Source organism: Bubalus bubalis, chromosome 3 (assembly GCF_019923935.1).
Source record: "Bubalus bubalis isolate 160015118507 breed Murrah chromosome 3, NDDB_SH_1, whole genome shotgun sequence".
Lineage (NCBI taxonomy): Eukaryota > Metazoa > Chordata > Mammalia > Artiodactyla > Bovidae > Bubalus > Bubalus bubalis.
Genome location: NC_059159.1, coordinates 38,817,841 through 38,961,293, shown reverse-complemented (window position 1 = coordinate 38,961,293; position 143,453 = coordinate 38,817,841). Strand labels below are relative to the sequence as shown.

Below are 143,453 nucleotides of genomic sequence, written 5' to 3'. Positions count from 1 at the left end.
TTCTGTTTTTGTTTTCTGACCATTCTGGGCAGCATGTGAGATCTTAGTTCCCTGACCAGGGATCAATCCAGCACTCCCTGAAGTGAAAACTCAGTGTCTTAACCGCTGGTCTGCCAGGGAAGTCCCAAGACACATATTGTGGAAAGATTCTCAAGGTGAAAGAATCTCTCAGTAAAACACCATTTCCCATAAATGACCTGTAACTAATAGGGAGTAGTTACCTACATGACACAACCATATGCAGATATATAGGAAGTACTAGAGTAAGAGACAAGAGAAACACTCCCTGATCATATTCAAATCTTCCTCAGGTCAAGATAGAAAAGAAAACCCAGTGTGAATCCCACTGAAGTACTTCTGCCTTCTTACCTCTGTGGGAAAACACACTGGCACCTGCCACTTCCATCGTCTCTATACTCCCCAGATGTGTCAGAATACTTCCTACATTCCAGCTCTTCCTGCTGCTGCAGTTACCTATGGCCACTAAGCCATAAGTAACTTCTTTTTGGCTGCACTGGGTCTTCATGGCTGTGTCTGGGCTACTCTCTCGTTTGGGGTGTAGGCTTCTTGTTCGGTGGCCTCTCTTGTTGCAGAGCACAGGCTCTTGGTGCACAGGCCTCAGTAGTTGAGGCTCACGGGCTTAGTTGCCCTCCGGCATGACAGAGGAGCCTGGTGAGCTAAAGTCCACGGGGCCAAAAAAGAGTAAACACGACTTAATGACTAAACAACAACAAAGATGAACTAAACTATCAAAGGAGACAGTAAAGTCGAAAAGGAGATAGAAAGCTCACTTGAGGTTCAGGGCAGGTCAAGAAGACACTGGAGACATAAAATCAGAGGAGAGAAGGTTAAGAGACAGAATAATGCAAACCCTTGCTCAAGAAGAGATAAGTAAATATCTATATTCAACAATTAAAAGTCCAGTTTACTGGAGGTAAGCAGGGGAGAATTTTGAATTTTAAATAGTATTGACCTCGAGGACACAGTATTATATGATGTATGTTTTTTGTTACTTTTTCAAAAAACATGATAAGTTAATTGTTTAAAAAAGGGACACGGACACTGAAGAAAAGGCTCTCCTCCCCACCTTTATGTGGCAGACCTGGGTTCTAAGTGGCCTCCCTAGGAGCATAGCATGGCCCGGATGGCGGCCTCACACATCCAAACAGGCCAGGTTTAGGAAGGGACCACTGGCCCAGGAATTAGCTGCCATAGCCGCACGCAGTGGGCAAGGAGGCAGCACATCCCAAATTAATGCAGTTTACAAGCTATCACAGCTGTGCTGTTTGCTTTAGTCTCCTCCAGATTTTCAAATGGGAGGATGATAAAAGTAACTACATTGGGAATTGTCTGGTTCAGTAAATATTCGTATCCTACTGTGGGCCCAGGTTCTGCATTTTCAGTCTCTTCATTCATGGAGGGTCTGTCCAAGGTGGAGGATCAAGGGCAGAGGGGAGAGGGTGTGTCAACAAGTAAATGAGTAAATGCTCAGTAAATAATAGTGTTTATTTCGGCAGTAAATCAAACATTGTAAGCAGTAATGAAAAAAAAGGTGGAGGGAGGGCACAAAGATTAATTGGAAATTTAAAGATGAAGCTTCTTTGAGTAACCTGGAGAGAAACATGAGAAAGATCGAGCTAGGAGGTCACTGGCATCCCCTTTCCAAGTCCTACTACATACCTCCACTGTACCTCTTTTCTTATGGACAACATCCTACTAAGCCATTGTAAAAAAAAAAAAAAAAGACCATTGAAAACAGAAATCTGGGTTAATATCCCAAGATTGATATCAATATACATACTAAATAAAATTGTGTAGAAATCCCAACTTTATCATCATCTCAACTTTACAGTCATAGAGAGAAGGCATTTTTCTTTTTGCAAAAGACTCTTCTCAGAGCTCCTTTCATGTCTCTGTTCCTCAGGCTGTAGATGAAGGGGTTCAGCATGGGGGCCACCACAGTGTACATCATAGACATGACAGTCTCCTTAACAGTGGAATTATGAGCTGATGGGCATAAATAGAGACCAATAATTGTCCCATAGAAGAGAGACACCACAGTGAGGTGGGAGCCACAGGTGGAGAAGGCTTTGCAGATGCCCTTGGCAGAAGGGACCTTGAGGATGGAGGACACAATTTGTGCATAAGACATGATGATGAGTAGGAATGGGATGACGATAATGAGCCCTCCGATGAAAAATATCACCAGCTCATTCACTCGAGTGTCAGAGCAGGACAGCTTCAGCAGAGCAGACAAATCGCAGAAAAAGTGGGGGATCACATTGTCTTCACAAAAATGCAGCCTGGCCATGAGCAGGGTGTGCAACATGGAATGGAACGTGGTCAGCACCCAGGGCAGCACCACCAGGAAGAGACAGAGCCTGGGGCTCATGATGGTGGTGTAGTGCAGGGGGAAGCAGATGGCCATGTAGCGGTCATAGGCCATGGCCACAAGGAGGAAGTCCTCCAGGTCTGCAAAGAACAGGAAGAAGTACATTTGTGTCAGGCAGGCAGCATAGGGGATGGTCAGGTCTTGGCTTTGCATGTTCTGCAGCAATTTGGGCATTGTGACAGAGGAGAAGCAGAGGTCAGAGAAAGACAGGTTACTGAGAAACAAATACATGGGTGTGTGGAGGTGGGGGTCCAGGCAAATGAGGACGAGGATGAGAAGGTTCCCCAGGACGGTGGTAACGTACATGGCCAGGAACAGGGCGTAGAACAGGTTCTGATGCTCTGACTTGATGGGCAGTCCCAGCAGGAGGAACTCTGAGACAGTAGTTTGATTCCTTCCTGTCATGCTCTGTCTCCAGTATCTTTAGGAAGAAGTAATAGTGTCCTTGAAAACCTGAATTTCAGAATGCACTTATTTCTATGATAAACTGGCTCTTAGATGCTTTGTAAAACTATTTTATATTTTTCTCATCACAATAATTACAATCTTTACAGGACCCCAATTCTCTATAATCAGAATCTCTATCATTGGATATGACTTATTCATTTCTCTTTAACACAAAACAATATTCCAACTTTCCTAAAACATTTGTATCCCTTCGCTTCTGAGACACAAAATACATTGGGTTTTCCCATACTTGCCTGGTCAGACATCCTCAATACTCTACTGGCTTCTGTTTTGTCTCTATCTTGAACTGGATTGATGTTGCAGGGTTTTTTCCTAAACACTATTCTCTTATTATTTTATGTACCATAAGAAAAGGGCTTCCCAGGTGGTGCTAGTGGTAAGGAACCTGCCTGCCAATGCAGAGACAGTGGAGCCTGGAGGGTTACAGTCCTTGGGGTTGCAGATTTGGACAATATTGAAGTGACTTAGCACACATGCACCAAGAAAAACTCATCTACTTCAATGGCTTGATTACCATTTAAACTTCAGTTGTAGAAGTCTTTCTAACTCATAGAAGAAGATACCTAATCGCTTGAATATTATCTCTTCTTGGATGTATTACAGGATAATACAGGATGTATTATATCTCCTTGCCTGTAATACAGATTCCAAAAGAAACACAATATCCCTTTGTGCCTCTCGTGATTCCCTCCTCCTCAGGTCTTCCATATTCCAGAAAAAGACTTCCAGGTTATCCAGATTAAAAATTGAAAGTCTCCTTTCATTTCCTCCTTTCTGTTGTCAATACCCAACATCTATCAACAAGATCTAGAAAATCTTTCTCCTTCATTCACTCCTTATCCACACTCTCACCACCTTAGATCAGTTTGACATCACATCTTATTTATACTATTGGAACCACCTTAAAAAAATGTTATTGTGCTAGTTTCAGGCTTGCAGCAAAGTGAATCACTTACGTGAGTGTGTTTCCAACTCTTCACAACCCCATGGACTGCGGCCTGGCACACTCCTGTAACCATGGTATTTTCCAAGCAAGAATACTGGAGTGGGTTGCCATTTCCTACTCCTGGGGATCTTGCCAACTCAGGCATCAAACCCACATATCTTGCGTCCCCTGCACTGGCATGCAGAATCAGTTATATCTATACATACATCCACTCTTTTTTTTATTCTTTTCCCAGATAGGCCATTACAGAGTATTGAGTATAGTTCCTTGGGCTTTACAGTAGGTTCTTATTAGTTATCTATTTTATATATAGTAGGGTGTATATCACCTTAATCTTTGGAACAACCTTAATCTTAATCTTAATGTCAATCTTAATCTTTGGAACAACCTCTTAATTCATCTCCCTGCTTCCATACTTGAAATCCATCAGTATCCTTCATCACAGTAGGCATTTGAAGATGAAGAACGGCTAACCATTCTCCATAAAGTCTTTGTGATTTCCCATTGCTCTTAACATAAAGGCAAATTCCTTAAAGGAAAATTCCCTTCAAAAAGTGACTCATGACCTGACCCTTGCCTAACTCCGAAACTTCATCTGGCCCCACAACTGTACTCACATTTCACTCTCCAGCAAAGCTGGACTTAAACACAACACTCTTGCTCCCGCACTTTGCACTCACTGTTCCTCTTCCCTAGAGTTCTCTCCCTTCTGCTCCCTCTTTTCCCATGAGTTCCCGTATTTGTCCTTCACACACATTTCATGTCATTTGCCCTGCAAACCTTCCCAATCTCCCCCAGACCAGAGGAGAATGCACTGCTGTTTCCAAGCATCCTTCTTGTCCCCACAGCACTCCAGGACAATGGGACCATTTCGCTATAGCTGCCTATTCACCGGATTATAAACTCCACGTAGGAAAGGGTCATGTCATGTCACAGATGCCGCAGAGCCAGCACCCGGCCCGGTGCCTGGATACAGGTGGAGTTTCATAAATATCCATTGGTTCTGCTTCAGGTTGCGCTGTGCTTTCCTCCAAATTTAAAGCCAGCAAAACGCCTTTTTTTTTTTTAATTTTATTTTTTAACTTTACTATATTGTATTGGTTTTGCCATATATCAACATGAATCCGCCACAGGTAAAATCACTACTCTTACTAACTCCTCCCAGGACAGAAACTCACCACCTTCAACCATTTAGCACTAAATTTGACCCTGTATACAAAATGTATGGAGTAATGTTGTCCCCATGGTATTTATTCTTGTACCTCAGATACACTGTATGAATGCTCAGTCTCTTGTTTGTGTCCAACTCTTTGTGATCCCATGGACTGTAACTTGTCAGACTCTTCTGCCTGTGGGATTTCCCAGGCAAGAATACTGGAGTGGGTTGCCATTTCCTTCTCCAAGGGAATCTTCCCAACCCAGGGATCGAACCCGTATCTCCTGCATCCCCTGCACTGGCAGGCAGATTCTTTACCACTAAGCTACCTGAGAAGCCCTTTCAAACACACTACATTACACTGATACAGATGATATAGATAATAGAGACATATGCATGTATATGGATAGATATAGATAAAATTTTCTACTGGATCTGTTTCTCTGGAGAAACCTAACACTCCATAGTGCACCTCAAAGAGGAAAAAAAAAAAAAGCAGAGGAGAAGCATCATAACTTGTGGGAAGCTCTTTCATTAAAGACATAACTGAATCCAACAGCTGAGATTTCACCCCTTGATGCTGGCTGATCCAGCTACGTCAGCAGGTTTTCACCTGGATATTACATAGAGGCAAAACACTGGGAAGAGACACGTGGATTCTCAGAGTTTTGTTTCCCTGGCAAAAGAGCAGGACCCCATTTGTGTGAATGGGGATCACATCTGTATTAAGAGTGTGACTAGCAATCACAAACCACAGACAGGACTTGGGGATGTTGTCACCAATGGTGCCATGAGCCTCTCACCTTCTTCACCAGTTAAGACAGTAGTTTTCAGCCAGAACTGCACTTAAGGATCTAGGGTAACGCTTCTTGAATTTAATACCCCTGAAAAATCTCCTAGGAGTGCTTGTAAAACACTGATTTCAATACAGTAGGCTTGCTTCTGCATTCTAATCAGCACCCAGGTGATGCCCCTCCTCAGTCCATGGGCTTCACAATGAGTAGCAAGAAGCTACTGGATTCTTGATCTACTGGACCCTGAGATTAAATATAATCACAGTCTTTGAGAGGAAGCCCATATACAGTTCTTAAAGCTCCAAGGTAATTCTAAAATAAAACAAGGGTTCAGAAGTATGGCATTAATACTTACCTCAAGAGTTGTTAGTACACTGAAATTACACAACGTTCTGGGAATAAATGACATGGTAAGGAATGCATAAAAATATTGTCATTAGTAAAAATAGATTATAACATGTGAACCTTAATAAAAACTTCTCAAATGTAGTGAAGTTTTGGGAAGCAGAGAGGTGGAAAAGGAAAGCATTACCATACTTGAAAAACTCTCCTGGAGAATACCACACAACCTGAAAAATCAAGACTCTCAGGGCATAAAAACCCTAACTGACCAGCTTATTTACTCTCTGCCCAGCTTAACCAGTGTGAGAGGCCTGTGACCCGAGATCCTGCTCCCCTTTATTCACTAAGGCATGTGAGATAACAGCCTCTAAAGTCATCTCTGGCGTCTGGAAAATCCTATCCACCTCTCCCATTCTGTACATCCTTGGGCCAAACGGGCCCTGGCCACAGGAGTCTGGGTCCTGGAGGAGCTCATTAAAGACAAAGTAATTACTCAAGGCCTCTCTAGGACACCACCTCCCATGGTGGCTCATATGGTAAAAATCGGCTTGCAATGCAGGAGACCCAGGTTCGATCCCTGGGTCAGGAAGATCCCCTGGAGAAGGAATGGCAACACATCCAGTATTCTTGCCTGGAGAATCCCATGGACAGAGGAACCTGGTGGGCTACAGTCAGTGGGGTGACGAAGAATCAGGCACGACTGAGCGATTAACACTTTCACTTTCTCTAGGACAAATGCTCTCAGGGTCCTGGAGGAGTGACTGATTACAATCACTGATCACACCTGACTATACTCTGGGGGAAGGTGAGGATGGAGAGAAACTCATACACGAAAGCTTAATCACTGCCTGTTTAGGGAATGGACATGGGACACTTGTGTTTGGAGCCTACACTTTGGGAGGAAAAAGAGGATGGTTTGTGAAGTCATAAAACAAGCAGGAACCATACAGTAGTACCCTAAAAATTCTGAGGAGTGTAACAGGCTGTTTTCTGTGGGCAACAAGAAAGCTTCAGTGGTTTGAGTAAAGTGTCAAGAAAGACATTGGTTTCTTGGGTTTTCTGTTTTTGTTTTCTGACCATTCTGGGCAGCATGTGAGATCTTAGTTCCCTGACCAGGGATCAATCCAGCACTCCCTGAAGTGAAAACTCAGTGTCTTAACCACTGGGCTACCAGGGAAGTCTCAAGATACATATTTTGGAAAGATTCTCGAGGTGGAAGAATCTCTCAGTAAAACACCATTTCCCATAAATGACCTGTAGCCAACTAGGAGTAGTTACCTGCATGACACAACCATATGCAGATATATAGGAAGTACTAGAGTAAGAGATAAGAGAAGCACTCCCTGATCATATTCAAATCTTCCTCAGGTCAAGATAGAAAAGAAAACCCAGCGTGAATCCCACTGAAGTACTTCTGCCTTCTTACCTCTGTGGGAAAACATACTGGCACCTGCCACTTCCATCGTCTCTATACTCCCCAGATGTGTCAGAATACTTCCTACATTCCAGCTCTTCCTGCTGCTGCAGTTATCTATGGCCACAAAGCTGTTCTGGGTCTTCATGGCTGTGTCTGGGCTACTCTCTCGTTTGGGGTGTAGGCTTCTTGTTCGGTGGCCTCTCTTGTTGCAGAGCACAGGCTCTTGGTGCACAGGCCTCAGTAGTTGAGGCTCACGGGCTTAGTTGCCCTATGGCATGACAGAGGAGCCTGGTGAGCTAAAGTCCACGGGGCCAAAAAAGAGTAAACATGACTTAATGACTAAACAACAACAAAGATGAACTGAACTATCAAAGGAGACAGTAAAGTAGCAAAGGAGATAGAAAGTTCACCTGAGGTTCAGGGCAGGTCAAGAAGACACTGGAGACATAAAATCAGAGGAGAGAAGGTTAAGAGACAGAATAATGCAAACCCTTGCTCAAGAAGAGATAAGTAAATATCTATATTCAACAATTAAAAGTCCAGTTTACAGGAGGTAAGCAGGGGAGAATTTTGAATTTTAAATAGTATTGACCTCGAGGACACAGTATTATATAATGCATGTTTTTTGTTACTTTTTCAAAAAACATGATAAGTTAATTGTTTCTTTTGAATTTTATTTTATTTTTAAGCTTTACAATATTGTATTGGTTTTGCCAAATATCGAAATGAATCTGAAAAAGGAAACAGACACGAAGAAAAGGCTCTCCTTTCCACCCTTAGTGTGGAAGACCTGGGTTCTAAGTGGCCTTCCTAGGAGCATGGCCTGGTCCGGATGGCGGCCTCACACATCCAAACGGGCCAGGTTTAGGAGGAGACTGCTGGCCCAGGAATTAGCTGCCATAGCCGCACGCAGTGGACAAGGAGGCAGCACATCCCAAATTAATGCAGTTTACAAGCTATCACAGCTGTGCTGTTTGCTTTAGTCTGCTCCCTATTTTCAAATAGGAGGATGATAAAAGTAACTACATTGGGAATTGTCTGGTTCAGTAAATATTCGTATCCTACTGTGGGCCCAGGTTCTGCAGTTTCAATCTCTTCATTCATGGAAGGTCTGTCCAAGGTGGAGGATCAAGGGCAGAGGGGAGAGGGTGTGTCAACAAGTAAATGAGTAAACGCTCAGTAAATAATAGTGTTTACTTCAGCAGTAAATCAAACATTGTAAGCAGTAATGAAAAAAAAAAGTGGAGGGAGGGCACAAAGATTAATTGGAAATTTAAAGATGAAGCTTCTTTGAGTAACCTGGAGAGAAACATGAGAAAGATCCGGCTAGGAGGTCACTGACATCCCCTTTCCAAGTCCTACTACATACCTCCGCTGTATCTCTTTTCTTATGGACAATATCCTACTAAGTCATTGTAAAAAAAAAAAAAAAGACTATTGAAAACAGAAATCTGGGTTAATATCCCAATATTGATATCAATATACATACTAAATAAAATTGTGTAGAAATCCCAACTTATCATCATCTCAACTTTACAGTCATAGAGAGAAGGCATTTTTCTTTTTGCAAAAGACTCTTCTCAGAGCTCCTTTCATGTCTCTGTTCCTCAGGCTGTAGATGAAGGGGTTCAGCATGGGGGCCACCACAGTGTACATCATAGACATGACAGTCTCCTTAACAGTGGAATTATGAGCTGATGGGCATAAATAGAGACCAATAATTGTCCCATAGAAGAGAGACACCACAGTGAGGTGGGAGCCACAGGTGGAGAAGGCTTTGCAGATGCCCTTGGCAGAAGGGACCTTGAGGATGGAGGACACAATTTGTGCATAAGACATGATGATGAGTAGGAATGGGATGACGATAATGAGCCCTCCGATGAAAAATATCACCAGCTCATTCACTCGAGTGTCAGAGCAGGACAGCTTCAGCAGAGCAGACAAATCGCAGAAAAAGTGGGGGATCATATTGTCTTCACAAAAATGCAGCCTGGCCATGAGCAGGGTGTGCAACATGGCATGGAACGTGGTCAGTATCCAGGGCAGCACCACCAGGAAGAGACAGAGCCTGGGGCTCATGATGGTGGTGTAGTGCAGGGGGAAGCAGATGGCCACGTAGCGGTCATAGGCCATGGCCACAAGGAGGAAGTCCTCCAGGTCTGCAAAGAACAGGAAGAAGTACATTTGTATCAGGCAGCCAGCATAGGGGATGGACAGGTCTTGGCTCTGCATGTTCTGCAGCAATTTGGGCATTGTGACAGAGGAGAAGCAGAGGTCAGAGAAAGACAGGTTACTGAGAAACAAATACATGGGTGTGTGGAGATGGGGGTCCAGGCAAACGAGGACGAGGATGAGAAGGTTCCCCAGGACGGTGGTAACGTACATGGCCAGGAACAGGGCGTAGAACAGGTTCTGATGCTCTGACTTGATGGGCAGTCCCAGCAGGAGGAACTCTGAGACAGTAGTTTGATTCCTTCCTGTCATGTTCTGTCTCCAGTATCTTTAGGAAGAAGTAATAGTGTCCTTGAAAACCTGAATTTCAGAATGCACTTATTTCTGTGATAAACTGGCTCTTAGATGCCTTGCAAAATTCTCATCACAATAATTACAATCTTTACAGGACTCCAATTCTCTATAATCAGAATCTCTATCATTGGAAATTACTTATTTTCTTCATTTCTCTTTAACACAAAACAATATTCCAACTTTCCTAAAACATTTTTATCCCTTCGCTTCTGAGACACATAATACATTGGTTTTTCCCATACTTGCCTGGTCAGACATCCTCAATACTCTACTGGCTTCTGTTTTGTCTCTATCTTCAACTGGATTGATGTTCCAGGGTTTTTTCCTAAACACTGTTCTCTTTTAATTTTATATACCATAAGAAAAGGGCTTCCCAGGTGGTGCTAGTGGTAAAGAACCTGCCTGCCAATGCAGAGACAGTGGAGCCTGGAGGGTTACAGTCCATGGGCTTTCAAATTTGGACATGGTTGAAGCGACTTAGCACACATGCACCAAGAAAAACTCATCTACTTCAATGGCTTGATTACCATTTAAACTTCAGTTGTAGAAGTCTTTCTAACTCATAGAAGAAGATACTCAATTGCTTGAATATTCTCTCTCCTTGGATGTATTACAGGCATCTTCAGTTAAACAGATTCCAAAAGAAACACACGATATCCCTTTGTGCCTCTCCCAATTCCCTCCTCCTCAGGTCTTCCATATCCCAGAAAAAGACTTCCAGGTTATCCAGATTAAAACATGAAAGTCTTCTTTCATTTCCTCCTTTCTGTTATCAATACCCAACATCTGTCAACAAGATCTAGAAATTCTTTCTCCTTCATTCACTCCTCACCACCTTAGATCAGTTTGACATCACATCTTATACTATTGGAACCACCTTTAAAAAAATGTTATTGGAATATAGTTGATTTACAATGTTGTGCTAGTTTCAGGTGTGCAGCAAAGTGAATCACTTATGTGTGTGTGTGTGTTTCCAACTCTTCTCAACACCATGGACGATCTGCAGCCTGGCAGACTCTTCTGACCATGGAATTATCCAAGCAAGAATACTGGAGTGGGTTGCCATTTCCTACTCCTGGGGATCTTCCCGACTCAGGGATCAAGCCCACATATCTTGCGTGCCCTGCACTAGCAGGCAGAATCAGTTATATCTATACATACAGCCACTCTTTGTTTTTATTCTTTTCCCATATAGGTCATTACAGAGTATTGAGTATAGTTCCTTGGGCTTTACAGTAGGTTCTTATTAGTTATCTATTTTATATATAGTAGGGTATATATGTCAATCTTAATCTTTGGAACAACCTCTTAATTCATCTCCCTGCTTTCATACTTGAAATCCATCAGTATCCTTCATCACAGTAGGCATTCGAAGATGAAGAACGGGTAACCATTCTCCATAAAGTCTTTGTGGATTCTCATTGCTCTTAACATAAAGGCAAATTCCCTTCAAAAAGTGACTCATGACCTGACCCTTGCCTAACTCCGAAACTTCATCTGGCCCCACAACTGTACTCACATGTCACTCTCCAGCAAAGCTGGACTTAAACACAACACTCTGCTCCAGCACTTTGTACTCATTGTTCCTCTTCCCTAGAGTTCTCTCCCTTCTGCTCCCTCTTTTCCCATGAGTTCCCGTATTTGTCCTTCACACACATTTCATGTCATTTGCCCTGCAAACCCTCCCTATCTCCCCCAGACCAGAGGAGAATGCTCTGCTATGTTTCCAAGCATCCTTCTTGTCCCCACGGCACTCCAGGACAATGGGATCATTTCTCTATAGCTGCCTTCTTCACCGGATTATAAACTCCACGTAGGAAAGGGTCACGTCTGCCTTCACAGCTGCCACAGAGCCAGCACCCGGCCCAGTGCCTGGATACAGGTGGTGTTTCATAAATATCCACTGGTCGTGCTTCAGGTTGCGATGTGCATTCCTCCAACTTTAAAGCCAGCAAAACTCCTTTTAAGTTAGAATCACTACGCTTCCTAACCCCTCCCAGGACAGAAACTCACTACCCTCAACCATTTAGCACTAAATTTGACCCTGTATACAAAATGTATGGAGCAATGTTGTCCCCATAGTATTTGTTCTCATATGTTCTCAAACACAGTGAGCCCTCAGTCCCTCAGTTATATCCAGTTCTTTGTGATCCCATGGACTGTAGCCCACAAGGCTCCTCTGTCCATGGGATTTCCCAGGCAAGAATACTGGAGTGGGTTGCCATTTCCTTCTCCAGGGGAATGTTCCCGACCCGTGGATTGAACCCGTATCTCCTGCATCTCTTGCACTGGCAGGCATTCTTTACCACTGAGCTACCTAAGAAGCCCTTTTAAACACACTACTATTACACTAATACAGATGATATAGGTAATAGAGATATATGCACATATATGGAGAGATATAGATAAAATTCTCTATTGGATCTGTTTCTCTGGAGAAGCCTAACACTCCTCCATGCACCTCAAGGTAGAAAAAATGGCACCCATTAGATGTGGGAAGCTCCTTCATTAAAGACATAACTGAATCCAACAGCTGGGTTCACCCCTTGATGCTGGCTGATCCAGCCATGTCAATAGGTTTTATACATGGATATTACATAAAGACATAACACTGGGAAGAAACACTTGGTTTCTCAGAATTTTGTTTCCCTGGCAAATGAGCAGGACCCCATTTGTGTGACTGGGGATTACATTTGTATTAAGAGTGTGACTAGCGATCACAAACCAGAGACAGGACTTGGGGATGTTGTCACCAACTGTGCCATGAGCCTCTCACCTTCTTCAGTCAGTAGTTCTCAGCCAGAACTGCACTTAAATAAATCTAGGGCAATGCTTCTAAAATTTAATATCCCTGAAAAATCCCCCGGGAGTGCTAGTAAAACACTGATTTTGATATAGTAGGCCTTCTTCTGCATTTTAATTAGCACCCAGGTAATGCCCATGCTGTAGTCCATGGGCTTCACAGTGAGTAGGAAGAATACATGATGCTTTTAAAAACAAAGATCACTGGACCCCCTCAGATAAATATAATCACAATCTTTGAGAGGAAGTTCATACAGAGTTTTTTAAAGCTCCAAGGCGATTCTAAAATAAAACAAGGGTTCAGAAGTGTGGCATTAATGCCTACTTAAAAGTTGTTAGTACACTGAAACTACACAATGCTGTAGGAATAAATGATACGGTAAGTAACACATAAGAATGCTATCATTAATTAAAAAAAATAGATTAAATGAGTGAACATTAGTAAAAAATTCTCCAATGTAGTGAAATTTTGGGAAGTAGAGAGGTGGAAAAGAAAGCATCACCATACTTGAAAAACTCTCCTACTGAACACCATTCAACCTGGGAAATCAAGACCCTCAGGTTGGAAGGACCCTAAATGACCAGCTCATTCACCTTCTGCCCAACTTACCCATTGTGTGAGGGTGACTCCAGGATCCTGACCTGAGATCCTACTCTAGTTTATTCACCAAAGCATGTGAGATATCAGCCTCTGTAGTCATCACCTGTGTCTGAAACCTCCCTTCTCACATCTCCCATTCTGTACATCCTTGGGCCTAAGGGGCCCTGGATCCCAGAGGAATCTGGATCCTGGAGGAACTCATTAAAGTCAAAGTAATTACCCAAGGCCTCTCTAGGACACCACCTCCCACGGTGGCTCAGATGGTAAAGAATCTGCCTGCAATGCAGGAGATGTAGGTTTAATCCCTGGAGAAGGGAATGGCAATGCACTCCAGTATTCTTGCCTGGAAAAATCCCATGGACAGAGGAACCTGGTGGGCTACCATCCATGGGGTCACAAAGAGTCAGACATGACTTAACAACTAACACTTTCACTTTCTCTAGGACAAATATTCTCAGGGTCATGGAGCAGCGACTGATTACAATCACTGATCACACCTGACTATTCTTTGGGGGAAGGTGAAGATGGAGAGAAGCTCATACATGAAAGCTTAATCACTGCCTATTTAGGGAATGGATATGGGACACTTGTGGTTGGAGCCTACACTTTGGGAGGTAAAAGAGGATGGTTCATGAAGTCATAAAACAAGCAGGAACCCTACTGTGAGTATCCTAAAATATCTGAGGAGATGGTTTTCTGTGGACAACAAGGAGCCATCGGTGGTTAGGGCAAAATGTCAAAAAAGACATATTTTGGAAAGATTCTCAAGGTGGCAGAATCTCTCAATACAACACCATTTTCCAAGAATCACCTGCAGCTAACAATAAGTAGATATCTCTGACACATCTATATGCAGATAAATAGAAAGTACTAGAATAAGAAGAAAGATAAACTCTCCCTGGCCATGTTCAATTCTTTCTCAAGCCAAGACATAAAAGAAAATCCAGTTTGAATCCTGTTGAGGTACTTCTGCCTTCTTGCCTCTGTGAGAAAACATGAATGGCACCTGCAACCACCATCATCTCTGCATGTGTGTACATGGTCAGTCGCTCAGTCATGTCTGACACTTTGTGACGCCATGGACCATAGTCCGCCAGCCTGCTCTGTCTAAGGAATCTTCCAGGCAAGAATACTGGAGTGAGTTGCCATTTCCTACTCTAGGGGATCTTCCTGACCCAGGGATTGAACCCACATCTCCTACATTGGCAGGTGGTTTCTTTATCATTGCACCACCTGTATAGCCCACCATCATCTCTAATGCTCCCCAAATGTGTCAGAATATCTCCTAGTTTCCAGCTCTTCCTTATGCACCAGTTAACTATGGCCACAAAGCCATAACACCTTCTTTCACTACCCATTCCATGTTCTCCTCGGCCACCATCTCAGCTGTATGGGGTTCTCACATAATGCAAATCTTCATTCCTAGTGAATCAGCATCTTCAATGGTCTTGCCTTATCGACTTGTTATAGTTTTATTGATATTTATTTTTAAATAGAAAATACTAAGAGGCACTCAGAGAATTCCCTAGAATTGCAAACATGGTCCTCTCTGACCCAGTTGTGTGGGGAAACCCAGTTTTCCCTTTCTAATCTATAGCACCAACACAGGCTCAGGTAATGTTCATCTTTGCATATGGGTTCACATAAGTGTCTTCCCTCGTGGGTCAGATGGTAAAGCATCTGCCTACAATGCGGGAGACCAGGTTTGATCCCCGGGTCAGGAAGAGCCCCTGGAAAAGGAAATAGCAACCCATTCCAGTACTCTTGCCTGGAAAATCCCATCGATGGAGGAGCCTGATAGACTGCAGTCCATGGGGTCGCAAAGAGTCAGACACGACTGAACAACTTCACTTTCTTTCTTTCACATAAGGACAACAAAATGTTCAGGTGATTTGCTCAACTTCCAATTTAATGAAACCACTGTTACATCCCTTGGTTGAAGCACTCCTCCCCTGAGACCTACATGAGACACTTCTTGTGCATCTTCAATTCTCTCAGCTTCATCTCCTGTTCCAGCCATGGCTTAGTAACCAGCTCTGCACTGGCTTCAGCAAGCTTTAGTAGTGAAACCTGATGGCACCTCACCTCCATTCTGTTCCACATGGTTCAAGCTTCCTGCTCTGGGATTTCTCTGGCTCCATGAAACACAGTGTCATGGGAAACCGTCTCAATATTCATACTAATATTTAAGCAAATGATCCATCAAGAGTGAATTGTTTTTGTTAACATGAGGTGTGGATTGAAGTTTATTTTTTTCACATGGAAATCCAAGTTCTCCAGCATCATTGGTTGACAAGACTATTTTCTACTGAATTGTCTTTGCACATTTGTCAGTGATCAATGGATGGTACATGATTGAATCTAGTTTTTGGATTCTATAAGGTATTCTATACTCTCTATATTGATCCATATTTCTCTAATGCCACCATTTTTAATCTTTTAGCTATAGTAAATTTACTTTTTTAGTTTCTTTGCCTTTACATGTGTATTTTGTAATCTTATTGTCCATTTGTACTACCAAAAAATCCTCTGGAATTTAAATGAAATGTGTTGAATCTCTAGATCAGTTTCAGAAGAACATCTTAACAATGTCAAGTCTTTCATTCCATGAACATGTTGTATCTATCAATTTCTTTAGTTCTCAATGAGTTCTTAATCAGAGTTTTGTGATTTCAAGATATAGACCTCGTATATATTGTGTATGATTTATATCCAAGCATTTACAGTTCTGGTGCTATTATATTAATAAGATGATACTTTAAAAATACAATAAGGAAGGACAGTCTCTTCAATAAATGGCACTGGGTAACTGGAAATGCAAAAGAATTTAACTCAAATGTGTCAATGCTTGAACTAAGACCTAAAACTAAAAAAACTCCTAGAAGAAACATAGGCAGTAAAGTTTTGACATAGGTCTTGGTGACTATTCTTTGAATATGACACCAAAGACATAAGGAACAAAAACAGAAATAAATGGGAACTACATCAAACTAAAAAACTTCTGCATAGAAAAAAAACAACAACAACAAAATGCAAAGGCAGCATGCCTAATGGGAGCAACTATTTGCAAATCATATACCTGATAAAGAGTTAATATCCAAAATATATTTTTATAAAACTCATATAACTCAAAGCAAAAAAAAAAACTCATTAAAAATGTTCAGAGGATAGGGACAGTTTTGCAAAGAAGACATACAGATGGCCAACAGGCACATGAAAAGATCTTCCACATTGCTAATTCTTAGTGATAAGCAAGTCAAACTGCAGTGAGATATCACCTCACACCTATCAGATTGGGCTGTCATCAAAAAGAACACAAATTAAAATGTTGGAGAAGATGTGGAGAACGGGAACCCTTTTACACTGTTGGTGGAATGTAAATTGGTGCAGCCACTGTGGAAAACAGTATGAAGGTTCATTAAAAAATAAAAATAGAACTGCCATACAATCTAGCAATTCCACTCCTGGATATATATCCAGAAAAAAAAAATACTAATTCAAAAAATACATGCACCCCAGGTTCATAGCAGCACTGTTTACAATAGCCATGATGTGGAAGAAACACAAATGTCCATCAACAGATAAATGGATAAAGAAGCTATGACGTGTATATGCAATGGAACATTATTCAGCATTAAAAAGAACAAAATTCTGCCATTTGCAACAACGTGGATGGACCTAAAGCATATTATGCCTATTGAAATAAGTCAGACAAAGACCAATACTCTGTAATGTCACTTACATGTGACTTTCAATACATAAACAAAACAGAAACAGACTCACAGATATAGACAAGAAACTAGTGGGATATTGATCTGCACTTTCATATAATGTTCATCTGGTGTAACTATCAGGGCCACTGCGACAATTCTCCAAAAAAAAAAAAAGAAGAAGAACTAGCACATGATCCAGCAATCCCAATTCTGGGTGTACACCCAAAGGAAATGACATAAGGAATATGAAGAGATACCCACTCTTCATCATTCACGTCAACAATATTCACAATAGCCAAGGTATGGAAACAATTCAAATGTCTATTAAACAATAAATGGATAGAGAGAATGTGGTATATGCATATAATGGAATATCACTCAGTCTTTAAAAAAAGAAATATTCGAATTGGCTGACTGTGTGGATGAACCTACAGGGCATGGCACTAAGTGAAATAACCCACGAACAGAAGGACAAACACTGACTGATTCCATGTTAGATGTGAGTTATCAACGTAGTTATATTCATAGAAGAGAGGACAGAATGGTGGTTGTTAGGAGCTGGAATGAGGAGAAAATGGAAAGCTGATTTTTTATGGGCATGAAATTTCTGTTATATAAAATGAGTAAGCAGTAAAATATAAGATAGTACCTGCAGTTAACAATATGGTGTTGTACATGCTAAAACACATGCAGAGGAGAGAAGTCATGCTCAAAAAAAGTGGTATTTATTTTATCAGTAAATTAAACATTGGAAGCAGTTTAAAAAAGGCAGGGGGGATCACACAATGATTAACTGAAGTTTAAAAATAATTCTTCTTAGGGTCACCTGAAGAGAAAAAAAGAGGAAGACTTGTAGGTCACGGACATCCCCTTTCCAAGCCCAACTACTAATCTCCATTTTATCTCTTTTACTTATTGGACAATATCTTATTATGAAATTGTAACAAAAAGATTATTGAAAAAAGTGTCAGGGTTAATATCCCAACATTAATATCAACACATCTACTGGATAAAATTATGTAGAAATTTACCACCATAAATTTTACCAAGTTTACCATCATAGAAAGAAATGAAATTTCTTTTTACAAAAGACTCTTCCCAGAGCTCCCTTCATGTCTCTGTTCCTCAGGCTGTAGATGAAGGGGTTCAGCATGGGGGTCACCACAGTGTACATCATAGACATGACAGTCTCCTTAACAGTGGAATTATTAGCTGATGGACATAAGTAGAGACCAATAATTGTCCCATAAAACAGGGACACCACAGTGAGGTGGGAGCCACAGGTGGAGAAGGCTTTGCAGATGCCCTTGGCAGAAGGGACCTTAAGGATAGAGAAAATAATTCGTGCATAAGACATGATGATGACTAGGAATGGCAGGACAATAATGAGTCCTCCAACGACAAATATCACCAGCTCATTAATTTGAGTGTCAGAGCACGACAGCTTCAGCAGAGCATACATGTCACAGAAAAAGTGGGCGATCACGTTGTCTTCACAAAAACACAGTCTGGCCATGAGCAAGGTGTATAACATGGCAGGGACCGTGGTCAGCACCCAGGACAGCACCACCAGGAAGGAACACAGCCTGGGGCTCATGATGGTGGTGTAGTGCAGGGGGAAGCAGATGGCCACGTAGCGGTCATAGGCCATGGCCACAAGGAGGAAGTCCTCCAGGTCTGCAAAGAACAGGAAGAAGTACATTTGTGTCAGGCAGCCAGCATAAGAGATGGACGAGTCTTGGCTCTGCATGTCCTGTAGCAATTTGGGCATTGTGACAGAGGAGAAGCAGAGGTCAGAGAAAGACAGGTTACTGAGAAACAAATACATGGGTGTGTGGAGGTGGGGGTCCAGGCAAATGAGGACAATGATGAGAAGGTTCCCCAGGATGGTGGTAACGTACATGGCCAGGAACAGGACAAAGAACAGGTTTTGATGTTCTGACTCAATGGGAAGTCCCAGTAGAAGGAACTCTGAGACAACATTTTGATTCCTTCCTGTCATGCTCTGTCTCCAGTACCTTTAGGAAGAAATAACAATGCCCATGAAAACTTGAATTTCAAAATGAACATATTTCTATGATATATGGGTCGCTAGATGCTGAAGAATTGATGCTTTTGAACTGTGGTGTTGGAGAAGACTCTTGAGAGTCCCTTGGACTGCAAGGAGATCCAACCAGTCCATTCTAAAGGAGATCAGTCCTGGGTGTTCTTTGGAAGGAATGATGCTAAAGCTGAAACTCCAGTACTTTGGCCACCTCATGCAAGGAGTTGACTCATTGGAAAAGACTCTGATGCTGGGAGGGATTGGGGGCAGGAGGAGAAGGGGACGACAGAGGATGAGATGGCTGGATGGCATCACTGACTCGATGGACGTGAGTTTGAGTGAACTCTGGGATATGGTAATGGACAGAGAGGCCTGGCGTGCTGCGATTCATGGAGTCGCAAAGAGTCAGACATGACTGAGCAACTGAACTGAACTGAACTGAACTGAGATGCTTTTGCAAAAATACTTTATATCATTCTCATCACAATAATTACAATCTTTACAGGACTCCAAATCTCTATAATAGAATCTCCATGATTGGGAATGATTTATTGTCTTCACATTGCTTTAAAATATAGCAACATTCCAGATTTTTTAAAGCACACTCTTATTTTCTAGGTCCTGACACACACAATGTATAGGTTTTTCTTCTTACCCTCCATTAACTGTAATTGGCTTCTGTTTTGTCAATGTCTTCAAGATGATTGATGCTCCAGGGCTTTTCCTTTTTACCTTTTCATTTGGAAAAGATAAACTACCTGTAATTCTATATATACCATGAAGGAAAACTCATCTATTCCAACGGCTTTGATGATTATTTGAGCTTTAGTTGCAAATGTCTCTTTGACCTATGAAAGAAGATACTGAGTTGCCTAACTGCTATCTTCCCTTGGACATTACACCCTAATTTTCAGCAAAGAAACTCGTGATATCTCCTTAAGTCACTCAGTCCAACTCTTTGCAGCCCCGTGGACTGCAATCTACTAGGCTCCTTCGTCTATGGGATTTTCTAGGTAAGAGAACTGGAGTGGGCTTCCATTTCCTTCTCCAGAGGATCTTCCCAACCCAGGGATCGAACCCAGTTCTCCTGCACCGCAGACAGATGCTTTACCATCTGAGCCACCAGGGAAGCCCTTGCCCATCCTCCAATGTCTCCTTGCCACTTCCTCAATTCCCTTCTCCTTTGGCTTCTCATATTTCAGTAAAAGGGAATCCAGGTACTCCACAACCTGAAAGTTTTCTTTCCTTCCCTCCTTTGGTCATTATCAGCTTCCTGTGGGTATGTCCTACAGATCCCACCACTTGATTCTCCTACCCTTACAGATACTCCCATTAGCCACTCTCAATACCCTTGATCAGGCTGACATCATGTCCTTTCTCTACCATTGGAACGGCCTCTTAACTCGTCTCCCTGCTTCCAAGATTGAACCCTTCTCCTTTGGTATCCTTTGATCACACTGTTTATAGCTTTCTTCCCTACAGAATGGTAGGCTACCCATAGGAAAGGCCGTGTCTGCCGTCACGGCTGCAGCAGTGCTTGCAGCTGGCAGGGTGCCTGGACGTGGTTGATGTATCATAACACTCATCGGTTGCGCTTCCAGCTGAAACATGCATTCTTCCAACTTGAAAGACCACAAACTCTTTCAAAATTAGGAGTTTGCTGTCTGCTCATACTAAATCCTCCCAGAACCAGAAGTACTAGACTCAACTCCTAGTGCTAGCACTTTGGCACTGAATTTGACACTGTATTACCGAATTTATGGATGTAATTTGTCCCCTTGGAAAATGTCTCCACAACAGATACACTATTTTTTTCCACCATTACAGAGGATATAAACAGAGATATTTATCTATATAGATAAAATAAATATAGATGTACTCTCCAACTGGTTCATTTTCTTTCAAGAATCCTGATTAATCCATCTCAGCATGCCAAAAGCTGGCAACAACAACAAAAAAAAAAGCCAAGGAGAAACATCATTAGATGTGGGAAGTTCCTTCATGAAAGACGTAACTGAATCCAACATCTGGAATTTCACTCCTTGATGCAGGTTGATCCAGCCACGTCAACAGGTTTTACATGTGGATATAGGTACCAGCATCACAGTGGGATGTTGTCACTGATGATGCCATGAGCCTCTCACTTTCTTCACTCTTTAAGTCAGTAGTTCTCAGACTGGACTTCATTTAAGGCAACATAGTTCAGTGATTCTAAAAATTGATAACCCATTAAAATCCCCTGGGAGTTCTGGTAAACCCTGATTTTGCTATAGTAACTCTGTGCCTGCATTTTTTGGTAAGTACTAGTAACTTTACTATGGCCTAATGCTTCTGCAATTTAATCAGCACCCAGCTAATGCCCATGCCGCAGGCCATGGACTACACAGTGAGTAGCAAGGATACCTGATACATTTTAAAAATAAAGATTACTGAAGCCCTCAGATAAATTTAACCACAATTTTTTACTGGAATATAATTGCTTCAGTCAATGGTGTTGTGAGGAGTCAGATACGACTTGGAGACTGAACCACAATATAATTGCTTCACAATATTGTGTCAGTTTCTGCTGTGAAACATCCTTACAAAATTTTCTAAAGCTCCAAAGTGATTCTAATATAAAGTAGGGGTTCAGAACTATGATATTAATGCCTAGAATGAGCTGTCAGTATGCTGAAATTAGTCAATATCGTGGGAATAAATAATACGGTGAGTAATACACAAGAATGTTGTCATTAATGAAAGCAGATTATAACTGGTGGAATATCAAGAAACATTTCTCAAACATAGTGAAATTTTAGGAGGGAGAGGGGTGGAAAATAGGAGCATTACCATACCTGAAAAACTCTCCTGCAGAGCATCACACAACCTGGGAAACCAAGACCCTCAAGTGGGAAGGTTTCTAAGGGATTCGCTCATTCACCCTCTGCCCAACTTACCCAGTGTGTGAGGCTGACTCAGGACCCTGACCTGCGATCCTGCTCCCCTTTATTCACTAAAGCATGTAAAATATCACCCTCTGTAGTCATCACCTGTGTCTGAAACTTCCCTTCTCCATCTCCCATTCTGCACATCCTCGGGCTTAAGGGGCTCTGGATCCCAGAGGAGTCTGGATCCTGGAGGGATTTATTAAAGACAAAACAATTACACAGGACCTTTTTAGGACCAAAGCTCTCAGGGTCCAGGAGCAGTGACTGATTACAATCACTGATCACACCTGACTATACTTGGAGGGAAATTGAGGATGCAGAGCTCATGCAGGAAAGCCTAACCACTGCCTGTTTAGGGAATGCACAGCAGACCTTTGTGGTTGGAGCCACAGGTGGAAAGTAAAAGAGGGTGGTTTGTAAAGCCAAACTAGGAATATCCTAAAAATCTGCGGAGTGTAACAGGATGTTTTCTGTGGGCAACAAGAAGCCTTCAGTGGTTTGAGTAAAGTGTCAAGAAAAATACACATTTTGTTTTGGTTTTGGGGCCATGTTGGGCAGCATGTGGGATCTTAGTCCCTTGACCAGCGATCAAACCCATGCCCTGTGATGTGGAAGCAGAGTCTTAACCACAGGAACACCCGGGAAGTCCCCAAGACACATATTTTGGAAAGATTCTCAGGGTGGCAAAGTCTCAGTAAAACACCATTTCCCATAAACCACCTGACGCTAACAAGGGGTAGATATCTATGACACAATGATATGCAGATATATAGAAAGTACTAGAATAAGAGACAAGAGAAACTCTCCTTGATCATATTCCATTCTTCCTCAAGCCAAGATAAAAAAGAAAATCCAGTTTGAATCGCACTGAAGTACTTCAGCCTTCTTACCTCTGTGGGAAAACATTACTGACACCTGCCACTTCCATTGTCTCTAATACTCCCCAAATGTGTCAGAATACCTCCTAGTCTCCAGCTCTTCCTGCTGCTGCAGTTATCTATGGCCACAAAGCCATAATTAGCTATTTTTTGGCTGTGCTCTGTCTTCGTTGCTCTGTGTCGCCTTTTCTATAGTTGCGGTGAACGGGGGCTACTCTGCAGTGGTGGTGTATTCTCTTCTCGTTGCGGTGGCCTCTCTTGTTGCAGAGCGCAGGCTCTTGGCACACAAGCTTAAGTAACCGTGGCACATGGTCATGACAGAGATGCATGGAGAGCTAAAGTCCATGGGGTCCCAGAAGAGTCAGACATAGAAACTAAACAACAACAGAGATGAACTAAACTATTGCAGCAAAGGAGATAGAAAGCACTTGAGGTTCAGGGCAGGTCAAGAAGGCATCGGAGACATGAAAATAAATCAGAGGAGACAAGGTTAATGACAGAATAATGGAACCCTTTTCTCATGAAGAGATAAGTAAATATCTATATTCAGCAATGAAAAGTCTAGTTTAGCAGAGGTAAGCAGGGGAGTGAGAATTTTGAATTTTAAAGTATTGACCTCGAGGACAGAGTATTATTTAAAGCATGGTTTTGGTTATTTTTTACAAAAAAAATAAAAAGATAAATTGTTTAAAAAAGGGACACAGGAAGAAACGGCTCTCCTCTCCACCTCTTTATGTGGCAGACCTGGGTTCTAAGTGGCCTTTCTGGGAGCACGGCATGGCCTGGATGGTGGCCTCACAAATCTGGAAGGCCAGCTTTAGGAAGGGACCACTGGCCCAAGAATTTGCTGCCATAGCGGCACGCAGTCAGCCAAGGAGGCAGCGCATCCCAAATTAATGTGATTTTACAAGCTATCACAGCTGTGCTGTTTCTTTTAGTCTCCTCCATATTTTCAGGGCTTCCCTGGTGGCTCCGATGGTAAAGAATGCCCCTGCAATGCAGGAGACACAAGAGATCCAGGTTCGATCCCTGGGTCGAAAAGACGTCCTAGAGGAAGAAATGGCAACCCAGTCCAGTATTCTTGCTGGAGAATTCCACGGGCAGAGGAGCCTGGTGGCTACAGTCCATGGGGTCGCAAAGAGTTGGACACGACTGAGAAACTACCACTTTCTTCACTTCCGTATTTCCAAAGGGGACCTCGGGGGTTGTCTGGCTCAGTAAATATTAGTAGGCTGCTGTGGGCCCAGGTTCTGTGGTTTCAGTCTCTTCATTCATGGAATGTCTGTCCAAGGTAGTGGGGACAAGGGCAGAAGGAGAGGGTGTCTCCACAGTAAATGAGTAAATGGTCAGTAAACAGTAGAGTTTATTTTATCAGTAAATAAAACATTGGAAACAGTAAAGAAAAAAATGGGGGGGTAGAAAAATTAATTGGAAGTTTAAAAATAATGCTTCTTAGAGTAACCCGGAGAGAAAATTGAGCAAGATTCTGCTAGTAGGTCACTGACATCCCCTTTCCAACTCCTACTAGGTACCTCTGCCATATCTCTGTTACTTATTGTATAATATGTTACTATGGAATTTTAACAAAAACATCATTGAAAAAAGAAGTCTGGGTTAATATCCCCATATTAATACCAATATACCAACCACATAAAATTATGCAAAAATCCAAACTTGACCATCACAGAGAAAAGGGAGTTTTCTTTCTCCAAAAGACTCTTCCCAGGGCTCCCTTCATGTCTCTGTTCCTCAGGCTGTAGATGAAGGGGTTCAGCATGGGGGTCACCACAGAGTACATCACGGCCATCACAGTCTCCTTTACAGTGGAATTATTAGCTGACGGGCATAAGTAGAGACCAATAACTGTCCCGTAAAACAGGGACACCACAGTGAGGTGGGAGCCACAGGTGGAGAAGGCCTTGCGGATACCCCTCGCAGAAGGGACCTTGAGGGTGGAGGACACGATTCGAGCGTAAGATGTGATGATGAGTAGAAAGGGGATCACAAGGATGAGCCCTCCCGTGATAAATATCACCAGCTCATTCACTCGAGTGTCAGAGCAGGACAGCTTCAGCAGAGCAGACATGTCACAGAAAAAGTGGGCGATCACGTTGTCTTCACAAAAATGCAGCCTGGCCATGAGCAGGGTGTGCAACATGGCATGGAACGTGGTGAGTACCCAGGACAGCACCACCAGGCAGAGACAGAGCCTGGGGCTCATGATGGCGGTGTAGTGCAGGGGGAAGCAGATGGCCACGTAGCGGTCATAGGCCATGGCCACAAGGAGGAAGCTCTCCAGGTCTCCAAAGAACAAAAGGAAGTACATTTGTGTCAGGCAGCCAGCGTAAGAGATGGATGGGTCTTGGCTATGCATGTTCTGCAGCAATTTGGGCATTGTGACAGAGGAGAAGCAGAGGTCAGAGAAAGACAGGTTACTGAGAAACAAATACATGGGTGTGTGGAGGTGGGGGTCCAGGCAAATGAGGACGAGGATGAGAAGGTTCCCCAGGACGGTGGTAAAGTACATGGCCAGGAACAGGGCGTAGAACAGGTTTTGATGCTCTGACTTGATGGGCAGTCCCAGCAGGAGGAACTCTGAGACAATTGTTTGATTCCTTCCTGTCATGCTCTGTCTCCAGTATCTTTAGGAAGAAATAACAATGCCAATTAAAATTTGAATTTCAAAATGAACATATTTCTATGATATATGGGCCACTAGATGCTTTGCAAAAATACTTTATATCATTCTTATCACAATAATTACAATCTTTACAGGACTCCAGTTCTCTATAATCAGAGTCTCTATGATTGGAAATCATTTATTTTCTTCACTTTGCTTTAAAATGTAGCAATATTCCAGATTTTTTTAATTTTATTTTATTTTTAAACTTTACAATATTGTACTGGTTTTGCCAAATATCGAAATGAATCCACCACAGGTATACATGTGTTCCCCATCCTGAACCCTCCTCCTTTCTCCCTCCCCATACCATCCCTCTGGGTCGTCCCAGTGCACCAGCCCCAAGCATCCAGTATTGTGCATCGAACCTGGACTGGTGACTCGTTCCTTATATGATATTATAAGTATTTCAATGCCATTCTCCCAAATCATCCCACACTCTCCCTCTCCCACAGAGTCCAAAAGACTGTTCTATACATCAGTGTCTCTTCTGCTGTCTCGTATTCCAGATTTTTTAAAGCACACTCTTATCCTCTAGGTCCTGAGACACACAATGTATAGGTTTTTCTTCTTACCCTCCACTAACTGTAATTGGCTTCTGTTTTGTCAATATCTTCAAGTTGATTGGTGCTCCTGGGCTTTTCCCTAAACATGGTTCCCTTGTAATTCTATATATACCAAGAAGAAAAGCATCTACTCCAATGGCTTTGATGATTATTTAAGCTTTAGTTGTAAATGTCTCTTTAACCTATGAAACAGTATACTCAGTTGCCTGATTGTTATCTTCCCTTGGACATTACACCCTCGTTTGCAGCAAAGAAACTCATGATGTCTCTTTGCTGCCCTTCCGCCAATTCCCTCCTCCTCTAATTTATCATATTTCTCAGTAAAAGGGAATCCAGGTGCTCCACAACCTGAAAGTATTCTTTCATTCCCTCCTTTGGTCATTATCAGCTTCCTATCTGTGGGCAAGTCCTACAGATTCTCCTACCCTTTCAGATACTCCCATAGCCACTCTTGGCACCCTTGATCTGGCTGACATCATGTCATTTCTCTACCATTGGGATGGCCTCTTAACTCGTCTCCCTGCTTCCATGACTGAACCCTTCTCCTTCGGTATCCTTTGCTCACACTGTTTATAGCTTTCTTCCCTACAGAATGGTAGGCTACCCATAGGAAAGGCCGTGTCTGCTGTCACGACTGCAGCGGTGCTTGCAGCTGGCAGGGTGTCTGGGCATATTTGACGTATCATAGCACTAATTGGCTGTGCTTCCAGCTGAAACTTGCATTCTTCCAACTTGGAAGACTGCAAACTCCTTCTAAATTAGGAGTTTGCTGTCTGCTCCTACTAAATCCTCCCAGAAGTACTAGACTCAACTCCTAGTGCTAGCACTTTGGCACTGAATTTGACTCTGTATTACCGAATTTATGGATGTAATTTGTCCCCATGGAAAATGTCCCCACACCAGATACACTATTCTATTCACCATCACAGAGGATATAAATAGAGATATTTATCTATATAGATAAAATAAATACAGGTATAGATGTACTCTCCAACTGGTTCATATTCTTTCAAGAATCCTGATTTATCCACCTCAGCCTGCCTCAAAGCTAACCAAAAAAAGCAAAGGAGAAACATCATTAGATGTAGGACGCTCCTTCATGAAAGACATAATGGAATCCAACATCTGGGATTTCACTCCTTGATGTGGGTTGATCCAGCCACGTGAACAGGTTTTACACATGGACAAAGGTACTGATATCACAGTGAGAAGAATCATTGAAGAAAATCATAATTTTCTCAGAAATTTTTTCCCTGGCAAGTGAGCAGGCCCCAACTCTTGTGCCAAGAGTGTGACTGTGGATCACAAACCAGAGACAGGACTTGGGGATGTTATCACTGATGATGCCATGAGCCTCTCACATTCTACACCCATTAAGTCAGTAGTTCTCAGTCTGGGCTTCACATAAGGCAACATAATGCAGTGGTTCTAAAATTTACATGAATATAATAATAATAACCCATGAAAATTCCCTGGGAGTTCCGGAAAACCCTGATTTTGACACAGTAGGTCTGCTCCTGCATTTTTTTGCTAAGTACTAGTAACTTTATTATGGCATAATGCCTCTGCACTTCAATTAGCACCCAGTTAATGCCCATGCCACAGTCCATGGACTACACAGTGAGTAGCAAGGATACTTGATACATTTTAAAAATAAAAATTACTGAAGCCCTCAGATATATTTAACCACAGTTTTTTATTGGAATATCATTGCTTCAGCCCATGGCATCGCGAGGAGTCGGACATGACTTGGCGGCTGAACAACAACGTAAGTGCTTCCCAATATTGTGTCAGTTTCTGCTGTGCAACATCCATACAAAATTTTCTAAAGCTCCAAAGTGATTCTAACATAACATTAGAGTTCAGAACTATGACATTAATGCTTACATAGAGTTGTCAGTATGCTGAAATGATTCAATATCATGGGAATAAATAATACGATGAGTAATACACAAAAATGCAGGCATTAATAAAAATAGATTATAACTGGTGTAATATTAATAAGCATTTCTCAAACACAGTGAAATTTTAGGAGGGAGAGAGGTGGAAAAGAGGAGCATTCACTTCAGTTCAGTTCAGTCGCTCAGTCGTGTCCGATTCTTTGCGACCCCATGAATCGCAGCACGCCAGGCCTCCCTGTCCATCACCAACTCCTGGAGTTCACTCAAACTCACGTCCATCAAGCCGGTGATGCCATCCAGCCATCTCATCCTCTGTCGTCCCCTTCTCCTCCTGCCCCCAATCCCTCCCAGCATCAGAGTCTTTTCCAATGAGTCAACTCCTTGCATGAGGTGGCCAAAGTATTGGAGTTTCAGTTTCAACATCAGTCCTTCCAAAGAACACCCAGGACTGATCTCCTTTAGAATGGACTGGCTGGATCTCCTTGCAGTCCAATGGACTCTCAAGAGTCTTCTCCAACACCACCGTTCAAAAGCATCAATTCTTCATTACCATACCTGAAAAACTCTCCTGCAGAACATCATACAACCTGGGAAATCAAGACCCTTAGGTTGGAAGGACCATAAGTGACCAGCTCGTTCACCCTCTGCCCAACTTACCTAGTGTTTGAGGGTGACTCCAGGACCGTGACCTGAGATCCTGCTCCCCTTTATTCACTAAAGCATGTAAAATATTACCCTCTGTAGTCATCACCTGTGTCTGAAACCTCCCTTCTCCATCTCCCATTCTGCACATCCTCGGGCTTAAGGGGCTCTGGATCCCAGAGGAGTCTGGATCCTGGAGGGATTTATTAAAGACAAAGCAATTACACAGGACCTCTCTAGGACCAATGCTCTCAGGGTCCAGGAGCAGTGACTGATTACAATCTCTGATCACACCTGACTATACCTTGAGGGAAATTGAGGATGCAGAGCTCATGCAGGAAAGCCTAACCACTGCCTGTGTAGGGAATGCACAGAAGACCTTTGTGGTTGGAGCCACAGGCGGAAAGTAAAAGAGGGTGGTTGGTGAGGCCATACTGTGAATATCCTAAAATATCTGAGTGTAGCAGGCTGCTTTCTGTGGCAACAAGAAGCCTTCAGGGAGTTTAGTAAAGTGCCAAGAAAGACATTTTGGTTTTTGGCCATGCTGGGCAGCATGTGGGATCTTAGTTCCTGGACTAGGGGGTCTAACCTGCACCCCTTTAAGTGGAAACTCAGAGTCTTAACCACTGAACTGCCAGGGAAGTCCCAAGACACATATTTTGAGAAGATTCTCAAGATTGCAGAATCTCTCAGTAAAACACCATTTCCCATAAATGACCTGTAGCTAACTAGGAGTCGTTACCTATGTGACACAACCATATGCACATATAGAGAAAGTACTAGAGTAAGAGACAAAAGAAACACTCCCTGATTATATTCAATTCTTCCTCGAGCCAAGATAGAAGAGAAAACCCAGTTTGAATTCCACTGAAGTACTTCTGCCTTCTTACCTCTGTGGGAAAACGATACTGGCACCTGACCTGCATCGTCTCTAATACTCCCCTGATGTGTCAGAATACCTCCTAGATTCCAGCTCTTCCTGCTTCTGCAGTTATCTATGGCCACAAAGCCATAATTAAATTTTTTGTGGCTGTGCTGGGTCTTCGTCGCTGTGTGTGGGCTTTTCTGTAGTTGCCGCGAACAGGAGCTACTCTCTAATTGTGGAGTGTGGGCTTCTCGTTGCAGTGGCCTCTCTTGTTGCAGAGCACAGGCTCTTGGTGGCACACAGGCTTAGTTGCCCTACGGCATGACAGAGGAGCCTGGTGAGCTAAAGTCCACGGGGTAGCAAAAGGGTTGGACATGATTTAGCAACTAAACAAGAACCACAAAGACAAACTAAACTATTGTAGCAAAGGAGAGAGAAAGCGCACTTGAGTTCAGGGCAGGTCAAGAAGACACTGGAGACATGAAAATATATCAGAGGAGAGAAGGTTAAGAGACAGGATAATGCAAACCCTTGCTCAAGAAGAGATAAGTAAGTATCTTTATTCAACAATTAAAAGTCCAGTTTAGCAGAGGTAACCAGAGGAGTGAGAATTTTGAATTTTAAGTAGTATTGAGCTCGGGTATAGTATTAGTATTAATCACCCACTCGTGTCTGACTTTTTGCGACCCCGTGGACTGTAGCCAGCCAGGCTCTTCTTTCCATGGGATTCTCTAGGCAAAAATACTGGAGTGGGTTGCCATTTCCTCCTCAATAAAGAAATCTGTAACTGGCTGTGATCAGTTAATTGTAAGCACCACTGTACTTGGACCAGCCTGACCTCAAGAATAGAGTATTATTTAAAGCATGGTTTTGGTTATGTTTTAAAAAAAAAAAAAACATGATAAATTAACTGTTACAGAAAGGGACACAGATACTGAAGAAAGGGCTCTCCTCTCCACCTCTTTTTGTGGCAGACCTGGGTTCTAAGTGGCCTTTCTGGGAGCACGGCATGGCCTGGATGGTGGCCTGACACATCCGGAAGGGCCAGCTTTAGGAAGGGACCACTGGCCCAAGAATTTGCTGCCATAGCGGCACGCAGTCGGCCAAGGAGGCAGTGCATCCCAAATTAATGTGACTTTACAAGCTATCACAGCTGTGCTGTTTCTTTTAGTCTCCTCCATATTTTCAAGGCTTCCCTGGTGGCTCCAATGGTAAAGAATGCCCCTGCAATGCAGGAGACACAAGAGATCCAGGTTCGATCGCTGGGTCAAAAAGATCCCCTGGAGGAAGAAATGGCAGCAGCCCACTCCAGTATTCTTGCCTGGAGAATTCCACGGACAGAGAAGCCTGGTGGCTACAGTCCATGGAGTTGCAAAGAGTTGGACACAACTGAGCAACTAACACTTTCTTCACTTCCGTATTTCCAAATGGGACCTCGGGGTTTGTCTGGTTCAGTAAATATTACTAAGCTGCTATGGGCCCGGGTTCTGTAGTTTCAGTCTCTTCATTCATGGAATGTCTGTCCAGGGGGTGGGGTCAAGGGCAGAAGGGAGAGGGTGTCTCCACAGTAAATGAGTAAATGCTCAGTAAACAGTAGAGTTTATTTCATCAGTAAATAAAACACTGGAAACAGTAAAGAAAAAAGGTGGGGTGAGGCTACAAAGATTGGTTGGAAGTTTAAAAATAATGCTTCTTAGAGTAACCTGGAGAGAAAAAACAAGCAAGATTCTGCTAGCAGGTCACTGACATCCCCTTTCCAAGTCCTACTACATACCTCCGCCATGTCTCTGTTACTTATTGGACAATATCTTACTATGGAATTTTAACAAAAGGATCATTGAAAAAAGAAGTCTGGGTTAATATCCCAATATTAATACCAATATACTTGCTGCATAAAATTGTGTAGAAATCCCACCTTTAGCACCACAGAGAGAAGGGAGTTTTTTTTCTCCAAAAGACTCTTCCCAGGGCTCCCTTCATGTCTCTGTTCCTCAGGCTGTAGATGAAGGGGTTCAGCATGGGGGTCACCACAGTGTACATCATAGACATGACAGTCTCCTTAACAGTGGAATTATTAGCTGACGGGCATAAGTAGAGACCAATAACTGTCCCATAAAACAGGGACACCACAGTGAGGTGGGAGCCACAGGTGGAGAAGGCCTTGCGGATACCCCTCGCAGAAGGGACCTTGAGGGTGGAGGACACGATTCGAGCGTAGGATGTGATGATGAGCAGAAAGGGGATCACAAGAATGAGCCCTCCCGTGATAAATATCACCAGCTCATTCACTCGAGTGTCAGAGCAGGACAGCTTCAGCAGAGCAGACATGTCACAGAAAAAGTGGGCGATCACGTTGTCTTCACAAAAATGCAGCCTGGCCATGAGCAGGGTGTGCAACATGGCATGGAACGTGGTGAGCACCCAGGGCAGCACCACCAGGAAGAGACAGAGCCTGGGGCTCATGATGGTGGTGTAGTGCAGGGGGAAGCAGATGGCCACGTAGCGGTCATAGGCCATGGCCACAAGGAGGAAGCTCTCCAGGTCTCCATAAAACAGGAAGAAGTACATTTGTATCAGGCAGCCAGCATAGGGGATGGACAGGTGTTGACTCTGCATGTTCTGCAGCAATTTGGGCATTGTGACAGAGGAGAAGCAGAGGTCAGAGAAAGACAGGTTACTGAGAAACAAATACATGGGTGTGTGGAGGTGGGGGTCCAGGCAAATGAGGACGAGGATGAGAAGGTTCCCCAGGACAGTTGTAATGTACATGGCCAGGAACAGGGCATAGAACAGGTTTTGGTGCTCTGACTCGATGGGCAGTCCCAGCAGGAGGAACTCTGAGACAATAGTTTGATTTCTTCCTGTCATGCTCCGTCTCTAGTGTATTTAGGAAGGAATAACAGTGTCCACAAAAACCTGAATTTCAAAATAAACATATTTCTATGACAGAAATATGTTAGGTGTTCTGCAAAAAAATATTTTATATCATTCTCATCGTAGTCATAATAATCTCAACAGTACTGCAAATCTCTATAATCAGAATCTATGATCAGAAATGACTTTCTTCACTTCCTTTTAATGCGCAACAATATTTCAAATTTTCTAATATACTCTTGTCCATTAATTTCTGAGACAGAAAATGTGGTGGTTTTCATCATACCTGCCTAGCTGGACATCCTCACAAACTGCAATTGGCTCTTGCTTTGTCAGTATCTTACATGTCGATGTTCTGGGACTTTTTCGTGAATGCTGCTCTCTTATAACGGTGGTACATATACCACCAAGAAAAATTCTTCTACTGAATGGCTTTGCTTACCATTTAAGACTCACGTGTAGATTTCTCAGGGCTTCCCAGGTGGCTCAGTGGTAAAGAATCTGCCTGCAAATACAGGAGATGCAAGAGACAGGTTCAATCCCTGGGTCAGGAAGATCCCCTGGAGGAGGAAATGGCAACCCACTCCAGCATTCTTGCCTGGTAAATCCCATGGACAGTGGAGCCTGGCAGGCTACAGTCCATGGAGTCACAAAAGAGTCAGACACAACTTAGCAGCTAAACAACAGCAACAACAAATATATACATTTTCAGATCAACAGATCACTGAAGAAATTCATGACCCCCTGCCCCACTCCAAATTCCCTCCACCTCTAGTCTCCCATATCCCCAGAAAAGAGTTTCAGGAGCTCCAGATGAAAACATGAGAGTTGTCTCTTATTCCCTCCTTTCTTTTATCCTCAACATCCAATCTGTCAACACATCCTATATATTAATTTCCTTTCTCACTCATCCATTCTTTATCCCCTTGGGGCTGGTTGATCTAGCCGTGTCAACAGGTTTTACACCAGGACATTGGTACTGGCAGACTTTCCTGGTGGCTCAGTGGTAAAGAGATCTCTTTCCCATGCTATCGTTTTCCTCTATTTCTTTGCATTGATCATTGAGGAAGGCTTTCTTATCTCTCCTTGCTATTCTTTGGAACTCTGCATTCAAATGGGTATATCTTTCCCTTTTCTCCTTTGTCTTTCGCGTCTCTTCTTTTCACAGCTATTTGTAAGGCCTCCTCGGACAACCATTTTGCCTTTTTCCATTTCTTTTTCTTTTTGCATTTTTTTCTTAGTCCATCTTAAAGGAGATCAATCCTGAGTATTCATTGGAAGGACTGATGCTGAAGCTGAAACTCCAATACTTTGACCACCTGATGCAAAGAACTGACTCATTGGAAAAGACTCTGATGCTGGGAAAGATTGAAGGCAGGAGGAGAAGGGGACGACAGAGGATGAGATGATTGGATGGCATCACTGACTCAATGGACATGAGTTTGAGCAAGCTTACCATTGGAGTTGGTTATGGACAGGGAAGCCTTGTGTGCTGCAGTCCATGGGATCGCAAAGAGTTGAACACGACTGAGTGACTGAACTGAACTGAAATGAATGCCCATTTTTCAGTCCATGGACTACATAGTAAGTAGCAAGAATACATGATGCTTTAAAAATTAAGATTACTAGATGCTTCAGAAAAATGTAACCACAATCTTTGAGAGGAAGCACATACAAAGCTTTTAAAGCTCCAAGGTGATTCTAAAATAAAGCAAGGGTTCAGAAGTATGGCATCAATGCCTACCTCAAGAGTTGTTCAGTTCAGTTCAGTTCAGTCGCTTAGTCGTGTCCGACTCTTTGCGACCCCATGAATCGCAGCACGCCAGGCCTCCCTGTCCATCATCAACTCCCGGAGTCCACCCAAACCCATGTCCATCGAGTCAGCGATGCCATCCAACCATCTCATCCTCTGTCGTCCCCTTCTCCTCCTGCCCTCAATCTTTCCCATCATCAGGGTCTTTTCCAATGAGACAGCTCTTCGCATCAGGTGGCCAAAGTATTGGAGTTTCAGCTTCAGCATCAGTCCTTCCAATTAACACCCAGGACTGATCTCCTTTAGAATGGACTGGGTGGATCTCCTTGCAGTCCAAGGGACTCTCAAGAGTCTTCTCCAACACCACAGTTCAAAAGCATCAATTCTTCAGCGCTCAGCTTTCTTCACAGTCCAACTCTCACATCCATACATGACCACTGGAAAAACCATAGCCTTGACTAGACGGACCTTTGTTGGCAAAGTAATGTCTCTGCTTTTTAATATGCTATTTAGGTTAGTCATAACTTTCCTTCCAAGGAGTGTAAGAAGTCTTTTAGTTTCATGGCTGCAATTACCATCTGTAGAGGTTTTGGAGCCCCAAAAAATAAACTCTGACACTGTTTCCACTGTTTCCCCATCTATTTCCCATGAAGTGATGGGACCAGATGCCATGATCTTAGTTTTCTGAATGTTGAGCTTTAAGCCAACTTTTTCACTCTCCTCTTTCACTTTCATCAAGAGGCTCTTTAGTTCCTCTTCACTTTCTGTCATAAGGGTGGTGTCATCTGCATATCTGAGGTGATTGATATTTCTCCCAGCAATCTTGATTCCAACTTCTGCTTCTTCCAGCCCAGCGTTTCTCATGATGCACTCTGCATAGAAGTTAAATAAGCAGGGTGACAATATACAGCCTTGACGTACTCCTTTTCCTATTTGGAACCAGTCTGTTGTTTCATGTCCAGTTCTAACTGTTGCTTCCTGACCTGCATACAGATTTCTCAAGAGGCAGGTCAGGTGGTCTGGTATGCCCATCTCTTTCAGAATTTTCCACAGTTTATTGTGATCCACACAGTCAAAGGCTTTGGCATAGTCAATAAAGCAGAAATAGATGTTTTTCTGGAACTCTTTTGCTTTTTCGATGATCCAGCTAATGTTGGCAATTTGATCTCTGGTTCCTCTGCCTTTTCTAAAACTAGATTGAACATCTGGAAGTTCATGGTTCATGTATTGCTGAAGCCTGGCTTGGAGAATTTTAAGCATTACTTTACTAGCGTGTGAGATGAGTGCAATTGTGTGGTAGTTTGAGCACAATTGTTGTTACAAGAGTTGTCTTGTTGTTAACAAGAGTTGTTAGTGTGCTGAAATTACACAATATTGTGGGAATCAATGATATGGTAATACATAAGAATGTTATCATTAATGAAAACAGATCGAATGGGTAAACATTAATAAAAAATTCTCAAATTCTCAAAGTTTGGTGGAGGGATGGGTGCAGAGAGGGGGAAAGGAGGAGTGTTACCATACTTGAAGGGCTTCCCTGGTGGCTCAGATGGCAAAGAATCCGCCTGTAATGCGGGAAACCTGGTTTCAATCCCTGGATTGAGAAGACCCCCTGGAGGAGGGCATGGCGAGCCACTCTGGTATTCCTGCCTGGAGAATCCCTGTGGACAGAGAAGCCTGGCAGGCTACAGGCCATGGGGTTACAAAGAGTTGGACACAACTGAGTGACTAAGCACAGCATACTTGGAAAACTCTCTGCAACACCACACAACCTGGGAAGCCCTGATCTGATTCTGTAGACCATTTCTACATTTTTAGTTAGCAGATAATGCCATGCTGTGGTCCATGGACTACACAATAAGTAATAAGAATACATGAAGCTTTAATAAATAAGGTTACTAGGCAGTCTCAGAAAAATTTAATCACAAATTCTGAGAGCAAGCCTGTGCAGTTTTTTTAAAGCTCCCAGGTGATTCTAAAATAAAACAAGGGGATATCTCTGGCTGTCCAGTGGTTAAGACTCCATGCTTCCACTTCAGGGGGCATGGATTCAGTCTCTGGTCAGGGAACTGGGATCCCACATGCCTGCGACATGGCCAAAAAAAGTAAATAAAAATAAATTTTTAGGAAATAAAATAAGATGCTAAGAACTTTTGTATCAATGCCTACTCCAGAGCTATTATTATGTTGAAATTGTGCAATCTTGTGAAAGTACATTACACAGTAAGTACTATTTATAAATGCTATCATTAATGAAAAACTAGATTCTAACTGGTGCGTGTGTGCTAAGTCGCTTTAGCCATGTCCGACTCTTTGTGACTCTATGGACTGTAGCCCACCAGGCTCCTCTGTCCATGGGATTCTCCAGGCAGGAATACTAAAGTGGTTTGCCAAGCCCTCCTCTAAGGGATCTTCCTGACCCAGGGATTGAACTCAGATCTCATACATCTCCTGCATTGGCAGTGGGATCTTTACCACTAGCACCACCTGGGAAGCCCTCTAACTGGTAAATATTAATAAAAATATTTCTAGGATGTGGAATAGTTTGGGGAGGGAGAGAGGTGGAAAAGAGGAGGATTATCATACCTGAAAAACTCTCCTGCAGAACATCACACAACCTGGGAAATCAAGACCCTCAGGTTGGAAAGACCCTAAGGGATTAGTTCATTCACCCTCTGCCCAACTTACCCAGCGTGTGAGGGTGACTCCAGGACCCTGACCTGAGATCCTGCTCCCTTCTATTCACTAAGGCATGTGAGATATCAGCCTCTGTAGTCATGACCTGTGTCTTAAACCTCCCCTCACATCTCCCATTCTTTATCCTTGGGACTAAGGGGCCCTGGATCCCAGAGGAGTCTGGATCCTGGAGGAACTCATTAAAGACAACGTAATTACCCAGGACCTCTTTGGGACAAAGGGCTTCCCTTGTGGCTCAGCTGGTAAAGAATCCACCTGCAATGTGGGAAACCTGGGTGCGTTCCCTGGGTTGGGAAGATCCCCAGGAGAAGGGAAAGGCTACCCACTCCAGTATTCTGGCCTGGAGAATTCCACAGACTGTATAGTCCATGGGGTCGCAAAGAGTCAGACACAACTGAGCAACTTTCACACTTGGGGACAGAAGTTTTCAGGGTCCAGGAGCAGTGGCTGATTACAATCACTGAGCACATCCGTCTATACTTCAGGGAATGTAGAGATGGTGAGAAGCTCACATATGGATGCTTAATGGGAACAGACAGTAGTATGTGGGGTTGGAGCTTACATTCTGGAGATGAAGAAGAATGATTGGAGAAACCATTAAAATAGGCAGGAACTAGACTGTGAATATCCTAAAATAGCTTAGGAATTTAGGAGGCTTATTCCATGGCAAAAGGAAGTATTTGGTGGTCTTTAAGCAATGTGATGCATATTTTTGGAAAGATTTTCAGGGTAGTAAGTCTCTCACTACCATCCACTTCCCTATAAACACTCCACAGAGGAGAGTTAAGAAAGATTAGACTTCTATGAGCCAAACATATGCAGATATATAGATACATATACACACACACACACACACACACACACATATATATGTATAAAGTACAAGAATAAGAGAAAAGTTAAACTCTCCCAGCATATGTTCAATTCTTTTTCTTTTGAAAATAGAAAAGAAACCTAGGTTTTCATTCCACCGAGTTACGTCTAGCTCCTCACCTCCCTAGGAAAAACTTAATAGCACCCTGCCCACCATTGTCTCTGGTAATCTCCATATGTGTCTTATTATCTCTGGGTCTCTAGCACTTCCTTACCCCAAAATTGACTACAAGGCCATAAAACATTTATAACTCCTTTTTTTACTGCTGATTCCATTTTCTCCTTGGCCGTCATCTCAGCTGTACAGGGTCCTTAGTTGTTTAGTTGCCGAATTGTGTCCGACTCTTTGCAACCCCATGGACTGTAGCCCTCCAGGCTCGTCTGTCCATGGGATTTCCCAGACAAGAATACTGGATTGGGTAGCCAATTCCTTCTCCAGGGAATCTTCCTGACCAATGGGTCAAACCCACATCTCCTGCATCGGCAGGCAGTTTCTTTACCACTGAGCCAGCACTGAAGCCTTATGGGGCCCTTTACGAGCTGGTATAACGCAAACCTTCATTCTTAGGGAAATGCCTCTTTGTTGGTCTTGCTTTATTGGGTTGTTATAGTTTCATTAACGTTTATTATGGTACATGAAAATACAAAATGGTTCTCAAAGAATTTTCCAGAATTTCAAACATGGGCCTGTCTGCTACAACTGTGTAGAGCAGCCTAGTTTTCCCTTGGTAATTAATAATGCCACCCCAAGCAGAATGGCAACCCTGTCAGTTCATGTAACTACCACAGTTGTTATATACTAGAAACTAATACAATATTATGTTAATTGCACCTCAGTTTTTAAAAAAGAAACAAGAATAATCATTTTTTTAAATGTCCAGGTGGTTGGCTGAATTTCCAATTCAATGAGAAACCACTGTTCATCCCCTGGTAGAAGGACTGTTCCCTAGAGACCTACATGAGCCCCTTCTTGCGCACATTTTTAGTTCTCAGCCTCATCCCCTATTCCAGCCTCAGTTACAGTCACCAACTCTGCACTGGCTTCAGCTAACTTAGCAGAGGCAACCTGATGGCCCCTCACCTTCTCCTCCGAGCTCCCTGCTCTGGTACTTCTCTGACTTCACGAAACACTGTCATGGGAATTTTCTCAGTACTCATACGAGATATTTAGATGGATGATCTCTCTGGAGTGATTTGTTGTTGAGAATGTGAGGTATGGATTGAGGCATTTTATTTTTCATATGGAAATCCAACTTTTTCAGCACCGTTGGTTGAGAAGACTATTTTCCACTGAATTGTCTATACATTTTTGTCAGAAATCAATGGACAATTGAAAATTGCAAATCAATATATTGTACACCTGAAACTTGAATAATATTGTACAACGACTGTACCTCAATTTAAAAAAACCAATGGATGATACATGAGTAGATCTCTTTTGGGACTCTATATGCTATTCTACATTCTCTATACTGATAAATATTGCTACATTTTCACTAATACCACAATTTCCTGATTATTTATCTTAATAGTAAGTCTAGAAATCAGACAACATGATTCCTTCTATTTGTTCTTTGTTTCCAAAGTCAAATTTGCTTTTTAATTACTTTGTCTTTATACATTTTACAACAAGATTGTCAATTTGTACCCCCAAGATCCTGTTGGTGTGTTGATTTGAATTGTGTCTAAACTTGGCTGAGTTTTGAAACCGTCAATTTCTTAAGAATATTAAGCCTTCAAATTCATGAACACATTCTGTCTATTCACTTCTTTAGACCTTTATTATTTCTTCAATCAGTGTTTTGTGATTTTCCACATAGGTCTTGTATATATTGTGTAAGATTCATACCTAAGTATCTAACCACTGGAGTAGGAAATGGCAACCCACTCCAATATTCTTGCCTAGAAAATTCCATGGATAGAGAAGCCTGGCAGGCTATAGTTCATGGGGTCACAAAGAGTCAGACATGACTGAGTGACTGAGCACAAGTATTTAATAGTTGGATACTATCATAAAGGGTACTTTAAAGGTTTTTTAACTTTATACATGTTCATTGCTAGTTGATATAAATATAAATATGCTAATACTATTTTATATGCACCCAGGCAACTGCATGTCTTACATTGGTAGGTGGATACTTTACCATTGAGCCACCAGGGAAGCCCCATATACTAATATGCAAAAATATAATTTTTAAATATATTGACCTTGTACCTATGTATTATTAAACTCACCTAGTTTAATAATTTAAACTAGTTTAATAAGCTAAATTAGTTACTGGAAACTTTTATTACATTCTTTGGGACTTTCTACACACATAATCATGTTGTCTACAAAAAGAGACGGTTTCTTTTCTTACTTTCCATTCTGCATACTTTTTACTTCTTTTTCTTGCCCTTTCTCACTTCCTAGGACTTCCGGTAAAATACTGAATAAGAGTAGTGAGAGTAAACATTTTTACTTTGTTCCTGATCTTAAGGAGAAAAGGACTCAATGTTTTACCTTAACTATGATGTTAGCTATAGTTTTTTTAGAAGTTGCTCTTCCATCAAGTTGAGGACATTTTATTCTATTCCCAATTTGCTGAGAAGTTTTATAAATTTTCCTTCAACACTGCTTTAGCTGGATCCTACTAATTTTGATATACTGTCCTTTCATCTTAATTCAGAATATTTTCTAATTGCCCTTATGATTTCCTATTTGAACTATAAGTTATTTAGAAATGTATTGCTTACTTTCCAAATATTTGGGATATAACTACTTCATACCAAACAGAAAAATCATTTGTAGGCAAACTGTGGACCTAAAATAAGAATTTCACAGTAGAACAATAAAGCTAATATATAACATAGAATATCATCAGGACTGGGAGAAAGAAAAAATTTTATTACAAAGTAATTAAAAACACTATGACACTAGCAATACAAAGGGATATATTGTTTTAAAAAGGATTGCATTTAATTTTTTTTCTTTGTGGAATCTTTATTTTGTTTTGTTTTTTAATATAAATTTATTTATTTTAATTGGAGGCTAATTACTTTACAATATTGTATTGGTTTTGCCATACATCAACATGAATCTGCCACAGGTATACACATGTTCCCCATCCCAAACCCCCCCTCCCACCTCCCTCCCCGTACCATCCCTCTGGGTCATCCCAGTGCACCAGCCCCAAGCAACCAGTATCACGTATCGAACTTGGACTGGTGATTCATTTCATATACGATATTATACATGTTTCAATGCCATTCTCCCAAATCATCCCACCCTCTCCCTCTCCCACAGAGTCCAAAAACCTGTTCTATACATCTGTGTCTCTTTTGCTGTCTCGTATACAGGGTTATCGTTACCATCTTTCTAAATTCCATATATATGCGTTAGTATACTGTATTGGTGTTTTTCTCTCTGGCTTACTTCATTCTGTATAATAGGCTCCAGTTTCATCCACCTCATTAGAACTGATTCAAATGTATTCTTTTTAATGGCTGAGTAATACTCCATTGTGTATATGTACCACAGCTTTCTTACCCATTCATCTGCTGATGGACATCTAAGTTGCTTCCATGTTCTGGCTATTATAAACAGTGCTGCGATGAACACTGGGGTACACTTGTCTCTTTCAATTTAATTTTTTAAATTCTGTCATCAAAAATACCATAAGAGTGAAAATGCAACAATCTATTTACAACACATATAACATACATGGTTATCTAGAGCAGTATCCAGAATTAAAAAACTCCTATAAATCAATAAGAAAAGGAAAGTTTAACAGAAATATTAGAACTGGAGATGAAACAGACTGGTTCTGGACATTAGAACAGTTAGAACTGGACATGGAGCAACAGTTCAGTTCAGTTCAGTTCAGTCACTCAGTCATGTCCAACTCTTTGCAACCCCATGGACTGTAGCATGCCAGGCTTCCCTGTCCATCACCAACTCCTGGAACTTGCTCAAACTCAAGTCTATCAAGTTGGTGATGCCATCCAACCATCTCATCCTCTGTTGTCTCCTCTCCTCCTGCCTTCAATCTTTCAAAAGCATCAGGGTCTTTTCCAATGAGTCAGTTCTTTTCCATTGAGAACCCTATGGAACAACAGACCAGTTCCAAATTGGGAAAAGAGTACATCAAGACTGTATATTGTCACCCAGCTTATATAATTTATATGCAGAGTACATCATGCAAAATGCCGGGTTGGATGAAGCACAAGCTGGAATCAAGATTGCTGGGAGAAATATCAATAACCTCAGATACTCAGATGATACCATTTTTATGGCAGAAAGTGAAGAACTAAAGAGCCTCTTGATGAAAGTGAAAGAGGAGAGTGAAAAAGTTGGCTTAAAACTCAACATTCAGAAAATGAAGATCATGGCATCTGGTCCCATCACTTCATAGCAAATAGATGGGGAAGCAATGGAAACAGTGACAGACTTTATTTGGGGGGGCATCAAAATCATTGCAGATGGTGACTGCAGCCATGAAATTAAAAGACTCTTGCTCCTTGGAAGAAAAGCTATGACCAACCTAGACAGCATAGTGAACTGAAGTCACTAAGTTGTGTTCCACTCTTTGCGACCCATGGACTGTAGCATATTGGAAAGCAAAGACATTACTTTGCTAACAAAGGTCCACCTAGACAGCATATTAGAAAGCAAAGACATTACTTTGCTAACAAAGGTCCATATAGTCAAAGCTATGGTTTTTCCAGTAGTCATGTATAGATATGAGAGTTGGACTATAAAGAAAACTGAGTGCCAACGAATTGATGCTTTTGAACTGTGGTGTTGGAGAAGACTCTTGAGAGTCCCTTGGACTGCAAGGAGATCCAACCAGTCCATCCTAAAGGAAATCAGTCCTGAATATTCATTGGAAGGACTGATGCTAAAGCTGAAACTCCAATATTTTGGCCATCTGATGTGAAAAACTGACTCACTGGAAAAGACCCTGACGCTTTTGAAAGACTGAAGATTGAAGGCAGGAGGAGAAGGGGACAACAAAGGATGAGACAGTTGGATTCAATCACCGACTCGATGGATATAAGTTTGAGCAAGCTCTGGCAGTTGGTGATGGACAGGGAAGCCTGGCAGGCTGCAGTCCATGTCACAAAGAGTTGGATATGACTGAGTGACTGAACTGAACAGAAATATTAATAAAAGGTTTGAACAGATGTTTTACAAAAGAGAATATCTGAATGACCAGTAAGCATATGAAAAGATACTCAACTTCATTAAATATCAGAGAACTACAGAAAAGAAACACCACTAAGCACTCACCATAGTAACTAATCAAAAAATATTGTCGATATTATTGTTGGTAAAGATGTGAAGATACTAAACTCTCAGACACTGCTTGTAAGTGTGTATTTGGTATGATTACTTTAGAAATACCTTTGGTAATATCTACTATTAGAACATAGGTTCCCTGGTGGCTCAGTTGGTAAAGAGTCTGCCTGCAATGCAGAAGACCCAGGTTTGATCCCTGGGTTGGGAAGATCCCCTGGAGGAGGAAACTGCAACCCACTCCAGTATTCTTGCTTGGAGAATCCCATGGAGAGAGGAGCTTGGCAGGCTACAGTCCATGGGGTTGCAAGAGTCAGACATGACTGAGCTACTAAACCTATGAATGATTTTCAGTCAGATCAGTCGGTTCAGTCGCTCAGTCGTGTCCGACTCTGTGACCCCATGAATCACAGCACGCCAGGCCTCCCTGTCCATCACCAATTCCCGGAGTTCACCCAAACTCATGTCCATCGAGTCGGTGATGTCATCCAGCCTTCTCATCCTCTGTCGGCCCCTTCTCCTCCTGCCCCCAATCCCTCCCAGCATCAGAGTCTTTTCCAATGAGTCAGCTCTTCACATCAGGTGGCCAAAGTATTGGAGTTTCAGCTTTGCCATCAGTCCTTCCAACAAACACCCAGGACTGATCTCCTTTAAGATGGACTGCAGTCCAAGGGATTCTCAAGAGTCTCCTCCAACACCACAGTTCAAAAGCATCAATTCTTTGGCACTCAGCTTTCTTCACAGTCCAACTCTCACATCCATACATGACCACTGGAAAAACCATAGCCTTGATTAGATGGACCTTTGTTGGCAAAGTACTGTCTCTGCTTTTTAATATGCTATCTAGGTTGGTCATAACTTTCCTTCCAAGGAGTAAGCATCTTTTAATTTCATCGCTGCAGTCACCATCTGCAGTGATTTTGGAGCCCCCAAAATAAAGTCTGACACTGTTTCCACTGTTTCCCCATCTATTTCCCATGAAGTGATGGGACCAGATGCCATGATCTTCGTTTTCTGAATGTTGAGCTTTAAACCAACTTTTTCACTCTCCTCTTTCATTTTCATCAAGAGGCTCTTAAGTTCCTCTTCACTTTCTGCCATAAGGGTGGTGTCATCTGCATATCTGAGGTGATTGATATTTCTCCCAGCAATCTTGATTCCAGCTTCTGCTTCTTCCAGCCCAGCGTTTCTCATGATGTAGTTTGCATATAAGTTAAATAAGCAGGGTGACAATATACAGCCTTGACGTACTCCTTCTCCTATAAGGAACCAGTCTGTTGTTTCATGTCCAGTTCTAACTGTTGCTTCCTGACCTGCATACAGATTTCTCAAGAGGCAGGTCAGGTGGTCTGGTATGCCCATCTCTTTCAGAATTTTCCACAGTTTATTGTGATCCACACAGTCAAAGGCTTTGGCATAGTCAATAAAGCAGAAATAGATGTTTTTCTGGAACTCTCTTGCTTTTTCAATGATCCAGTGGATGTTGGCAATTTGATCTCTGATTCCTCTGCCTTTTCTAAAACCATGTTGAACATCTGGAAGTTCACAGTTCACATATTGCTGAAGCCTGGCTTGGAGAATTTTGAGCATTACTTTACTAGCGTGTGAGTGCAATTGTGCGGTAGTCTGAGCATTCTTTGGCATTGCCTTTCTTTGAGATTGGAATGAATACTGACCTTTACCAGTCCTGTGGCCACTGCTGAGTTTTCCAAATTTGCTGGCATATTGAGTGCAGCACTTTCACAGCATCATCTTTCAGGATTTGAAATAGCTCAACTGGAATTCCATCACCTCCACTAGCTTTGTTTGTAGTGATGCTTTCTAAGGCCCACTTGACTTCATATTCCAGGATGTCTGGCTCTAGATGAGTGATCACACCATCGTGATTATCTGGGTCATGAAGATGTTTTTTGTACAGTTCTTCTATGTATTCTTGCCACCTCTTCTTAATATCTTCTGCTTCTTTTAGGTCCATACCATTTCTGTCCTTTATCGAGCCCATCTTTGCATGAAATGTTCCCTTGGAATCTCTAATTTTCTTGAAGAGATCTCTAGTCTTTCCCATTCTGTTGTTTTCCTCTATTTCTTTGCACTGATTGCTGAAGAAGGCTTTCTTATCTCTTCTTGCTATTCTTTGGAACTCTGCATTCAGATGCTTATATCTTTCCTTTTCTCCTTTGCTTTTCACTTCTCTTCTTTTCACAGATATTTGTAAGGCCTCCTCAAACAGCCATTTTGCTTTTTTGCATTTCTTTTTCTTGGGGATGGTCTTGATCCCTGTCTCCTGTACAATGTCATGAACCTCCGTCCATAGTTCATCAGGCACTCTGTCTATCAGATCCAGTCCTTTAAATCTATTTCTCACTTCCACTGTATAGTCATAAAGGACTTGATTTAGGTTGTACCTGAATGGTCTAGTGGGTTTCCCTACTTTGTTCAATTTAAGTCTGAATTTGGCAATAAGGAGTTCATGATCTGAGCTACAGTCAGCTCCCAGTCTTGTTTTTGCTGACTGTATAGAGCTTCTCTATCTTTGGCTGCAAAGAATGTAATCAATCTGATTTCGGTGTTGACCATCTGGTGATGTCCATGTGTAGAGTCTTCTCCTGTGTTGTTGGAAGAGGGTGTTTGCTATGACCAGTGTGTTCTCTTGGCAAAACTCTATTAGCCTTTGCCCTGCTTCATTCCATACTCCAAGGCCAAATTTGCCTGTTACTCCAGGTGTTTCTTGACTTCCTACTTCTACATTCCACTCCCCTATAAGGAAAAGGACATCTTTTTTGGGTGTTAGTTCTAAAAGGTCTTGTAGGTCTTCATAGAACCGTTCAACTTCAGCTTCTTCCGTGTTACTGGTTGGGGTATAGGCTTGGATTACCATGATATTGAATGGTTTGCCTTGGAAATGAACAGAGATCATTCCGTCATTTTTGAGATTGCATCCAAGTACTGCGTTTTGGACTGTCTTGTTGACCATGATGGCTCCTCCATTTCTTCTAAGGGATTCCTGCCCACAGTAGTAGATATAATGGTCAATGGAGTTAAATTCACCCATTCCAGTCCATTTTAGTTCACTGATTCCTATAATGTCAACATTCACTCTTGCCATCTCCAGTTTGACCACTTCTAATTTGCCTTGATTCGTGGACCTAACATTCCAGGTTCCTATGCAATATTGCTTTTACAGCATCAGACCTTGCTTTTATCACCAGTCACATCCACAGCTGGGTATTGTTTTTGCTTTGGCCCCATCCCTTCATTCTTTCTGGAGTTATTTCTCCACTGATCTCCAGTAGCATATTGGGCACTCACCAACCTGGGGAGTTCCTCTTTCAGTATCCTAACATTTTGCCTGTTTATAGCTATTTACCCAAAAGAAGTGAAGTGAAAGTCGTGTCTGACTCTTTGCAACCCCATGGACTATAGAGTCCATGGAATTCTCCAGGCCAGAATACTGGATTGGGTAGCTGTTCCCTTCCCCAGTGGATCTTCCTGACCCAATCAAACCAGGTCTCCTGTATTGCAGCAAATTCTTTATCAACTGAGCTACCAGGGAACCCAAAAGAGATATGTACACATATGCAAGAAAAGACATATACAAAAATATTCATAGTAGCATTATTTGTAAGAGTTACTCAGAAATCAAAAAGAACACATTACCAACACAACTGTATGGATGTATCTCAAAACAGTATACTGATCAAAAGACCACAAAAAAATACAAGGGAGGATGTACTATATGACTTTCACTTATATGAAATTCAAAAACAGACAATATAATCTATAGTGATAGAAAACAGATCAGTAGATGAATGGGCCGAGGATGGATGACTGATTGCTAAGGATCAGAAGGGAATGGCAGGGTGACAAACACTAGATTTGGACCAGAATTGAGGTCCCCTGAGTGCTCACATTTGTCAAAACTCTTTGAGCGACACCCTTAAAAGGGTTCATTTTATTGTATGTAAACTTCTCTTTCAACAAAAATTATCTTCAAAATACATGAGGTTCTGAGCAAGGAAAGTTATCTGGGATAAAGAGAGGCATTACATAATGGTAAAGGGTCATAACAATCTTAATATGTATGCACCCAACAAAAGGGCATCAAAATGTGTGAGGCAAAAAGCTGCCAGGAACAGTAGATGAATCCACTCATAACTGGAGACTTCAAGATTGCTCTCTCAACATCCCTCCAGAAATGGACAGATCCAGCAGGCATAAGATCAGCAGGAACACAGCTGAACTTGATCAAAACCACCATCGACCAGCTGGATACAATAGGCATCTAAAGACTACTTCATCCAACAACAGCAGATTATACATTTTTCTTAAGTTCATATGGAATATTTACCAAGGTTTACCATATTCTAAGCCACAAAACACACTTCAAAAAATTTTTAAAGGATATGTGTCCCACAATGTCTGTTCACGGACTACAGAGGAATTAAACTAGAAATCAACAACCAAAAGATAGCTAGAAAATCCCCAAATATTTGGCAATTAAACACACATTTCTAGATAACACAGTAGTCAAAGAAGATATGGAGAAGGAAATGGCAACCCACTCCAGTATTCTTGCCTGGAGAATCCCGTGGACAGAGGAGCCTGGTGGGCTGCTGTCCATGGGGTCACAGGGAGTCGGACATGACTAAAGCAACTTAGCAGCAAAGAAGATAGCTCAAGATAAATTTTAAAGTATTTTGAACTAAATAAAGTACAATGCATCAAAAACAGAACTTTAAGAGAAGCTTAAAGCACTGAATGCTTATGTTGGAAAAGAAGATTTAAAATCAATAATCTAAGCTTTCACCGTAGAAAACTAGAGAAAGAAGGGCAAGCTATTTTGGTATTTGTTATCAATTTTGTACCTATATTTTCTTTATAATTTTTGCGACTTTGTTTTTGTTTGCTTTTTTTTCTCTCTTTCTTTTCCTTCTTTTCTTTAACATTGTATTTTTGAAATTCCAAACTCTACTCTAGATTTTTAATTTTTGCTTTTATGTATTTGTTACCAATTTTGTACCTTTAAGAACCCAATCTTCAGTACCCATTTTTCACTAGGGAACGAGATTACTGGCTTGACTGCTCTCTCTCCCTTTGGACTCTCCTTTTTCTCCACCGGGTCGCCTGTGTCTCCTCCCTAACCCCTCTCTATTCTACCCAACTCGGTGAATTTCTGTGTGTTCCAGACAGTGGAGAACACTTAGGGAACTGATTACTGGCTGGATCTGTCTCCCTCCTTTTCATTTCCCCCTTTTATCCTCCTGGCCACCTCTGTCTCCTTCCTCCTTCTTCTCTTCTCTGTATAACTCCGTGAACATCTCTGAGCGGTCCAGTTGTGGAGTGCACATAAGGAAGTAATTACTGGCTAGCCCACTCTCTCCTCTATTGATTCCACCTCATCTCATTCGGGTCACCTCTAACTCCCTCCTCCCTCTTCTCTTCTCCATGTAACACTGTGAACCTCTCTGGGTAACCCTCATGGTGGAGAAACTTTTCATCTTTAACATAGATGTTTTATCAATGGTGCTGTATAGAAGAAGAAGTTTTGAAACTACTGTAAAAATAAGACCGATAACTGGAAGCAGGAGGTTTAAGTCCAAACCCTGACTCCAGGGAACTCCTGACTCCAGGGATCATTAATTGACAGGAGCTCATCAAACGCCTCCATACATACACTGAAACCAAGCACCACACAAGAGCCAACAAGTTCCAGGGCAAGACATACCAAGCAAATTCTCCAGCAACATAGGAACACAGCCCTGAGCTCCAAGATACAGACTGCCCAAAGTCACCCCAAAACCACAGACATCTCATAACTCATTACTGGACAGTTCATTGCACTCCAGAGAGAAGAAATCCAGATCCACCCACCAGAACTCCGACACAAGCTTCCCTAACCAAGAAACCTTAACAAGCCACCTGTACAAACCCACATGCAGTGAGGAAACGCCACAATAAAGAGAACTCCACAAACCGCCAGAATACAGAAAGGACACCCCAAAAAACAAGAAGAAGAGACAGAGGAATACCCAGCAGATAAAGGGACAGGATAAATGCCACCAAAACAAACAAAAGAGGAAGAGATAGGGAATCTACCTGATAAAGAATTCCGAATAATGATAGTGAAATTGATCCAAAATCTTGAAAAATCACAGATAAATAGCCTGGAGACAAGGATTGAGAAGATGCAAGAAAGGTTTAACAAGGACCTAGAGGAAATAAAAAAGAGTCAATATATAATGAATAATGCAATAAATGAAATCAAAAACACTCTGGAAGCAACAAATAGTAGAATAACAGAGGCAGAAGATAGGATTAATGAATTAGAAGATAGAATGGTAGAAATAAATGAATCAGAGAGGAAAAAAGAAAAACGAATTAAAAGAAATGAGGACAATCTCGGAGACCTCCAGGACAATATTAAATGCTACAACATTCGAATCATAGGGGTCCCAGAAGAAGAAGACAAAAAGAAAGACCATGAGAAAATACTTGAGGAGATAATAGTTGAAAACTTCCCTAAAATGGGGAAGGAGATAATCACTCAAGATAATCACTCAAGAAACCCAGAGAGTCCCAAACAGGATAAACCCAAGGCAAAACACCCCAAGACACATATTAATCAAATTAACAAAAGTCAAACACAAAGAACAAATATTAAAAGCAGCAAGGGAAAAACAACAAACAACACACAAGGGAATTCCCATAAGGATAACAGCTGATCTTTCAATAGAAACTCTTCAAGCCAGGAGGGAATGGCAAGACATACTTAAAGTGATGAAAGAAAATAACCTACAGCCCAGATTATTCTACCCAGCAAGGATCTCATTCAAATATGAAGGAGAAATCAAAAGCTTTACAGACAAGCAAAAGCTGAGAGAATTCAGCACCACCAAACCAGCTCTCCAACAAATACTAAAGGATATTCTCTAGACAGGAAACACAATAACAGTGTATAAATTCGAACCCAAAACAATAACGTAAATGGCAACGGGATCATACTTATCAGTAATTACCTTAAACGTAAATGGGTTGAATGCCCCAACCAAAAGACAAAGACTGGCTGAATGGATACAAAAACAAGACCCCTACATATGCTGTCTACAAGAGACCCACCTCAAAACAGGGGACACATACAGACTGAAAGTGAAGGGCTGGAAAAAGATTTTCCATGCAAATAGGGACCAAAAGAAAGCAGGAGTAGCAATACTCATATCAGATAAAATAGACTTTAAAACAAAGGCTGTGAAAAGAGACAAAGACAGTCACTACATAATGATCAAAGGATCAATCCAAGAAGAAGATATAACAATTATAAATATATATGCACCCAACATAGGAGCACCGCAATATGTAAGACAAATGCTAACAAGTATGAAAGGAGAAATTAACAATAACACAATAATAGTGGGAGACTTTAATACCCCACTCACACCTATGGATAGATCAACTAAACAGAAAATTAACAAGGAAACACAAACTTTAAACGATACAATAGACCAGCTAGACCTAATTGATATCTATAGGACATTTCATCCCAAAACAATGAATTTCACCTTCTTCTCAAGCGCACATGGAACCTTCTCCAGGATAGATCACATCCTAGACCATAAATCTAGTCTTGGTAAATTCAAAAAAATTGAAATCATTCCAAGCATCTTTTCTGACCACAATGCAGTAAGATTAGATCTCAATTACAGGAGAAAAACTATTAAAAATTCCAAAATATGGAGGCTGAACAACATGCTGCTGAATAACCAACAAATCACAGAAGAAATAAAAAAAGAAATCAAAAGTTGCATAGAAACGAATGAAAATGAAAACACAACAACCCAAAACCTGTGGGACACTGTAAAAGCAGTCCTAAGGGGAAAGTTCATAGCAATACAGGCATACCTGAAGAAACAAGAAAAAAGTCAAATAAATAACCTAACTCTACACCTAAAGCAGCTAGAAAAGGAAGAAATGAAGAACCCCAGGGTTAGTAGAAGGAAAGAAATCTTAAAAATCAGGGCAGAAATAAACGTAAAAGAAACAAAAGAGACCATAGCAAAAATCAACAAAGCCAAAAGCTGGTTCTTTGAAAGGATAAATAAAATTGACAAACCATTAGCCAGACTCATCAAGAAACAAAGGGAGAAAAATCAAATCAATAAAATTAGAAATGAAAATGGAGAGATCACAACAGACAACACAGAAATACAAAGGATCATAAGAGACTACTATCAACAATTATATGCCAATAAAATGGACAACGGGGAAGAAATGGACAAATTCTTAGAAAAGTACAACTTTCCAAAACTGGACCAGGAAGAAATAGAAAATCTTAACAGACCCATCACAAGCACGGAAATTGAAACTGTAATCAAAAATCTTCCAGCAAACAAAAGCCCAGGTCCAGACGGCTTCACAGCTGAATTCTACCAAAAATTTAGAGAAGAGCTAACACCTATCCTACTCAAACTCTTCCAGAAAATTGCAGAGGAAGGTAAACTTCCAAACTCATTCTATGAGGCCACCATCACCCTAATACCAAAACCTGACAAAGATCCCACAAAAAAAGAAAACTACAGGCCAATATCACTGATGAACATAGATGCAAAAATCCTTAACAAAATTCTAGCAATCAGAATCCAACAACACATTAAAAAGATCATACACCATGACCAAGTGGGCTTTATCCCAGGGATGCAAGGATTCTTCAATATCTGCAAATCAATCAATGTAATACACCACATTAACAAATTGAAAAATAAAAACCATATGATTATCTCAATAGATGCAGAGAAAGCCTCTGACAAAATTCAACATCCATTTATGATAAAAACTCTCCAGAAAGCAGGAATAGAAGGAACATACCTCAACATAATAAAAGCTATATATGACAAACCCACAGCAAACATTATCCTCAATGGTGAAAAATTGAAAGCCTTTCCTCTAAAGTCAGGAACAAGACAAGGGTGCCTACTTTCACCATTACTATTCAACATAGTTTTGGAAGTTTTGGCCACAGCAATCAGAACAGAAAAAGAAATAAAAGGAATCCAAATTGGAAAAGAAGAAGTAAAACTCTCACTGTTTGCAGATGACATGATCCTCTACATAGAAAACCCTAAAGACTCCACCAGAAAATTACTAGAACTAATCAATGGTTATAGTAAAGTTGCAGGATATAAAATCAACACACAGAAATCCCTTGCATTCCTATACACTAATAATGAGAAAACAGAAAGAGAAATTAAGGAAACAATTCCATTCACCATTGCAATGGAAAGAATAAAATACTTAGGAATATATCTACCTAAAGAAACTAAAGACCTATATATAGAAAACTATAAAACACTGGTGAAAGAAATCAAAGAGGACACAAATAGATGGAGAAATATACCATGTTCATGGATTGGAAGAATCAATATAGTGAAAATGAGTATACTACCCAAAGCAATTTATAGATTCAATGCAATCCCTATCAAGCTACCAAAGGTATTCTTCACAGAGCTAGAACAAATAATTTCACAATTTGTATGGAAATACAAAAAACCTCGAATAGCCAAAGCTATCTTGAGAAAGAAGAATGGAACTGGAGGAATCAACCTACCTGACTTCAGGCTCTACTACAAAGCCACAGTCATCAAGACAGTATGGTACTAGCACAAAGACAGAAATATAGATCAATGGAACAAAATAGAAAGCCCAGAGATAAATCCACGCACATATGGACACCTTATCTTTGACAAAGGAGGCAAGAATATACAATGGATTAAAGACAATTTCTTTAACAAGTGGTGATGGGAAAACTGGTCAACCACTTGTTAAAGAATGAAACTAGAACACTTTCTAACACCATACAAAAAAATAAACTCAAAATGGATTAAAGATCTCAATGTAAGACCAGAAACTATAAAACTCCTAGAGGAGAACATAGGCAAAACACTCTCCAACATACATCACAGCAGGATCCTCTATGACCCACCTCCCAGAATATTGGAAATAAAAGCAAAAATAAACAAATGGGACCTAATCAAACTTAAAAGCTTCTGCACAACAAAGGAAACTATTAGCAAGGTGAAAAGGCAGCCTTCAGAATGGGAGAAAATAATAGCAAATGAAGCAACTAACAAACAACTAATCTCAAAAATATACAAGCAACTCCTATAGCTCAACTCCAGAAAAATAAATGACCCAATCAAAAAATGGGCCAAAGAACTAAATAGACATTTCTCCAAAGAAGACATACAGATGGCTAACAAACACATGAAAAGATGCTCAACATCACTCATTATCAGAGAAATGCAAATCAAAACCACTATGAGGTACCATTTCACGCCAGTCAGAATGGCTGCGACCCAAAAGTCTACAAGCAATAAATGCTGGAGAGGGTGTGGAGAAAAGGGAACCCTCTTACACTGTTGGTGGGAATGCAAACTAGTACAGCCACTATGGAGAACAGTGTGGAGATTCCTTAAAAAACTGGAAATAGACCTGCCTTATGATCCAGCAATCCCACTGCTGGGCATACACACTGAGGAAACCAGAAGGGAAAGAGACACGTGTACCCCAATGTTCATCGCAGCACTGTTTATAATAGCCAGGACATGGAAGCAACCTAGATGTCCATCAGCAGATGAATGGGTAAGAAAGCTGTGGTACATATACACAATGGAGTATTACTCAGCCATTAAAAAGAATACATTTGAATCAGTTCTAATGAGGTGGATGAAACTGGAGCCTATTATACAGAGTGAAGTAAGCCAGAAAGAAAAACACCAATACAGTATACTAATGCATATATATGGAATTTAGAAAGATGGTAACAATAACCCTGTATACGAGACAGCCAAAGAGACACTGATGTATACAACAGTCTTTGAGACTCTGTGGGAGAGGGAGAGGGTGGGATGATTTGGGAGAATGGCATTGAAATACGTATAATATCATATATGAAACGAGTTGCCAGTCCAGGTTCAATGCACCATACTGGATTCTTGGTGCTGGTGCACTGGGACGACCCAGAGGGATGGTATGGGGAGGGAGGAGGGAGGAGGGTTCAGGATGGGGAACACATGTATACCTGTGGTGGATTCATTTCGATATTTGGCAAAACCAATACAATATTGTAAAGTTTAAAAATAAAATAAAATTAAAAAAAAAAGAAGGGCAAGCTAAGTTCAACATATGCAGAAAAAAATAAATAACAAAACTTAGAAGTCAATGAAATTGAAAATAGGAAATCAAGAGAACAATAGATGAAATAAAAACTGACTTTATTAAAGAGATCAATAAAAATGGTAAGCCCCTAGGCAAGCTAACTAAGAAAAAGAGGACATGATTTACTAATTGAGAGAAATATCATTACAGATCCCCTGGACATTAAAAGGATAATAACAGAATGCTCTGAATAACTCTATGCCCACAAATTTAATAACCTCAGTGAATAGAACTAATTTCTTGAAAGACACAATTGGCAAAAACTCACACAAGAAAAACTAGATGGTTTCACTGGTGAATTCCACCAAAACTTAATAAAGAAGAATGAACACCTATCCTTCTGAAAAACTGAAGAGGTGAAGCACTTCAAAACTCCTTTCACGAGGCTAGCATTACCCTGATTTCAAGACCAGAGAAGGACACTACAAGAAAGAAAACTGAATGCTAACATCCCTGATAAATATAGATGCAAAATTGTCAACAAAATATTAGCAAACTGAATTCAATTAAATGATCATATAATGTGATTAAGTGGAAATAACCCCTGGTTTATTCATTCTGATTTTATCTCAAACTAAAGCTTCTGCACAGGAAGTACAACAATCAATAGAGTACAAAGGCATCATGTGGGAAAGGAGAAAATGTGTGCAAATCATCATCTTTACAAGGAGTAAATGTACAAAATGTATAAGACTCTTCTACAACTCAAAATCAAAAAATGAATAATCCTGGACTTCCCTGGTGGTCCAGGGGCTAAGGCTTCATGCTCCCAATGCAGGGGGGGTCTGTGTTGGACACCTGGTCAAGCCCCCATAAGCAGCCACTGAATTCGCGTGCCACAGCTGAAAGGACCTGCAACTAAGACCTGGTACAGTCAAATATTTAAAAAACAAATAATCCTACTAAAAAATGGGCAAAGGACTTGAAGAGATATTTCTCCAAAGAAGACATGCAAATGGCTGCTACATATATGAAAAGGTGCTCAACATCACTAATCACCAAGGAAATGCAGATTGAACTATACTGAGATAAAACCACAGATGTGTTGAGATGGATGCTAGCTTTTAAAAAAGATAACAAATGTTGGAGAAGATGTGGAGAAATTGGAAACATTATATACTGTTAGCTATATATCCAAAGGAAGTGAATTCAGGACCTCAAAGTGATATCTGTATTCCCATATTTATTGCAGTATTATTCACAATAGCCAAGATTTGGAATCAACCCAAAGGTCCATCAACAGATGAATGGACATTTTAAACGCGTATACACGTACAGTGGACTATTATTCAGCAATTAAAACAAGAAAGTAATTCTGCCATTTGTGAAGCCATGGATGAACCTAGAGGACTTTATGGTAAGTGAATCTGCTGAGTCATTGGGGAAGCCCATAAGGTGTGTTGATCAATTCCAAATAAGTAAGTAGAGAGAGACAGCCTTGAAGAGTGAGGCTGGTAACTAGACTCTGGCTTCCTTCCCCATACCTGAGGGAATAACTTTTAGGACACCAGCTGTGAGTTAGTTCTCAGGTAAAGACAAACTTATAGTAGCAAAGAAAATAGAAAGTTCACTTGAGGTTCAGGTCAGGTCAAAAAGACAATGGAGTCGTGAAAATAAATGAGAGGAGAAAAGGTTCAGAGAGAATAATGTGAACCTTTGCAGAAGCAGATGTAAGGAAGAATCTGTATTCAATAATGAAAAGCTTCTTTTAGCAGAGGAGTGAGAATTTTGAGTTTTGACCTGAGAGGACAGGGTATTATTTAAAGTAGGGTTTGGGTTTAAAAAAAAAAAACAAACAAATTGTAAGGTGAATGAGGAGAAAAAGAGAGCGAGCCAGGCAGTCAGGCAAGAAAAGGAAATTTAATAGGGGGAAAAGAGAGGGTGACTGGCTCTTAAGGAGAACCAGTGTCCTCCCTTTCTGACGGAGTTCTTCTTATACCCTAGCAACGAAAAATTCTCTGAAAGGATGGTCACGTAGCCGGAGGTCTGGAATCTGGTGGTCTTGCAGCTTTGAGAAGATAGGCGCCAGTGAGATAACAGGATGCCATTAGGGCAATTTGGTCAGTCTTGCAGATCACTGTGATTTTATTCTTTGTTTGCGAGGTCGACATAAGGAGCCATCTTATCAATAAGACCCCTCGAGGGCCCTATCATAGATTAGTTGTTTAGTAATTTAAGACAAAGATCAAGTAAAACTTTTTGAGTGATGCTTCTTAGAATTACTTGGGAAAAATGAAGAGAAAGCCCGGCCCGCAGGTCACTGACATCCCCTTTTTGAGTCCAGCTGTTGAAGCCTCGTGTTCCGGGAAACAAATTCAGGACAATGCAGATAGTGGAGTGCAGTTTATTACACCTGCGGGCCTAAGGCAGAGTCTCCTCTTAGCCAAGGACCCTGACCAGTTTTTCTGAAAACCTTATATACCCTATGTGTACGTGCTCAAACCCACCTCCTCAAATTCCCTGAAACTAGTTTGAACAAAGGAAAAGAAAGATAAAATCAAAGTTAACCTGTGATCCATATGCCTTAAGTCTAGGTAGTTAACAATGGACAATTATCAATAGGTCTGTAGTCATACTCCCATAAGCATAATAGAATGCATGATTCTATTCAGTTACACAGATATTTAGGGTATCCTTCAGAGGGTCTAGGTAGGAGCCCTGGGGCTCTTCCTTCCAGGGGTCCAGTTTTCCAGTTGGTATGTCGTTTTCATAGACATTGGGCATATAGCTCAAAGTCCACAGTCTGGCCCAAGATGGAGTCCTGCTTTCAAGACAGAGCCTGTTCTGTCTGTTTCCTCCTTCACAGCTACATATCTCCACTTTAGCTTTTACTTTGGCAATTTCTAGCTATGTAACTTAACCAAAAGACCATTGGGGAAAACATAAGTCTGGGTTAATATCCCAATTTTAATGTCAATATACCTACTAAATACAATTGTGTAGAAATCTCAGCTCTACCATTACAGAGAAAAAGGAGTTTTCTTTTTGTAAAAGACTCTTCCCAGAGCTCCCTTCATGTCTCTGTTCCTCAGGCTGTAGATGAAGGGGTTCAGCATGGGGGTCACCACAGTGTACATCATAGACATGACAGTCTCCTTAACAGTGGAATTATTAGCTGATGGGCATAAGTAGAGACCAATAACTGTCCCGTAAAACAAGGACACCACAGTGAGGTGGGAGCCACAGGTAGAGAAGGCTTTGCAGATGCCCTTGGCAGAAGGGACCTTGAGGATGCAGGACACGATTCGAGCATAGGACGTGATGATGAGCAGAAAGGGGATCACAAGGATGAGCCCTCCCGTGATAAATATCACCAGCTCATTCACTCGAGTGTCAGAGCAGGACAGCTTCAGCAGAGCAGACATGTCACAGAAAAAGTGGGCGATCACACTGTCTTCACAAAAATGCAGCCTGGCCATGAGCAGGGTGTGCAACATGGCATGGAACATGGTGAGTACCCAGGACAGCACCACCAGGAAGAGACAGAGCCTGGGGTTCATGATGGTGGTGTAGTGCAGGGGGAAGCAGATGGCCACGTAGCGGTCATAGGCCATGGCCACAAGGAGGAAGCTCTCCAGGTCTGCGAAAAACAGGAAGAAGTACATTTGTGTCAGGCAGCCAGCATAAGAGATGGATGGGACATGGTTCTGCATGTCCTGTAACAATTTGGGCATTGTGACAGAGGAGAAGCAGAGGTCAGAGAAAGACAGGTTACTGAGAAACAAATACATGGGTGTGTGGAGGTGGGGGTCCAGTCGAATCAGGACCATTATGAGGAGGTTCCCCAGGACAGTGGTAACATACATTGCCAGGAACAGAGTGTAGAACAGGTCTTGCTGATCAGGTCTAATGGGCAGGCCCAGGAGAAGGAACTCTGAGATAATAGTTTGATTTCTTCCTGTCATGCTCTGTGTTCAGTATCTTTAGGAGAAAATGATGGTGTCCATTAAACACCTGAATAAAAATGAACATTATGTTTGTTAGTTGGTGGTCAATGATTGATTTTACCATCATTATCTGTAACATTTTGTAACCAAAAATACACTACGTCTCCAAATTCAAGCCACTTTTAAGACTTTTCCTTCATTCCTCATCAGTTAGCATGTAAAAGAATATTAACTCTAATTTCCCTTCTAAAACACTCTTATCTTCTATATTCTATGTGCTCACATTGGTTCTCCTGATTGTTTCCTTACCATTCATTCTCAGTCACTTTGATTGGTTTCTTCTCCATTCTCATATATTGGTGTTTTCTCGGGTTTTTTCCTAAATACTGTTCTCATAGTTTTATATCTACAGTCCTGGAAGAACGCACATATTCCTTTGGCATCCATTACCATCTAAAGCTCATGGGTAGACTTTTATCACCTTCATCATTGGCTTAGTGATTATGTTCCCCATGGAATACCACAAGGCTCTTCAGCCATCCACAGATCCCATATGAAATTCATGAGCCCACTCTGCCCTTCTCCCGACCCACTCCTTCAAGTCTATCATACTTCAGTAAAAGAAATCCAGGCCCAAGATAGAAACCTAGGCGTTTTCTTTCAGTCTCTCCTTTCTGTCACTATCAGGACCCACTCTATCAAGTGCTATAAGATTCTCCCACTCAATTCTCTAATTCATCCACTACTGTCCCAACCCTCACTACCCTGGACCAGGCTAACATTATAACTTGTCTGTATTACTTAACAGCCTCTTTATCTCTCTGCTTCCATACTTACTCCCCTTCAATCTCTTTACACTGTGGCATTCTAAGATAAAAATCTGATCATTATTCTCATAAGTTCCATGGATTCTCACTGCTCTTTCAAAGGCCAAAAGGTGCTTCATGATCTGACCCTTGCCTCCACATCTTCATCCCATTATGACACACACCCCACTCTCGCCAAGGCTGCACTTAAAAGTCACAGTTTCTTGTTCCATCCTTTTGCACTTGCTGTCCTCCTGCCTAGCACCTTCCTCCCTTGGCTCCCTCTTCACCTGGTTTGCCTGTATTTATCCATCAGGCATATTACATGCCACTGGGAAATGGAATATTTCCTGCCATATCAGTAAACAAGGATGTCACTGTCATCAGTAATTCCAGCACTCCAGGGCACTCAGGAAGGAGAACAATACCTGTGCCCTGGCAGCCATCAGGCTTCAGCCACTCCCTATGGTGAGCACTGAAGAACTCAAGATGTGAAAAAATCACAGGACACTGTGTATCCAGATAACTAAGATGCATAAGAAAGGAATGATTTCAGTGAGCCCAGATTCTTGCATCTTCCCATACATAGTTCTAAATTCCTTGAGATAGCTGCTGCTGCTGCGTCGCTTCAGTCATGTCCAACTCAGTACGACCCCATAGATGGCAGCCCACCAGGCTCCCCCGTCCCTGGGATTCTCCAGGCAAGAACACTGGAGTGGGTTGCCATTTCCTTCTCCAATGCATGAAAGTGAAAAGTGAAAGTGAAGTCGCTCAGTCGTGTCCAACTTTAATTCACAAAAATACTTTTTTATTTAAAAATCACTTTTGGCTGTGCTGAGTCTTCGTTGCTGCATAGGCTTTTCTCTAGTTGCGGGGAACAGGGGCTACTTTCTAGTCGTGGTGCACGAGTTTCTCCCTGCGGTGGCTTCTCTTGTTGTGGAGCACAGACCCTAGGAGCACTGGCTTCAGTCGTTGCAGCCTGTGGACCCAGTAGTCGCGGCTCCCGGGCTCTAGAGCACAGGCTCAGTAGTTGTGACGCACCATCTTAGTTGCTCTGCGACATGTGGGATCTTCCCGGATCAGAGACAGAGCCTGTGTCTCCTGCATTGGCAGGCAGATTCTTTATTATTGAGCCACCAGAGAAGCCCTACAAAAATGCTTTTGATGCTCAGACTACCTGCCGTTTGTTGCAAACTTCTATATAACCTGATTCTTTCTCCCAATCCCCGCCTCCTCGGAGCAGTTCTCTCAGGGTCGCTTAAGATACTGTCTCCCGGGCCTAAAGCCCTAGAAATTCCCACCGAACAAAAAGTAACTCAATTTTTAGGTTGTGACTATTTTTAAGTCAACACCGTTTACTCAGCTAAACCCTCCTGTCAGCCTAGACTAGGTAAGAACCGAGTGCTTTGTTTCCACAGCATCCTGTGCCTGTTCCATAGCACACGATGCCCGGGGGTATTATTTGTTTACAGCTGTCTTTCCCCACCAGAGAAGAAAATGGCACCCCACTCCAGTACTCTTGCCTGGAAACTCCTATGGATGGAGGAGCCTGGTGGGCTGCAGTCCATGGGGTCGCTAAGAGTCGGACACGACTGAGCGACTTCACTTTCACTTTTCACTTTCATGCATTGGAGAAGGAAATGGCAACCCACTCCAGTGTTCTTGCCTGGAAAATCCCAGGGACGGGGGAGCCTGGTGAGCTGCCGTCTTTTGGGTCACACAGAGTCAGACACGACTGAAGCGACTTAGCAGCAGCAGTCTTTCCCCACCAGATTGTAAATCCCATGTAGGCAAGGCCATATATGCCTCCACGACTGCAGCAGTGCCGGCATCTGGAATAATGCCTGACTGTAGCCAATGTTTCATTTTTTGAAATATTTATTGGCCGTACTTCAGGATGGGACATGCATTCCTCCAACTTTAAAGACAGAAAACTCCTGTTATTTTACAATATCTACTCCTACTTAGTCCTCTCAGAACAAGAGCTCACTACTTTTTGACTTTTTTTTTACAGAATGCCTGGATGTAACCTCAAACTCATGGAAGTATTAGACTATCTCAACCACACTACTCTTTTTTTCTTTTAAACTTTTTATTTTGTTTTGGTTTTATAACTGATTGATTCAGCTTCCCTGATGGCTCAGATGGTAAAGAATCCGCCTGCAATGTGGGAGACCTGGGTTCAATCCCTGGGTTGTGAAGATCCCCTGGAGGAGGGCATGGCAACCCACCTCAGTATTCTTGCCTGGGGAATTCCCATGGACAGAGGAGCCTGGCAGGCAACAGTCCACGGGGTTGCAAAGTCGGACACGACTAAGCAACTAAGCACAGCACAGCACAGCACATAACCAATTAACAACCAATGTTGTGATAGTTTTAGGTGAACAGCGAAGGGATTCATCCATACATATCTATGTATCCATTCTCTCCCAAGTCCCCTTCCCATTCAGGCTACCACTGAGCAGAGTTCCCTGACAGCCATTCTACTTTTCATCCTGAACAATCAGAATCTACACCCACACTGTATTCCTTCTATTGATATCCACAGGATTCAGGGAAATCGATAATGAAAAAAAAATTAAATGTGACAGATACGTTTAGTAATTTGGGGAGAAAAGGAAGGAATAAAGATAATTTCTACCCCTGAGACCTTCTTCCAATTTTTTTCCAGATACGATTGTGCCTCAGAGCTGAGAAAACTAAGGAGTGCTAGGAATATGGTTAAGTTCCATCCCTCAAAGAGATCAACTCCAGATGCTGGGATTTCACCCTGCTGATGCTGTTTAATTGAGCCACATTAATAATTTTTTTATGTGGACTTAATGTGCTAGCTGGTGTGGCAGTAGGGGAAAGCATCAAGTTAGGCTTCATGCACCTGATTTTCCAAAATTTTGCTTCCCTGGAAAACCAGTGCTGCTCACCTCTGGTGTCAAGAGTTTTTATTAGAAATCACAAACCAGAGAGCTGGCACTTGCAGATGCTGCTAGAGATCTAGGATAAGAGCACCAGTGGCTCCATTAACAAGCAATGACTCTCATCTTCAGCGGGTGAATTGGTTCTCAGTCCTTGGTGCCCATAAGAATCACAAAGGGCAGTGCTTCTAAAAATTAATTTACACATGAATTACACAGGGGTCCTGTTAAATGCTTATTTTGATTTAGCAGGTTTGCTGTGGTGCCTAAAATTCTGTATTTAATGAGCACAAATTTTACCTTCAGATCAGATCAGTCGCTCAGTCGTGTCCGACTCTTTGCAACCCCATGAATCGCAGCACACCAGGCCTCCCTGTCCAACACCAACTCCCGGAGTTCACTGAGACTCACGTCCATTGAGTCAGTGATGCCATCCAGCCATCTCATCCTCTGTCGTCCCCTTCTCCTCCTGCCCACAATCCCTCCCAGCATCAGAGTCTTTTCCAATGAGTCAACTCTTCGCATGAAGTGGCCAAAGTACTGGAGTTTCAGCTTTAGCATCATTCCTTCCAAAGAAATCCCAGGGCTGAACTCCTTCAGAATGGACTGGTTGGATCTCCTTGCAGTCCAAGGGACTAGTGATTCCCAATTCTGTTGGTCTGTGGACCATGCTGTATTTAAAAGCATAGATTACTGCACCCTGCCCCAGTAAATATAAATCAGAACCTCTGGGGAGAGGGGTTTGCTATCTAAAACTCCTTGCTTGCATGCATGCTAAGTCACTTCAGTCTGACTCTTTGTGACCCTATGGATTGTAGCCCGCCAGGCTCCTCTGTCCATGGGATTCTCCAGGGAAGAATCCTGGAGTGGGTTGCCATGCCCTTCTCCAGGGGATCTTCCCCACCCAAGGACCAAACCCGAGTCTCTTATGTCTCCTACATGGGCAGGTGGGTTGTTTACCACTAATACCATCTGGGACACCTAAAGTTCCTTAAATAATTCCAATAGGTAGTCAAGGGTTATGGACCATTGCATTAAATGCCTGACCTGCAGAGAGGTCTTCTTTTGAAATAATCCAATCTTATGAGTTAAAATACATAGTAATATTTATACACTCTATCATTAGTAAAAAAAAAACTAATGAAACTGGTGAACAGCAGTCAAATCATTTCTAGAATGTGGAGAAATCATGGTAAGTTGAGAGGTAAACAGGAGGATTATTATACCTGAAAAACTCTGCTGGAGAACATCACATAACCTGGGAAATGAAGACCCTCAGGCTGGAAGGACCCTAAGTGACTAGCTCATTCACAATCTGTCCAACTTACACAGTGTGTGAGGGTGACTCCAGGACCCTGACCTGAGATCCTGCTCCCCTTTATTCACTAAGGGGCACTATCTGCCCCTGTAGTCATCACCTGTGTCTGAAACCTCCCTTCTCACATCTCCCATTCTGCACATCCTTGGGCCTAAGGGGCCCTGGATCCCAAAGGAGTCTGGATCCTGGAGGAACTCATTAAAGAGAAAGAAATTACCCAGGACCTCTCTAGGACAAATGCTCTCAGGGTCCAGGAGTAGTGACTGATTACAATCACTGATCACACCTGACTATACTTTGGGGAAGATGGGAATGAAGAAAAGCTAATATATGAAAGCTTGCTGCTGCTGCTAAGTCGCTTCAGTCGTGTCCAACTCTGTGCGACCCCATAGACGGCAGCCCACCAGGTTCCCCCGTCCCTGGGATTCTCCAGGCAAGAACACTGGAAAGGGTTGCCATTTCCTTCTCCAATGCATGAAAGTGAAAAGTGAAAGTGAAGTCGCTCAGTCGTGCCTGACTCTTAGCAACCCCATGGACTGCAGCCTACCAGGCTCCTCCGTCCATGGGATTTTTCAAGCAAGAGTACTGGAGTGGGGTGCCATTGCCTTCTCCAATATGAAAGCTTAATCACTGCTTATTTAAAGAATGGATAGTAGTCCTGGGGAGCCTACATTTTCAGCAGGGAAAAAAGATGGAGATGCCATAAAAAGCAGGGACCAGGATGCAAATATCCCAAATAGCTTAGGAATCTAGGAAATCCCAGGGACAGAGGAGCCTGGTGGGCTACAGTCCATGGAATTGCAGAGAGGCAGGCACGACTTAGCAACTAAACCATCAGGAGTAGCAGCTAGGAGTTTAGGCTTTATCTTGCAGACAAAAAGAAGCCAGCAGAATACCACCATGAAACACATACTTTGCAAAGATTCCCAGGGTGACAAAATAAAAATACATAAAAAATCTTAGTTCAAAATTAAGTCTATTTTTTTTCCAGAAGCTTCCCAGTGGTCCCAACAACATTTATTGAATAGTCTCTCTTCTCTACTGATTTCAGGTCCTAAGTTTTCTATATACATGGGTTTATTTTTATACTTTAAATTGTTATACTTTCCTGTCTATTCATGAGTCAGTACCATATTCCGCATGAATAAACAGGCTTAATGTCTGCCATTTCTGACACTCTTTCCTTCATGTGGTGGAGCCTAATTTCCATCCTCCTAAAAGTGGTCCATACTTAACGGTCCATTCCAACAAATAGAATGTAGTGAAAGTGATGCTTTGAGACTTCCAAGGCTAGGTCATATAAAGGATAACTCCACCTAGTTAACTTGCTGCTGAATTACTCGTTCTGCTGCTGCTGCTGCGCAGTTGCTTCAGTTGTGTCCGACTCTGTGCGACCCCAGAGACGGCAGCCCACCAGGCTCCCCGTCCCTGGGATTCTCCAGGCAAGAACACTGGAGTGGGTTGCCATTTCCTTCTCCAATGCATGAAAGTGAAAAGTGAAAGTGAAGTCGCTCAGTCGTGTCCGACTCCTAGCGACCCCATGGACTGCAGCCTTCCAGGCTCCTCCGTCCATGGGATTTTCCAGGCAAGAGTACTGGAGTGGGGTGTCATCGCCTTCTCCGATTACTCGCTCTAGGGGAAGCTAACTACCATGTCATGAGGACTCTTAAGCAGCCCTTTGGAAGGCCCCCATGGTAAGGTGCATCCTCTTTCCAACAGCAAGAACCCACCTGGCAATCATGTGCATGAGCCACCTTGGAAATGAATCCTCCTAAGAAACCCAAGCCAGAGCTGCCCAACCAAGCCACTTCATAAATCTTGGCCTACTGAAACTGTGAGATGCTTGTTGTTTAAAGCCACTGATTTGGTGGGCAATTGGTTATGCAACAATAGATAACTAATACATGTTTAAGGCTTTATAATATTTGATAAAACTATCTTCTACTATTCTTTTTCAGAGTATTCCTGACTAGTCTCATTTTCTTATATACATAACTTTTATTATTCATTTGGCTAATGTGTGTGTGTTTGGTTTTGTATACAGAAAGAAAGAAATTACATGTTACAAATTAATCTTAGAAAAATCAACACCTTTGTCTTTCTATCCAAGAAAATGATTTTATTTTTCCATTTGTCCAAGTCTTCTTTTGTGTCCCTCATTAGAAGGTATTCTAAAGTTTTGTTCATATTTTTCCACATTTATTACTTAGTATTGGTTAGTCTTAGATATTTTTTAAATGGTATCATTATCCAGTTTACACTCTAATAATGGTTCAGATCATATACGTAACACCTACTAATGATTTCTGCATATTAAGCTTTCTATTCCGGTGCCTTACCAAATTGTGTCATTTTATAGTAGTTCTTAGTTGATTTTCTTAGGTTTTCCATATATACAATAGTATCATCTACCAATAGCAGTATTTATTATTTCTCTTTTATTTCCCAATTATTTCTCTTTTATCTAACAATATTCTATGGGTCCCAGAATATAAATCCCATAAATTCAGAGACTTCTGTTACTTTGTTAACTGCTTTGTTACAAACAAGGACATGAAATAGTGCTTGGCATAGAGTATTTGCCCACTAAATATTTGAATTAAATGAACTGCATAGTCTAGCAACTCCAGTATAATGCTCAATAACAGTACTGACAATGGGCACCTGGTCTTGTTCTTAACTTCAGCGGGAATGTCTGACTCAAATGTATTATTTTCTCATATTGTTAGTATCTACCTATTCCTATTCTTTTGAGCATTTTTATCTGAAATGGTTTTTTAACTTTAGCAAATCCACCACTTTTGTAAAAACAGTAAAATTATTTTTCAAAAATTCTCCCCACATTTAAAAGGATTTAAATATTTTAATTCAACAAGTGAAACACAAAAACAGTAGCCAAAAAACCATGGAGATGATAATTTAAACAATAACAGAAAAATGCTTAATTTATACTATTTAAACTTCCTTCATCACTACTTAAACTTCATTCATTACGCTAGTATAATATCTCATTTCAGCATCTACAATTTTAACAAATGCTTGGAAAGTTTTTTGTTCAGAAGCAGATGCTGGTCTGACAGAAACACATTTAAAAATATTCTTTTTCTGGTCGTAGTTTCCAACACATCTATGAACTCGGCCTCTAATCAGTCTGGGAAGTTCACGATCCTGTTTTTCAAAAAATAAATATCGATAAAGTTAATTATTACTCCGTTTGAATTAAAATTTTTTTAAACTAATAATATGATCAACTAAATACGAATCACTACAAAGTGCTGTTACTTCCCTTATGTCATTTAGGGCCCCCCTGCTGACGAGACCATAATAGCTAGGCATAAATGGATGCCCTGTTACAGAAGAAAGACCTTCATTTGGGTAGGGCTTCTTACAAGCAAGTGAGCTGCTGCTTCTTAAACAACTGAATAATTCCCAATATATCAGCACATGAATACTCACTTCTATTAGACTGCCAGAGTTCCTCTTTCAGTAGATGGCAGACAAGCTAGTTCAGACCAACTTTCCCACTAAAACCAATTAGAATAGCTGGATGGAATAATTATTTTAAAATATCCTCCCAGACGTCAGAGAGATACCAATGGCAGTGAGGAACTGCAGAGACCCTAACTAGGGGGAGGATAGAAGTCCAGAATGGGCCTGATATCTGGGGATACCTTCCCCCTCTGAGGTAACTGCTGATCACAATCAAGGCAGTTTAAGAGTCTAATAAACTGAGCAGAGCTTCTATGGGTTTATAGGGCTAGGAGAAAAAATGGAGTCCAAGGTTCCCCAAAGAAAAGAGATTCTGGAACCATACCACCCCCACCCCAGGCTTAGGGTTGGGAGATTCAAAAGAGCTATGTCCTAACAGAACTCATAAGCCAGGAAAAGACAAGCCAGCTCCAAAACCTCTCAGTCAAACCACAGAGTATGAGAAGATTTGTGATACACATAATAGACAAAGAACTTGTACTCAGAACAGATTTTTCAAAAACTCCTACAAATCAATAGACAAATAATTTATTAGAAAAAAATTATAAAAGGCCTGAACAGACTTGTCAGAAGAATGTATCTCACGGCCAGTAAACAACAAAAGTGCTGAACCTCAATTAGTCACCAGGGAGTTGGAGAGAAATTAGACAGCACTAAACTGACCCACTGGAATGGCTAAATTAAAAAAGACTGACAGTACTAAATGTTGATAAGAATGAAGGAAAACTACAACTCTCCTATGCTGATTGAGTTCATAAACTCTTATAACCCTCTAGAAATTTCTTTGGCAACAACTCCATGTAGAACATACACATGCACTATTCAGCAATTTTATTTCTAGGTATATACACAATAGAAAGGCATGCACGTGCACACCAAGAATGTTGACAGAGTATTACTCATAATAATAAAAGAAACTGGAAACCACCAAAAGACATCCATGAACAGTAGAACAGAAAATCAAATTGTGCTATATTTGTATCACATAGAAACATAAATAAATGAACTTTAGCTACATGCAACAACACAGCTGAATCTTACAACATTTCACTGAGTGAAAGAGATCAGACATAAAATCAGACATATCATATGATACTATTTATAGAAAGTTCAAAAACAAGCAGAATTAACTTATGATATTAAAAGTCACAATAGTTGTTACTTTAATGCAGAAAACAGACGTAGTGAATGAGAACAGGCACAAGGAAACATAGGGTGAAAGCAATGTTCTATTTCTTAACTTTGGTTATGTTCACTTCTGTGGTAACTTCATAGAATTGTACAGCTTTTCTGTATATGATATGCTTTAATAAAAATCTTTTTAGACTAGAGAAAAATAATGAGCATCAAAGATATTCTAAAAATAACATTCAATTACTATTTCTTGTCATCTGCTATGTGTTAGATGCTATGCATTCATATATTCTATAACCTAATATCCAAAACAACCTTTCAAAGTGGGAATTAGTCTCAATTTACTGATTAGAAAACTGATGCACAGGAAGTGTAACCAATTCACTCAAGGTCATAAAGCTAGTGAATGGTGGGGTACAAACTGGAATCCAAGTGAGATTTCAGAATTAAGCTCAATTTCAGATCTAATACCAAACTCTTTTACAAAATATGTAAGTCGTATAAGGTTTCCATTCTCCTTTGTTACCAAGCCTCTTCCCTACATCCCAGCCCACTGTTTCTGCCTTCCCCCAGAACGACTACCCTTAACTCACCCTGTCACTTACTAACCGTACACCCTGGTAATTGTAAACTGTTTGCAGTTTCCTGAACAATCTAGGCTCTATCAGTGCTTCATGTCTTTACAGGAGCTGCTCCCTCAGTTTAGAATGCATTCCTCTCACTTCTTCCCCTACTTTCCAACACTTTGGCTTAATTTATTAGACCTTATATATCTAAGGTCAGATAGGTTACTACATTCTTCAAAAAGCTTTCACTGATCTCACCTATCCTCCCTATCTACTTCTATAGAACCATGCACATATCTCTGTCATACCACTTATTATGTAAGTGTAATATTTATGTATCTGTCTCTCTACCTAAGATTATAAACTCTGAGAGAAAGGGCCATTTACCACTTATATTCCACTTTGCACCCCTGCATCTAGCATAGCCCCTATAACATAGTAAGCTCTCCATATCAGTTGAGCAAATAAGCAATTTTAACATCAGAATTGAACCAAACAAAATGTCAAAAGCACTACTAGTTAACAGAATTTCTACTACAGTGAAACTATAGCCTGCATTTCTAAGTTTTGTTGGCATAGGCTTTGCAAAGAATACTTAAAACAAATACTCACTATTTCATAAAATACACATGGCAGAGTATGTTTCCCATCTCTCATAAGAAAAGTCTTTGAACAGTATGGGCCAGGTCTAACAGCTGAGTCGAGAACAGCTAAGCAACATTGAAATAGAGGGGGAAAAAATTAGTGCTGGTGAAACACAAATAAAATTTAACAAAGAGAAGTTGATATTTAACTATTCCCATACCAATCTCTCATAGTTTTATTTATACAATAATAAGAAAACATTTTAAAAGGGAAAGATATTCTGAAACCGTTTTATTCTAAGGAAAACAAAATTTCTGACTCTCTCCAACTCGGGAACTGACTATATAACAAAAATATAACTGACAGTAATTGGCCATCTGAAATTTTCTCCTTTGTTGTTTCTGTGTGTTTTCATATTTCTAGTTTTTTGGCCACGCTGTGTAGCATGCGGGATCCTAGTTTCTTGACCAGGGATCAAACCTGTGCCCATACAGCAGAAGAACGGTGTCTTAACCACTGGACCACCAGGAAATCCCTGAAGTTTTGTGAATGTGTTTGATGCAGTGGTTAAATCCTCAGACTAACCTACTACATACTACTTAACACACGTAACAGTGTGGGTGTTAGTTGCTCAGTCATGTCCAACTCTTTGAGACCCCACAGACTGTAGCCTGCCAGGCTCCTCTGTCCATAGAATTCTCCAGGCAAGAATACTGGAGTGGATTGCCATTTCCTTCTCCAGGGGATATTTCCAATCCAAGGATTGAACCCAGGTCTCCTGCACTGCAGGCAGATTCTTTACTGTCTGAGTCACCAGGGAAGTCCACATATTAAATACACACATATAATACATAAACATCATGATTTAATGAAGAAAAAACACTGAATTAGAACCAGAAGTCATGCAATTGAGTCTCAGTTCTTCAACTTACTAAACTGAAAAAACTTAAACCTCTTTCAAATTTGTTTCATTTATAAAATTCAAATGATAATTCAAGCTTAATCTTAAGAGTGAGTGAGTGAAGTCGCCCAGTCATGTCCAACTCTTTGCAACCCCATGGACTGTAGCCCACCAGGCTCCTCCATCCTTGGGATTCTCCAGGCAAGAGTACTGGAGTGGGTTGCCATTTCCTAGTCACTATCAACTGAGACCACTATTCATTCCTTTAATAGCCATCTATTGGGTACTGATAGTAAACACTTGTTGTTTTGAGGTCAATCTCCACTCCCCTAATAATACCCAGATTTTCCTTTAGGAAATTTCCCCTATGCCATTCTTAGCTGTATGATTTGGATTAGATGTGTCCCCACCTCCAGACCCAGGAGTGACCTGAAACTAATGTAAGCCAGTCTGTGTATCCCCTTCCCCAGCTACAGAGTTCAGAGTGACAGTGAGAGTCTTGCTGCCCAGTCAGAAACGTTGATATGCAAAGGGTCATTTGCTAGTTTCTGGAAAAGAGCAACCAGAAGAAACTATCAAAGAATGTGACGATGTGGTGTAAGGAAGAATGTATGGTATAGAGAACTTTGATAATCCTCTTAATATCATAAGAGAAGAGTCAGAAGCTGCTGGAAAGACCATAACTGGAGCCTCAGAATGAAGCTAACACTGTGACAGGGCAGAAAGATGGTTAAATCTCAAAAACATAATGCCAGATGAAAATGTAAACTCTACAGTTTAAAACACACAAAAACAGTAAATAAATACATACAAATTTATGAAATCAGATGCACAGAGCAAAATTATAAAAGCATGGAAAGGAAAGACACCATAGTGACTGTATCTAGAGAAGAATAAAAACAGATGGGGTGTTCAAACATATCTATAAGATAAGATATGTGGATATTTATTATAGTCTCTGTACTTTTCTGTATGCTTAAAATATTTCATAATTTAAATTAAATTGAATATTTTATTTAAACTATGGAAAGAAATGTTTTGAATCTCTACTTGTTGTTTATCTCTTTATTCTAAGTAAAATTAAATTCCAGAAACATTCTATAAAACTCTCCTCCCTTTTGAATATTAATTCAGAAAACTGTAGGGATAAGTTAATTGTTGGGTGTTTACTCATATCAATCAAGGATTCTTCACAAATGTTCTTTTAGGATATGTAACTTATAATTTAACTTACACAGAAATTGCTACTGGATTTAGGGTAATATAGTAGAAAAAATACTTTGAGAATAAGGAGACTTGGTCCCTAGATTTATTTTTGCTGCTAACTTAGTGATTTTTAGTCAAGTCTATTTTAATTATTTGCCTCATTTCCTCACCTACTTCAAGGGTTGAGCTAGATTACTTGTAAGAATCTTTCCAGTTTTAACATTACAAATTAGAATAATACTAGCATGAATAACCAAGTTCATCTTAAGTCACACAAATCAATGAAGACACTGGAACTGAAGAAAATCCTAAAAAACCATCATCTCCTTTTGTAAAGTTTTATTTTTCTTTAAGAACCCCTAGGTATTCCTAGTAATCATTCAAAATGATTGTCCAAATGATTATAACTGAAGTATTTTTGAAGTAGTACACCTACCTAATATTTCAAAAAGAAGTACAGTTTTCTGTACATGTTCACGCCAGTACTTCATGCTTTCAATAACTGCAGATATAATTCTTAAAGAATTATCTTTTTCCCTAAGCTTTAACTGATATGATGAGGCTTCCTTCTGAAAAAAACACAGCAGTAGAAAAACCTGTAATTTTTTTCATCATATTCATTCACTTTCTATGTAAAGATTCTAGGTCCATATAACAGGCAAAAGTGCAAAATATGTTAATATACTACGTAAAATATGTAAAAAAGAACTATTGAAAATTTTAGTACAGTTACTCTTCTAAATTAAAAGCATCATTAGTACTTTATAAAGGAGAAGAAACTAGAATACATTTGGAGATAATTAAGATTTTTTCTTTTTATCTCTTATTTTACATGAGCATTCATTTACTCATTCATTTGTTGATTCTTTAAATATTTTTAAAGTATCTTGTGCCAATTCTGTGACAAACACAGGTAAGTCAAATACAATTTCTCTCCCTAACGTGCTCACACTGAGGGAATCCAGACACGTTTATTCATTCATTCCAAAAGCAATTATTGGCACCTACCATGTGCCAGACATAGCTAATGAGGAAACAATACTGAAGATAGACAACCTATCTACCTTCACAGATTTTACAGTCTAATAGGGGATTCAGAAGATTAATAAATATATAATAGAATGTCAGAAATTGATATATTCTGTGCATTTTAAAAAAACAGAATAAAAGGATAACAAGACACAGGGATTATTATTTTAAATAGGCTGTTGACTGAGGAATAAGGGAATAGTGAGTGTAAAGGCCTTGAGATAGGAATGTTTTGGCATTTAAAAAATCAACTAAGAGCAGGATGGCCAAGATTGTGGAGTAGGAAGACCCTGAGCTCACATCCTCTCATGGGCACAACAAAATTACATTTATTTATAGAGCAGCCATTCACAACCTTTAAGAAAATATACTGGATAAAAACATCATCTACTCCAGTAGAACTGGCTATTTGTGCTAATCCAGTAATGTATGACATGAGAGTGATTTCAAATGCTCTTATCTCTGTAACTTGCTAAATACTTATCTCACATTTTTTAATTGAAATACAAAAATGCAAGTAATATTGAAAAGTTTACCTTGAGGGTGTTTACTTCTTGAAAACCATCCAACATTTTTTTCTTAAACTGAGTTTGTTGAAAATTGGGCTTAAATGCCTGCAGTGTGGTGTTTTTGTCTAGACTTCTCATTGTGGAGCCAGGTATTTCTGATGACTTTGTCTGTCTGAGTGCTTCACTTTCTCTTTGGTTAGGTAAGTTAGTAGATTCAGATACTCTTAATTGTTTCTGCTGTTGAGCTCCCAAATTAATTGGACCTGAATTTATTCCATTATTTGTCATTAGATTTCTTCTTTTGCACTGAGGCTTAAAATCATTTTTATCCCAAGTTTTTAAACTGGGATTTTTGTTGCCATCTCTGTAGCTGTAATAGTATTTTTAAAAATTGGTATCAGTTTTGTTTCTATATACTTTTTCTTAACTAAAAGAAAATTATTAATTATTTAATTTGCACTATAAATATACGGTAATTTGTACTACTTTGTAACTACTTTGCAACTACTGACCAGTTAGATATTCTAAACACATCATCATAGCATCCCTAAAATATATTAAGCCTCTCTTTTCAGGTGAGGAAACAGAATCTTAAGGAGGAAGTAACTTGCCAAAGTCACATAGCAAGTTACTGACAATCCAAAACCCAGAGAACCCAACTCAAAGTCAAGAGCCAAAGAATTTATTTTTAAACTATACAAGAATATATAAGTAGAAAGATTTTTTTTCAGTGCAGTAAGATTTTGAGTATGTTTGCTTCCTTTTTTGTACATTTATTTTTAAATTTTCTACAAAATAAATTTTTCAAAAGTTAAACTATTTGCTTGTCAGTGATTTTAAATCACAAAGAAAATAGATATAGGCAGGGTGGATAGCTGTCTGATTAGAAATTTTGTACTTTTACTTAATAGCTTGAAAGTCTTACTTATGAATTTATTTCAGCATTTTACTAGCTACATTAACTTAAGTGAGTTGTACCTGCCAATCAGAACGTGATGCTAATGAGGCTAAAATTAAAAGTATAATTTCAGAGCAGGCTAGGTAAAAGTTCCACAGGGAAAAAACTAACCTAAGTCACAAATATTTATTTCTGAATAATTTTCCTAAAAATACCACAAGTACTACAAGAGGGCAAACAATGCAACCCAACCTTGTTCAGGAAAATAATCCAAAACGATTTCAGTAGTTACCACTTAACCAAGAATACTAAAGTCCAATCTAAAAAACAATCCATGTCCTTTTTCTATCTATTCATTTTTTCACATTATTTAGACATTAAACTTGGATACCTTTGACAAGGGCCCTCACCATCTTAACAGATGCTTATGCATTTCATGCTCCATCTTTCTTTCTTAATTTCATCCTATTTACCTTGACGCTGACTATCTTACTAGGGTAAGATTGAGCATTCTATTTGGTTCTCAATTTCTAAATATATCCAACATTTAGATACAGTTCTTCTTGACTCTTTACCTATTGTCAATTAGACATTAATGACAAAATCATAAATTCATGGTGATAAATATTTAAAGAAATTTCATTATAACATGAAGTATTCTTTGGAAATATAATCAATGCCAAATTTGCCTATTTTTAAAGTTTTATATGGCATGTTCTCTTCTGTCATAAAACACAGCTAGTATCACTATAGTTAGTTATTAAGTATAGAAATTTCCTAAATGTCAATTCTGTTTAAGAAAGGAAGAAAAGATAGAGGAGGAGAGAAGGGAGTAAAGGAGGAGATGGGATGGAGAAGAAGAATTAGAATAAGAAAAATCTTAAGTAGACTCACCTCCAATCACTCTTGCTGCTCCCAGCATTTGATTGAATAGGTTTAGATAGAGAATCTTGACTTCTCAGGGGATTAGAAACTGAATGTGGTATTTGCCTTTCAAGGAAATATATCTTATTAACTATTAATAATTTGTTCCCCAATTGAGAAATATAAAATATACACAGAAGACTAACATCAATCAGTAACAGACACATGCATTTATTGGTACACATTTTTTTCACATACCCTGTGTTCACTGTTTTTGTTAAAGGAGGCAACTCCGGATTCACAGCTTCCCAGGCCCAATCTCAAAAGATATAAGTAACACAGGTAAGGGTAAGTTAGGTAGTGTTTGGGGGAAATAATTCTTTCATATTTAATTAGTATGTGGGGGAGGCAACCGAAAGCCTGAAGGAGAAAAAAACTGGAATATGTGGACATGTTCTTTAAAAGTACTTTGTTGTGGAATTAGTCACAGTGTGTCTTACTAATTTTTTTAGATATCTCCCTTTCCCACTGTATTCCGAGCAAGGTATTTAATCTGTGTATCTTCCACAGTCAATCCTAGTAAAGTATCTTACACTTTGTAACATAAATTTCAGTGTAATCAGTGTTTCTTAATCCCAAAAGCAAGAAATACATCAAAACCCAGAAAATATACACACATAGCATGTGTGCGTGTGTGTGTTTGAGAGAGAATATAGCAATTTTACCATCTATTCTTTTTCTTACTATGTATATACACTCTGACATTTTCCATTTTACTCTATTCCATTCTATTTATTTTTTTAAAAGATTGGTTATTTCCTAAACTACTAATGGATCAAGAAGAAAAGTTGAAAAACATTGATCTAGTCCTCTCTCTTACCCATGATAAGATATTTTGTTGTATCTCTGACAGATAGTAATCCTGGTCAGAGCTTGAAAAGTTCAGTACTTCAGGATTATGTATATTTGCCTACAGAGCAACTCAAATGGTTATTTTTCAAGATCATCTGTCATTCATGCTACTTATAAAATATTTTAAATAGAGGAGAATTTTTTTAAATAGCAGCAGATTACCAGATAAATGCCCACTTTCACATAGTCACAAGAATTTTTTAACCTTGTATCTATAAAAATGAGAAAAATATGAAATTCATACTTTCAATTCCTCAAATGTGGAAGAAAACAAAATAACTATAGATTTAAAATTAGATTAAGGTCTACTGTTGCACACTGGATGAAATTAATAAGTACTGACATATATATATAAAAGCATTTTTAAATTCTAGTTGCAGAAAATCCTGTTAAAGCATTTTAAATGTGCTGCTGCAAAATGTAAATGTATATAACCAGCAGGTACCAAGTATATTTCAGAATATCTGACTGTCCATGCCTTCTTCCAAACAGAAGTAAAAAGTAAGTAAACATTAAGATCTCCCAGGACAAACCACCACAGCTAATTATTTCAGAGATGAGAGGCCTAACCATAAGGTTAAATTAAAGAATGAAACTAGAACACTCTAACACCATACACAAAAATAAACTCAAAATGGATTAAAGATCTAAATGTAAGACCAGAAACTATAAAACTCCTAGAAGAAAACATAGGCAAAACACTCTCTGACATAAATCACAGCAAGATCCTCTATGATCCACCTCCCAGAGTAATGGAAATAAAAGCAAAAATAAATAAATGGGATCTGCTGCTGCTAAGTCACTTCAGTCATGTCCGACTCTGTGCGACCCCAGAGATGACAGCCCACCAGGCTCCCCCGTCCCTGGGATTCTCCAGGCAAGAACACTGGAGTGGGTTGCCATTTCCTTCTCCAATGCATGAAAGTGGAAAGTGAAAGTGAAGTTATGTCCGACTCTTAGCGACCCCGTGGACTGCAGCCTACCAGGCTCCTCCGTCCATGGGATTTGCCAGGCAAGAGAACTGGAGTGGGGTGCCATTGCCTTCTCCAAAATAGAATCTAATTAAACTTAAAAGCTTTTGCACAATGAACTAGAAGCAAGGTGAAAAGACAGCCTTCAGAATGGGAGAAAACAATAGCAAATGAAGCAACTGACAAAGAATTAATCTCAAAAATATACAAGCAGCTCCTGCAGCTCAATTACAGAAAAAATAAACGACCCAATCAAAAAATGGGCCAAAGAACTAAACAGACATTTCTCCAAAGAAGACATACAGATGGCTAACAAACACATGAAAAAATGCTCAATATCACTCATTATCGGAGAAATGCAAATCATAACCACAATGAGGTACCATCTCATGCTGGTCAGAATGGCTGCTATCAAAAAGTCTACAAACAATAAATGCTGGAGAGGGTGTGGAGAAAAGGGAACCCTCTTACACTGCTGGTAGGAATGCAAACTGGTACAGCCACTATGGAGAACAGTGTGGAGATTCCTTAAAAAACTGGAAACAGAACTGCCATACAACCCAGCAATACCACTGCTGGTCATACACACCGAGGAAACCAGAAATGAAAGAGACACGTGTAGCTCAATGTTCATTGCAGCACTGTTTACAACAGCCAGGACATGGAAGCAACCTAGATGTCCACTGGCAGATGAATGGATAAGAAAGCTGTGGTACATATACACAATGGAATATTACTTGGCTATCAAAAAGAATGCATTTGAACCAGTTCTAATAAGGTGGATGAAACTGGAGCCTATTATACAGAGTTAAGTCAGAAAGAAAAACACCAACACAGTATATTAACACATATATATGGAATCTAGAAAGATGGTAACAATGACCCTATATGCGAGACAGCTAAAGAGACACAGATGTAAATAACAGACTTTTGGACTATGTGGGAGAAGGTGGGGGTGGGATGATTTGAGAGAATAGCATTGAAACATGTATATTACCATATGTGAAATAGATCACCAGTCCAGGTTTGATGCATGACACAGGGTGCTCAGGGCTGGTGCACTGGATGACCCTGAGGGATGGGATGGGCAGGGAGGTGGGAGGGGGGGTTCAGGATGGGGAACACATGTACACCTGTGGCTGATTCATGTCAATGTATGGCAAAAACCACTACAATATTGTAAAGTAATTAGCCTCCAATTAAAATTAGTTAATTTTAAAAAAATTATTTCAGTGACCTTTTAAAAACATGAGTTGAAACAAGGCTCGCAGTCTCTAGAATTTGAATCAAGAGAAACAGAGGGCAGCCAACCATGGGCTCTGAGAACTAGAACTAAAAGGCTATGTTAATACCCAGCAAAGGCAACTTAGTTCACATACCAGTGGACGCTAAAAGGAAGCCAGTTGGATGAAACAGTGAAAAGTCAACAAATGAAACAAAGCAAAAATTACGTAAGAGAAAAAAAGACTAGGGTCAAGCACAAGAAGTTCCTTGGCTTCTACCTTCTTAAGTTCTATTTTCTTCCATTTTTCCTGTGTTCCCATTCATATCCTTATTCTTGAAGCAACCTGAGTTTCTCCATTCTTTACCACCAAATGTTTAAGTCATAATATCTGTATGTGTTTTGTAATAGGAAAAAAAACTCTTTCCAATATAAGTTACTACTTCACTAGAACAAAGGCTCCAGATTTAAGATACCCCATTTAAATGCTAAGTCACCCTTGTAAACAAGGAAACTCTAACTGTTGTGCTGGAATGCTCAGAAAGAGCCAAGTAATCCCTATAACTGGATAGTGGAAAGAAGAAAAAAATACACTTTCTTTCTGTTTCCATTATAATACAGTAGAAATTGCCATTTTCTATAATCCTCTTTCTTATTTACTGAGAATTTTCACTTTATTTTCTTACCTGATGGTAGAGGAGGGAAATCATAATTGTCAGAAGCATTACTGATACCTGGATCATTTTTACATGGATTGGATGTTAATGGCTGTCTATTCCTCTTTTTCTGATTGAACAATGGTACAGGCAAACAGCCTAAATTGAAAGTACCAAAAAATTAGTACACAATAGGCAAACAATCAGACCTAGTTATAGAATAATTATTAGTATATAATAATATACTATTTGAATTTGTCTATTTCTATATGTTACTTTTATATTTATTACAGATATATTTATATAGATTTGGATTTCTTTTTATACTCTTTTAAAGATCCAAAATAGCCTTATCTGTCTCTCTAAAAAATCCTTTCTTGTTCTATGTTACCATCACCTTAATTCCTCTTATTTGGCAGTAATTCGCATCTCCTTCCTCATCCCCGAACCCTTTCCAAACCCACTTTTTGCTTTGTTTACTTCTCTCCTGTGCTTGCTTATCACCATATCAACTGGAAGGAACCCTTTGAGTACAATACAGGTAAAGGAGAACCAAAATTTGACCTATGCTTTCCAAAATCCTAATCACTCTCTGACTATAGTAGCAGACCCTTTAAGGCCATGGTTCTTTCACTTTAGTTTGACTAAGATTTATCTGTAATTATGCTTAGCATGCCAGTTCCTAGACCCCACTCTCATAAATTTTATTTCAGTAGATTTGCTTTGGAAGTCAAAACTCTGCAATTTCACCAAGAACTCCAGGGGTCTGTAATATATATTTTCTATGGATCATTCTTGAGAATGACTTAGAGTGATGGTAATATACACAATCTCCCTGGCACATAAATATTTCAAATAAGCACAAAACAAATCAATCACACGGGGTTTTAAAGAACAAATCCAAGAAAAAATCCAGAGCAAATCCAGAAAACAGAAAATCCAAGAGCAAATCCAGAAACGCCTGATTTTACTTACACCTAAGCCTATAAGTGTTTTGTCTTAAGTTATTTCCTTCGACCTAAAAAGAGGCTAGACTATATGTTCATTATTTTTAAAAGTTCCTTCCAAAGTGTTGTATCTATATGCTATACAAACTATATATATATACACAAAAAGTTGTATCTATATAGACTATATATATATATATATATATACACACACTATGTATATATGCTACATACAAACTACAGAAATTTTAAAAATAAAAGTCAGTCAATACCTGCTGTACTTCGAGTTGAATTTTCATTTAGGTTTCTCTTCATTTCTTTCAATATCAAAGTCTCTAATTTTTATTGTCCAGCACTCCAACCTTACAAAATGAAGTTGTCTGACTAAACCTTCAAAGAAAGAAATTTATACTTCATATTGTATCAACAACAAAATTAAGTGCTCAGCCTAGTAATTACTGAAATTATGGTTTAAAGCTATGACTTCAAACCTGATAAACACTCTACAGAGTCTTTCCCTTTCCAGGTAAGAATTTAAAACATGACGCATTTTTTCAAATTAGTTTTGAAGTTAAAACTAGGGTGGCTATAATCTTGTTTCCTAAACATATGTGAATTTTCACAGAGTCTATGTAATTTACTTCAGAATCAAGGACCCAATGTGAGAATAATTCTAAACGAGATGTACATAGAGGAAAGTGGACTACAATATTGGCAAACATGCTTACAAGGCCAGGGAGGAAACATACACAATTGAACTAGCCATGTGAGAATGTGTTGTCTCACTTTAAAACACCATGCAGATCATGTGCTTTAGTCATTAGTTTGAGATCTCTGAATTATACAATACCGAAGACTAAGGCTTCACTTAATATCCAGAATAATTGTAATGATAAGTCTCAACTCTGTTTCTGTAATTCCAAGTCAAACAAGATCTGTTTTTTCCTTTTACCACAGGATTTCTTTTGTAATTTTTTCCATGTAAGATCACTTCCGCTCACAAGGACCACCCCATGAGACAAAGAGACATGAACACTACTGAGTAATAATGCAAATCATACTGGGGTAAATAGCATCAATTATCACTTTTAGAAATAAAATTTGGGAAACATGAGGTTAGGCACTGCCTCGGCTTTGTTTCCACAGCTTAGCCTTGAACCTGGATATAGCAGGCCCTTTAGAGAATATTCCTGACGCCATTCTAGGAAACAAAATAGAAGTTAAGCGACCTTTTCTTACCCCAGAAATAAAAACGCAACACACCTGAAAACTAAAAGGGGCAGCAAGGGCTATTACGATTACTGAGACTTAGGCAAACAAAAGCGCCACATCCTCCCGTAGACCACCGGCCCCGGGGGCAGAAGACCCTGAGGGATTCTCTACCCCAGCTTACAACAGGACCCTAATTATATTAAGGCAGGTGGTGACATAGATGGGCAGAAAGTTTGCTCAATGCGCAAACACGCAAGTACACACCCGCCCCAAAAACCGCTGCCTCAGATCGAGGCCATCGGGCCTACTCGGGCGCCTCATGGAGAAGAACACAAAGCTCCAGTCAGGACTCATGTTCTCTTCCAACAATCTCTCCTGACTCTGGAGGGGGGGCTGTTTGGTAACTAGGGCCTTCTCTGCTTGGCCCTACTGCCAACACGACGCGTAACTTTAACCTTCAGGTTCCTGGCCTCCGTCAACCGTCGCCCAGCCTCCAGTCAACAACCACCAGCCTCCGTCCCGCCTCCAAAAAGCCTCGGAACTCGCTCTGTGCGCACGCGCACCTCGTCACGCCCCCTTCGGCGCAGGCGCAGAGGCTATCAGCTGGGTGCGCGGTAACGTGGCGTCATCACGTCGGTGGACAAGGAGGGAAAAACACGAGCAAGGAAACATGAACGCGCCCCTCCTTGCATTCTCACACTGTGGGGTACACGGCATAGGGAAGGCTCTGCCTCTTTAGATTTTCACCCATAGACGGACAAGCCTTTTCTAGTTGCCTGTGGTGCTCAGCCAGTCTTCACCCCAGCTTCGTCTGGAAGTTGGGCCCAGGGCTGGTCACCCAACCCCGTTCTCACACCCCGAGGTCATTTTTTAAGTTCTAGACATAAGTTTGTGAGATGCTGGTGGCTCCCTGGAGTGTGCCTAGAATAGAATAACTCAAGGGCCATAGACCTCAAAGCCAGGTCAGAGCGGTCTTGCTTGGTCTGGCAGAGTTTCAGAGTAAGGTCAAGCAGATGGGACATTAGAATCGCCAGGAGGCTGTGAGAGCTGAGGCCTGGTTTGAAAACAGCCCGGCTCAGGAAGGCAGGGCCAGCGCTGCACAAGCTTGGGAAGCGAAACAGCACATGCCTTAGAGATCCAGGACCCCAGAGAACAAAGGGCAGGTGCAGCGACCCAGGCTCTGGCCCTCAGCTATTGGACTGCCCCTCTCTGGTCCTTTTATGTTGTCGGACAAGTTACCCCCTCTAAACCTACATTTCCTGCCTCAGTAAAATAGTAATGATAGTACTTACTTAATTGCCCTGAAGATATTAAAAGAGAAAATAAATGCACAGTTCTGGCACACAGTAAATGATCAGTAAACGTTAGCCCTTTTTAATAACAGTGGCTGCCATTTATTGAGTACTTACTGGAGACCAGGAATAATAATTCTACTTCTGTCTGGGTTCAAAGACCATGTTTTGCTGTTACCCTGTCTTCTGACCACTTGGATACTAAGGGAGATGAAGGGAAGGAGTGCAGAGGGGCCCAGAGATGAAGGGAAGGTTGTTAGTCAAGTCCTAAGAGTATGAGTGAAAGTCGCTCAGTCCTGTCCGACTCTTTGAGACCCCGTGGACTGTATATACAGTCCATGGAATTCTCTAGGCCAGAATACTGGAGTGGGTAGCCGTTCCCTTCTCCAGGGGATCTTCCCAACCCAGGGATCGAAACAGGGTCTCCCACGTTGCAGGTGGATTCTTTACCAATTGAGCTATCAGGAAAGCCTTCCAGACTGAATGACTTTCACTTCACAAGAGTATAAGACCATGAGATATATTAGTAGTTTCTTTGAAGATTAGCTCAAAGAGAATATTAGGAGATAGGATTAGAGGTAGATTGAGACCAGATGATAAATATTCAACCTTATTGTGAGATAGTGACAGCTAAAAAGAGTCTCAGTTTGTATACTATCAGTTCTCTGAATTTCTCAAAAAGAACTAGACTAATAAAAATTTGTAGTTTTTGTAGGGTTCAGATATTTAGAGTGCTTTGGGAAACAGGGAGTTAAAAATCTTTCGGAAGTTAACTTGGTATAAGAGTACGAAAAGCCTCTGTTGCTCTAGTTCTAAGAAAATGCTCTCCTTTTTTTTCTAATAAAGCTTTCCACAGAAGACAAACTCTGTACACAATAAACAAGGTAAGCATAGGACAGAATTACAATTCGTTAACTCTCAAAAAAAGTTATTCATTTTGACATGTAAAGGAAACTTTATGAATGTTAGATGTGCTTCAGAGTGTTGATCTGTTAAAATTCCATAAAACAAGCCTCAAAATGCAAGTCATTTGTGCCAGCTACAAGTACATAGCTGAAGCAGCATTTCCAGAGAGACTGGGGCAAAGGACAGAACTAACCAGAAATTGGCAGAAGAGAAACAAAACATAATCGAGTGTTAATAATTTACCATAGTTACTGCTCTTGAAACCAAAGTAACTAAATAATACGATCGTCATCTGTTTGCATTTATGCTTGTTTTCTGCATCTCTGCACTGAAGTGTTCAGTGTACATGGATGTGGACAGAAAATCAAAAGCTACAGGGTTTTTTTTTTTCTGAAATTAGAACAGTAATTTCAATGTGTGCATGTTAATTTTATTGTTATGCTTTCTCTGTCTCTGGATTATAATCTCTTAAAGGAAGAAAACAGGTATTGGTTTTTTAACTATTTTGAAGCATTCACATTTTCTATTTCCATCATGTGTTTTGTTTGTAAGCTTGTTTGTTTCCTGAGCACACTGTTGTGACTGTTTATGTGAATTTGGAAAGAGCAAAATTAGAATTTTGGGGAAAGCCAAAAATAACAGGGAACACCCTATTGTTCTGTGAAAAACGCTCGACTTGGATTCAGAAAACTTGGATCCAAGGCCTGGTTTCTCCTAGAAACTCGGCAACTTAACCAAATTAGTCTTTTTTTTCTCTTACCACTGCACTGGGGATGTCAATTGCTAACCCTTCCTATCACCTAAAGTGGATATGTGAATAAACTGAGAAAACAGATGGCAAAAACCTTTTAAATTAAACTACTCTGTAGTTGTGAGGAATCACTCTTGTGGTACTCCTTCTGAACAATCACTGATTACTAGTACATAATGTTTTCAGTACTTGAACATATTTGACTTTCTGGGTGATTGAGCATGAAATCAAATCGGATATGGCTCAGACTCATTTCTCCAAAAGAATGTAATCATCTTAGTACAGTATTCTGCATAGTTTCCCCTAATAAGACCCCTTCATGAGTAACACATTCCAGTGGAGAGTCTCTGCTGCCAGTAAATTAGGCTGTGTCGGTATAAACTCGTATAATCTGGTTAGTATATAGAGCATGTCTCAAGACATTTTCAGGCATTACAATGTCTTGAAAATTACTAATAGTTGTTTGTCTTTTAGTATTTAGGCAAAAAGTGAGGAAGATGCCTAAGAAAGTTGACACAGAATTACTAATAACTTCATGAGAAACAAATTAAAGTGTGTTTCCAAAAAGAGTCTTGTTTCAAAGTAACTTAAGACCCAGTGATCTTTAATTTGGTTCTTGTGTCTCTAACCATGAGAAAGCTTTCTGAAAGAAAGGATAAAAAAAACCCAGTGTGATTTATAATCTCTAAAAAATTACATGAGTCAGCTTAATAATATGGTAGTTCAGTTCAGTTCAGTTCAGTCGCTCAGTCGTGTCCGACTCTTTGCGACCCCATGAACCGCAGTATGCCAGGCCTCCCTGTCCATCACCAATTCCCAGAATCCACCCAAACCCATGTCCATCAAGTCGGTGATGCCATCCAACCATCTCATCCTCTGTCGTCCCATTCTCCTCTTGCCGTCAATCTTTCCCAGCATCAGGGTCTTTTCAAATGAGTCAGCTCTTCGCATCAAATGGCCCAAGTATTGGAGTTTCAGCTTCAACATCAGTCCTTTCAATGAATACCCAGGACTGATCTCCTTTAGGATGGACTGGGTGGATCTCCTTACAGTCCAAGGGACTCTCAAGAGTCTTCTCCAACACCACAATTCAAAAGCATCAATTCTTCGGCACTCAGCTTTCTTTATAGTCCAACTCTCACATCCATACGTGACCACTGGAAAAACCATAGCCTTGACTAGACGGACCTTTGTTGACAAAGTAATGTCTCTGCTTTTTAATATGCTATCTAGGTTGGTTATAACTTTCCTTCTAAAGAGTAAACGTCTTTTAATTTCATGGCTGCAATCACCATCTGCAGTGATTTTGGAGCCCAAAAAAATAAACTCTGACACTGTTTCCACTGTTTCCCCATCTACTTGCCATGAAGTGATGGGACTGGATGCCATGATCTTCATTTTCTGAATGTTGAGCTTTAAGCCAACTTTTTCACTCTCCTCTTTCACTCTCATCAAGAGGCTCTTTAGTTCCTCTTCACTTTCTGCCATAAGGGTGGTGTCATCTGCATATCTGAGGTTATTGATAATTTCTCCCAGCAATCTTGATTCCAGCTTGTGCTTCCTCCAGCCCAGCGTTTCTCATGATGTACTCTGCATATAAGTTAAATAAGCAGGGTGACAATATACAGCCTTCACGTACTCCTTTTCCTATTTGGAACCAGTCTGTTGTTCCATGTCCAGTTCTAACTGTTGTTTCCTAACCTGCATACAGGTTTCTCAAGAGGCAGATTAGGTGGTCTGGTATTCCCATCTCTTTCAGAATTTTCCACAGTGTATTGTGATCCACACAGTCAAAGGCTTTGGCATAGTCAATAAAATATGTAGTAGGTTCAGTATTTTAATTCACTATTTAGAATTCTAGGTCCTTTGTCACAAGAAGTCCACATAGTTTATACTGCACACTGTGTATGGAGGTGCAGAGCCGGTGGTAACTTTGCCTAAAGTTATATGGTGGTAACAAGTTCCAGTCTGAGCACAGGCTGACTGAGGCTGGCATCTGTCCGCTCACTCCAGTGTTGCCAGTGAGCACTTGCCAAGTAGGCACTGTGATTGCACACTCCTCACTCCCTGTCATTATCACTCTTCTTACTTTTGTGGTGGCTTATTTGATGCCTTACTAGTTCTACACACTGATAGCTGATGTGTTGAAGCGTCTTAAATGTTGTAGAGGAAACGATGACCCTGCTCAGCTTGACCACTCATCCAGCGGATGGGCCTGTGGCACCTGAGTGGGTTGGCCGTACTTTCCAAAGCACAGATGACGCCCCAAAAATGAGGCAGGTGACATTTACAGTCATGGGTTCTGAAGAGGCTCACTTACTGAAAAGTCCTGAGGTTCTAAATCAAAGTGAGTATCTTTAATCAACACTCACAAACTATGTACCATGCTGGTTGGAGGCCAAAGGTCAGTGTTGTAATACCACACTGTAATTGGAGGGAGGGGAGCGCCAGCCAGTCCATTGTGCTGTTGTAAGAAGCCGTTCACATGCATAAAGTTCTTAGATACACAAAGGCAGGCTTTGGTAGTGCAGCTGAAGAAATTGTGTACCCAAGCACCTTCACAGCTTCTACTGGACGTATTTTCTTTTTAGGAATGAAGGAATATTCTCCCATTTTTGATCCATTCTTTTATGTCAGTTCTACAAAATTGCATGTAACTTGATATTTTTAAAAGATTCTTAAGTATTTAATATTCTGCTAATTTGATTTTGAATTATAAATGTCAGTTCAATTGAGGGTTTTGTGTTTTACTAGGTTAAAAAGGAAAAAGTGTACATTTTTAAGGATTTTTTATGAATAAATTTAATGTACTGAAAATAAAAAAAAAAAAGAAAGGATAGTGGTTCCAGAGGAGTTCTCTGAGGATCTGCCATTGGCTGTTTATAGAGCTGAAATTCAGATGCCCTCAGAAGATAAATAGGGCCTGAACTCATTTCAGAGAAGAAATGGTTTTAAGCAGAAATATAAATATTGAATAATAAGATGCATACTATGGGCCAGTCTTTTATGTTATATTTTTGAGGATAAGAAAAGTGTAATCTATTTTTACTACCACAAATAATCATGAAAACACTGTTAGAAAACATTCTGGCTAAAGAGAAAGCAGAAGTTTCGCTTAAGTGTGAGATGCTAACTTATTATTGCATTTAGGTCTATCGACCATTTGAGGGAGTTAGAAGTTAAAGTAAACAGCTGCATCTCTAGTTGATCTCTGCATATTTTAACCCAAATATGGTAAAGGGCAGGGCTAAAGAAGGGAGTATCCCTATAATAAACAGAGCTCAGAACTTGTAACAGAAAATTAAAATATACTCCACTCAAGAGAAGTCTGTACTTTGCACTTAGGTTAAAGTCTCATTTAGATTTAAGTTTCTAAACTTTGCTTAAGAAATTAAGTTTTCTTTGATCTCCTCTCTTCTGAATTGCCGAAATCAGATAAACCTACTTGACAAAAATGACTTCTTGTCACGTTGCTGAAGACCCTATAAAAAAGGTGGCTATCTTTGGAGGAACTCATGGGAATGAACTAACAGGAGTATTTCTAGTTAAGCACTGGCTGGAGAACAGCACTGAGATTCAAAGAACAGGGCTGGAGGTAAAACCATTTATTACCAACCCAAGAGCAGTGAAGAAGTGCACCAGATATATTGACTGTGACCTGAATCGAGTTTTTGACCCTGAAAATCTTGGGTAAGACTATATTTTGTGTTGTATGTGTGCACATGCACACATGTGTGTTTGTGTGTGTGTGTGTGTGTGTGAAAAGTAGTATGTGTGAAAGCACATGTGTATACATATGATATTCATGTTCATACACAGAATTGCTATTGTGAATAAGATCACTTTCACTTTTAGTCATACTATGTGATGAATTAATTACCTAAACTGGACATTCATGTACTCTTTTATAAATTTTTTTAAACATCAGACACTTCTTAACAGATTTTTTAAAATATATTCTATCTAGACTGGGACAACAAATAACAGAGGTTTTTATTTTTAAATCATGTCTTTAAAGAAACAGATTTAATAACTCTTTTGCATTAAATTAATATTTGACCGCTATGCTTAGGTACATATTTTTTAGCTTTCTAGGTGATTCACTACTATGTCTTTTGCAACTATATTTTGGTAGTGCATGAAGTTCTAATTAAGAAAAGTGTAATGTTTCAGTTAATGTTTGTTTAATGAAAGAGTGAATAAATGACCATCATCAGAAAACATTAGACTGCTCTGTGATCTGAGGAGTACATGTACTACCTTCAGTAGTGGGTCCTTGAGACCTGAATTTTCTGAATTTAAATTATAGCTGATGATACATTACATATAGTGTATACAATCATAATGCTCTATGTCCTTATTATTTTTGCCTTTGTTTACATCAGTGTAGCTACTCCTGTAGATATTTAGGCCTCTAAGCTTTTTACCACTTCTTTCATTTACATAAAAATATTATTAAACACCTACTCTTCATGGGGCACTGTGCCAGATACTGTGGGAATACAAAGTTATGTACAAAATGATTTCTGCTCTCAATGAGCTAACAGATGACAAGCTAAGATATAAGTAATGCCCAGCAACAACTAATATAACACTTTTATATACTCATTTTCTATTAAATCCTGTTTTGAGTTTAAAGAGTTACTTTAATCTCATCATAGATCAAAAGATGGCTACTATATTTATACAAATTTGCCTCACTTTATGGAATACAATCTCTGGGGCAATTATACATTAGTCATAGCTTACATCAGAGAAGGCAATGGCATCCCACTCCAGTACTCTTGCCTGGAAAATCCCATGAACAGAGGAGCCTGGTAGGCTGCCGTCCATGGGGTCGCTAAGAGTTGGACATGACTGAGCGACTTCACTTTCACTTTTCACTTTCATGCATTGGAGAAGGAAATGGCAACCCACTCCAGTGTTCTTGCCTGGAGAATCCCAGGGACGGGGAGCCTGGTGGGCTGCCGTCTACGGGGTCGCACAGAGTCGGACATGACTGAAGCGACTTAGCAGCATAGCTTACATATCAAACCATATTTTTACTAACATAAATTTTAAATTCAAACATGCTTTATATTCACGACTGAGGTTATGTCAACACGATTAAGGTTTATCTATTCACCTAAAATACCTATTAACTAAATCTTACATTACCACTAAAGATTTGTTGAAGAATAACTTAGTTGGCATGTTAACTTGCCAAATAACTCTGAAATGAACTAGATTGAGTTTTCTTATTATGACCACTCAGTGGCTTGCATTTCAATGAGAGTAGTCTTTTAAATTAAACTCACTTTCTACTTCTTATATTTAACACTTATCAGAGGCTGGACAGTGTTTTTTCAGGGTGTTCATGGAAACTTATGAGCTAGATTAGTCAATTACCTTCTCCCATCCTCCTTCTCCTAAACTGTGCTGCTTTCCCTGTATTCCTCATCTCAGTGATGTCACCCTTACCCACTAAATCACTTATGGAAATCATCTTAGAACCTTCCACATTCTTTATTCCCTACATCTAGTGGGTTACTAAATCTTTCAATTATTCAAATACTGACTAGATATTTATTACCTTTCAGGACATCATTTCTTGACTCTGAGCACCTGAGTAGCTGGTGGTGTCATTTACTCACATGGGGGAGAGGGAGAAGCAAATAAGTTGTGACAAGGAGGGAGGAACTTATGGAGTTGTGGCATTAATTAACTTTTTAAGTGTATTTGTAGCCTTTGGGCTTCCCAGGTGGCACTAGTGGTAAAGAAAGTGTTAGTCACTCAGTCGTGTCCGACTCTTTGTGACCCCATGGACTGCAGCCCACCAGGCTCCTCTGTCCATGGAATTCTCCAGGCAAGAATACTGGAGAGGGTAGCCATTTCCTCCTCCAGGGGATCTTCCTGATCCAGGGATTGAACCCAGGTCTCCTGCATTGCAGGCAGACTCTTCTGACTGAGCCACCAGGGGATCAGTGGTAAAGAACTCACCTGCGAATACAGGAGACATAAGAGATGCAGGTTTGATCCCTGGGTCGGGAAGATCCCCTGGAGGAGGGCATGGCAACCCACTCCAGTATTCTTGCTTAAAGAATCCTATGGACAGAGGAGCCTGGAGGGCTACAGTCCATAGGGTCACAAAGAACATGTCTGAAGCAACTTAGCCTGCACACACATACACATGTAGCCTTTAGGAACTATCTGGCTGCTTATAATAGAAATCTGAAAACAATGACTTAAACAAATAAGGGTTTCTTTCCACAAATAACAAGTCCAGAGGTAGGCAGTCCAGGCAGGTACAGTGACTCAGTGATATTATAAAGGCCACAGACTTCTGTCTTCCCACTGTGCTGTGCTTAGTCACCCAGTGTCCGACTCTTTGTGATCCCACAGACTGTAGCCCTCCAGGCTCCTCTGTCCATGGGGCTTCTCCAGGCAAGAATACTGGAGTGGGTTGCCATGCCCTCCTCCAGAGAATCTTCCCAATCCAGAGATCGAACCCAGGTCTCCCACATTGCAGGCAGATTCTTTACCATCTGAGCTATCAGGGAAGCCCAAGAATACTGGCGTGGGTAGCCTATCCTTTCTCCAGGGGACTCGACCTAGGAATCAAACTGGGGTCTCCTTCATTGCAGGTGGATTCTTTACCAGCTGAGCTACCAGGGAAGCCCCAGTCTTCCCACTGCACTAGCCTTAGTATGCAGCTTTTCTTCATAGTTGAAAAACTGCTGCTCCAATTTCTTGATTGCATTCCGGGAAAGAATTACTCAGGTGCAAACTGTAGGTCTTTTGAAGATGCTAACAAAAATAGTCAGAGAATAGAAATAAATGGAATTATAGGGAAATGTTGAATGCTTTCATGAGAAAAATAAATTCAAATTATCATGTACATTAAGAAAAAATGTATCCTAACCATTAAGGTTGGAGGTGGGGGGCAGCAGGTAGAGACTCATTTGAGAATTCAATAAAAAAATATCAACCCTCATCCTAGAAAAATGCATATATGCATACTCACAGGGTACCCAGACTCTTCTCTGTTAACCTTGACTCTGGACCACTAGTGGGTCCTAGAATCACTTAAGAATCCCTAATAAGATGATGTGAGCTCCTAAGTTTGACTGTTCTTGTGCGCTAGAATTAGCTAGGGTGTAAAAAAATAATAGGTGCATTTGATGGTCTAGCTTCATTATAGCCCAGTGCACTTAACTACTAAGGGACTCTTGATTAAATTAATGGGTGAATTTCATTCAGAGTTGAAGTCAAATGATAAAGTGTTTGAAATGTCCTTCCTGTGACCAGCCACATAAATGAACGATTATTTGCAAGTGTGACAATGCAACATTACTTGGAATCAGAGGGGAAAATGTAATTTTTCATTTATAAAATTTTCAAATAAAGTTCCCCCTTCCCTCAGAGGTTTTTCATATTAAAGGATGGGTGCCAGGTTTCTAATATACTGTGTTCTCATTGTATATGTGTGTTATCTTAGCTACAGGTGTTGTTAATCTTTTTCTTTCTGCTAATAACAGCAAAAAAAAGTCAGAGGATTTGCCATATGAAGTGAGAAGGGCTCAAGAAATCAATCATTTATTTGGTCCAAAAGATAGTGAAGATTCCTATGACATTATTTTTGACCTTCACAACACTACTTCTAACATGGGGTGCACTCTTATTCTTGAAGATTCCAGGAATGACTTTTTAATTCAGATGTTTCATTATATTAAGGTAATGTCAATGTTATTAATTTACAAGTTAGCCTAGGACCTGTAATTTTAAGTTGATTATAGATGTTGAAACAACCAGAAAAGGGTGAGGAGGGAGGGTCCAAGAGAAATGGGAGACTGAGGGGAGCACCAGAATAGAAGCAGCAGTGACAGGCAGAAGAAAAGGAGAAGAGATGAGCAAAATAATAAATATAATGACAAAATAATAGAACATATGAGTCATTGTGTCTATAAAATTTTAGATCTTTTATTAAGACTATGACAGTAATCATGGGTTTTTCAGTAAAATTAATACCAAAATTTTGAAGTGGTTGAAGTGGCTCAATTACAGTTTTAAGAAGCTTAAAAGATAGTCATTTAATGTTGACTAAACACCAATGATAAAAAGACTGACCGTCTTTAGCCCTGTCTTTGTCTCAGTTTGATTCATATACCCCAACATACATCTGATCTTTCGGTACTTCATATAGCTAATCATCTTAAGGCTCAGAAATCTACAAGATGAAAAAATCAGCAGTCCAGTGCCTATAATAAGAAAAACTGCTAGAAAATAATTGTCAAGCAAAACACAAATAATAAAATGTATGGTTATTTCTGTGTAATGGATAGCCTTCCTTCCAGAGAGCTAGCATGAGCTAGTATGATTTAATGAAAAGTATGTGACCCATATAGCCAGTACCCGGGTTCAAATCCTGATTTTCTCACTTGCTAACCTTGAACAAAGTAATCAACTTCCTTGCTTTCCTTGTTTTATAAAATTGGCATAATAACAACAGCTACCCGATATGACCATAATAAGCCTTACATAAGAAAAAAAAAAAATTCTTAATGCATTTAGCTGAGTGCTTTGAGCAGATAGTAAGGATTAACTATTATTTTTGTTTCCTTGAATTAGTGACATTGACTAGATAGTAGTTCTGGTAGGAGATCATGATGCAGTATCTTTGCTGCTCATTGAAGGGAGAGCTGAATACTTTGTATGCTGCATTGTCATCAAAACCAAGACGCCTGTCTTGAATTATTCAGATAAGTGGGGGAGTTACTTGCCATCTCTAGAGACCTGGCCCACAAGGGTAGAAACAGAATTCTTTAAGAGACCCATAGTAAGCTAAATACTCAGTGTAACGAGTGATGAAAACAAAAATAATGAAAGCCATTCAGAAGAATTTATTCATATACTTTGTTCGTGGTTCTGGAGAACTGTTTACATTTTATCCAGAAAGTTACATATAATCTAATTTTATATGTAGTTGGAGTTTAGAATGTGTTTCATAAAGTTGTCTTACTAACCTTAGTTGATGAAGTTAAACATACTGAAGGCATTATTGACTGACAGCAGAGAGAACAAGGCATATGGTCTTTACGTAATAAGAACATGTTTTAAATTCTTTTCAGACGTCTTTGGCTCCATTACCCTGCTATGTTTACCTTATTGAGCATCCTTCTCTCAAATATGCAACCACTCGTTCTATAGCCAAGTATCCTGTTGGTAAGTCACATTTCCCACTGTCCCAGCTAAACAAAATATGTCTGAGACGAAACTCTGAGAAAACTAATTTAAAGACTATTTGCAGCTACTTTGCTTATCATTATGGCTTGTAATGGTCAAGTAATAAGCAAACTATCCCAAGGCTGTCTCTAGCTATATCAGATTTCCTCACTTTCATTGAGCAACTTTCTACATTCCAAAAGAAGCACTGAGCTAAAGGAATTTGAGTCTTTTATAATGGGTGGTAAGCAACCTGCTTTTTGCTCAAGCAAGACACCAGCCCTTTCTTCCAAGGGTATCCACTGTACAAAATTCTTAAAACAATAACCTGGAGCCAAGGCAGTCAGTATCTTGCTGGCAAGACGTGCAGAAATACAGAAGACCCATGGAAAATTCTCTCCCAGCATCCCTCTTAGCATCTGCTTTGCAATAGAGTCTCTGATAACCTGTGTTTATTATCCATTTACTTGTGTGCCCTGTCAGTTACTGAGCTGTGGATTTGTCTTTGCCTTCTGGTAACCCAGCACACAGGCTTGCACTCTCATACACCCTCTCCGACAGTCTCTTTTTTCTACATTCCGTTCTCCTTCCTGAGTGACGTACTAGCATCATTGTTTGCAGACCACACTGTAATCCTTAAAATTGCTGTTGTCTTGCAGTCCATGGGGTCACAAAGAGCTGGACATGACTTAGCGACTGAACAACAGCAACACAACTTAGAAGTAGACTGAAAGTTATCTTGGTTATTTGGTTTTTGATAATTTTGGTTCATAATCAAGGGGTCAGTTGAGGCAAGCTAAATGACCAAGTGTAGGTAATTATTTGAAAAAAACCAAGTGCTTAAAAATAAAGGATAGAGATCTATGACACCAAATAAAGCATAAGATTTACAGGCCTTGGTTTATTACATTTATGGGCAATGTTGCTCTTAGCTAGAACTAATATCTATTGATATATTTGTCTCTTAAAAATAGATCCAGGGACTTCCCTGGTGGTTCAGTGATTGAGACTCTGCCCTCTACTGCAGGGTGCCTGAGTTTGATCCCTGGTTGGGGAATTAAGATCCTGCATGTAGTGTGGCAAAAAAAAAAAAAAAAAATCCCATTCCTCTGAAAATAGAGCCAAATATTTCAAACATTTCAGTGTGGGGGAATATTAAGATCATTATAAATAATTAGAAATATTATACCTACTTCACTATATTATTTGGAATATTTTTATATCATCCAGTCATGGGCAGAGGGGACACTTAAGATCAGAGAGACACTCTCTCCAGCTCAGTATTTTGTAATACTTCTATGTCTTTAGATGGGCATCCCTGGTGGCTCAGCAGTAAACAATCTACCTGCCAATGTAGGAGTCACGAGTTCAATCCCTAGGTGAGGAAGATCCTCTGGAGAAGGAAATAGCAATCCGCTCCAGTATTCTTGCCTGAGAAATCCCCTGCCAGGCCATAGTTTTCTGGGGTCTCAAAAGAGTTGGACATGACTTAGCGACTAAACGACAACGTGACTTTAGGTGGCACAAGATGTACACTGTAATTTCAAGCATCATATGCCAACATGGCAGTATCTGGTGGGAGAAAGGAGAGTCCCAGGAACTCCCCTGTGGACCTTCCGTTGTGGCCAGTTATTCAGAACTGAGTCATATATGCATTCTTCAATTAATTACTAGGGCTGATGGAGTACTGTGATTGAGCAAAACTGTTCTATGTTTACCCCTGAGCTGGAAACCCAGCCAAAATCAGGACTCTGTCAGCAAGGAGTAGATGGAATGAATTTTGGGTAGGGAAGCAATAATACCTTGTAAAGAACGCAGACAGACATATCCACAAACACATTTTCACATATTTACAAATAATTTATGCATCAATGCATACCTCAGCCATGCTTATACCATATTCTTAAATATATGCCCAAACATATATCCAGAAGAGCTAAACACAAAAGTGAAAAATGAAGATAAAAGAGAATACGGTAAGATTTTGTGAATGGGGAAATAACAGAAGTGGGTGAAAACAGGATAGGTGGAAAAGAATGTATATGAATTGATGAAAAGGATTGGATGATGTTGTATTGGTAAATAGCTTTATAAATGAACAAGGTGATGATTGTAATGATAACAGTGTGGGAGACTTGGATAGGAGGGAAAGGACTAGATAAGTGGTTTAGAGAAAACTATTTTGTAGGTTTATGGAAGAATGCTTGACAGCCACAGGAAGTAGACCTGATGGTATGGGAATTAATTTTATTGTGATGAGAAGAAATGAATACAGGTTTTTTCTACAGAAAATTAAAACCGTTGACTATCATGACAGGTTGGGTTGTTATGTTAAAGGCAAGAATATTGCTCCAGGGTCACACAGATTGTCGTTTGACTTAAATCCGTGGCTTGTTTAGTTTAGCTTTCTATTACTAAATAGATGTGTTTTCTCCTACAATCTGTGTCTATGACAGTGTCTCTTTGTGGTCACTTACTATTTTGTCAATATAAAGTTGTCTGCTGCTTTTACTGTATTATAATTTTTAAATATTTTGTCAACATTGAAGGAAATTTAGAGAAAAAAGACCCACAAGACCTTACTACTATAGCACAGCTCTTTGATTTTCTTATGTTCTCTCCCAGTCTTTATTTACTATGCATATAACTTGTAAATGTGCTGCTTTATTTATTGCCTAATATTATGTCTCACATATTTTCCATTATGCTACATGGTCTGCCTTTTTAATTATTTTTAATGATGCGATTCTAGATCTTGATGCATGAAAATGCTCCATGTTATATTCTAACACATGAAATGTGACTATCTCCCCTTCTGTACCTAGGTATAGAAGTTGGTCCCCAGCCTCAGGGGGTTCTGAGAGCTGATATTCTAGATCAAATGAGAAAAATGATTCAGCATGCTCTTGATTTTATACATAATTTCAATGAAGGTAAGTAGTAGGCAGAAATTGTTTCTTTCATTGTTAGCTTGTGTGTGTGCAGATAAATCAGGACAGGAAGATGAGATGGAGTGCACATGATGACTTAAACCACTCAACACTGAAATAACAATGGGCCCTAGGTCAAGTTTGCCACGTTTGTGATAGTAATTGTTTTTTAAAAAAAAATGTAATCATCTCAGCCATTCTTCAATGACCAGTGTAGACACATTCAAGAAAAACAGCTACCAAATAAAGTCTCACAAATGAAATCCTCATTTTCCTATTAATGTCCATTTTAAAAAGCAAAGAAATACCAAGAAATACAGATGTCCAATAAACAGATGAAAAGATGTCCAATATCACTAGTAGTCAGAAATGCAAATTAAAATACAAAACCATTTTATCCCATTAGATTGGGGAAATAATGTCTTTTCTGCCTTGGATAAACACTTGGGGAGACCTGTGAATAAATTCTGAATACATACTTCAGGAGAAACATGTTATAGTAGAGGTTAGCTAAGGAAATGGGGAGAAGGCAATGGCACCCCACTCCGGTACTCTTGCCTGGAGAATCCCATGGACAGAGGAACCTGGTGGGCTGTAGTCCATGGAGTCGCTAGGAGTCGGACACCACTGAGCAACTTCACTTTCACTTTTCACTTTCATGCATTGGAGAAGGAAATGGCAACCCACTCCAGTGTTCTTGCCTGGAAAATCCCAGGGACAGGGGAGCCTGGTGGGCTTCCATCTATGGGGTCACACAGAGTCGGACACGACTGAAGTGACTTAGCAGCAGCAGCAGCTAAGGAGATAATTGAGAATGTTGAAGAGTTTGAAAACCATAATAAAAATAATCCCAAGGATGCACATAGAAGTTCAGTTTATGGAATACCTTCACATGTATCCTCGTGTATGTGACAATATTTGAGTGCTGGTTGATAAAATTAAAGGCACTTAGACTGGCAAAGGAATTAGACAAGTTTTCTGTGACTCAGAGGGCAGAATAGAATCTGTGGGATAATGTTATCTAAGGACAGAAATTTCTGATTAACAAAGCTGACCAACAGTGGAACAGACCACACTTTGTGAGGCTGTTCAAGCAGGAGCAAGATGACCACTTAGCCAGAAAGATGCAGAGAATATTCAAGCATCAATGGAAGTTAAGCATTTGAGAGTTGCTCTAGCTCTGAGATTCTAAGTAGCAAAAACATGTTCCTTTGTGTTCTACCACTTTCTTCTTTTCTCCCAGTGGACCTTCTGGTTTAAAGAAATGACATCTGATATTTCTGTCTTCATCTTGGAAGATTTGGTAAATTATAAAAATAGCCAAAAATTCTTCCCTTCCCTGCTTCCATGTCCTAGCTAGAGATAGAGTCTGTTTTCCTACCACCTGGATCTGGCTTGGCCATGTGGCATGTTTTATACCACAGAAGAGATTTGAAAAGAACTTGCATGTCCAGGCTTGCTGTCTCGCTGCTCTTAGGAGCCTTGCACTTTGTGAATCAGCTCACCTAGCCTGCTGGATGATACAAGACCATGAGGCTGAAGACTGAGACCTCCCAGCCAGTAGTTCTGCAGCTCCAGCTGAGGGCCCATCAAATGCCCAGATATGACAGCAAAGCCATCTTAGATCATCCACCTTCTGCTGATCTGCCAGCTCACCACAAATGCATGAGCAAGCCAATTAGAAATCAGCCGGTCCAGCCTAGACCAGAGGGACTGCCCAACCAAGCCACAGAATCATGAGCTAAACTAAAGGGTTGTTTTATGCCACAAAGTTTTGGCATAACATATTATGCGGCGGAAGCAAACTGGTACAGAAGTGACGGCAGGATATCTGAATTCCACCCTGGCTGCACTTTCTGCACTAAGGGAAAAGGAAGATTTTCCTTTGGATTGCAACCATAGCACACTGTGGGCTCTATGCTGGATGAAAGTTCATCCTGTTTATTCAGAGGTAGCCCAGTATAAACGTAAACTATCCCTTTTCCAAGTTTCTGGGCACTGGGTTGTTTAATGTTGCTGCAGCATTGTAAGTTTCACTCCACTATGGGCAGACTGGCTATATCCCAATATCTCACTGTTCAAGAGCTGCCCAGAAGTTTAACATACTTAGTTAAGAGGAGGAGCACAATGGTGAAGTCATCTAACCTGCTGAACGTCCTCCTGAAGTTACACAATCACAGGATGTCAGAGCTGGAAGGGGCCCTCCAAGATGAATTGATGTGAAATCATCATCTGACAGGTAAAGAAAGTGAGCATCGAGAAGTTAAGCTTCTTGCTCAAGTTGACACAACTGGGAGATTAGAGCACAGGTGTCCTGCCTGACTCTCATTCCTAGCCTCTGTCTCCCCTCCACTGACTTTTTAAGTTCTGCTTTCCACCTCTGTCCCACCACTGTGTACTTGTGGACCCAGTGCTGGTAGGAATCATTCGAGAACATCCTTTGGTTTGGTGTTGTTGTGAACATCCTTAACTAAAATTTTACGGAGCAATATAAGACCCTTAATAGCCAAAGCAATCTTGAGAAAGAGGAGCAAAGCTGGAGGCATCACCCTTCCTGACTTCAAAGTGAAAGTGAAAGTCACTCAATCATGTCTGTCTCTTTGCAATCCCTTGGACTATACAATCCATGGAATTATCCAGGCCAGAATACTGGAGTGGGTAACTGTTTCTTTCTCCAGGGGATCTTCCCAATCCAGGGATTGAACCCAGGTCTCCGACATTGCAGGTGGATTCTTTACCAGCTGAGCCACCAGGGAAGCCCCCAACTTCATATTACAAAGCTGTTGTAATTAAGCCATATAGTGTTGGCATAAAAACAGACACACAGATCAATGGAATGGAGTGGAGAGCCCAGAAATAAACCTATGTGCTGCTGCCGCTAAGTCGCTTCAGTCGTGTCCGACTCTGTGCGACCCCATAGACGGCAGCCCACCAGGCTCCCCGTCCCTGGGATTCTCCAGGCAAGAACACTGGAGTGGGTTGCCATTTCCTTCTCCAATGCATGAAAGTGAAAAGTGAAAATGAAGTCGCTCAGTCGTGTCCGACTCTTAGCGACCCCATGGACTGCAGCCTACCAGGCTCCTCTGTCCATGGGATTTTCCAGGCAAGAGTACCGGAGTGGGGTGCCATTGCCTTCTCCAAACCTATGTATATATGGTCAATTAATATACATTAAAGGAGCAAAGACTCTACAGTGGAGAAGGGGCAGTCTCTTCAATAAGGGGCATTGGGGAGATTGGACAGCTAGGTGCAAAGGAATGGAATGACCACTATCTTAAAGACCATACACAAAAATTAACTCAAAATGGATTAAAGACATGAACATAAGAACTGAAAGTATAAAACATAGAAGAAAACATGGGCAGTGAGCTTCCTGAAATAGGTATAGGTCTTGGCAATTTTTTGAATCTGACACCAAAATTAGAAGCAACAAAGGCAAAAATAAATGAGACTACATCAGACTAAAATCTTCTGCACAGCAAAGGAAACCATCAACAGAGTGAAAATACAATCTACTGAATGGGAGAAAATATTTGCAAATTATATATCTGATAAGGCACTAATATTCAAAATATATAGAGAACTCATACAACTCAATAGTGAAAAAAAAAAAATACTGATTTAAAAATGAGCAGAAGATCTGAATAGACATTTTTCCAGAGAAGACATACAGATGGCCAACAGACACATGAAAAAATGTTCTACATCAGTAGTCACCAGGGAAATTACAATCAAAACCGTAATGAGAGGGGAAGGAGGTAGGATGGAATGGGAGATCAGGATTGATGTGTGTACACTACCACGTGTAAAACAGATAGCTAGTGGGAACCTATGGTGTAGCTCAGGGAGCTCAGCTCAGTGCTCCCCGGTGACCTAGATGGGTGAGATGGGGCAGCGGGGTGGGAGAGGGAGCTAGGAGACCAGGGCTGTTTGTATATGTAGAGCTGATTCACTTCATTGTTCAGCAGAAACAACATTGAAAAGCAACTGTACCCCAGTAAAAAATTAAATTAAAAAATAAAGTACATTATAAAAAAAAAACATAATAAGATATCAGCTCGCTCCTTTTAGAATGGCTATTATCAAGAAATAAGTTATGCTGAAGATATGGAGAAAAGGGAAGCCTTATGCACTGCTGGTGGGAATCTAAGTCAGTGCAGCTGCTATGGAAAACAGCATGGATGTTCCTCAAAAAATTAAAAATAGGATTACCATATGATCCCAGCAATCCCACTTCTGGGTGAAATTGTCTTTTATGTACTTTCTGAGTGTTATATTTCACAATAAAATGGTTTAAAAGCAAAAAAGATACTGTGTTCTCCCTATAGCTGTCTGTTTTCAGTTTTTGGTTGTTCCTTTTTTGAAGTATAAACTTCCCTTTTTATCAGGAGTGTTTTTTTTTTTAGTTGCTATTTATATTTATTTATTTATTTATTTTGTCACAGGAAAAGAATTTCCTCCCTGTGCTATTGAAGTCTATAAAATAATGGAGAAAATTGATTATCCCAGGAATGAAAGTGGAGAAATTGCTGCTATTATCCACCCTAAACTGCAGGTAATGGTTACTATTTCTTTTAAATATTCAAAATAATGATGCCCTACCTTTCAGGGGAGGGATTCCCAGGTGGCTCAGTGGTAAAGAATCCACCTGCCAATTCAGGAGACACAGGAGACATGGGTTCAATCTCTGGGTTGGGAAGATCCCCTGGAAGAGGAAATGGCAACCTACTCTAGTATTCTTGCCATGGAAATCTCATGGACAGAGAAGCCTGGCAGGCTACAGTCCATGGGTTTGCAAAGAGTCGGACACAACTGAGCATGCTCACAGCTTTGAGTAGACCTTTACAGTCCGTGGTGACTCAGACGGTAAAGAATCTGCTTGCAACACAGGAGACCCTGGTTCAGTCCCTGGGTCGGGAAGATGCCTTGGAGAAGGAAATGGCTATCACCTCCAGTTTTCTTGCCTGTAGAATTCCATGGACAGCGGAGCCTGGCTGGCTACAGTCCATCGGGTTGCAAAAGTCAGACATGACTGAGAGACTAACACTTAACAGCCCATTAAGCATTTTACATATGTGAGTGCCTCAATAGATGTTCTCAAAAACACTGCAGTCTAGATAAGGTATTCAGATCATCGCTGACTAAATATTTAGGAGTACATTATAAATAAATATAAATCCTGTGCTGGCTCTGGAGGTACACCAACGAATATGGTTTATATTCATATGGAACTTATAGTCTAGATATACTAAAGTCTAAACTGTGGTCTTGAAGATAACCAGATGCTATAACAGAAAAATGAGATGTGGACGGGAGTCAGAGAACATGAAATTCCTGCTTCAAGAGCAATGGGTAAGAATTATTACATCTACTTTAATATAAGAAAACGGAGGCTCAGAAATTAGATCCTTCCCACAGTCCTGTAGTTATTGATGGCAGATCCAGAACGAAGGTTCTTTGCAGTTGGCCACGTTGCTACCACCTCCCTGTCATCACTACTTTAAAAGTCAGAGCAAACCAATCAGAGCCTCCTCCTTTGGAATGTTTTCTGCCTTTTTTCCCTGACCTCTCAAGACCCCAGTATGTATCTGCTCTTTGTCTGGTTTGATCAATAATGGTGTAATGAAGGGGAAGAAAAGGCTCGTAGGAAAGAATAGGAAGTTTAAATCCAGAAGAGGCATAGGTAAAAGCAGAGAGGAGCAAAGATTCTAAAAACCTAAAACATCCATCTCCCCACACACTAGCAGACCTCAGAAATGGAAGAGAACCAATGGATTGTCTAGCCTGGTGCAGTCAACCCTGGACGCACATCGCCTACAGCGCCTTTTAGGAAATAACAACACCCAGTCCCCCCTCTGGGATAATCTGATCTACTGGCCTGTGTAATTAGAGTGGGAAACCACTGATCCAGTTCAGACTGCTATTTAATGACCCTAATGATAGTCATTCGGACTTACAACTTAATAAAGCTGCTGCTGCTGCTGCTGCTAAGTCACTTCAGTTGTATCCGACTCTGTGAGACCCCGTAGACTGCTGCCCACCAGGCTCCCCATCCCTGGGATTCTCCAGGCAAGAACACTGGAGTGGGTTGCCATTTCCTTCTCCACTGCATGAAAGTGAAAAGTGAAAGTGAAGTCACTCAGTCATCTGACTCTTAGCGACCCCATGGACTGCAGTCTACCAGGCTCCTCCATCCATGGGATTTTCCAGGCAAGAGTACTGGAGTGGGGTGCCATTGCCTTCTCCGACTTAATAAAGCAGCCTTTCCCAAAATACAGACTAGTGGAACAGATCCAGCTTTGTGCCTTAGTGGGATCCAGGTGGAAACTTGAAGGAGCCTGAGGCAGTGTTTTAAAGGAGAGAAAGATAAAGATTGTGAACCTCTTAGATGATTCAGTTGTTATCCTAATGTGGGAACACATATAGGAAATATTCACCTATCTTGTGCTTTTCCCAGACTTTTCCCAGCCCCACCTTCTCCCACCAATCCCCACCAGAATAGAGCCATCTAGCATGCAGGAACAAGGTCACTCATTTTTTATCCCCAACAGTAGAATGTCTTATATACAGAAGACTCTTCATGAATATTTCCTAAATTTTACTGAGAGGAATTTAACTTCAGCTAGCAAGAGATAAAATTTGCACTTAAGAACATGTGCATGTAGTTTTGGTTTTTGATATTATAAACCTCTTCAGCAACATTCAAGGTGAACTTGATACCGAAGCAGACTCTGATCATGTGGCAGTTATAAAAATAAAAAGGGGAACTCTTAAAACTGCTGCCAAAACAAACTGCTCAATCTCAGTTTAATCACATACAACTTGTCTCTTTTAAAAGAAGATAGCGCTGTCATTTTGGATGTCTAGAGCCTGACATAAGGATTTTTTAATTTATTTTTATTGAAGTACAGTTGATTTTTTGATGGGACTTCCCTGTAGCTCATACTGTAAAGAATCTGCCTGCAATGCAGGAGACCTGGTTTGATCCCTGGGTCGGGAAGATCCACTGGAGAAGGGAAGGCAACCCACTCCAGTATTCTTGCCTGGAAAATCCCATGGACAGAGGAGCCTGGGGGGCTGCAGTCCATGGGGTCGCAAAGAGTCAGACACGACTAAGCAACTAACACTACTTCTACGTATAGTTGATTTACAATGTTGTTAGTTTCTGGTGTACAGCGAAGTGATTCCGTCACATATATGAATATATAGAGATAGATATACACATATACATCCTTTCTCATATTCTTTTCCATTATACAATGTGTAAAGTAGGAGAGAAACCAAATGTAATTTATGTATGTTGTTTCCTGAAAGGATCAAGATTGGAAACCCTTGCACCCTGAGGATCCTGTGTTTTTAACTCTTGATGGAAAGACTATTTCATTGGGTGGAGACCAAACCGTGTACCCAGTGTTTGTAAATGAGGCCGCATATTATGAGAAGAAAGAAGCTTTTGCAAAGACGACCAAACTAACACTCAATGCAAACAGTATTCGCTCCTCTCTACATTAGAAATCACTTGTGGCTCACTTGTTAGAGAGCACCTTGAAAAATTCTGCTACTTTATAAGCTCTTGAAGAGCAGGATTGTGCCTTACTCATCATCATTTCCACAGCTCCCAGTGGTGCCTTGAACACAGTGGACATTCAGGTAAATTTGTTGAATGAATGAATGTGTTATTGAATGCCTTTCACAGGTATCATACTTTATGTATGTAGCCTATTCAAAGAAGTGCATTTCTTATTTCTCTATAGCTTTATATACCTTATACTTTGATAGTTTAACGTTCTTAGTAAACAGCCTTAGAATTCAAATTTTAACATTGAAACAGTCCATGGGATTGCAGGGTTGGACACAACTGAGCAACTCAATACAGCGCAGCACAGATACTATATACAAAAAACTATTAACTTGAGCATAGAGTTAAATACTGTATGCTTTTAAGTAATATAGAAATACTCCTAGAAACTAATAGCACAGGCTCACTATTTTAAATTTTTTCACATTTGAATTAATGCTAAAGTATTAAAGTCAATCAGCAGCAGTTGTGATATCTGTAGATTTTAAAATGCTCTTATGACGATGAAATGTGAATGAGAAATGAGGGCTGATTGTAAAGGTGACATTATGAATAAATCAAGAAACCCTGAATGGTCCTTTGTCCACTAAGAGTCACCCACACAAAGCATCACAAAGCTTCGCACTCAGGTACGCCCACTTGTTCTGCGCTGACCCCAGGAAGCCAGGAGCCTCCTTCAGACCTCTCACACGCGCCCCCAGAAGCTCATGTTCTTTCCCAACTTGGAAGGCATGTCCTTCCCGGCCGTCCCTTCTTACTTTGAAAGAACTCGTTTGTCCTTCTTCCTAACCAATGTATAAGAAAGTCTCTGGGCTCCAGCAGTGTAGGTGGTAAAGACAGAGCTGAGGACAGTAGACACTAGTAGAAATGTGACCCAAACCCGTCTCTGGTTCACAAATGCATTCGTTTAAGACATTCCCTCCTGTCCTAAATGCCCAAATCCCCCACCATCAAGATCCTTCTCAAAGGTCCTTGGTCTAATTTTCCACCTCCCTCCCTCTCCAATCCTTGCAAGAGCCTCCCCTCCCCCATCTCTTAGGCCATGGCAGCCAAGTAAAGAACATTTTATCCCATGATTTACACCCCAAGGAAATCCATGTTTACAGTTTCAAATATATTTACAAAATCATACTAATATTGTCATTATCTGTAACATGTATATGTCTATATATACAATTTCATTCTTGCAAAACAAATCCCATTAAGCCAATTTCATTCCATATTCAGTGCTCTATAGCACACAATTAAACTGCTTTGAAACTCTCAGCATTTATTTTTGCACTTTACCAAAATTATTTTCTTTGGAATAGACTCTCTTCCTTCTGAATTCTTTAGTAAAAAAAATTTTTTTATCAATTGGCTTTTGTATATAATAAGCTTTACCAAACTTCCTTCTCCCACTGTGAATGTTTCTTTGTGTCCAATGCACAAGTTCAATTTTTCTAGGTCAATTTTTCCATATATATACTTTGGGAAAAATACTTTATTCTCCCATCAAATTTTAGTTAGTTACAAAATTTACAATGTGCAGTTTAGGCCACTGTGGTTTCAGTTTTTGTATTGATTCTTTCTATCAAGTCTACTTTTCTGTGACTTAATATTTATAGTCTTTAGAGTTTCTAATTAGATGTTATTTTTTTTTAATCTATAACATATTGCTGTGTGACTTTAGCCACTTTCAATTTCATTTTGATTATTTCTAACAGTCTACAGACTCGGTTTTCCCATTTATAAAATAGGGATATTCATAATAATACTGTCCCTTTCATGAGATTGTTGTGAGGATTAAGTGGGCTAATGCATACAAGTACTTACCACGGTGCCTAGCACAGAATAATAAATTATTCAAGTTGAAATTTCTAACACAAAAAGCCCTTTATGATCTGTCCCACGCTCCCCACAACCTCTCTAGACTCATCTGCCTTTAGCTCTTCTCTGTTCCAGTCGGCTTTGCGTTGTTTTATTCCTGTGTGTCTTTACAGAGTTTGGCCCTTCCACCTAGAATTTTTTTCCTTCCCTTCTCTTCCTCCATCCTTGACACCCACACCAGACCTCACCTTATCGAATTCCTATTTTTTCTTCAAAATGCAACTCAATTCTCATTTCACCTATAAAACCTCTCTTGACTCGGCCCTCTGCCCTTCTCTGCTTCTGTCCCATCTCAAGGATATTACCCGTGTCTTTTTCAGTACCTGCAATCTGGTAAGTGCCCTGTGAGTTTAGCTGAGTAAATGAGTGTGCTCAGACATTCCTTCTCTACTGAAACGTCTTCATGTTCCACCAACGTCTCTGCCTTCTCTTTGCCTTCTTCCCTTCTTTCCCAGTCACTTCCCGAGTATCTCCTTCACTGTCAGGTGGAAATCTCTCCATTCCACACTCCAGCCTGTTACTATGTCCCAAATGTTGGCAGATGGAACAATACACCCTTTTAAGTCTGCAACCCTACGAGGGGGAAAGGAAGTGTTCATATCCAATAATACCCTTGTGTGAAACCTTTTAATGGTTCCCCTAACCCTCAGTATGAAATCTCAAAGCCTTCCAAACAGCTGGAGGAGTGCTATGTGCTCTGGCCTCTGCCTACCTCTCCAGCCCTGTTCCTAGCAATTTGGCCTTGCAGACTTCTCCATCTTCAAATTCACCCTACTACCTTGGGGTCTTTCCTTCTCTCCATCTATGGTGCTCAGGTTCAGCTGCCCCAGGGCATGTGGGATCTTAGTTCCCTGACCAGGGGTCAAATCTGCATCCCCTGCACCAGAAGGCAGATCCTCAACCACTGGACCAGGAGGGAAGTCCCGATACTTATTCTTAAATGTGATTCAAGGACTTCCTAGTGGTCCAGTGGCTAAGACTCCACACTCCCAATGCAGGATACCCCAGTTTGATCCCTGATCTAGGAACTAGATCCCACATGCTACATCTAAAAGATCGGTGTGTACCACAACTAAGACCCAGTGCAACCAGAAAAATCTGTTTTAGTGTGACTCGGGCTAGGCTAATCCACTCTGTTATACAAGCTCATTGACACTACTGGACTAGCACATACCAGCACACACAGAAAACCTGGATCCTTGGCCTAGGAAAAAGCACTGTGACCTCAACCTGTCATTCCGTCTCTCTCTAAGTCTCAAATTCCACAAGTCTCAATTTTCTCTGTTCTGTTGAATGGCAATAGAATACTCATCAAACTATCTACAGAATTGTGGATTAAGATAACCAATATGAATGAAAGCACTTTATAAATAGGGAATTGTACAATCTCAAAGGCTAAAAAATTGCAAAATATCTTTTGTTTGTTTTTTTTGTGTGTGTGTGTGTAATAAAGTTTTATTAAAGTATAAAGGACATAGAGAAAGCTTCTGACATAGGCATCAGAAGGGGGCAGAAAGAGTACCCACAAAATATCTTTTGGAAGGTAATTTTTCATAATATCAAAAGTCATAAAACTGTTCATCCTCCTGACCTAGGCATCCCACTTTCAGAATACATCCTATGACAGGGCGCTCACGCTTTCTCTATCAGTCTATCCAGAATGTTCCCATGGATGGCACATTCCTAGATTATAGACTGAAGCCTGTTTGAAATAGCATGTGGATTATGTACAAGTCCTATTTCCTTGCCAGTCAAGAAAACATAGCCCAGTGAAGGGTGTTATTCTGGGAATCATTTGGATGACGTAATGGACCAAATGCAGCAAATTGCTTATTAATAAATTGTTTGCAAGTTCTACAACCCTTCAAGACACAGCAGCATCTTGGCATTCAAGTTGAGAACTACCATTCTTTCAAAATAACTCAGAAGAATGAAAAAAATGCATATGCATATACATTGGCAATAATGATAGTAATAATATCATCTCTTTCCTATCCATTCCCTTATTGCCTCCTCATAAAAATTCTGTGAGGTAAGCAGGAGGGATTTCTACTTCCTGGTCTCCAAGCAGAGCCATGAGTTCATATGCATGCAAAGTGGAGAGCCAGCGAGCATGATGGATGGACCCCCTGCTTGAGGTCATATGACCTGAACCTGTAACATTTTCAGGCTGTGACTCCTTGCGCATGTCGCTTCAAATCTCCAGGTCTCCTTTTACTCAAATTCCTCCCAGTTATTGAGTGATTTAGATGGGGTACTGGATGTGATGTACTTTGAGATGTACAAAGGTGGTACGTCCTAGCACGCTGAGCTGGGACCAATAATTGATTCTTTAAGTCCAAAAAGTGACCTTCCCTTTATCCACTCATGTTAAGCAACACCCTAAGATTTCAGTCATCATAGTGGCCCTCCTAAGACAAAGATAAAACATGATCATAACAAGGCAAAATAAATATTTATTAGAAATCATTAAAGTATTTCTTCAGTGATACTAAAATGTTCTTACTCCACTTATGACTTCTGTCTTGCACATAGAGCTTCACACACACAACACTAAAAACAAAGATGTAAATGGAGTTTGCAAAGATGAGGCACATTCAGTGAGAACAAGGTAACAATTCTATGTTTGGGACCAAGATCACAGTAAAAAAAAAAAAAAGTAAATCGATGTAGAGATCAAGTATGGCTTACAGGCCCACATGACGGTCCATCTATCTGGCCCCTACCCAGAGCCAAAGGACTTAGTCCACCAGGCCTTGTGGAAGGAAAAGAAGGTCAGTAACACTGGGCTCCAGGGCAGGAGCCCTCTAAGAGCTTAGTGACTTCACAGTACAGCCTTGAACTCCTTCTCCCATTCCCCACCCAGGGAGGAAGGTAAGCACCTTTTTTACTCCAAACAGATATATAACTTAATTTCTAGAATAATGGATTCTTCCTGAGGCAGAATTTAGCTAAAGGAAAATTCTAGCCACAACTATTATCTGAGCATGTGAGATTCCATTCCTGGAAAATGCATTCCCTTTAAATTAGTGAAATGTGAATCACTCAAGATATCCTTATACACCTGTGGATTCAGTGTGGTGTGGTGTGTGTGTATGTGTGTGTGGTTTTGTGCACATCTGTATGCACACATTTGAATTTAAAAACCCATCATAGGGATCACAGGGACAATGCAGACTGCCAGCATGAATCATCTGAGCAAAAAACCTAATCCCCTGACACATGCCAACCACAAAAGCAGACTCAAATTTACCAAAGAACTGTGCCAAAAAAATAAAATCGCACAGGAGGACATCTGTGATCTGTGGTCCAGAATCAGAACACTCCAGCTTCAACAGCTCTGATACAATCTCCCGCATGACTTTGAACAAGTCCACTTTCCTCTTGGAGCTTTGGTCTCCAGGTGTCAAGTAAGAGAAATGGTCCTTTTAAACCAATGCTCTTTGACTCATCACCTTCCTTGGAAAACCTGCCTAGGTTGAGACCGTCTAGGATAAAAGCCTTTGGGGGACACCACTGTCAGGAGGAAGATTCAGTATAGAAAATGGTCCTGCCAACAAATTCGATCCAGATCCATAGACAGGTCTCCATATGCATACGAAGACAAAGATCCAGTTATTGACTTCTGTCTAACCTCCCAACTTCCCAAGTGGGAAGTGAAGAGTTATACAGTTTTATCCATGCATATCCAGACCAAAACAATTCTGAATTCCCAGCTGCACAGAGTAGAGCACGGAGCCATGTATCCGAGTTGCTGCCCTTCAAACCAAGATATCTATCTGTTCAGGATAAAGGCAAGAAGTTAATTCCAGATACAGGATGCTACTCTCCAGGCTAAAAGGAGCTTCAAGTTCATCTGATGATGATCTTTAACAATATCCCTCATATATGCTCAACCAGCTTCTGCTTAAATATCCCCAGTATCACAACTTCCCTGGAGGTCCAGTGTTTAAAACTTCACGCTTCCAGTGCAGGGAGTATGGGTTCAATCCCTGGTTGCGAGTGAAGATGGTAAATGCTCTGGGGGGTGTGGCCAAAAAAAACCCCAAACATAACATCTGAAGAAGTTGTTGGACTACATTGAACCATAATCATTTTCCCTGAAGCTTCCAACTTTTGGGCCCTAGTTCTGTTCATCTGCAACACATCTGGCCCTCCTGCCTCTGTGATAATCCCCCTAAATTTTCCCTTCTGCAAGAAACATGCCTAGCCCCTTCCTCCCCTGCTCACACCTGAACCTGGTCTGACCACTACAGCTTGGAGCACTGGGCAGTTCCCTGGGTCATCTGAGAGTACAGGGGCTACTGCAGATTGCAAGGCTGCATCCTCGACTCATCTGTCCCTGACCCAGCCCATCAGGGACACAAGGGCCAAGATTCTGCCCACCCAAGTAAGCTGGTGCACAGAGAGCCCAGAGCAGAGAAATGAGCCAGGAGTGGACTGTGTGGCCCACACTCCTTAGTTTGCTTCTAGTCAGATTAACTAACCAACAGCCAAGTTATCTAAAAGCTGAATGATTTTGTGCCATTTAAAATTAAATTTCATGGTTAATAGCATTACAATTTCACCTTGAAAATCCCACAGGACTGTGATGACCTAAAGGGGTGGGATGTGGGGGTGGGGGGCAGGAAGGAGGTTCAAAAGGGAGGGGATATATGTATATTCATGGCTGATTCACATTGTTGCACAGCAGAAACTAACACGACATTGTAAGGCAACTATACTAAAAAAAAAAAAAATCCCACACAAATCTTTCACCAGACAACTGAGTCAGAGTGGATTTTCTGGTTGTTTAGGTTCCAATAGGACTTCTCTACTGGCTCAGATGGTAAAGAATCCCCCTGCAATGCAGGAGACCTGGGTTCATTCTCTGGGTCAGGAAGATCCTCTGGAGAAGTGAATGGCTACCCACTCCAATATTCTTGCCTAGAGAATCCCATGAACAGAGGAGCCTGGAGGGCTACAGTCCATGGGGTCACAAAGATACGGACCTGACTGATGGACTAACACACTTGAGTCACCTGGAACATTTCTACTCTCTCTACTTCATCTCTGTCCCCAAACTGAGTAATTTCAGGGAAGAAAATCAGAGGATGAGAATCTAAAAATAAGCCCCATATCTTGGCTCCTCCTCAGATGCCTTCTCCTCTGCTTCAAAATTCACAGTTAAAAAAAAATATTGAATACCAGAGCATTTCAGATATTCTGTAAAATTCTTCCAATGAAAAATACTGATGTGTAAGAGTAACCTCTGAGATTCAAGACCATATAAATAGAGCAGCTGCTATTTCTGTTTCAGACGAAGTCACTATCCCAGCCTGGAAGCCTGCACTGTGCCAGGGCTGGGACAAGGAAACCAGCCAAGATCTTTCACCCAGATCACAGGACCTGCCTGGCATTTCTCATGTAGTTTTAAGTATGTAAAGAAAAGCTTTTTGTCCTTGTTCTGGCCACCTTGAGGCCAAGTATATAATACTTACATCCAACCCCCAAATCCTAAAATCTATTTCTCAGCTTTTAAAATCACACACTTCATTTGAAGTAATTTTCATTTAAAATGGAAATGTCCTTTCTCTACTGAAAAGAGAAACCCTGTGTTAATTATGCTTCTAGAATTGTCTCTCCGTTGGAGACAGTCTGAGCCTTGAGTACCAAGGCCACTTATTCCAAGGGTGTTTTCCTGCTCCCTGAAGATTCCAGAAGCTCATTCCTCTCTGACCCCAGGATACCAGGCTCAGCTCAGTCCCCTGTACATTCTAGGATGGGATCAAGAGGCCCTTAAATTCAGGAGATCCAGTCACAGTAGGGGAGATGGTAGAATATTAGGGCTGGGGCTAGAGGCTGTCAAGACATTGTCAAGACATTGTCAAGACATTGGGAGAAGAAAAACTCCTCTCTGTGCTCCTTGGGCCCCTGTCCCTGCCCTGCCATCCTCTCTCCCAGCCAAGTCGACCTGCAGTTGGTGAACACAGGAGCTTCACCCAGGATTCAGGGCTCCTGGAACTCCCAGGCTCAGGACTGCTGGCCAAAGGTTTTTACAAGCTCTTTGCCAAATAACAAACTCCAGGGTGTTGCCCACTCAGACAAACTGACAACTGCCCCTTGGTTCAGCTACCCGCTCAGCATGAGGGTGCGTTCCTCATCTCTGCAGGTGGAGCCAGGCTCCATCGCTCTGCAAAGCATGCAGCGCCACGTCCAGCACCCAGGCTCCAGCATCAGATGGCCACACGCACATGAGCTCTGGGTCCTGCTTTTACACTGAAGTTTCCGGAAATTCATCTATTTCCTCAAATGCATTGAGGGTGGTTTTGCTGTTGCTTCTGGAAGAATCTTGGATTTTGTCGGAATCTGCTTTAAAGACAAAACACTATTTTACAAATACAGCACTCTACAAGTTGTGCCTCCATGTCGGTCTTGGCCCACCACTTGACTTTCAGAAATGTTTCCAACTCAGGTTATAAAATGATAGAGCTGGAAGGGATTAGTTCAACCCTCCTCCCCCACTTTACAGATGGGGAAAATCAGGGTCTCCCGGGGTCACATGGTCAGGCAGGCGTGGGCATCATGCTTCCTGACAGCAGCGGTACCTGTCCGTCTCCCGGGCCCCGGATCTTCATTGAGGAAGGAGACATGAGTTTTCCATTCAGTCCACTTCACCTCGTTGATCCTGAGGGTGTGATAATCATTCTCACTATTCCCCAAGCGCATTTCATGAAATACAAACAAATATACTAGCACCGCATTTGGGGTGTCCTCCATGAGGATCGGGAACACTCCTGACTCTTGTGTCCATATCAGTGTTACTGGGGCTTGAAACTTGCCCAAGGGCACATCTTTCCAGGCCTCCAGGATCAGTCTCCTCCCAGGATATGGGACTCAGAGAGACATAAGTGGTCCCCTGTGAACCCACACAGGGGAAACAGAAGGACAAAGGGTGCCAGGCTGGCAGATCTCTTCTAAGGTAGGCACTGGGCGGGAAGAAGCCACAGAGGCACCTCCAGAAGGGCAGAGTCTCCCCCCTCTCCCTTCTGAGGCTCAGGAAGCCTGTCCCAGGGCCAGCGACCCCAAACAAGCAAACTCCATCTTCTGAGGAGGCAGAACAGACCATGGCCATGGTCCAACAAGCAAATGGCAGCACAGCTTCACTAACATTCACACCGCATGTCTCTTCACCCACCCAAAGAGCACCAGCAAAGTGCCCCCCTCCCTCTGTTACCGCAAACACAGCCGGAAATCGTCCTCTGCCACTTTACACAGCTCCCCCATCCGGAATCTGCTCCTCAGCCATTCTGGTAATATTTTCTCAAACTCCAAGATGGTCCTGGCTCTCTGGGAACACAAAGGAGCCTAAGTGTGTCACCAAGGAGCCAGCGCCGGGGCGCCGCATGAGTGTGGGTGTGCCCACACACGTACACACACAAACAAGAACTCGCACACACAAGAACACACACACACCACCAAACAGCCCACTCCACCTGCACAGAATGCTTATTTAATGCATCGATCCTGAGGATCTGGCTAACCTACAGAATTCAAAAACCCAGGGTCTTCCCCGATGGTCCAGGGGTTAAGACTTCGCCTTCCAATGCAGGGGGTATGGGTTCAATCCCTGGTTGGGGAGTTAAGATCCCACAGGCCTCAAGGCCAAAAAAAACCACATAATACAGAAGCAATATTGTAACAAATTCAACAAAGACTTTTAAAAAATGAAAGAAAAGAAAGCCCAGTAAGTTTGGGAAAGGTGTTAAAATTATTTTAAACATCACACAAACTATGTTTATGAGAGTCCAGAGTTTCCTAACTGAAAGGTAGGATTCTGAGCTCCTGTGGTGAAAGGAGGTTCAGACATCACACAGTCCTATTCCATCTCAGGCTGGGAATCCCCTCAGCGATTTTCCCAACCATAATTTGTCTAATCTCCCCTGGGTATTATTGACAATCCATTAAGAAGGCCCTAACAATTAGTAACTTCCTTGTATCAGATCAAAGCTTTTCTCCCTCTTGTTCCCCATATGTCCCCTTTCTGCCTCTGAGGTCACAGAAGAAAGCTGCTCCCTCTTTCCCAAGTAGCTCTGCAAGAAGGAATTCTCACCTTCTTCAACCCGGTTTCAACACCGTCTGTCGTGAGGCATGGCTGCCAGGCCTCTCCCATGCCTGGGCCATTCTGTGGGTTAGGGTCCCCAGTGTGTAAGGCCCACAGCATATAAGGACTATTGGAGGGAAGCAGAATTGTCACCTCCATTGTCCCATACCCTCAACACCCACATATCACACCATTGACTCTAAGCAGAGCACAGCCATAAGCCTGAGTACCTCTCACACACGCCATTGTCCAGCCACACTCCCTGGACCCTTTACTCCAGGAACCTACTTTCCTCGAACCTGGCCAAGCACAGGGAGCTTATGCAGGTTTCCAGGCCCCAGCCTAGATCCACGGGTTCCATGTGCTGAACTGAGTCCCCATGACAGGATCCCCCCACACACACAGAGAGGGGACTCTGCCAGGCTCACCTGAAGGCGCCAGATGCGCTCACTCTCCTTGGAGACGTTCTCCACCGTCTCCCCCATCAGGGCTATGAGCATGTTGAGGAGGAGGACGAAGGTGAGGATGACGTAGGTGATGAGCAGGAATAGGAAGAGGATGGGGTACTTGGAGTTCTGCTGGATGTTCAGGTCACCCAGGCCTATGGTGAGCTTGAAGAGTTCCAGCACTGCGTCGCTGAAGCTGCCGTAGGAGCTGCAGTTCTCATGGCTCTTGGGGCACTTCTCAATCAGCGAGGCCAGAGCTGTGAGGACATAACAGGGTGTTCTCTGCAGCCTCTCTGTCCGGTTAATTACTCAGTGAACTCGTGCATACCTGCACGTACACACATGCACACATGCACACACACACTGCTGTCTTCCTCTCTCTGGTTATTGAAATCGCATCTCCAGCCTCAGTTCCTCCAGAAGCCTCATCAGGCTGGTGTTCTGCCTTGAATGACTGCAGAAAGACCTTTCTGCCAAACAAAGCCCAAACTCTTCTCTCCCTTCGCTACCCCACCGTTCAGCCCTTGACCAATCAAGGGTTTGCAGAGTTGAAAATTATAATCTATAATCTGTATGTCCCTGGCTCCTCAACCAGGCTTGGAGCTCCCAACTTCCAGTAGCCTGGGTTGTCTCTCCCAAGACTGGCAGGTCCTGAGTCTCCTTCTAATGCTGTGTGGCACGCTCTCTGGTCACAGCCTGAGGCTCTTTCTTCCCAATGCACCACAGCAGTGGCCCATTACTTAATGAATGGATGGATGGATGATCAAATTAATCAGTGAGGAAATGGGTGGGTGAATAAACAAGCAAGTGAAGGAGCAAATGAATAAGCAAACTGTGACCCAGAAAAGGTACCAGACAGATGGAATCAGCTGCCTAGTTTCAAATGCCTGTGATAACTGGGGAAAAGAACTGGCTTGGGAAAACAAAATCATATCTCTTCAGGCAGAGGTTAGAAGCAAAATCAGGTTGTGCTTTTCCCTCTGTTGTAAACAGAGAGGTTTTTAAGAGGGTTTCCCATCCCTGGTCCCCAGCAGACCAGAGGCTCTCACAGATATATCTGAAGCAATCCACGACAGTAACATGACGTGGAGGGCCAAAGGAGGTTACCTCGATACATTATTCCTATTTTTCAAAGACTGTCAACCACATTTCTGCAAACTTTAGCTTCCCTGTCTCTCAGTTTGAGCCAAAAACACCTGCCAAACCTATCCGAAGCTGAGATGGACATATATGATGATGTGAAGGTGGGAGGCATACCACACAGTGTGGTCGGATAAAAGCGACCTCGTCAAATCCTGGCGTCTCTAAGCCTCAGTTCTCTTATGATCAGAGATGATGATGACTCCTGCCTTGGTCAATACATTGTGAGAAGTAAGGAGATAATCATTGTTATTGCTGCTCAGTTGCTAAGTTGTGTCTGACTCTTGTGACCCCATGAACTGCAGCATGCCAGGCTTCCCTGTCCTTCACTAACTCCTGGAGTTTGCTCAAACTCATGTCCATTGAGTCAGTGATGTTATCTAAGCATCTCATCCTCTGCCACCCACTTCTCCTCTTGCCCTCAATCTTTCCTAGCACCAGGGTCTTTTCCAGTGAGCCGGCTCTTCACACAGATAATCATTGGGAAATGCTGATCACGGTGAGCATTCCACTGGTGACCGATATAATTGTTGCTGAGGCTCCTGCATGCTCTGTCATGCTAATGTCTATATAAAAGCTTTACAAATGTGGCAGTTGCTATTATTTGTAAATTATTTACCTACTCCAAATCCAAGTAAGAACACGATATATACAAACAAGAACTTCAGAACATCATGCAAAATGACCTACAAAGAAAGAAACACGATTCAAGGGTAAGGTTTGAGTACATATTCGCTATAGATTGATCTCCTGCTTCCCACTGTCTCCCGGATTTGCACCCCAACCATGCCCTCATTCACTTGGGCCACTCTTCCGTGACCCTCCCTGGATCCTCCTGACGCGCCCTCCACAGCTCAGCACTGGGCCCACCTGTTCCAGAAAGACTCTTCTATTCATCCTCTCCACCCTCCTCCCTCATACAACACAGTCTGTTTCTGTCCTTGCTAATACAGGCTGCACATCAGCACCTCTCCTCATAGAATCTCACACCAAGAATCCTCACGCTTCCTGGAAGTGGCCGTGTGCTGGGGCCTGCTCACACCAGCTCACAAGAGCTGACTGTCACACTCTCGTGAATTTCCTGAGCTGGTTGCTAAACAAGCCATGACTAAGAATTGGATTGTGTAAACATAATTAAATAAATTACATTAGAAACAAAGATAATAAGTAGTCAAAACATCACTTCCAAATGACTTTACTACATTTTACAATTATTTAGGCTTTTTTTTTTTTCTTTTTTGGCCACTCCATGTGGCTTGCAGGATCTTAGTTTCTGGATCAGAGATTGAAATCACGTCCTCCATAGTGAAAGCCCAGAGTCCTAACCACTGGACTGCCAGGGAAGTCCTAACAATTACCTAGAATTTTAAGGCTATTTCCATCTATTGTAGCCATATGTTGGAAACACTACATAATGATGCTTTACTGTGCATCCTTGCCCCATTCTGTACTCATATTGGTAACTGGAAACCAGCCATGGTGGGTGATTTACGCTATAGAAACTGGTGAAAGCTACAAGTCAAAGACTGTTGATTGTCTAGATCTGGACCTAAGACAATGATGGAAAAAATGTTAAGGCAGATAAAACTTTAAAAATATATCCTATCTGTGGCTGTTATATTGTGAATAGTACAAAAACATTGATGAAATATTCTTCTAGTATTTGAAAACTATTATTCAATTCAGCAAATACGTGTCTCAGCATCACTGACAAACAAATTCAATTTCAACACGTCTTCATTGTTTCCTTTTCATCTTCCTCCTTAGAGCAAAGGAAAGGACTTCCCTGGTGGTACAGTGCATAGGAATCCACTCGCCAATGCAGAGGACCTAGGTTCGATCCCTGATCCTGGAAGATCCCACATGCCGTGGAGCAACTAAGCTCGTGCGACAGAACTACTGAGCCCACGCTCTAGAGCCCACGAGCCACAGCTGCTGAGCCCACATACCACAACCACCGAAGCTTGCGTGCCCTAGAGCTGGTACTCCACAAGAAAAGCCACCGCAATGAGGAACCCTCACACCAAACTAGAGACTAGCTCCCGCTCACTGCAACTAGAGAAAGTCCATGCACAGCCCCCCAAAAAATATTTTAATTAATTATTTATTTTTAAAAAGCAAAGGAAAATTTCAGGCAATATTTATATTGGCACAATGTTCACTTGTCAATTGCAACCATAGGTTGGGAACAGATACGAGTTAAACCAAAATCAACAAATTATTTGGTGAGATTCAACTAGCCATGTGGAATTTACAACAAAAAAGTATTGCATATTTTATTATTATTTGTAACTTGCATGCTACACCATCCTCTATATGGTAAACATCTAAAATAAACATATATTATACGTGCATATTTTTCCTCCAAGACCGTGAACAAGGGCAAAGGGAGACCATGACATCTGAGAGAAAGAGCAGTGGCCTGTCCCTTAGGTGAGTCTCTTTTCCTCTCCAGACCTCAGTTTCCCCATCTGAAGAGTGGGCCTTCTCTGAGGGGCCCCTCCCTGCCCATCTCTGATGCTCAGCATCCCCAACGCACCTTCTGGATCATGACGCTGTACATGCCCATGGACTGGAACCCCCGCGTGTAGTAGAGCATGTTCGCCCAGCCCAGGGCCATGGCCAGCACGAGGCAGGCAAGGTACTCTTTGTAGGCAAACAAGTACAAGAAGACAGACAGTATCACAAGCACAGCTTGGGCAAAACTGTTCAGGAGACACAGGAAACAAGGGCCTTACTTACTTCTCCTCAGCATCACGGCAGAGATGTCCAAACCCTCCAACCTCCCTTAAACCCTGAACAATGACCCTGGTAGGTGGTACTGAAGAGACAGCTGAGGCTGCCCCAGACGTGCTGGACCACGTCTAAAACCCAGCTTTGCAGACTGCATTGCCAGATGCAAGTCAGGGCTGGTTGCAGTTGACAAGGACTTTTTAAAGACAGAGTTCCCCAGGGCCCAATAGATTTTGGTTCAGATGGCCCAGGGTGGTTGCCAGGAGGCTGGATGTTTTTTAAATCACCCATGTGACTTGTGATTCCCACAGAGATTGAGGAACTCTGGAGTAGACGAAGGATGCAGTGAAAGATTCCATTTTTAATCAAAATGACAAAGCTGACAACATGTATACTCAAATGTCAATCATAACAAAAGTCCCCCATAACCTACTTTGAGAAGTCTTTTAAAAAACTACAAGACATGCCATGTAATAGATATGCTAAAAGGAGATTGCACACCAATGCAAATGTACCTAACAGTACTGAACTTAAAAATGGTTAAGATGGTTTAACTTTCATGTTACGCGCATTAAACCACAATTTTAAAAATTTAAAGTACAATATGCACCAAACATACAAGATCAAAACCTACTCCTAAACATTGTCATCAGTTAGGCAGACATCTGGGTAGAAACCCTCTCTCGCTTATAGCATCAGGCAGTCTCCGCAATTATGAAATACCTAACTAGTTAAAGTTGGGACACAGTCAATCTCGATTTTGTGCAGTGAAAAGCAAACATTTGGGTGATCGGTGTATTTGGCGCTGAAGTGAGGAAGCATTTTAAACACCTTCCTCCACACGAAGAAAACAACAGAGAAGGAGACGAGCAGGACAAGGCCTTTCATCTGCACCAAAGCCAGCGGCGGTACAAATGGATCTTTCTCTGGGATTGTCACACTTTCTTGAAGGTGCCAGGCTCACATGTGTCCATGGGCGGGACTGCACCTGGCCTATTCATTCACTGCAGTGTCGGGGTGCCCCACCTGCCCACGGGGATGGAGAACTCGGTTCATACTTCTGGAAGGCACATGCCTACTTAATAAGACAGCTATTAATAAATAGGTATTTGGAAACATCAGGTCAAGATTCAAGGCGCTATAGACCCACCCAAAGGCTCAGAAGAGGGACTTAGGTGGGGTCCACAGAACCCTGGAGCCCAACGTGCTTCACCCCAAGCCGCAGATCCTGTTCCTTTTCATGCGGCCACGATGCTGAATCAGCCTTCTGTTGTTTAGAGACAGGGTTACGTAATCCTCTGACATCGGCTGCACATGACCTCATTCAGAGAAGCTGCTGAGCTGGGCTTTCTGACTGGGGCCTACAGTAGTTGACCCCAGACTAGCTTGGGGTGAGGATGACTGGGACACTGGGCTGGCTTCAACATGCCCGAAGCTCCACATGACTCAGTGATTCACTTCCCTCCTCTGTGCCTCAGTTTCATGAGATCAGACAGGGTGATTTCTCAAGTCCCTTCCAGCCCTGATCTGCCAGCGTCCAAGACAGCAGCTGGGAGGAACTGGCTTGGAATGTTCCTTCATTAAAACATAAACATGCTTTCTCTATGCTGCCTGCCCCCCAGGGCTCTGGGGCAGGGTGTAGTCAGCTCTCTCTGTGACTAGATGGTGGGCACTGTCCCAGTGTTTTCTGGCCCTCCCCTCTGTGCCTCTCTCAACAGAAGGGAGGAGGAGGTCCCTGGCCACACGCCTTGGTGTAAGGACTGGGACAGGGTGACACAGTAGGGTGGCCATTGCAGAGGGACATAGCAGTCCTCATACAGGACTTTGGCCCTGACTGTGAGGTGGTGACCAAGGCGACAGACCTACTTACAAGACAAAGTGAAACCAGGCATCAGAGAGAATGGACTGCAGATCTGACGGTCTCAGCAGGAAGATTGCGATGCCCTGCGGCCAGAAAGGAAAGAAAAGCTGCCCCCTCTTCATGCCCGTCGCCGGAAGACCTGGGGAAGGGGGCATCTCCCCAGGACTGAGACTCAGGAACCAGGGGAATGTGTGAAGGCCCAGTCAGAGCCCAAGTGAGGGATATGGAAAGGGACTGGTACCAGGGGGACAGAGACAACCCCAGGGTAAGAGTGGATGCTCCCCCCAGTCTTCTTGCGTCTCTTACTTTCATCCCCATCATCACTCCAGAACCCACAAAGCAGCAGGGCCACACAGTTGCCTGCCATTCCCTGAATATGGCCTGGCCTCCCAGCCTCTGAGCCTTTGTACACTGCTCCCCATACCTGCCCTGTAATACCTTCTCCCCAGAGTCCTCATGCCAACCCCACCCTACCACAGTTGGTGACGTCTCTACCTTCCAGCCTTCCTAACCTCCCCCATCCCCAAATAAAAGTCACCTCTCTTCTGAACATGGGTCTGACCCCAACATCAGGCCCTTTTCACAGTCTATCTTACAGTCTTGATATCTGTGTCCATCTGAAATTCCTACCAGACTATGACCTCAAAGACAGAAGACTCCGTCATCCCTATCAGCTCCCCCAGGGCCCCACAGGTTGAAGGTGTTCAGAATATACCTGCTGATTCATCAGTTGGATGGATGAATGGATCAACTGACAAACAAATGGAAAGACAGTTGGATGAAGGATGGAAGGACAATAGGTAGGTGTCTGAATGGATGGATGAGCAGTTGGGGGGATGAGAGATGGCAGATGATTGGGTGGATGGGTGGAGGGGAGGTGAAGATGGGAGGGACACTGAGTGGCTGGGAGTGTAGATAAATGGCAGAGAGATGGACAGATGGATGGAGGGATGGATACATGAAGTAGGTAGGATAAGCCTGCTTATTTATGTAAATCTAAAGTTAAAGAGGAAACGAGTCCCCACAGTCCCCCTGCAGCAGTAGCAGACAGAGCTTGCTGCCCCCTGCCCCCTCCCCTGCCTTGCAGGCCAGACCAGGAGGGTTCAGTGACCCACTTACCTCTTTCACAGAAATGAACATGGCCCAGATGAGCACAAACATCCTTCCTAAGAGCTGCAGCCACCCCATCTTGTGCGTGAGGGCCAAGGGGTGTGGCAGGGCCTATGGAGGAAGGGAGAGGAATGGATAGGTGCAGGGTGCGGAGTGAGGAAGGCAGGGGTAGCACCCCCCCTGGGGCGACCATGCACATACGCATGCCGGGCCCTCGAGCTGGACCAGAGGCCAGCATGAAGCCCGTTCTCTGTAAGGGCCAGTGCAGGAAGGGCAGCCCCCAGCCCCTGCCTACCCCACCCGCAGTGGGAACGCAGGATTCTACGGCGAGAAGCATGATTCAATCCATGCTAACAACTTCCTCATACCTCTTGGCATTTGTCTGTCCCATCTGTATCCAGACACTCACAGAGCCCCACCACACAGTCAAAGCCAAGACTCTGTGCCTCATGTGACTGGACAGGAAACTGAGTCCCAGATTGGTGGGAAAGCTTCTCCAAGTGACCTCCACCTCCTTGCATTTCCTCCCACAACCGAAACACCCAATCAGCTCCAGATTGAGACCTGGAGCCTGGGCCGGGCCTGGGGCTCCCAATTCCCTGAGCCTCCCTCAGCAGGGGTCCGCCTGGGACTAAGCACCTGGGGTTGAGCTCCATTCAGGGCTGGAGACGTATTCCATGTCCAAGACACTGTAAAGCGTGGCAATCGGGAGACCCCACGCAAATCTCTTGGCTTCTCTGGGCCTCAGTTTCCCCATATGCACGTGGGGTGGATCCCATCTCCTGCAGCTCTAACCACCTCATCCCCCACTTCAAGGGGCCCAACATACCTCCTCCTCGCGGGGGCGGTAGTAAGAGACGAGGGTCAGGGTGATGTTGTAGAAGAAATAGAAGCAGAAGGACAGGAAGAACATGTACTTGGCGAACTTCTTCCACTTCATATGCAGCAGCGTGTGCAGGGGCTCCAGGGTCAACATCTCGTGCCGGTTCTGGGGACAGAACAGCACCGGTCACCAAGGAGATGAGAGGGAGGGAGGGACCATTTTCAAAGGGCCCTCATTTCAAAGGGAACTCGGAGTCAGCAGTGCCCTCGGCAGAAGGGGCCAATGAACTGGTTTGGCTGGAAGTGTTGGGAGGGTAATTTCCAGCTCCTGAGGCCCCAGTGCAACCAGGCATAGCCAAACGCCACAGGAGCCTGGTGCTTTTGGCAAGAGGATCTGATGCACGGTGGGGAGTGAGGGCTAGAAGTGGGGCCAGGGCCACGACTGGGGTTCTGGCCCCTCCTGGACCCCCCTTCACTGTGTGACCCTTGGAAAACCCTTGACCCTTTCTGGGCCTCATTGTCCTCTTCCATAAAAACTGATTTCAACCCCTGCCCTACCAGTCAGGCTGCTGTGAGAGGCCAGGGAGACCCCAAGCAAGGCAGGCTCTGGGAGGCACAAGTCTTGGTAAAATATAAAAGATGTGTTGCCTCTGTTCCCCCAAGAGCAAAAAACTTCCCACTGAGCTGATCCTTTCTTTCCTTCTTCAGCTTCACTGACCTCCCTGCCTTGCCTCCTCCAGAAAGACCCCCCTGATTGCTCCAGCTGTACACTCCCTGACCCCCATTTGAGGCCAGGTTTGGGGACGAGGGGATTCTAAGCTCAGCCATAAGGAACCAATAAGAGGAGTTGGGGGGAAACAAGATGGAGAAGATCTACACCCCCACCCCCACCCTGCCCAGGAACATGGGGCCAGGAGACCCCTCCACAGGGTCAGCTGGGAACAGGTGTCCCCAGCACCTGCCCCACCCACTGAGGCTAAGGCACGGGGGTGGCAGACACATCCAGCGAGTAGAATGGGGCCTCCCAGGGCCCCTGGCCTGAGTCCCAGCCTGCCGCCTCCTGTCATCCCCCAGCCCAGCCGGGAGACCCACGTCGATGTTGGTGTTGTAGACGATGATCTCCAGCACAGAGTTGTCGGTCGTGGTGTCCACGTTGGTGAGGTCGTACAGCGAGGATGACACGGGCCCGTACGCCCAGTCAGTGAACTTCCTGGACAGGCTCCGAAGCCGCTTGTCCTTGATCTCACGGCTGAGAATGTACTTCAGGATCTGGGGACAGGAAGAGGAACAACTGTCAGCCAGTGGACAGGGCCCGGGCCAGCACAGCTTGGCCCTCCACCCCCACAACAGACAGGGCCTGGGAAGAGTCTCCCCCGAGAGCCTGGCCGAGCGCGTGTTGCTGTGACCCCTGGGCCCCGCTTTATCTGTGGAATGAGTACAAAGCTTGCTGACCTGTGCGTTGCACCAGAGACTGTGAGTACCAGAGACAAAGGGGTGAAGGCCCTTTGCACACTTCAGAGAGTTGCACAATCAGCTCACAGATCCTTCCACCGGCTGGGGAGTCTGTTCAGGGAAAAATCTAGGAACTGACCATTTTGAGAAGTAATTTCTGTTTGACCTGAGCTTGAGTTAGAAGTTTCTCCAGCTTTCACATCCCACTCTCAGGGTCTCAGTCAAGACCCTGCCAATTGAGGCTCACTGCCCTGGCCAGTCAGGGACCGGTGCAAGACACCAGCCTTGGGAATTCCTGGGCAATCTAGTGTTCTAGATTGAGCTTCCAACACAGGGGCATGGGTTTTGCTAGGCAGGTAGAATAGGAAAAAGGAGTCCAAAATGGCGGTGGCTAAAAGACAAAGAAGGGAAAAGCTCGTGAAAATAGGACAAAAGAAGGTCCGAGGACCGGAGTGAGGACCTCAGGTAAAACAAATAACACTCCTGGCTGGCCCAATTTACATAGGACAAGCCCAGGGAGAGATAAACATATAAAAAGAGGAACTAGCTAGCTCTCTCTCTCTCCCATGCGCTGGAGCGCTCTTCTCCTCGCATCTTTGGATCGACGTGTCCTCACGCCTCAGAGATGGATTTTCCTGCTATCTTCTAATAAAATAGAGCTGTAACACTGAGCTGTAGCACTGATTTGTCTAACAAGAGCTATAACACAGTCTATCCAAGACCCAAGAGCTGTGACATGCCAAGGGGGCTATAATGTCCATCACTCCAAATCTTTGTTGTGACGAGACAAAGAACCGAGGAACATACACTCTTATGACAGTTTGATCCCTGGTCAGGGAATTAAGACCCCACATGCCGCATGGCACAGTTAAAAGAAGATTAAAATATTAAATTTTTTTGAAAAATTAAGAAGCACCAGGGCTTCCCTGGTGGCTCAGACAGTAATAGAAAGTGAAAGTGAAGTCAGTCAGTCGTGTCCAACTCTTTGCAACCCCATGGACTGTAGCCTACCAGTCTCCTCCAATCATGGGATTCTCCAGGCAAGAATACTGGAGTGGGTTGCCATTTCCTTCTCCAGGGAATCTTCCCGACCCAGGGATCGAACGCAGGCCTCCCACATTGGAGGCAGGCGCTTTAACCTCTGAGCCACCAGTGGAACTGGTGTGACAGTAAAAGAATCTGCCTGCAATCCAGGAGGTTCGATCCCTGGGTCGGGAAGAAGGGTATGGCTAAAGGGTATACCCAAAGAAGGGTATGGCTACCCACTCCAGTATTCTTGCCTGGAGAATTCCCTGGACAGAGAGCCTGGTGGGCTATAGTCCACAGGGTTGCAGAGTCAGATATGACTGAGCAAATAACACACAAGAAGCCACCAGGCTTTTTCAGAGAGATTCGTGAAACCTGGGTCAGCTAGCCTCACTCTCTGCTGAATGTTAGAGTTACTAGGTCAATTTAAAATTCCCACACCACTGACTAATTCAATCCAGATCTCTGAGGGTGGGGACACCCAGTCATCTGCATGTTGTAAAGCTTCCTGGATGGTCCCAAAGTCCAGGCGAGATGGAGAGTTTACTAGTTCCCCAAAATGAGTCCTGGGAACCGTAAGATGTGGCAGGACTTCCTGGGGCACCAACCCAAGGCCCAAGAAGAGAGTCCTGATGGGGAAGACAATGTCAGGGCCCTGATCTCACGTGACCCAATGGGATTCCCACGTCATCTCACACGAGAGCCTAGTCTCTACAGACCAGGCAGGGAGCTTCTGGGGCCAGGGCACGTCTCCCCTTCCTGCACCCCAGCCTAGAAGAATCCAAGGACAGGGACTGTGTCCTAAGCATGTCCTAGGCATCTCTATTCCCAGCAGTGACCAACTTGAGCAGCATCCAGAAAGACGTCCAAAGAACAGTGAGTGAAGGAGAAAAGGGAAGTGGGAAGGCTGCGGGGGATTCCCCAAGACTGACAAAGAGTGGTTGGGGTACGGGGAGGGCATATTTTCCTTCAGGGAACCAGGGGGTCATGGAGCCAGACTGCATGCTGGAAGCTTCATCTTGGGCTCCCCAGGGACCTCACATGCCACAGCGGTCCTTGGAGAAAGTTCCAACTTGGCAACCACAATCTGACCCTCCTCAAAGCCCCCAGGAAGCTGTGTCCTTGGGGTGGGCAGGAGACCAGGGAGGCAGGCATACACACAATTGTTCCTTTATCCAAGCTGTTCTTCCTCCCCCTTCCTCCCACAGAGAATGAAAAGGTCCCTTGTGGGCACCAGCCCTGAGCACTGGGACGGGACCCAAGGCCCTCGGGGCAGCGCCTCCCTCAGCAGCGGCCCTGAGGCTGGCACAGCTGTGCCACCAGGGCTGCTCAACAGCTTCTCCCCCACCTCACCCCCACCCCCAAGCAGCACCCCCTTGCAGCCTCCTCAGAGCCTTGGTCCCCTCCCAGGGCTCAAGATATGAAGGCAGAAGAGGCTCTGCTATGACCCCAGCCCCAACCTGAGTCCTGCCCTTGAAATCAGACCAAGCCACGGCTCCAGCCACTTGGAGAGATAAAAGCCCTCCCCAGCTGAGTCTTCACCAAGGCTCCCAGTTAACCTGAGTTTCTTGGCCCACATCTCAAGGGCGCAAATGGCCACCAGCCACCGCATCCTCCACTGGGGACTTGGCTCCATGTTTCAACCTGACAGACAGCCTGGGATCTCCCCAGAGTTGGGGAGAAGCAGCACATTGGCTCTATATCCAGAGCAGACATTCTGGGCCTCCTGTCCTCACTAGAGACTGAAGGCTCTGAGGGTCAGACACTCAGCCTCCGCGTGAGTACCTTGCCACACAGGAATCCTCAGCCACAGAGCTTACATCACTGCAGCCCTAAGGCTCCTCCACCCTGGCCCAGGCGACAGGGTCCCAGGACAGGAGACAGAAACCCAGAGTGTCAGGGCCTGAAGTCCCGAGGGTGGGCCCACGAGCTGCCTGGCCAAGGCTCTGTGTGCTTAGCCACAGAAGGGCCACCGGGGGGCCGTGCCTGGTGCCCTCCCGCCTGCCCCCACCTCGCCCACCTCGGCCTTGCCCATCTTGGCGGCCAGCTGCAGGGGCGTGAGGCCATCATTGTTGCGTGTGGTCTCCAGCTCCCAGGTGCGGCTCCTCAGCAGGATCATGTCGTACATGCGCTTGACGAAGTCGTTCTGCGTCTTGAAGTCCTCGGCCACGGTCACCAGGGCGTGGAGGATGTTGTTTCCCCGTGAGTCCTGTGAGGTGATGTCCGTCTGCTCGTTCTCCATCAGCATCTGCACAATCTCGGGCTGGTTGGTACAGGCTGCCAGGGCCAGGGGTGTCTCACCTAAGGGAGAGGGGCACAGGGGCTCGGTTCTCTCCTGGGCCAGATCTTGACTTGGATCTTAGTCAAGATCTAAGATCCAGACCTTCGATCACGGTGATCGCCAAGGTCTAGGACTGGGCCTTCTCCTGACCATCTCAGTGGGAGTGGGAGACTGAAGTTGGATCATTGTTTCAACCTCCTAATGGGTCTCCCTGCTACCACCCTGGCCCTCCAACCCCATCCTCAGCACAGCAGCCAGACTAGTCTTGTTAACACAAAAGGCTCGCCTCACCCAGAGCTAAAGCTCAGGTTCCAACAACAGCTTACAAGGCTCTACACCTTCTGACATCATCTCCTCCACTCCCTTCCCACTCACTCCCCTCCAGCCACAAAGGCCTCTTCCTTTCCCCGCCACCCTCACAGCACACACAGGTGTTTTTCTACTTCAGGGCCTTTGCACATTCTGTTCCCTCTGCCAGGTGTGCTGTTCCTTCTGCTGCATCACTTCCTCCCTCACTACCTCTGAGTCTTTGCTCAAACATCACCTGTTCAATGAATCACCCTAATTGCCCTGTTTAAAATTGAAACCCACTGCCTTCCTGCCCCAGAACTCCTGATCGCCTTCCCTTGCTTTGCTTTGCTATGCTGTGCTCAGTCATGTCCGACTCTTCTAGACTGCATGGACTGTAGCCGGCCAGGCTCCTCTGTCCATGGGATTCTCCAGGCAAGAATACTGGAGTGGGTTGCCATGTCCTCCTCCAGGGGATCTTCTCCAGGGATTGAACCTGCATCTCCTGCATTGGCAGGTGGATTCTTTACCACTGAGCCACCTGGGAAGCCCTCCCCTTGCTTTACTCTTTTTTTCAACAGCACTTATTATTTTCTAACCTATTACATAACATTCTTAGTTATCATGTTTATTATTGATGGTCTGTCTTCCATCTAGAATGGAAGTTTCATGAGGGTAGAGATCTTGGTTCTGTTCACAGATATATTTCAAATACCTAGAACAATGCCTGGTGTGTATATAGTAAATGACAAATATTTATTGAGAAAAGAGAAGGCAAGTGACTCACAGATGGTCACACATCAAAGGGGGGGGACAGAATCAGGGCTTGACATCGAGTCTTATGCTGTTTCCCTGCCAGTCTCCATCCTGTCGCCTCTCCTCATCCCACCTGACGAAGGTTTCCCAGCCAGGTCAGACCAGAGGCTGCCCAGACCCATCTAGTCCTGTAGGCTAACTAGTCCTGCAGGTTAAAAACAGTAATAATAACAAAAAACACCCAGAAGAGAAAACAGATCCATGGGCATCAATCAGGGCCTTCTATCTAGGAAGAGGAGTTAACTACAAAGTTGTACTTGGAAATTTTTTGGTGGGATGAAGCTCTTTGTTCCCTGTCCTGATCATAGTGGTGGTTACCCAACTGTATGCATTTGTGGAAATGAACAGAACTCTACATTAAAATGAAGTAACTTCATTGTATCTAAATTACATATATTAAAATTTTTATTTTTCACCTGGGATAAGGCTTCCCTGATGGCTCAGATGGTAGAGAATCTGCCTGCAATGCTGGAGACCCAGGTTCCATCCCTGGGTTGGGAAGATCCCTTGGAGAAGGGAATGGCTACTCACTCCAGTATTTTTGCCTAGAGAATCCCATGGACAGAGGAGCCTGACAGGCTACAGTCCATGGGTCGCAGAGGGTTGGACATGACTGAAGGACTTAACAGCCTAACCCCAATTGTTTTTGGACTCCCTAGAGTGTTAGCCAGGGAATTTTCATCTTCTCACTTTTTCCTCCCTGTTGCAGTCCTGAGAGGCACTAGACACAGGGAACACAGGCCAGAGCTGGCAGCCTGAACGCCTACATTAGCTCCTTGCTACACAGGGACAAGTCATTTCCCTTCTTGGAACCTGTCTGCTCTCCCATCAACTAGGGTTTAAACTGGTTCTCTCCTTGCCCTCCCTCCGGGTCCTGGTTCCCTGCAGAGGGCTGCTCAGGTGAATGCCTATGTCCCCTCTAAGACCCCCAGGGGACACTTTTGGAATGCAGGATCCCCCATCTTCCCCACTACTCCGCTGCTTCCTCTCTGGTCCAGCCTGGTGGTCCCATTCAGATACATCAGTCCCTGCCGCCTCCCCGGTCACAGCTCTGTCCTCCAGGGTTCTCCCACACAACCCAGCAGGCAGAGGCTGGCAGTGGGGTCTCTAGCGCTCAGTCTGCTAGCGCCTATCTCAGGGAAGGAGCCCCGCCCCGCCCCGCCCTCCGCCCCCTCCGGAACGAAGACCCTGGACCCCAACCCGGGCGGGGGCGCACCCACCGAAGTAGAAGCCTTCGTGCTGGTACTTGGGGTTGAAGAAGACCCCCTTGGCGTGGGCATTGACGTCCGCCCCAGCCGCGATGAGCACCGCGGTGATATCTCCTTGCCGCCGCTCGATGGCGATGTTGAGCGCCGTCTGCCCTGTGGACCGGTCGGGGTGGGTGAGGGGCGCTCAGCTGCTGGGACCCGGGGTACCACGCGCTCTCTGGCCGTTCCTTTCTCTAGCCTGTGTACCCTCCATGGATCATGGAGAAATACTAGCTGCCTGTCTGGTCGGCGTCGCCCAGCTACCAAGAGTCCCAACTTCATTCTTTGCTTCATTCACTCTTGCCTGGAAGCAAGGATTATCCTTGGAGCATCTGTTCTGTGCTCCAATGGGAACACAACGGGACAGGGCTACGGTTTTAATTCTGGTCCTCTGAAAGCTCACAGTCTCCCTGAGAATTTAGTGCTACGATGGGGGAAGTACAGGGGCTGTGGTACCTAGACGTGCTCTTAACACAACCTGGAGGACTGGGGTGCTTCCCAGAAGTGGCCTCTCAGCTGGGATCACAAAAGTGTAGCCAGGCTGGATGGGGCCAACTCAAAGCCTCCTAACTCAGGATAAGAGGTTAGAACTTCAGGGACTTCACCAGTGGTCTAGTGGCTGACTCCATGCTACCAGTGCAGGGGGCCTGGGTGTCACCCCTGGTCAAGGGACTAGATCCCAAATGCTACAACTAAGACCTGGGGCAGTCAAATAAGTAAATATTACATATTTTTTTTTAAAAAGAGATTAGAACTTTATCTTAAAGGCTACAGGAAGGCATAAAGGCACTGAAGCAGAGAAGTGACATGACCAAAGTTTGGGGGTTTGTACATATGTGTTTCAGATCACTCTGGCTGCAAAATTGGAAGATGCGTTAAAAGGAGGCCAGACGTGTGAAGAGCTGTCCATCCAGTGCACCCAAAGATCCTTAGGAGGAAGAGTCCTCAGGATGGTCTGTGGGCTTTGGAGGAGGTGTGCCTCAGGCAAGATCCAGGCATCTAGCCTGGGTGCTGGGTGCACAGTGCCCTGATGACTAAGAAAGAGAACAGGGGAGAAGAAGCAGGGAGGGGGCAGGGGGACATTGACCCTGTTGGTGGAGCCTAGAGAACCTCCAGACGGAGGGGACCGGAAGCCTGGGGGGGAGGGAGGTCTCAGAACTTTCTACCAGAAAGAGCATTTTCCAAAGAGCTGTAATCATGCCATACATAAAAGTTAAGCCTGGTGGATTAAAAAAACTAAGAGTTTTTAAAAACCGGTAAATTGTTTGTAAACTAAACTTTTAATTTATTTATTTTAATTGGAGGATAATTTACAATATTGCGACTTTTTGCAGGGAAAACCTTCTTAAGCAAAATCCAAAATGCAGAAACCATAAAGAAAAAAACCGATATATTTGCTTACATAAAAATTAAACACATTTGCTTGCATAAAAATTAAACACATTTCTGTGAAACAAGTGATAGACTGCAGGAAATATTTGAGATGAATAAAAGAGGCAATGTGTTTTTAAGAGTCCATAATGGATTAAGAGCTGCTACAAATCAATAAAAAGACAAGAAGCCTAAAAGAAAACTGAGAAAAGATTATTAACAAGCACCTCACAGGGAAGAAAACACACACAGCCAATACAGAAAATGAAAGATATTTAGAATCAGTGGTAATCAGGAAGAGGAAATTTTGAACTTAATGATTTAACCCTTTTCACCCACCAGACTGGCAAAAACCAATAACAGTAATAATATATATATACATAAATAGATACACATAAATAAACTTACTTTATCCCCTGAGAAAAGTTAAATTCCCAAGCAAGGTTCCCACCTGCAAAAAGCTGACATGTGTAGCACCCATGACATATCAGCAAAATGACATCAAGTTATTCTTGGGCCAGTCATTTGTATCACAAGCACATCATAAGATCCTAACAGGATGTTTATTGACTCCAAACAATCAAAGACACATCTTACTGATAATCCACAATGGATTCCCTGAGCAGGAAACAGCCCACGTTTGGTCTCACTGCCCCCTCTCCAGCCCACCTCGGACAGAAGCCATAAAACCAAGACCCACATGGGGCTGTAATCATGAAAATGGTGATTTGACTTCCCTAGTAGTCCAGTGGCTAAGACTTCATGCTCCCAGTGCAGGGGGGGCCTGGGTTCAATCCTTGGTGGGGGAACTAGATCCCACATAGAGCACAACTAAAGATCTCACATGCCACAACTAAATTTCCCACGTGCTGCAACTAAGACCAGGAACAATAAAAATAAATATTTTTTAAACTGGAGTGTCTTATATTTTAGACATGGTGCCTATGATATATTTTTTTGAAAAAAATACTGATGATACAATACTACCAGTTGCCATGTGCTAGCCCTGCCCAGTTCTCTAACCTCATCTCCAGCCTTCTTGCCATCACTCAGCTGTGTCAAGTTTAGTCCTATCTTGGACTTTCGCTCTTGCCTTGTCCTGGAGCCTTATCATGCTAGCTTCAAGTGCTCTCTGACCACCCACACTAAAGTTGCTCAAGCCCAATCACTCTTGATGACATTATCTTTTCTGGTTTTTGTTTTTTTTTAACTTTCCTTTTCATAGAGACTTCCATCAGTTTTGAAATTACCTTATTTAGAGCCAAGAAGCTTCATCTGGTCTTGTTCAATCCTGTGCTCCGGGGCCAAAAGCACTGCCTGGCACATGGTCAGTGCTTCCGATTGTTTGTAGAATGAAGGAAGGTGCTGGGCACCATGTTAAGTGCTTTGGGCTTCAGAGACAGCAATGCTAGTGTGTGGCATGATCCCCCCTGCCCCACCACAGGCAAGTACCTTCATAGGCCTCCTCCGTGTACTCGGCATTGATGAACCTGTCTAGGATGTCATTTTCCTCAGCAAAGGCGAGAAGGGTCCGCACGATCTCCTTGGTGTTGGGGTTGATGTTTAACAAGGCCTTCATCAGGCAGGTCTTCCCCGTGTCCAAGGCTGTCAGCTTGTGCATGAGGAAGTCTGCAGGCAGGAGGGCAGGATGGAGCCTCAGTACAGTGGGGCCCAGCTGCCCTGGGCCCGCCCAGCCCGGAGGAGGGGAGACTGGATCGTGGGGGCTGCAGCCCCAGACCGCAAGACCCTGCCCAGGCCCTCCGCCGAGCTCCCTGCCCCAAGCTCCTCCCCTCCCTCTTTCCTGTCCAGTTCTTCCTCCTCCAGCCCCCTGGCTGGCCCCTCCTCCTCCCAGGTGAGTTATCCAAAGTCTTATCAGAGACCTTTTGCTCATGGCCTTCTGCACCATCTCCCTGGCAGGGGGCAGTCCCACCCACTGCCTGACTTCCCATTGTCCACCTCAGAAATCTCAAGCCCACCACCCCTCACCCTGGTTGCTTACACATAGAGCTAGCCGCCTCCCTTTAACTCGCTATTTCCCTGGTCCCCAAGATGGCTCAGGCCCCACCAGCCACCAAGTCTTGGGAGACACCACCCTGGATTCATTCACTCCTCATGTCTTTGAGTCCACGAAGAGTTGTTCTCCGTCTCCCAGGCCTGCTGCTGGGGTTCCAGCTCTGCCTGAACAGCGGCCTTCTCCAGATTTACCCCCATCCTCCGCCGAGTAGCCAGATCATGACCACAACCTGTCTAAGCCCTTCCATGGCTCCCCACTGCCCTCAGAATCAGGTTCAAAGTCACCAGCCCAGCATTTAAGGCTGGAGGTCAGGGCAAGTGGTGGGGGAGGGAGGGAGGTGGACGGCAGGGGCCGAGCAGGAGCCCCAGCCCTGAGCCCTGGGCCAGGGGCGGGCACTGACCAGGCACGTCCAGGCTGTGGCGCCGCTTGCAAAGCTCCTGCAGCTCCCCCAGCAGCTCCAGCAGCTCCTCCACGCAGCCCTCCGACACCGCCGTAAAGATGCGTTTCTTCAGCCGCTTCTTTTTGCGCCTTTGCTCTTCCTTGGCCAGGTTTGCGCTGAGGCCAGAAAATGTTTCCAGCTCACAACGTGTGCACTGCCCCTCCCCAGGGTCTCACCTTCCTCTGACAGAGCCACTGTGCCCACAGGCTCTGCCCACAGGGCGCTGCACTGGTATTTACACCTTCATGTGCCCTTCACAATGCCTGACGTCCTCTCCCTTAGTGCTTGGGGAAGGGGCGGGGGGATTCGTGTGCTGCTCTGCTTCTAATCCAAAGGCAATCACGTTTTAGCAAACTGTATCTCTGGTTCCACATTGTAATGATCAGGAAAGATTCATACCTAACCGTTCATCATGAAGACCTCGAAAGCACGAGATCACAGGAAGAGAAACAGCACCTTCATATTTTGTGTTGTTTGAATATTTTTAATATATTCAAATATCTCTCTCCCCACCCCCACACTCGAAATAGGCAGCTGTAGTAACACATTGCTGCGTAATCCTTCTCTGTGTGTGTGTTCTTGTAAAACACACACTGATGTTTGATGGTTGCATGCATGTATTTTTAGTTTAAGTATATGGCATTGCATTAAGTTCTCATTCTGTTGCGTGCTGTTATTCTGGTGTTTTATGATGAATGGATATTACTTTTATAAAATGTAATACTCCTTCCCTTCCCCCAAAAAATGACCTACAGGCCACTGCCACGGGCCCAGACATTGGGCCCAGACATTAGGCCCAGCAGTGGCGGCCTCTTTCTGTCTTCTGCAGGGTCCTGGTGCCTGGCCCTCTAGCACTGCCTGGGGGCACAGTGGGAGGAGAGGGAGGGCCCGGCTCACCTGGGACTGTTGGGATTGGACGGGGTCTCTGTCACATCATCCTGAGGAGATTGTGGGGAATCCATGTCATCACAGTTGCCAGAGACACTGGAGGGGAGTGGGGAGGGACAAGTTTTTAAATGGACAATGGTAGCATGCCACAGCCAGGCCCAGCCGTGTGGTCCAGGACAAGTCCCTGCCTACCCACTGGAGCCAAGGGCTGGAGTACTCACCATTGCCGGATGTTGGAGTCCATGGGCTTAGAGAAGATGGGGGGAGAGGTCTTGGCAACCGTGGGGTTGGGCTCGAACCCTTCTATCTCCAGGAAGAAGTGTGCACTGGAGGGACACCCAAACAAGCCCATTAGAGCTGGGCAGGGCTTGTTCACCTGTGTGTCCTGCAGCCCCGCTGCAAGGGTGCCCACCTTGCTGAGTGCTCACTCTCGGTTAGGCCCAGACAAGCCTGGAAGGCCCAGAGCTAGTCCAGAAATGAGGCATAAGCAAGATGAGGGCAGGGCTCACTGATACATTGGCCCCCACCTTCCTGTCTCCTGCCCATCAAAAGCCCTTCTGACTTGACCTAAAATCAAATCATTCTTCCAAAAGAGAGGAGCAAACCCCTAGTTGAGAGCCTAAGGCCAGGCTTCTAGGCTGCCTCTGCCTCTCCTGTTGTGTGGCCCTAGGTAGTCACTCACTTTCTCTGGGTCAAGTGTCCTCCCCTAGAGAGACTGGGCTAGATGCTCCCTAAAGCCTGGACTCAGGAGCAGCGCTGCTCCAGAGCTGTCTCCTTATGGACCATCCAGCTGAAATGGGCATCAGCAATCACCCTATGCAATTGATCACCTTCCTCTGCACCCCCAGAACTGTCACCCCAAAGTTGTCCCCATGCCACTACGGCAGCTCTGACCCAGCGACTAAAGACACATCTGCTAGCAGCTCAGCCCCAAAACATCCTGGCTGAGATGTGCTGACTGTCTCCAGGCAGAGCCGGACGACTCTCACACCAGCAGCCCTTTCCCCAGTTGGTCCAGCCCCTGCCCTTCCTCCATCCCACCCTACCTCTCTGGGCTCAGTAGTGCATTTACTAACAAACATTTACACGTACAATCTGCCAAGCACTATTTTAGGAGCTGGGGAACACTGTGGTGAACAAGTAGACAAAAATGCCTCCCCTTGCAAAGCTCCTGTCCCAGTGGGTTGGTAAGAAGAGACCAGGTTAGAGCACAGGGAAGCCATCGCTTTCCTTGCTCTAGACAACAACATTGTCTTTCATCTGTAAGTTCTTCAGTGGCGGGAACTACAGTTGCTGCATCCTAAGTCTCTAGAACCCAACCCTGATCGTGATACTCAGAAGCCTAACAATGGATGAGTGGAAGGATGGATAGGTGAAAGATAAATGAGTTGAAAAAAGAATGACTGGTTGGACAGATGAGTGGATGGTTGAATAGGTAGGTAGATGATGGATAGTTTGGAAGGATGAATGGATGGATGGATAGATGAGAAATGAATACTTGGCTGGATAAACAGGTGGACAGATGGAGAGACCAATAAGGAAACAGACCAACACAACCCTAAACTGTAAACTGTGGGAGGTTGCTTCCCTCAACAGGAAGCTGAAGGCTGTGACTGAGAAAGAAAGTCTTCAGTGTCGGGAAGAAGGGTAACGAGAGTTGAGCTGCAAAGGACCCAGTTGTGGGTCAGGAGCTAACTCCTGGGACGGCCTGTCTCACACCTGCCCCGCCTGCCGCTGCACATGCCTTATCTCACCCACCAGCATGAGTAGATGTCAAGGTCTTGGCCAGGTGACATCCTGGCTCCTGACCCGCAGCAGCTGCTCTTTGTTTACTCCTATCTTTGACCCAGCCCAAAAGGAGCCACCACCCACGTGTCGTTAACACAGGCAGGCAGACAGCCCTGCATCATTTCTCCTGCACTTCTATTCCTCTGAAGGCAGAGAACGATCCCTAGGCAACCCCTGAGCTGGGGAGGACTCTCTGTTACTTTGTCCCATGGAGAGCCCAAGGGCTCTGAGCTTCAGGGCCCTCTATAGCCTTTGTCCTGTGCCTGTGTCCCTGGGCAAGGCAAGGCCCAGGGGACAGGAACCCCAGCAGCCTCTCACAGAGAGGGGCATGATGCTTCAGGAAAGGCTCCAGGTCCAAAAATTTCTCTCAAATCTGGAGTTTTGGGTGCCTCCAATTTCACCGTTAGTACATATTTCCTTAGCAGTCAGAACTGCCATCTTTATTTATGTATAATATTTAATTTTCTTTTTCTTTGTAAACCTGAGTCCTATACTCAGTTCTGAGGGAGATGCTTAAATCTTTGGGGTCTGGGGAGAAGTAGGCACGTGAGGGCCCTCAAAAAGCCTTGGGAAGGAGAAGGGATCACCTATTCGGAAGACCAAGGTCACACCTCACCCCAGGCCCTTGGCTGGGCAGGGGTCATGGGCAGAGCTGAGCCTGGAACTAAGTTCATGAGCCAGGCTGGGCCCAGAAGGGCAGCCTGACTGCACGAAGAATCTGGGATTTTCCTAGAACGCTGTCCTCAGTCCTTCTGAGGTCCAAACCTCCCCTGGGAAAGTGAGAGAGGAGGGAAGGGGGACGGGAGGCAGGAAGCTTCAAAGTTATCGCTGCTCTAGGACTGGCCTGGAGGACCAGGGTTAAGACTATGTTTAATGCAGGAAGGGGTGTTTGATCCCTGATGGGGGTACTAAGATCCCACTTGCCATGAGGAAAAAACAAACAACCCAGGTATCTCTGCTCCTACTCAGGCAAGCCTCTCCAGAAACAGGCTTCCCCCACAGGCCTCTGACACCTGTCTGATCTCCATGTCCACCCAGTCTTCTCTCTTATGCTCCAGGTTGGAGCTTCCACCTGAGTGTGCCTCTAGTACCTCTCAGCCAGCATTTCACACCTGAACTTGGCTCTTTCCTCCTGACCTTGCTCCTGCTCCTCTGAAGTACTGTTGTCAGAGACAGCCCTGTCATCCATCCGGGTCCCCCCATCAGAACTGAAAATGTCTCTCCGTCCTCCTTCGCCCTCTCCTCCCAGAGTTGATACTTCAGACTTCATGATGCTAATACCGCTTTGATCCCTGCCTGCTTCTCCATGCCTCACCACCAGGCTAACCACCTATCACCTGGGCAACAATCACAACAGGCTCCCCTCTGATCCATCATCCACACAGATCACCCGGAGGATCATTGCTGCTGCTGCTAAGTCGCTTCAGTCATGTCCGACTCTGTGCGACCCCATAGACGGCAGCCCACCAGGCTCCTCTCTCCCTGGGATTCTCCAGGCAAGAATACTGAAGTGGGTTGCCATTTCCTTCTCTAATGCATGCATGCATGCTAAGTTGCTTCAGTTGTGTCCAACTCTGTGTGACCCTATGGACAGCAGCCCACCAGGCTCCTCCATCCACAGGATTCTCTAGGCAAGAATACTGGAGTGGGTTGCCATTTCCTTCTCCAAGAGTATCATTTCCACAATGCAAACCTCGCCATACCCTCCCTCTCACACAAAAGCCCTCCATAGCTCCCCACTTCCCCCAGGATATCCAATCTCAACTGACAGCCAAGACCCAGCCTCAGAGGGGTTCATCTCCCCCACCTACCCAGCACTTTAGACACATGGGACTCCTCACTGGTTCCTGCCCCAAGCCCTGCCTGGAATGCTCTTTCCCTTCCTGTCTACCTGCCATCGTCCACGGTAATACCAGCTCTTCTACAAAGTACCCACAGAATCAGAACAACCCGCCCCTCCTCAGGCCCAGACCACCCTCTCTCCAGGCCACTCCCCAAATTCTCCCTGGGGCCCCCCCTCACCATCCAGACTGTGAGCAGAGGTGGGTGTTCTTTCTCTCGTGTCCCAATCTCCCCAGCCTGGGCCCAGCCCTGGGCCTGGTGCTTGAAAGACCTCAGCAATTATCACTCGAACCAACAGAAGGGAAAGCACCAAGCTCACCTCGGCCTAAAACAGGCCTGGGATGGGGTAAAGGAGGTGGGGCAAACGGGCCAAGCTAGACTGGGGCCCACCAGGTCCAAGGGAAGCACAGCTGGGGTGAGGGAGGGCACTCAGGTTGAAAGTGAGCGAGTTAGTCACTCAGTCGTGTCTGACTCTGCAACCCCATGGACTGTAACCCACCAGGCTCCTCTGCCCATGGGATTCTCCAGGCAAAAATACTGGAGTGGGTTGCCATGCCCTCCTCCAGGGGATCTTCCTAACCCTGGGATCAAACCCAGGTCTCCCCCATTGCAAGCAGATTCTTTACTAGAGCCACTCCTCAGGCTGAAGGGCACCAAATCAGCTGAGGGGGCGGGGGACTGCAATGGGGTCAGCTCAAGGGCCAGCTATGACCCCAGAGAAGTACTTTCTCTGCTCCCACCTACCCCTCATCCTCACCTGGGAGTGGTCATAACTGTCCCGGCCCTGCCCCATTCCCAGGGGCCCTGGGGACTGACAATGACAATAACAACAAGGAAGACAAAGTTCAAGGCAATAAAACACCATCAGGGCCAACAAGTTTTGTGCCAAGCACCTTGTTGGCACAACTGCAATTAACCATCACTCTATGGACTGGTGCCCCCCTTACACAGGTGGAATTGGAGAGCTTGAATTACCTGGCTGGGCACCCAGTGGCTATGAAATCCCCCCAGGGGACACGGAAAATGTACCCAGGAGGGAGCCCCTGCTGACCTGGAATTTCCACCCACTTTTCAGCGCCTTGTCTCAAGATGACTTCCAGCAACTCCCTGCCTCCCCAGAAACCTTTCTGAATGTTTCTGCCTCGGTGCCCCAGTCCCTCCAGTCGTACTGACCTCTCCAGCTCAGCCCCAGAGTATGCAGGGCTCCCCGCTCCACACACATACATCCCCACTTATACCTGGCTGGGCACCGGGCCACCCCAGATGAGATGAGAATGGCGTCTCAGGTCCACCCCCAGCAAGTGCTCCCTGAAAGTGGGCGCCAGGCCCCTCCCATGCCTCTCACGGCAGCACCCAGGCCCACATCTACTGGCCCTACCTCTTTTTGGTGGGGGTGATCTCAGATGGCCTCTTCTCCTGCATGATGGCAGGGTTCACAAAGGGGATGGTGGCTCTTCTGCCCGTGAGGGGCACCATCTCCTTGGGGTGGGCTTTCATGGCTGGAACACAATTGCAGTGCAGATGCTCAGGTTGAGGGGACAGGGAGGAGCTTCAGGGGGGTTTTCAGACCATGTGGCCCCTGCTCATACCCCCTAGGATGGAGTGCTCATTCTATCTTTCCAGGCTGCCAACCCTGCATAGGGTTGACGTCCCTGGTGGCTCAGATGGTAAAGAGTCTGCCTGCAGTGCAGGAGACCTGGGTTCGATCCCTGGGTCAGGAAGGTGCCCTGGAGAAGGGCATGGCAACCCAATCTAGTATTCTTGCCTGGGAAATCCCATAGACGGAGGAGCCTGGTGGGCTACAGTCCATGGGGTCACAAACAGTCAGACACGACTGAGTGACTAACACAACTGTGTATAGATGGTCCCTGCAGTTTCTCTTGATCCCTGCTTCAGCACCCCTGCTCCTGGGGGTCCTAGGAGAGCTCATCAGCGCTTCCAGGTAGAGACCACCATGCCCTTGACTTCTCTCCAGTCATCTGCCCCAGCCCCACCCATCTCCAGGTAGATTCCTGAGAATTAACTCTGCTTTTTAAGTGTCTCAGGATCTGTGTTCAGAATGCTCCTTGACAGAGCAGGACTGTCACCTCCTTTGTTCTAGACACTATGCTCCTAGTAATACCTCCCAGCTCTCTCTGGTTTTTTAATTTCTCACACCCCCGGTGCTCTCTTCTGCTAACACACAGGTCATCTTTCTCCCCTCCCCAAAGCTGAGTGTAACCAGCCTAGTGGCTATCTGCCCATTGGAGGGAGCAGCTGAGCCTCACCCCACTCAGCACAGACCTGTCTCACTGATGCTCATATGGGCTGGACCCTATGTTGCGCTGGAGGGAGTACTGGAAAGAGGAACTGCTACATCTTCCAAGAAAACTGAAAGGAACTTAGAGGTTTCTGTGTGGATGGGGAGGCCTGTCCAGGCAGAGGGGATAGCCTGAGCAAAGACCAGAGGTCAAGAAAGTTCAGCAAGGAACAAGGAGCTGGTGTGACTGGACCCCTGGGCAGTAAGAGGCTCGAGAGCATGTTGGGCCTGGAACAGCAGCAGGAGTTGCTGTTCCTGAACTGAGCCTGAAGGCAGGGGGGACATGAGAGGGATCTGGGTCCTATAGGAGACAGCACGAGGGAGAGGGAGGAGACCAGAGGCCAGGAGGAGGCTGCCGCCGGGACCAGCCAGCTGGGGTGGTGGGCTGGCCCTAGAGGAAGGGGCAGACAGGGGAAAGGGTTGTGTGGATAGGAGCTGACTCTGCAGTTAGTTTGAGCCACCCTTGGAGACACGGAGAGGCCAAAGGGGGTGATTTCTATAAGAAGAACCCGGCTGGGTGGAGGGGTGCCATTGGTGATCCTGACCCACATAGGAGAGCTCTCTGGAGGAGGTGTCTGGATTGTGCTGTGTTCTGACTGTGTGTATTAGTGTTAGTCGCTCAGTCATATCCGACTCTTTGCAACCCCATGAACTGTAGCCCACCAGGCTCCTCTGCTCATGGAATTCTCCAGGCAAGAATACTGGAATGGGTTGCCATTCCTTTCTCCAGGGGATCTTCCCAACCCAGGGATGGAACCCAGGTTTCCTGCATTGTAGGCAAATTCTTTACCGTCTGAGCCACCAAGGAAGCCTGATATGTAGAATTACACTATTACAATGATTTTATGTTGTATTTTTAGCCATATACGTTTTGTTGGAGGCCTGGTTACAGACTTGGTATTGTAAGAGACCATAATCTTATAAATTAGACAAGATATAAGTAATGGATCTAGCGACACTGACAAAGACATAGAGCGGCAGGGAGGCACAAAGCACAGACAAATTTGAAAACAAATTAAAACAGTGATTAATCAGTTTAAGGGGAAGATTTTCCTTAGCCCTGGAAAACAGATTTAAACCAGTATTTTTAAAGATAGAAACCATAAGATTATAACCACATCTACCAGTTTACTCAGTCCCCTATAACTCATCCTTTCTGTTAACAGCTTTATGAAGCCATCAGGTTTCCCATTACAATTATTCGCACTGCTCCGAAGTCCCTTTTATAAATCTTCTTGAAGGGGAGGCATTTTTGCAGAGGCATCAGAGTGAAACCATAGCTATCTAAAATGACAGAAAGACTTAAGAAGGCATGTTTAAAGCAACCAGGTTACTGCTGATGCAGATATTCTAGAGATTATATGGAATTCTGATGTGTTCTGGTAAAGCGTTCAGTCATAATTCTAGTTATTATCTGAAAGTGCTGTGCATCACAGCCGTAACCTGGTTCAGACTGTAGTGAGGTTTAGAAATGAGAGAGCCTCATTACCGCCCCCCCACCCCACCCCCTCCACTAAACATGAGCAGCCCTGGAAGAGGGGAGGAGAAGGGGTAGGGGGCATCAGCCCTGGAGTGCAGGCACCTTGAGGCAGGGAGCTCCGAGGGGGGGCCTCAGGCATTTCATTAAGAAAGACCCGTCAGCACCAGATCCCTGGCCATATCCACAGTCATACCACCTCCATCAGCCCAAAGCGACCTGTGGACAGATGGGGCTAAAGGCTGGGCTGGGCCAACACTGGAAGAGAGGAATGGAGGGCAAGTCCCTTATCCCTCCCTGAGACTCAGTTTTTCCCTTCTAAGAAATGGGCTAAAGGGTCTCTTATGTCTCTCACTTATGACCTCTGGATGCTCCATCTTCTCTGCCCTGGCCAGTGAGTGTAGGGCAGTCCCTGCCTGAGCAGGAGAGGGTCAGGAGAACTGTGGCTGGGGAGACTGCAGCAGCTATAATTAGCTGCCTGAGTCACCTCGTAAACCTGTGTTCTCACCTGCTGGACTCTCTCACAGGCCTGGCCCTCCCTCTCTCAGGGATTCGGCTTCCTCACCTGGGAAGGGCCTCCCAAGCCCCGGCACTGACTAGAATGGCCTTTCCTGGGAGATGGTGCTGGCCTGGGGCCACAGGGCCCACCCCCATCCAGGGTTTGCTGGCTCAGCCCCTATGAGACACCTGGGCCCCATCCCTCTCAGGCTCTGGGGCCTTCTCATCCCAACCTGAGCTCCCATCACACTGCTGCCCTGGAGTTCACATCCCCAGGGCCTGCTAGAGGTGTCAGGAGCCTCACCTCTGCCCTGGGCAGCTATGAGTGTCCGCCCTCCCTGAGACCCCCAAACCTCGGTGGAAGGTGCCCACTTCCATCAGAGCCTGTGCTCTCACACACTCCCAGTGGCCAAGAGCTCACGTCCAACTTTGCCTCCCATGCTAGAGGCCCAAGCTTTCTCCCAGTCCCAACTGAGACCAATCAGCAAAGGGCAGGCATGGCCCAGAGGGACCCCTGAGGTCCTCGCTCTGGGCCCCCTGGGACCTTGGAGAGCACTCGATACCTGTGCGGCAGATACTCATCTGGTGAAGTCCAGGTGTGGCAGTGGCTGCCTTCTTCTCAGATCACCGCATGTCCGGGGCCCAGGGCCCCCCGGCGGGACTACAGCTGAGGCGGCGAGAGGCTCTCATCGTAGTCAGAGGGATGGCTGGAATGAAGTGTCAGAGGCAGAACTGGCTGGGTCACCTGCCCTTGGTGCCAGGCAGGCCACGCCCACCAGCCACAGCTACAGCTCCGGCCCACCGCCCACGTGCGCTGCCTGAGTCACCCCCACGCCCACAGGGCAGCCTCACCCCAACCCAGGAGAAGACCGGGAGATGGCAGGTACCAAGACTAAGGGTCTGGTCCAACTCTTCTCTGGTATTTGATGCTTCACATCACGACCCTCATCACATTTACTTCCCAAGGATGCTGTGAGAAGTCAGAGATCCTGCTGGTAGGAAGGCCAAATGAACTGAGTGCTCAGGGCCAACCCTGGAAGGCCAGGCCACCACCAAGGGTTGGCCCACTGACCCCATAGTGGCCATCTCCAAGGCTTGGTTTCCATCCTTCAAAACCTGGGATCAAGTCCCCTTGGAGACAGAAGTCTCCATTCAGTGCTTCCCAGCAGAAATTATGCACCACAGACCTGGGTGTCAGACAGCTTCACCCCTAGACTGTATGACCTTGGGCAAGTCATTTCTCATGAAACTCCATTTGTTCATTGTGAAATGTACATAATAAACCCACCCTGCAGAGGTACTACGTATTGTTACATGCAACAATACGTAGAAAGGGCTAGAACAAGGACCAGAGCACAGAAAGAACTCTATAAACAATGGCAGCTATGAATTGTTTTTGTTTTATCCTGCATTCAACTGCCAGGCCACCTGTTTCCAAGGCTGGAGCATCAGGGGAGACTCTGAGCCCTCCCTCCTCGCCCAGGCCACAGCTGTGAGGAGGGTGGAGCAGGGCTGGGGCAGCCCTGACGGTCTCTGCCTCACTCAGGAATTACACACCTGTTCCCGCAGGCGAGACAGGACTGGGATGGAGCAGGAAGTCTCTGCTGACAGGGACAGCACCGGTGAGCCATGTGGCAGGGACTTCCTCGGGTGCCGTGGGGACAGGGCCCTCCATCTCTCATCAACACAACCTGCCAGGCCTGGGCCGAGGCAGGAGGCAGGCCAAGCTTCTGACCATGGGACAGCAGGACCTGTGGCCAGTAAGGGGCAGAAAAGCTGGGTCCGTGGCTGACAAGCTTCAGGTGTGGGTGAAGAGGGGGGCCCCAAAGCTTCCCAGGTGATCCAGTGGTAAAGAATCTGCCTACTAATGCAGGACACACAAAAGACACAGGTTTGATTCCTGGGTCAGGAAATTCCCCCGGAGTAGGAAATGGCAACTAACTCCAGTATTCTTGCCTGGAAAATTCCAAGGACAGAGGACCTGGTGAGCTACAGTCTAAGGGGTTACAAGGAGTCAGCACAACTGAGCACATGCGTGCACGCACACGCAAGCACACAATCCAAGCACACATCCCAGCTTCATCACTCCCTGAAACCCCATTAAAGCCCCATCTTAGATCAAACATAGTCTGTCCTCTATGACTCCAGTAATTGCCCCTCCTGACTCAGCCCCCAGCCCTTCCAGCTTGCTCCTCCCTGACTGCCTCTGAGCCCTAAGGGTGGAGCTGTTGCCCAACTTGAGTATTTGCATTTTGCCGTGTGTGTGAGCACATTTTCTCAAAGGCCAGCCATTGCCCCTGTCTCCCTCCCAAAGGCAAGCAGTATGCCCAGCATGGAGAAAGGGGAGCCCCCTCTGCTGTGTGTGGAGTAGGGGCTGGTCTGCATTCAATCCCACTGAATCCAACACATCATGGGAGCCCACACTGGGAGGCCAGGCAGGAAACCAGGGCTCAGTGTAGGGTTCAGAACTGGGAAAAGTGGTCTCCACCCTCAAGGAGCTGTGAGCCATAAGGGAGCCAGGCTCGGGTAGAAAATCTAACCCCACCAAACAGGTTAGAGGACAAAAAGGACTTCGGCTACTCAGGAGGAGGAAGCGCCTCTAATGGGGGCTGGGGGAGGGATTCAGTGAAGAATTTT

At 43.2% G+C, this 143,453-nt stretch overlaps 9 protein-coding genes across 15 annotated transcripts; 1 reads left to right on the top strand and 8 right to left on the bottom strand.

Moving 5' to 3' along the window:
* Positions 1 to 1,491: 1,491 nt before the first annotated feature.
* On the bottom strand, positions 1,492 to 7,803 carry LOC123465571 (olfactory receptor 1E2-like). Its single transcript, XM_045164902.1, has 2 exons — positions 7,525 to 7,803; positions 1,492 to 2,813 (listed from the first exon to the last, which is right to left on the bottom strand). The coding sequence occupies exon 2, from the start codon at positions 2,795 to 2,797 to the stop codon at positions 1,853 to 1,855; it is 945 nt and encodes a 314-aa protein (XP_045020837.1). The 5' UTR covers positions 2,798 to 2,813; positions 7,525 to 7,803; the 3' UTR covers positions 1,492 to 1,852.
* Positions 7,804 to 8,349: 546 nt separating this feature from the next.
* On the bottom strand, positions 8,350 to 10,091 carry LOC123465515 (olfactory receptor 1E2-like). Its single transcript, XM_045164699.1, has one exon. The coding sequence runs from the start codon at positions 9,997 to 9,999 to the stop codon at positions 9,055 to 9,057; it is 945 nt and encodes a 314-aa protein (XP_045020634.1). The 5' UTR covers positions 10,000 to 10,091; the 3' UTR covers positions 8,350 to 9,054.
* An 8,123-nt stretch (positions 10,092 to 18,214) lies between these two features.
* On the bottom strand, positions 18,215 to 19,234 carry LOC123465514 (olfactory receptor-like protein DTMT). Its single transcript, XM_045164698.1, has one exon. The coding sequence runs from the start codon at positions 19,157 to 19,159 to the stop codon at positions 18,215 to 18,217; it is 945 nt and encodes a 314-aa protein (XP_045020633.1). The 5' UTR covers positions 19,160 to 19,234.
* A 4,986-nt stretch (positions 19,235 to 24,220) lies between these two features.
* LOC123465513 (olfactory receptor 1E5-like) lies at positions 24,221 to 25,644 on the bottom strand. Its single transcript, XM_045164697.1, has one exon. It carries the CDS (start codon positions 25,630 to 25,632, stop codon positions 24,688 to 24,690), a length of 945 nt encoding a protein of 314 aa, XP_045020632.1. The 5' UTR covers positions 25,633 to 25,644; the 3' UTR covers positions 24,221 to 24,687.
* A 5,599-nt stretch (positions 25,645 to 31,243) lies between these two features.
* On the bottom strand, positions 31,244 to 32,541 carry LOC123465512 (olfactory receptor-like protein DTMT). Its single transcript, XM_045164696.1, has one exon. The coding sequence runs from the start codon at positions 32,526 to 32,528 to the stop codon at positions 31,578 to 31,580; it is 951 nt and encodes a 316-aa protein (XP_045020631.1). The 5' UTR covers positions 32,529 to 32,541; the 3' UTR covers positions 31,244 to 31,577.
* A 24,606-nt stretch (positions 32,542 to 57,147) lies between these two features.
* On the bottom strand, positions 57,148 to 59,199 carry LOC123465511 (olfactory receptor-like protein DTMT). Its single transcript, XM_045164695.1, has one exon. It carries the CDS (start codon positions 58,246 to 58,248, stop codon positions 57,304 to 57,306), a length of 945 nt encoding a protein of 314 aa, XP_045020630.1. The 5' UTR covers positions 58,249 to 59,199; the 3' UTR covers positions 57,148 to 57,303.
* Positions 59,200 to 66,109: 6,910 nt separating this feature from the next.
* Positions 66,110 to 80,972, bottom strand: SPATA22 (spermatogenesis associated 22). 4 transcript variants are annotated; one of them, XM_006079711.4, is made up of 9 exons: positions 80,823 to 80,972; positions 79,428 to 79,545; positions 78,239 to 78,367; positions 74,706 to 74,766; positions 74,478 to 74,573; positions 72,713 to 73,055; positions 71,584 to 71,716; positions 69,068 to 69,165; positions 66,110 to 66,434 (listed from the first exon to the last, which is right to left on the bottom strand). In XM_006079711.4, exons 2-9 carry the CDS (start codon positions 79,468 to 79,470, stop codon positions 66,243 to 66,245), a joined length of 1,095 nt encoding a protein of 364 aa, XP_006079773.1. In that variant the 5' UTR covers positions 79,471 to 79,545; positions 80,823 to 80,972; the 3' UTR covers positions 66,110 to 66,242. The 4 variants fall into 4 exon arrangements, with proteins under 4 accessions (XP_006079773.1, XP_044795377.1, XP_025136629.1 ...); XM_044939442.2 differs by having other exon boundaries at positions 71,584 to 71,713; XM_025280844.3 differs by lacking the exon at positions 80,823 to 80,972 and adding an exon at positions 80,632 to 80,768.
* Positions 80,973 to 82,429: 1,457 nt separating this feature from the next.
* On the top strand, positions 82,430 to 107,627 carry ASPA (aspartoacylase). 3 transcript variants are annotated; one of them, XM_044939439.1, is made up of 7 exons: positions 82,430 to 82,543; positions 86,752 to 87,006; positions 90,834 to 91,029; positions 92,424 to 92,517; positions 95,343 to 95,450; positions 99,893 to 100,002; positions 102,762 to 107,627. In XM_044939439.1, exons 2-7 carry the CDS (start codon positions 86,771 to 86,773, stop codon positions 102,957 to 102,959), a joined length of 942 nt encoding a protein of 313 aa, XP_044795374.1. In that variant the 5' UTR covers positions 82,430 to 82,543; positions 86,752 to 86,770; the 3' UTR covers positions 102,960 to 107,627. The 3 variants fall into 3 exon arrangements, with proteins under 3 accessions (XP_044795374.1, XP_044795375.1, XP_006079770.1); XM_044939440.1 differs by lacking the exon at positions 82,430 to 82,543 and adding an exon at positions 82,903 to 83,050; XM_006079708.4 differs by lacking the exon at positions 82,430 to 82,543 and having other exon boundaries at positions 86,568 to 87,006.
* A 2,628-nt stretch (positions 107,628 to 110,255) lies between these two features.
* TRPV3 (transient receptor potential cation channel subfamily V member 3) lies at positions 110,256 to 141,519 on the bottom strand. 2 transcript variants are annotated; one of them, XM_006079709.3, is made up of 18 exons: positions 141,380 to 141,519; positions 137,921 to 138,041; positions 133,134 to 133,238; positions 132,922 to 133,008; positions 131,986 to 132,140; positions 131,024 to 131,200; positions 128,174 to 128,314; positions 125,589 to 125,869; positions 122,183 to 122,359; positions 121,098 to 121,256; positions 120,278 to 120,379; positions 119,168 to 119,241; positions 117,104 to 117,269; positions 115,184 to 115,250; positions 113,407 to 113,681; positions 112,112 to 112,224; positions 111,483 to 111,562; positions 110,256 to 111,246 (listed from the first exon to the last, which is right to left on the bottom strand). In XM_006079709.3, the coding sequence occupies exons 1-18, from the start codon at positions 141,396 to 141,398 to the stop codon at positions 111,149 to 111,151; spliced, it is 2,397 nt and encodes a 798-aa protein (XP_006079771.3). In that variant the 5' UTR covers positions 141,399 to 141,519; the 3' UTR covers positions 110,256 to 111,148. The 2 variants fall into 2 exon arrangements, with proteins under 2 accessions (XP_006079771.3, XP_025136628.2); XM_025280843.2 differs by having other exon boundaries at positions 110,256 to 111,243.
* Between the last annotated feature and the right edge of the window lie 1,934 nt (positions 141,520 to 143,453).

Bases quoted from the DNA above. Each gene is read 5' to 3' on its own strand.
- SPATA22 (XM_006079711.4), bottom strand. From the start codon at position 79,470: ATGAAGAGAAACCTAAATGAAAATTCAACTCGAAGTACAGCAG. The intron at 74,767-78,238 runs GTAAGAAAATAA...ATATCTTTTGAG, and splicing joins TTTCCCTCCTCTACCATCAG to ATTGGGCCTGGGAAGCTGTG. The intron at 74,574-74,705 runs GTATGTGAAAAA...TTTCCTTGAAAG, and splicing joins ACAAAAACAGTGAACACAGG to GCAAATACCACATTCAGTTT.
- LOC123465571 (XM_045164902.1), bottom strand. From the start codon at position 2,797: ATGACAGGAAGGAATCAAACTACTGTCTCAGAGTTCCTCCTGCTGGGA.
- LOC123465515 (XM_045164699.1), bottom strand. From the start codon at position 9,999: ATGACAGGAAGGAATCAAACTACTGTCTCAGAGTTCCTCCTGCTGGGA.
- TRPV3 (XM_006079709.3), bottom strand. The intron at 132,141-132,921 runs GTGAGCCGGGCC...TTCTGGCCTCAG, and splicing joins TCCAATCCCAACAGTCCCAG to CGCAAACCTGGCCAAGGAAG. The intron at 120,380-121,097 runs GTATGTTGGGCC...CTTCCTCCATAG, and splicing joins ACCGCCCCCGCGAGGAGGAG to GCCCTGCCACACCCCTTGGC.
- LOC123465514 (XM_045164698.1), bottom strand. From the start codon at position 19,159: ATGACAGGAAGGAATCAAAATGTTGTCTCAGAGTTCCTTCTACTGGGA.
- LOC123465512 (XM_045164696.1), bottom strand. From the start codon at position 32,528: ATGACAGGAAGAAATCAAACTATTGTCTCAGAGTTCCTCCTGCTGGGA.
- LOC123465511 (XM_045164695.1), bottom strand. From the start codon at position 58,248: ATGACAGGAAGAAATCAAACTATTATCTCAGAGTTCCTTCTCCTGGGC.
- LOC123465513 (XM_045164697.1), bottom strand. From the start codon at position 25,632: ATGACAGGAAGGAATCAAACAATTGTCTCAGAGTTCCTCCTGCTGGGA.
- ASPA (XM_044939439.1), top strand. From the start codon at position 86,771: ATGACTTCTTGTCACGTTGCTGAAGACCCTATAAAAAAGGTGGCTATC. The intron at 87,007-90,833 runs GTAAGACTATAT...TGCTAATAACAG, and splicing joins TTTGACCCTGAAAATCTTGG to CAAAAAAAAGTCAGAGGATT. The intron at 95,451-99,892 runs GTAAGTAGTAGG...ATTTTGTCACAG, and splicing joins TATACATAATTTCAATGAAG to GAAAAGAATTTCCTCCCTGT.